This window comes from Caretta caretta, chromosome 22 (genome assembly GCF_965140235.1).
Source record: "Caretta caretta isolate rCarCar2 chromosome 22, rCarCar1.hap1, whole genome shotgun sequence".
NCBI lineage: Eukaryota > Metazoa > Chordata > Testudines > Cheloniidae > Caretta > Caretta caretta.
Window position 1 is genome coordinate 15,387,450 of NC_134227.1, and position 144,179 is coordinate 15,531,628.

Sequence of the window (144,179 nt, forward strand, 5' to 3'; positions counted from 1 at the left end):
CCACCCCTGCCCTAGATAATGAGCACTGTGGAACAGTGGTAACATAATGTTAATACATGGCCCCCAAAGTGCTGCTTGGAGGTCTGATGTACCTGTTAAGTCTCAGATGTAGCAGGGTGGCCCAAGGAAAACTTTGAGGAGCCAGAGCCTAATCCTGCGTGTTGCTCCACATCTCTTGGGTGCTTTGGAAGCTGAGGTGCATTCAGGCCCCAGGTCAGCTACTCCTGTGGAAGGGGCTGTGTGTGAATACCCCATGAGGTTTGTTTTTATTGTTGGTGAACTCAACCAACAAGCTATGTCTGTTATCCTGGGAGATACAAGCCCAAGTAAATATGTCTCTGGGTGGATTTTTCAGTTGAGAAGGGCATTGTTAACGAGGCAGCCAGTTGGATTAGAACAGACTGCACACATTCGTAGGGAACACATTTGGATGCCCAGGATGAACCAATTAATCATAAATACATTATGCATTTTTCTGCTTAAACGTCTCGACCAGTTAATTAACATTACGGCCTAGCATTCCATTTTCTGGTAAAGCAGCTTCTTTAATGAATGGAATTGATCAACAAAGGGCGTAACTGGATGTGGGTGATAAAATTAACATTGGGGGGAAAAAAGTCACAGAAGGAAGGAGATGCAGCCTGTGAAGAAAGGGATCTCTTCAGTTTAGAACTGGTGCTTCCAATCCTGCACAACCAAATCTTCTCCTGAAGTCACTGTGGGCACAAAGGGGATCCAAATCCCACTGAAACTGATGGAAGCTGGACTGGGCCCCAAATCATGAAGCCCTCCGCACTGATGCAAAACTCTCACAAAGGTGAGATTGACCTCTGTGCAGTGGGCCATCAAAACTGAATTTAAATAAGCCTTGTGCCCTTTCTCTGTACAGGGGTGAATTTCACCCCGACAGAACCAAGTGAGAATTTTCAACAAGCAATTAATTCCCCTTCCTCCCTGAAGTAAGCACATAACGGTCATACAAACTGTTTTATCAGTGAGTGGCAAGGCAAACAAAGGAAGTAAGGTCAAGACGAGATCACAAAAGGCATTCAGATGAGGCATGAGGGATTGAAAATTTTATTACAATCTAAAGCAAAGCAAGCCCTTATCATTCAAGGTTCTCTCAGTCCTTTGAAAACAAACTGGGTGTGTGTGCTTATTTATCAAGGCTGATCACTGTTATCACTGATATGTTTTTTTACTCTTCCTTTTATTATAAATGTAAGAGGCTCATGAACATTTTTACCTTAGAAAAAGGGGTTGCCAACCTGAAAAGACAGAGAAACCTTGATCTAAATTATTCATGCAGGGTGAAGTTGACCTATGGCAGAGGAATAGCAAATCCCACCAAAGCCCTCTGCTCTCTCCACAGGGGTATACTTCACCCATATGCTTTACCTGAATACTCGCTTTCAGATTCACTCCTTGCCGGTTGGCATACGTCTGTATTTGAGAGGAAAACTGTAAATAGGCAGGAATTACTCTGGGTGCATTTCATCTTTATTAAATCATCTGTGAGCCATTTGGTTTAACTTTTGAGAAATCCGTTTAATGTAACAAGCAAATTAAAATGGCACGGTTGTTTCAACAGTTGTTAGCACTTGAAATAGAAGATTAAAAAAATAAAATAAAACAAATACGGATGTCACAAGTAATTACAGCAATTCTTTTTTTTGGCAAGACCATTTTTTTAAAATGTCAAACGTTTTTCTCAAATAAATACAATCTGATCACACTGAAAACATAGTAAACATAACAATACAACAGCTTTAAAATGAAAAAAAAAATGCATCCATTGATGACATCAAGTTTTTAGAACTGTCCACAGAGAGAAACTTCAGAAAGTACTTTTAGTGGCAACAAAACAAGTTAATAAAAAGGATCTGGTCATATATTTTCCATTCTCTTACATTTATATTTCATAAATATTCAATCAGTAAATGTGTTTAGGTATTTGAGGCAGCAGTGACAACTAAGTGGCATATTAGAGTGTATGCAGTCAATTGCATTTACAGTTTGATTATTCACTTTAAATGTGCCTGCTCTTCGCATCATTTCATATGTATTTAAGAATCAAATGATTTCCTCTACATTTAGGCTCAATTTTGTTACCACTAGACTTTCCATTATAATCAGTAATTTTCCTCCTGACTTTCAATATGTTTTAAATATTGAAGTACTGCAAATCAATTTTCAGTCCTGTATTTAAACGTGAAAATTATTTGGCAACTGCCTGACTCAAATATCCTACATCTCTCTTGTTAAAATGAATGTTAACTGAAGCAGATGTTAAGTTTTCCCCATACCCCACACATGAGTTATTGAGATTTTCTTCCCATCCTCTTCGTCTACAAGACTGCAATTTAAATGCAAATTCTGGGTGCTACCAAAGTTCACAGTAGTGTGTATAGAGTTTGCCACTGCTCTACAGGATGCTGAAATGAACTGCAGTTCATCTATGTTTACGTTCATTATTTAGTGTAAATTCAAAAGAGCAATTCATCACTGTTTTTAAATGATATACTCATGTAGTAATGCAGGTAGGTCTCATAGCAAACACCTCAATTCACTGCACAAAGGATTTTCTTTCACAATAAAACAGACCTGAACTAATCTGACTTCATCTTCATTTGGTCCCCAATTCAGGGGCGCTTCCCTGTTCAGGAATGTTCTTAAGTACCTGCTTAATGTCCATTGAAGTCAACAGGATTTAAACACACGCTTAAATGTTTTCCTGAATCAGGGCCAAAGAGCCAATCCCGATATGTGTAAAGTGTCCTCAACTTCCACTGAACTCAATGGCAATTGAGAGGACACAGCACTTAGCAGGTTCAGGTCTTGTGTCACCTGATCCCAAGCCCTGAAGACATTAGAAGTCCAGTGGCTTCAGTAAGCTTGGATCAGGCCCTTAGCTCCTAACATTTCTATGCAATTGAAATGAAAAATATCACTATAATATGCTAACAGCTAGTTTAGTGGAAAGGCTGTTAATAATAATGCGATGCACAACTATATCCCCAAACCTTCTTTAAAAATAGATGCACGCAGTACACAGAGTGACGCAGATTTCCATATCTGAGTCCTTCTGGTATTAAAACCTGTAGAAGCCAGGTCTGTTGATAAAAAGGATTTACTAGGATAATACCACTCTGGAATCATTTCTCGACTCACCCCCCCCCTTTTTTTTGGTTTGGTTTTTGTTGTTGTTGTTTTTGTTTTGCAAAGTGGTAATTATTTTTTTCTTCACAAAGAGCCATTTTTAAACAACTCACTCTTTGCTTATAATAGATTTATCACTTTAATAATAATAATAATCATTAATAATGATCATGAAGAAACTAACTCCACAGGGAAAAGGAAAAAAAATGCTTTCTAGCCACCAGTTGGCCATTTATTCTAGATTTGCTCAGATTCCATGTAATGGAAAACATCACATTCTAGAAATAATGGGCCACACCTTCCACTGATGTAAATGGACATAGTTCCATTGATTTTAATGGACTTAAATCCATTTACACTGGATGAGGACCTGGCCCAGTACGTACTTGTAGAACTTAAGCAAGAAGTGAGCTGTGGCTCACGAAAGCTCATGCTCAAATAAATTGGTTAGTCTCTAAGGTGCCACAAGTACTCCTTTTCTTAGTGCATTGATAGTGAGGGAAACTCATGAAAATGTGGCACCTGATGTCTGCATCAACACATCCAATTATTCCCATGCACAATGGACAAAGTGGTACATTGCTGAAATCACTGGGAACTGTGCACATCCTGTCTGCCAGAGACTAAAGTGTTCTAGGCAAGGTTTAATATACTTCAGTGGGCTCTGTATAGGGCAAGGGGCATTCTTGCATGTGTGAGCTTGCAGTAGGGTGATCAGATAGCAAGTGTGACAAATCGGGACACTTTTTTTTCTGGGGGTGGGGAGGCAGTATAGTTGCATATATAAGACAAAGCTAATATCGGGACATCTGGTCACCTTAGTTTGCAGGATAAGGGTCTATGATTGTTGCAACCCAACCTGTTCCACTTAAGGGAGGGAGTATAGGCAAAACATTCAGGTCAAGGCAAAGATATACTGGACTCAAGGCCCAAGAAATCAGGGAGGCATCCATTGAGCCCTACTGAAACACTTGATTGAATTAAATAGAAAATGGAAAAATGATATAAAAATAGTCTACCTTTTTTTCTCCTCTTGTGGCTGCTGGGTATCACCCCTAATCTACTGCTGTGATACACCCAAGCCATATGTCTCTAATTCTCATGTTATTTCTGACCAGGCCCAACCTAGGAATTTCTCCGGAACAATTTGTTCTCGCAAGATTTCCAGCCTTGTTCCTTAGCTGAGGGGCTGCACGAGAATCTAAGAACCACTGTTATTCCATATGGATCCAGACTGAACTGATGAGGCCTGATACCACTGCAATGAAGTCAAGGGAAGGAATTTTATTCATTGCAGCTGTATCAGGCCGATGTTCCCCTGGGACAAGACACTGAAGATACGTTAAATACACATTAGTGAGCAGCAAAGTAGCAAAATATAAGCAGTGATGCTTTTTTTTAATGTTCTAATTAAAAACATTTAAAAAATACCTAGGGTTTTCCCAGTATGATGCATTTAAATAATGTGAGATACATTTTTAACAAAGAACCTTATCAGCACCAGTTTCCTTAATGCAAAACCCTCATTAGACAGCGAAATACTGGAAGAAAACAAGATTTTTTTTCTGAGATTCCTGACACCTGAAACTCAAATGTGAGATCAGATAACAATTGCCAAAATACTTTCCCAAACATCTAAAAATATACTTTTATAAGAAGAGAATGTTTTAACCATTTTTCCCTTCTCAAACAGAACATTTTTTTTTTTAAATACTAACTCTATGCAAAGATCAATTACTACAATATTCAACAGTCTATGCATACAGGTTTTGTTCCATACCTATTACGTGCTACTGTCAAAACAAATTCCTGAAACGCTGCTTAACAATGGTCAAATCTGGATAGCTTTTCACCATATTGCATATGTTACCCAACCTCTTGCAAGCCTGCAGCACAAAACAGTAAGTTATCAGTGGAATTTAAATATACAGTGAAACCCAAATTATTTTTGGTTTGATTGTCTGTTTATTCATTTAATTAAATAAACTACTTTGCGAGTTTGTGGTAAGTAAGCATGGAGGAAAACAAGCAATAAACACTCTTCAGAATGTCTGTACACAGATAAAAATAGTTTAAATTATAATTAAAATAAAAAAAGTGACAGCAATATAACTGCACAGATACTGAGGCAGTTTCTTTCTGTCATCACATAAGTTATCTCCCTGACTTTTCAGTATACATCCCTGGTATAATAATGCATTTATTGATGTTCTACTATGTATTACATATACTGTAAATGTACAAATAATAGACTATAGTTATGGTCATATTGCACAAGTTGAGTTGTTTATTGACTTAAATTCTGTACAGAATCTGCTGTATATTCCTTGGCAAGGTCCACATCATATACTAGTTAAAATTGTTCTAGACCAAGCTGAGCTTAAAACCCTTAAGATTTTCTCTTGCTGTTGCCACATGGGCAAAATTCCCATTGAAGCTGGTGGGCCTTTTACCTGCATCACATATGAAAGATTAGGCTCTCTTATTTTAGGTCACTGTGATATACTGAATGAGTCGCCAAATCCCAAACCCACTGAAGTCAATGGGAATTCTGCTATTGACAGGCCTAGCATTTAACAGGATTATTCCTCCCTCCCCCCAAAACAAAACAAAACAAAACCCTGGACATTTATATGGATAACAAGAATATTCTGAATTATGGCCAGGAAAACAACTCTATTCAGGACAGTGCTTAACTCCCATTTACTTCAATATAAGTATGTGCTTTAGTGTTTTCCTGAACTGGGGCCTAAAATAGTAAATATTTTAACAAAATAGCTTTGGAACCCTCATGCTTCAGGGCATAAGTCAACCTCATACTATTGTGGGTCAGGAAGGAAGTTTCCTGGAGGCAGGTTATCCTATAACTGCCCATTGCAGGCTTTCTTGCATCTTTTCCTCAAGCAGCTGACACTGGCCACTGTCAAAGAGAGGATGCTGGACTAAAAGGACCATTCGGTCGGATCTACTATGGCAGTTCCTCATGACTTTAATGGGATTGAGATTTTAGCTCAATATGAAACAAATCACCTCATAAGTAACAGCTTCTTGGGTTCAGTGTGTTGCTTTTTTCATCACAGTGTATCCTTTCTCAGCTCTGCTTTCTATGTGTTACAAACGGCACTTAAAATGTAAAGAAAACAAAGGTGAAAAACAAAAAGAAACAAAATCCCCCACAAAAACAACAACCCCCCCACCTTAAATCTGAATTATTAGCATATCCTTTTGACTTCATCATTATCCTTGATGAAGGCTGATTACTGTAGAACATCACTAGGGCTGTGAGAAATATTCACAAAGGGGTGAAATTCACCTCTGTATAGAGAAATCAGGAGAAGGCCCATGCCTCATATAAAACCCTGTTGTGAGGTCTTAAACAGGATTTGAGTGATGCATAGGATTTTATCCTGGTCCTCTGCATAGTGGTGAATTTCAGCCAAGAAAATCAGAAAACCTTCACATTTGGAGTACTCTTTTCATTTCCATTTAGCAAAATTGCTCCAGTTCTTCACTGAAAAATGATCCTATTTTTCATGTGAGAACTTTAGCTCTGACAGCTTTGACGTTCAAAATTGTGTTCTGATGCAGATCAGCGTCATGTGCTTCTGTCTATTTTAAGCATCTGCAACCTACCCACCTGTGTAATATGTAGGCATTTAATACGGTAATGAAAAGGAATAGTTTGATGCTGGTCTATAATTGGAATAGAGAACTCCCTTCCTCCTGGAGATGAGACAGGTTATCTTATGGAACACACTGAGTGTAGCTATTTTGGGGGAACACGAAACTGCTATTTAGCAAAATTTGGGAGTAATGGGGAAGGTGCCAACATAGCCCAGAACAAAATTGCAAATGTTTGTTCTGCAAAATTTTGCAAATGAAAAAGACTCAAAATTCACAATTTTCACAGTCCTAGTTGTCACTAACATGGTGCAGAAGGTGGTGTTGTCTGAGTTCAGTTCAAGATGAAAAATATATCCAGGCTATGTAGCCTTAGATAACAGAGACATTTCCTGCAGTGCAGAAGCCTGGACATATAGTTATATTCTTCCATCAATTAAGCCCTTTCTTATATTCGCCTAGTTTTACATATGAGAACTTTTTGCACAAATGCGACTCTATAGGTGATATGCTAGAATGTTTTTGTGAACGAGTCACCTAAAATGTTATGAATATTTTTTCCACTGTCATTAAACACAAGAAATAAGAGACATTCTCCAATGCTTAGAAAGGCCATTTTTTGTTTGTTTGTAAGTTTAGCTTTGCCTATTCTTGTAGTAAGGTCTCTCGCCAGTTAAAGCCTCCAGTTGGTCCGTGTGTGAGAGGGAGGATGGGGGGGTCTGTTAGTTGCCAAATGCCTGTCTCTCCCAATTCTTCACAGGAACAGAACCCCAAGTATGGAATCTGTCAGGAAATATTAAAATACAGAAAAGCAATGAGAAGGAATAGATCTGGAGCAAGGGTGAAGTTTTCAAAAGAGCCAAGTCAATGGGACTTGTGTTCCTAACTATTTGGGCCCCTTTGAACATTCCACCTCAAATTCAGAAGATACTTTTAATCTGAGACACAGCAGGATTCAGGAGTAACACTCAGACTCGAGCTGGGTGAATTTTTTCAGACTTAATAGTTTATTTTCTGTAAAATGCAGTGTTGGATTGACCTAAAAATGCATGGATTTGGGTAAAATGCAACAAATAGTTTTGGTCCACCCCTCCAAAAGAGGAGGAAAAGTTTTTTGAAAAATTCATCAACATGTTGCCTTTTTGTTTCGAAAGAATGTTTCATTTTGAAAGTTAGGTAAATGCATTTTTTTAAAAAACAAAAAAGGGTAAAAAAAATTCTCAAAACAAATACAAAAAGATATTTTGTTTCAGGCTGAACTAAATACTTTGTTCAATGCGAAAAGAAATAAAAATAAAAATTTTTGGTTTTTCATTTTGGCAAGAAAAACTGAAAATTTTTCATTTCAAGTTGATCTGAACCACCAGGTTGAAAAATCAGTTATTTGTATATCTCTAATTCAGACGTGCTTTTTAAAGCACTTCACTGTGAATATAAAATATTTGAGGGCCAGACTCCAACTTTACAGTCTCCACTAAATAACGTACAGCACCTAGCTATGTGTGTGCTTATGTCCAGGTCTTGTGGGCTGGCTTAACAGTATAAAGGGTCAGTACAGCTATGGGAGAGTGACCTGGATTCGATTCTGGCTCATTTATCAACACGGGTCAGCTTGTGTAATAAAACGTTGTGATATGAGAAAAAGAAAGAGCGCAGATGGATTTCCAGCTGCCTGGTTGTGTTTGCAGGCTTGGCACACAGACAACACTATCTCCTAACATGAAGCCAAGGAAAAGGAATAACTCTGGATGCCCACAATGACATTTTTCAAATCACTTTCCTAACTATAACAAGGTGCATAAAAAGGGGGACCATAAGGTGCCATCACCCCAAAAGCATAAAAGTGCAGTCGAGACATGCAGCCCCTTTGTATGCTCACTCCCCTTTTATCTGTTGTGAAAGGGACTGGTAAGATAAGCCTCTTAAACCAATCTTCTCTACTCACATGATTTCTGAAGCCTGCATAGCTCAAACAATGGACTGAATTATCAGACACTAGGAACAAAGTCTCCTCTGGCTTGTAAGGAGATTTAATTTTTTTTATCTGAAGAGCTTTACCCATTGGTAATTACCTTTCTGACCATCTGTACAAAGTCCTTGGAATTCTGAGGTGAGAGGCCCTGGAGTTGACAAGTACAGGCCTCGAGAGATGATGCGTGAGCCACTATCAAAATGTTATTTCCTGCAACAAAATGAATAAACACTGATTGTTTGGGATTCAGGGAAAAAAAGCTCGATGTGACAACTGTCCAAGGCAAAACCTATCAGTTTGAGGTTCTTAAAGAATGGGTTTAATTGTATACAGAACAACACAGTTGATATATGTGGGAAACTATTGTTTATGAATAATACTTCTAGCACTTTTTAATCTTCAAAGTGCTTATGGCTAGAACTGATTGAAAATTCTTTGTCCCCGCTTGTTGTTTTTTGGGCAACCAATAGCTTTGTGAAGAATACAAGAATTTTGGTGAAAAGATTTTGCCTGCTTTGAAATTTTTGATTTTTCAAATGATACAAAATATTTGTTTCGATTTGTTTTGTGGAAAAAAAAAATCTCAGCAAAAGTTTTTTTTTTTTTTTTTTTTCAATTAAAATAAAATGTTTCATTTCATTTGAAAGTTCTCATGGAAAATACCTATAATTTTCAGTCAGCCCTACTTCTGGACAACATTTTCAAATCCAGGTTGCTTAAAGTTTATTTAATCACCTAAATAAAATTGCCCTGATTAACAGCGGTGCTAACACCCTCATTGATTTCAGTGTGAGCATTTCTGAAAATCAAGCCACTTTCATTCACATGGATAGGGATGGTTTTGGGAGCTAATCTTAGGCACCCAAGTTTGAATATAATGGCCTATATTCCTAATTCAAACTGGAAATAAGGCACAGGGTTTTTTGTAAGTGAGGATAATTAACCATTGGAACAGTTTACAAATGGATATGGTTGATTCTCTGTGACTTGAAGCCTTTAAGGCCTGGTCTACACTAAGTCGGCATAACTTAGGGTATGTCTACACTTGCAGAGTTTTTGCACTGTAAATTTCACTGGTGGTAGGGAACTGGTGAAAGTAAAGCGCTGGTTTGTGTACTCACTTAATTCCTCAGGTGTCAGAGAGGGTTTACATTAGCAGCACTTCCATCCCGGATGAGAGCAGCGCTCTAGGTTAGCTATCCCACAGTGCAGCTCTCTCCAGTTTGATGATGGGTCTTGCGGGAAGGTGGGGAAGGGGGTGATCATGGGGCATCCTGGGTCCCTGCACAGCCTCCTCTCCCCAAACACTGATCAGCTCCAGTAGCTCAGCATTGCTCCAAGCGGGGGATCGTTTTGGAGCAGGCATTGTCACCTGACCAGATAAGTGAGCAATTGCCAAGAAAATAGGAAGGGGAGTTTCAGAGTTCCGGGGGCTTTACAGGGGGAGGAGTGGATGTCTGTTTACCTGGCATCAGAGCAGCAGAGCTGCTGGCTAGAGTGGTCACCTGGGCACTGTGGGATAGCCTCCGGAGGCTAAAAGCTGTGTAAACAGGAACAACGTGTCTTCACTTGCACATCACCGCAAAAGCATCACCGGTAAGAGCTGTACGCCTCTCGTGGAGGTGGTTTTCTTTTTGCGATGAAACTTCTGAGTTTCAAGGCAAAAAGTCATTTGGCAAGTGTAGACGCTCTCATGGTTTTTGCGCAAAAAAGGGACTTTTCCTGCTTTAAATGGCAAGTGTAGACATGCCCTAAGTCTTGTGAAAAATCCACCCCCCTGAGCGGTATAGTTAAACCAATCTAAGTCTCCATGTAGCCAGCGCTAGGTGAATGGAAGAATTCTTCCGTTGACCTAGCTACTGCATCTTGGGGAGGTGGATAACCTCTGCTGATGGAGAATCCCTCCCGTTGGAATAGGTAGTGTGTACACTGAAGAGCTAGAGTGGCACAGCTGTGCTGATGGAGCATTTTAAGTGTAGACAAACCCTCAGCTACAATTGGCTGGCTTTCTAAAAGATATGTACCAGTTTAATCACAAGTTATTAGACTTGATGCGGGAATCGGTGAGTGAAATTCTCTGGTTTGTGTTATGCAGGAGGTCAGTCGAGATGATCACAATCATGATCCCTTCCGGCTTTAAAATCTACAAATCTGAATATAATCTGGGGCTCAAATCTGCAAATCCTTATACTGAGCATAGTGCTTGCTACACTGAGTAATACCATTATTTTAACAGTACTGCATTTGACTGAAAGCACTTCTAGGATCAGACCTTTAGCGTTAAAAGTGGGGTTTTATTGTTTTTTCCCCCCCTAAATTCAAATTTGGCCATGTCAATGCTGACCATTGGTTTTTCAGTTCTTAAGTGTTAGCCAGAGTGTATTTTATTTTAGAATGATTTTTTTTAACTCAACATACGACTAGTTGTAAAATTCTCAAAGAAATTCATGAGAACGACTGAAAAATGTTGGAAAGAGCAGAAATTGTTTTGGGTTCACCTATCTTAACAGAAATTCTATTCAGTAGCAGAGCTGGTAGAAACATTTTCATGCTGGTTTTTTTCCTCACAAAATTCCAGATTTTCAAAAATGCTCAACCAGCTCTATTTGATAGAATAACTTCACTGAATCAAACATGTTGAAAGAAAACAATGCTATAGTAATCCAAGAATCATACCCAATTCTTTCCATCTTCTAAAAGTACTTTATAAACATTAGCTCATTATGCCTCAGATATCCATGTGAGACGTGTATTACCCTCATAACGCAAGAACTAGGGGTCACCAAATGAAATTAATAGGCAGCAGGTTTAAAATAAACAAAGGAAGTATTTTTTCACACAGCGCACAGTCAACCTGTGGAACTCCTTGCCAGAGGATGTTGTGAAGGCCAAGACTATAATAGGGTTCAAAAAAGAACTTGATACGTTCATGGAGGATAGGTCCATCAATTGCTATTAGCCGGGATGGGCAGGTGTCCCTAGCCTCTGTTTGCCAGAATCTGGGAATGGGCAACAGGAGATGGATCACTTGATGATTACCTGTTCTATTCATTCCCTCTGAAGCACATGGCATTGGCCACTGTCAGAAGACAGGATAGTGGGCTAGATGGACCTTTGGTCTGACCCAGTATGGCTGTTCTTATTTAACAGATGGAGAAACAGGCAGAGAGGTTAAGGCCAAGATTTTCAAACATGACTAGTGATTCTGAGTGTCTCAGTTTGTGAGTGTCCAACTTGAGGTATCTTAAAGGATCTTGATTTTCAGAAAGCCTTCAATACATACCCTCTGAAAATCAGGTCCCTTTAAGGAGACTCAAGTTGGGCATGCATAAATTGTCAGTCTCTTTAGAGGCCAATGTTTTCACTCTGGGTTCTTCTACCTGCTTTTTGGGGCAAATTATTTCTGAAAAACCTTGGGAAAGGATCAGTCAAAAAACAAACAAACAAAAAAATAAATAAATCAGCTGGGGTTCTAGAAATATCCCATCCCAATGCTATTAATGTTCAGTTTCTATGCACCATAATTGATTTCAACATTTTATTTGAAAAAAAATTCTGGTTTTGTTCAGATGCAAAACAAGCCACTGCAGTAGTGATGACCAGCCTAAGACATCCATACTAGGACATGCAAAGACTCTCCTTCTGGCCGTGGTGGTGGAGATGGGAGGGAGGAAATGGCCTGGAGTGGAGTTGTTTCATGGCCAGAGAAGATAGGGGAAACCTGCACAGCTTGCATAGGTTGTAGGGCCCCTAAAACAATAGGGTCTCAAGTGACCACTGGTTCTGGGTATGGACAAACCTGGTAATAACAGACAATAGAATATTTTACCTAGAAGTGGGCCTGAACTACACAGTTTCACCCAGGTCTTGAATCCCCAATGTCTGTGGGCTGAGAGGATGCAGACATGGGGTTTTGACAGAGACAGTGACTAGCCAGTGTCGTTCGGTTCCAGAGTGCCTATCTGTGGTTTTTGATCACTATTGAGGCATTAGATCCCTTTGTACCAAGGTGCAGAACCGCTTACCTTTGCCTTTGCATTCACTTATGATTTCTTTCGTTACTTGATAGCTTCTACTTATGTATGTGTCGTAAGACTCTGAAACCACTAACTTGCTGACTGGTATATGAGGTCTATGGGCAGAAAAACAAACACAGTAAGTTTTGAGGCGGAGAGATTTTAAATGCAAGTTACTTAGACCCTGTACACACTGACTGAAAACATGCGTGCGAATGCCCATGTGTTAAACAAGAAATCCCTGTTGTTTCTCTAATTCTTCTAAATAACTCAAACCCCTAGACCTCGTCATTTGTGTAAGGAGCATTTCCATAGGTTATCAGTGGGTTTTGAACCCTGGGCTTTAAGCACCCAAGTACAGACCTCCATCTCTTGAGCTAAAGGAGTAATTCCATTAGCTGGCAGCAGTAGTAAACTGTTTCCCTCTATGTACACCAGTCACTAGAGATGGAAAGCAGCATACTTATACAAGCATGTTACACTTGCAGTCATGTGTAATAGTAATAATAACAACACTTTGCACTTCAATAGGTCCTTTGATCAGAGAATCTCAAAGCAATTAATTAAATTCCCCAGCACCCACGTGAAGTTTGTGAGTGATATTGCCCCTGTTTTAGAGGTGGGTAAAATGAAACAGAGACTGTGTCTTTACTGAGTTATTTCTTCAAATTTCCCACCAGTACGGCTCTGCCAGTGGTAGCAACGGAGGGAACTCTAGTATAGATGAGGCGCTGGTGTTATTAATCACGGTGTTGTTTAGACCTGCTCAGAGCAGGACCAGATGAAGTGGTGGTAAAAACACCAGGGGCTGCTGCTGCCTGAGAAAAGTATGGTACTGCACTTGTGGGAAATGTTTAAGACCAGCTCAGTGCAACAAGGCCAGAGTGGTTAAGTCACTTGCCCAGTGTGAGTTTGGCCAATGAATTCAATGGGAGTGGTATTGGAGGCAAGCCATTGGAGGAGCTTGGGGTGGGGGAACAGAAGGCCCTATTCCTCTCCGTGGGACACAAGGAAAAGCTCTGTCTCCTCATTCCATCCCAGGATATGATGAAACTCCCATCAGTGTCAGAGGGAATTACTCATCTCCGACAGCAGAAGACTAGGGCTCCAGGCGTTCACCCAGACCGCTAGTTTAACCATCAGACCACACAAGAACAGGTTTCCTTTTTGGCTAGGAGAACATACTTTATAGTCTTCCCAGAAGCTTTGTGTTTCCTGAACTGGCTATTTTCCTGTGGTCCAGCTGCTTTGCTTAGTGCTAGCAATGTGATGATACCCTTTCTGGAATAAGTGCAGTGTAAGTATCTCTATTTAGGTGCAATATGCACCAGGACTATATATTTCCACAGACCCGAAAAGGTAATTTGTAGGCAGGGAGGACAAAATATAAGCAGCTATATGGTATAATTAGGCATGAAAGGATTGAAAGGGTGTTTTTTTTTTGCTTTGGTTGCTTATTTCTACTCGGTCATCTTAAAATAGAGTAGTGAGGGTATAATAGAAGGATTCAGGGTTTCTGATGATATCACAAGCCACAAAAAGCAGCTGCAAAATAAGTTGTCACCAAACCCCCATGTGTTGGAATTTCCTGTGTTACATTATTTATAAGGAGGGAATGATTTTATCTGAGACCTTTTAGTTTGCATTGAAGATCCTTCCCTTCTCTCCAAAACAGATGGTTTACTGTTGATGAGAATTCACAATAATCCTGAGATTTCACCAATGTGACTGACTGCTGACCAGGACCACATGCCCTTTCCCTAGAATCTATTGCCGTATGGGATTTTTCAGAAGCTGTTTAGCATAAAAGAATCATAGATTTGGAAGCGGGGAAAACCCAGGAGGTCATCTTGTCTATTCCTTAATTCCTTGCACGATATGTGGGACTGTTCCTACCAAGCTGTTTTATTTAGCCTCTCTGTATGCCTTGCAGCTGTTTACAACACAGGCAGGCACTGTGCATGCGTCAGCATCCTTACATTTCAAGCAGCAACTCCCTTGGTGCAAGGTGGAGCTGTGGTTAGCGATTGCTGAGAACTTGAGGCTAAATGCAATGGTATTCGACAGCAGAAGCTGCTGACATCAAAGGGGTTTTATAGAGTTTTAAAAGAGCTGGCTGAGGAGCTCACGGGGCCATCAACTGTTGATTTTTCAACAAGTCTTGGAGCACGGGGGAAGTTCCAGAAGACTGAAGAAAAATGCATGTTGTGCCAATTTTGTCAGTTTCCTCGGATGAGAAATGATCAGAAACTTTCCATCAAAATGTTAATTTGAGGGGAAAATGGTTTTTCAATTAAATGAAAATTTTAATGAAAACATTTCTGGTTTCATCAGTAATTTCTGAGTTTTTGCTGAAAACCCCAATACTAAAATATTTTCAGTCTGGCAACCAAAACATTTTAAACTGAAAATGTTCAGCTTTTGGTTGCTGAAAAGTAGAAACAATGTTTATTTTCAGGCTTTTAGACGAAAATCTCAAAAATTCTGATGAAAACAATTAAAAAAAAAAACCGGTTGAAATTTTTCACTGGGTGGGGAGACAAAACCCTCATTCCACCTCTCATGAAGAATACTTCAGTCAGGGGAGCATTTGTGAGGATTCTGCAGTTAATGTCTGAGATCCTCTGATGGAAGGCACAACGATCAGTGCTTACTATTAAGCAGTATTAACCTCTCAGCTGTATTTTGTATACGTACAGATAAAAAAAGGAAACTGGAATTGGCTTTAAAGACTCGTCTCCTGTTACTTACAGGAGAGGGTCATGAGGGAAAAGAGCCTTCTCTGTTAGGAGTTTCATTTGCAATAATATTGAAAGTTTAAAAAAACATGTGTGTTCTGCATTTGTTCCAGTGACATTTAATGCTCACTTTAGGGAATGTGAGCCTTTTGGAAGGGAAACTGAAGACTTATATGGGCACTTCGTACCTGGAAATGTCAAATGTGGGTCACTGCAGGAGCTTCTCATGTTGATTAACCATTAACTTACTATTCTTGTGGACTTTGGCTGCCTTCCCAGCCATAATGAAATAGTAGCCCAGGAAGGAAGGACAAACACCAGAGGAAAATTGAACATTAAGGGCCAGACCTTCCGCTAGTGTCAGTTGGTATAGCTCCTGGAGCTATGCTGATTTACACCAGCTGAGGGCCTGGCCCTAAAATGGAGGCATCATAGAGGTGGACAAAGGCAGGAGTCTTGGGACCAGAATCCTGTGGAGAGATGGCTAGGACGAAAGAGTGAGTGATTGGTGCTAGCTGGCTGCTGGCTGAATAGGGCTGGGCTACCTGAGTTGGGAAGATGATGATGGCACTAGGAGTGGAAAGAGGACAAGTGTCTGTCCCAAGGATGCCTTGAAATTATTGCTGGATGCTAACATGTGCCTCAGCAAGTTGCCAAGTGTATAATTAAGGGCAATGCAATCCGATACCCAAATCCATATCCAAGATTTGCATCAGTGGGGTAGCTGGGTGTGACTGAAGTCATGAGTTAGCCCAGGCTATAAATGTCCACCACAGAGAACTGACTCAGCTCAACTAGCTCTTTAATTACCTTTTGAAGCAGAGATAAGCTGGACTGTAGAGTTCAGATCCAGAGCCCAAATCCCAAAGTTTTGAAATGTGGTTAAAAAATAAATAAATCCTGGCCCATGAAATGCCCCACTTTGCATGGCTCAGCTGCACTAAGGGGGCATATAGGATTCCACAGGAATGGGGGAACCCTAGCTCAGGGGGCACAGTTTATCAAGGACATATCTAGAGAGCAGCAATTCTCTGGTGAGCCCTGGCTTCTAGGGCACCATTACTAGCTAGTGCAAATTAGAGCAGACCTGGGCCTGCTCTAATTTAGGCTGGGAACTCAATAAGCTCCCAGCAGCCCCAGGGACAATACAAAGGAGTACAAAGGTGGCCGACAGCTCAGCCAGAGCTTAGGTTTGGGTCCCTGGTGTTTCGCTCCTTCTCTCCGATGCATTAAATTCAAGATTATTCATTGCTAAGGAAACTCTGTTGGAGTGACATGCCAAGTTCTGCTACCTGTAGGTTGTATCAACACACAGACTGGCTGCAGCTAAATCCACTGCGGGTATCCAGGCAGGTAATGTGGTACCAGAGACCCATTTTGTCCACTCAAATAAGCCCGGCTCAACTCGAATCTTTAGGTTATTTTCCTGTTGCAAACCTGAAAGAAAAAAAAAGCAGGGGGGTGGAAATCCCTGGAAGCAGCAGGTGGGACTGGGAACAAGAGGATTTAGGATTGGGTTTTTTTGTGTGTGTGGTATTTTGATTAGAAATCAACAAGTTCTTCTACTGGTTGGGAGACAGGGCCAGATGTGCACAACTCCAGTATTTGCTTGTGCATGTAGCCAGTTAACCAGATATATGAATGGCAGGTATGTGTATGTGTCACGTAGATGCACAGAACTAAAGAAGTGCCCCTAATCTAGACATAACTCTGTATTTTGTATGGAGCCCTCTTTGGACTGTACGTTCCAGATCAAGAGCCGATAAGCATGCTGATGATTCTGAAGAGAAGACGATGGCAGCTCCATGCACACCTTACGCTACCCTTGCCCAAGGGAGCTAACATGTTAGCCTTTGCTTCCCAGTCCAGTCTGATGTCTGCATCAGCATGTTGACTGGTAAAAGAAATTAGTATTGGCTAACAGCTGCAGAACCAGCAGGGGGAGCTCACACTTTCCTTACATCACAGAGTGTTTGCATTGGGAAGGTGAAGTTAAAAAGGACATACTGAACACTAAACTTATACATACAGCGTCCCACACAAAAGATTTAAAAATCATGTGTTTTGGCACCTGGAAATGGGTAATAGCCCATCCCACCTCTCTACAGGCTCGCATATCTACTACAAAGGCAGTGTTAATATTATCGTAGCACCGAGAGACCAGCGTGGTAGGCACTTGTTCAAACACATAACAAAGAGACAGACCCTGCCCTGAAGAGTTCACAATCTAAGCAATATGCCCCCAATCTCAGGCTTGCCCACAGCACTCATGCACAATCTATGCCTACTAAGAGTGTAATCAAGGGAAGGCAACTATTTGCTGAGGGCTTTGCTTTGTTGAAAAGCATACACCCATGAATATTCCCCTCGACCCCTGTCCCCCAGGAATATGCCCTGTAATACTCTATATGCTGCCATGTACTCAATAGCTCACACATGATCTAGGGCGCTGGCTCTCAACCTTTCCCGACTACTGTAACCCTTTCAGGCGTCTGATTTGTCTCGAGTATGCCCGAATTTCACCTCACTTAAAAACTACTTGCTCACAAAATCAGACCTAAAAATACAAAAGTGTCACAGCACATTCTTATTGAAAATTTGCTTACTTTCTCATTTTTACCATATAATTATAAAATAAATCAATTTGAATATAAATATTGTACTTAAATTTCAGTTCAGTTAAATTAAACTTAAATTTCAGTTCAGTATATGGAACTGTAAAACCCAGGACTGACTTTGCTAGAGCTTTTTATGTTGCCTGTTGTAAAACTAGGCAAATATCTAGATGAGCTGATGTATCCCGGGGAAGGTCTCTGTGTACCCCCAGGGGTACGTATACGTCTGGTTGAGAACCACTGATCTAGAGCATTGGAATCTGTTAGACTGAGAATGAATGTAATGTTAATCGGCGCTTGGACACAGGAACTGCCATATGAAACAGGCCCTTTATCCATCTAGCTGGTATCCTGATGCAGTAGAAGCCTCATGTTGTGCCTGACTTTTACAGTACAGTGCTATGCAATGGAGGAGAGGAAAGAAAATCCATTTCCTGCCTCAGCTGGCAGTGGCTTCATGCCCAAAGCATGAGGATCAGTGTCCCTTGTAACTTAACCTGTATAGCGCGGGGAAGAGACGTGCTATTTTTGAGGCCGTTCATTAAACAAATGGGTTTTCCATTGCTGGCTTCCCCAGAAAACAGGAAAAATCCAGACTCTCCCCTTGTCTGCTTCTTACCTTTCAGAATATTGTGCGCTGTCTGTACGCAGCGCAGCGACGGGGAACAGTAGACATGTTCAATAACAGTGTTACTTTCCAGCAAGGCTTCACCTGCAAGCAAAAGTTTAGCATCACTGATACAAACGTTACAGTAGACATCACAATAATTGTAGCATGCATGCTTCAATGTAGTTGTAACATAGCAGGGAGCGAATGAAGTTCTCCAGTTGGATTGGTTATTTTTTTGTAGACCTATTTATCCATCAGATTTTATTTCAGTAGTATACTATGCTTTGAGGCATAGACAGCTGTGAAATTGTGATACCTTTTTCTGTGCACTGTCCTTTTCGATTTCTAAGAACTCAGTCAGTGTACAGAGAGATGGCAGCCATTTTGCGTTCAGAATGGCTGTAGCCTGTTTTAGGACAGACACAGCAACACTGTGCTCTCTCCTGGAGACTTGATTCTTATTTGTTCTTGGAGATTTCTCTATTTTAGATTGCCATCTTACACTGAAAACATAGATTTGCTCTTTGTGCATGGGAAAAATATAACAGGCCTGAGTCTCATTTCATTTATACTCATGTAAATCAGGAATAACTCCACTTAACTCAGTAGTCCTGAGCCTCATCTGGTGTAAATTACCATGGCTCCATGGTCTAATTTAGTTAACCAGGTGTAAAACCAGTGCAAGTAAGATGAGAATCAGGCCTAACATTATGATTATTTATACTACAGTAGTGCCTCAGGGACCCAAATGAAATTGGGAATCCATTGTGCAAGATGCTGTACATGTACATTCACATAGTAAGAAATGGTCCCTACCCTATGAAAAGCTTACAATTTAAATAGACGGGGCAGACAAAGGGAGGGAGAATACAAGGGTTATTAATCTTGTTAAATGTTTAATTATAATTGTACGTATGTTTAACTGGCTTTTGAACCTTTGGGGAAAGTGGGGTGTGCAGCTGTAGGAGATGCTGTGCATGAAAATCTTTCGCTGCTGGATTCTGAGCTGCTGTTCTACTAACCAGGTCAGAGGACTGTTTGAAATGATAGTTCTGGGATTCTTCAAGGTCACGCTAGCATTTGTGCAGAACAGAGCTTTCGCCTGTAGATGGCAGGCATGCTGTAACAGTGCTAAAAAGCTCTTTTATGTAGGGCAGTGTGGATCATGTATACATTTCACACACCCAGACCCCAATGAATGGTGCCAGCAAAGTGTTCTCATTGCTTCCAATCTAGCCCTTCTGTTGTGTGTATTATAAGCACAAGTTTTACTGACCTTCCTTGAGAACTGCCCCTGCAGTCTGGCCATACTATTATTATATCCGGATCCAGTTTTATTAAAGGCCTACGGTTTTCAAAATGTGCAGTAATCTTGGGTGCCCAACATAAGAGGCCTGATGTTCAGAAAGTGCTCTGAAAATCAGATCCTTAAAGGAGTCTGAAGTTGTGCAAACCAAAATCTGGAACATTTTCAGGGGTTGTTCCTGAACTCAACAAATAACTTACTCTCTATAAAAGTTGAGTGGTAGAAGGCTACGTATTCCCCTAATGAAACAGGCCAAGAACAGAATGGGGGAGATGCCTGATTTGACTTGAACTATACTTGACAGTGTAAATATGAAACCCCACTGGGGAGACAAAACCATGTTTGTGTTGCAAACTACAGATCAAAAATTAAGCTTGTCAAAATCAAGTCAGGAACATACTTTGCATACAGCAACTGTCATGTTAACTGCAGTACTTTTATGACCGTCATTATCAACAATCTTCCACAGTGTGGCAAATTTACAGGGCACTTTTATGTGCTACGCAGCTGCACGTCTAATGGCTTTGATTTTGTGCATTGTTCTTCCTGCTGCAATGGCAGCTGAGTGGGGCCAGGCTGACTTTAAAGGAAGTTCTTTTCTAGTTACATTGAAGAAACTTTTTGAAGGCTCTCAACGTGTCTAAACTCTTTTAGCTCCTGGCACCTGATTGAATTTTTCTGTATTGCACTTGCTCTTTCTTTTCTGGCACGTGTGGGAGGAGATATAAATGCTTCTTGTGCAAACTACTGTCTCAGCCGACGGGAGCTTACCAACAAGTCTTGCTTGTGTGCAGCCAAACACGGTAATTGGTGCATCTTTTTCATAATCCCTGAAACCACCACTTCTTTGAGGTAAGCTGTGAGGCATATTCAGATTTGTACGCATATACCTTCCTGTTAGGGGAAAGTTTAGAAGCAGGTGCTGGAATTAGTGGATGACTGAGAAAAGCACTCAGTATCATGCCTATTACAACCTTTCATTCACAACGGCTTGCACACGACAGATGTTAACCAGAACTGGGCGGGAAAGGGTTTTCACGTTGTGGGAGCCCTTGTCAGAATTCAAAATGTTTCCTGTTCCGAATCAGGAGGAAATTTCATGAAAATGTTCAGGATTTCCATGGCAATCTGAGAACAATTTCAGTTCGGGCCAATTTAAATGTTTCATTTTGATCATTTCAAAATGTTCGATTTTATTTTGGACCTTTTAAAATTTTAATATTTTTAACTATACTTAGCTTAATTTTCTACATGAAAAGTAATTTGAAACCAAAAATTGGGATGATTTTTTTGTTTCAATGGGAATGGGAGGTTTTGACATTTTCACGTTTTTTCGAAAGGTGAAGCTGACCCTTTCCCGCAAACAGGGTTGGTTTCAATGAATCAACATGTTCTGATGAAAAAAAAAATCATTGAAAAAATTCCAACCAGCTCAAGTACTAACTATGCCTGGAATTACTATGGATAACTTATTATTATCGGAAATACTAAGGCTTTGTCTGTATTGGGGAGTCACCCCAATTTTAGCCATCAGTCACCACCTAATGGCATTGCTGCAAATCCTAGTGTAGACAAGGCAAACCGTTCCAAGCCATGATTTGCTCTCGTGCCATTTACTCTGGTTTCAATTAGGATTAAGAATTACCAGTGCAAAGAGTGGCTTTGCCTGTCTGCACTAAGGTCTGGTCTACACTTGGGGGGGAGGAGAGGGCGAGCTAAGTCGGTCTAAGTTACTCAACTTCAGCTAAGAAAATAGCGTAGCTGAAGTCGACGTACTTAGAACTATTTACCATGGTGTCTTCACTGTGGTAGGTCAACTGCTGATGCTTCCCCATCGACTCCGCCTACGCTTCTCGCTCTGGTGGAGGACCGGAGTCGACGGCAGAGTGCTCGGCGGTCGATTTATCGCGTCTTCTCTAGACACGATAAATCGACCCCCGCTAGATCAATCGCTCCAGAGGTAAGTGTAGACATGCCCAAAGAGTTTGCATTGGGCCCCAATGGCTGGATTGCCAACGGGTAGAATCAGGACAAATCCCTGGTGTAGGAATGGCTTGAATTTACAAATAAGAATGATTGCGGAGAGGTTTTGTTGTTTCAGTGACATCTTTTATTCAGATGATTTCCCACCCCAACTGCAGGGCAGACCAATGTGGTCAAGCATAGTATCCATCCACCACATCCCCACCCCAGCTTGGTAGTTTGCAGTGGCTGCAGCCACAGATTAATATGGATGTGGATGGGCTAGATCCACTGAGTGCCTAACCCCACTATGATACAACCCTACTTAATCAAAGGCCTAATTCAAGATTGCAGAGAAGGAGCAGTTCTGTTGGTATTTCACACTGTCCCTTTCCTAACCACTTCAGAGTGCTGTCAGAATGGTATCTCAATCAGCCTCCCCCGATGAGTTACATTCCAGTGGAGTTTGCCCAGGAGACAATCCATTTAAACTTTTCTTGTGCGGTTATTACCCCTACTCTACCCCAAAAGCTAGGGAGTAACCGATCCTGCAGCAACTGACTCACCTTTGGCATCAAAACACTGGGACAACCAGTACTTTCCAAACACAACATCCATTCTCTCCCCATGCCGGCAGACAAAAAGACATCGTTTTTGAAGCCCTGGCTGGCTGGTTACTCTCAGGGGCTGAAAGCAAAATGACAGGAAGTTTGGCCATGGTGAGAATCCAAGTGCCTTTTTCTTAGTTCCAATTTATTTAAGAGTGAGGACCTGACTCTTGACTTAATCCTAGTACGAACAAGGGGCACTGGTCACTCCACTGAAGTAAATCATTTATACCAGTATAAATGTGGTGTACATGAAAGAAGCATCCTTGCTGCATAGGTATTCTGGGGACAGATGTTATCTTCGGAGCTTGTGATCTGTCATGTCACCTTAAAGCCAGCAGAGGATTGTAACCTGAGCTCCCCAGCACAGCCAGTCGAATCAGCTGTAAAGAATGAGCTGTTGGTGTGAAACTAGCTGCTGGAGATTTGCCATTAAAACCATGCAGAACCTGTTCACCTGGGTTTACTTTAACAGTACTTGATGTACCCCAAGTGGGACTAGATTCCAGTGCCAAGTATAGGGAGCGAGTTTCACTAGCACAGTGAAAGCTTCAGGATTCTTAAGTTTCATTACTCCGGCAAGAAGAGAGCAGACAGGCGGAATGGGAAGATGGTGTAATGGTGTGTGCGGATACTACAAACCAATCACAGAAATGGTCAATCTAACGTTTAGGCCCCTGTGGTCTTGACAGGGCGACCCTTTAGCTACTGGTGGGGTGGGGGGGGGGGTGCTTCTGAATAGTTTAAAATAAACTTATTGCTGCATTGGCATCTTTGGAGAGAGACACATATTTCACCCACACAACAGGCAGAGGTAGTGCAACCATCTCCCACATTACCATGTGTGTCTCCTTCCTCACCACCTCCACAGCTCAGTTTCTGCCCCCTCCCCCGCCGCCTCCCCATCCCATTCAGTTCTTGGCGTTTCTGTCAACACTGGTGGCAGCTTTGTGACATGGAAAGCTGTCCACTGGGAGCAGGACCAAAAGCAGCTCATTCAAGATACGCCACCAAACAGCCATCTGAGTCTAAGGGCTCGTCTTAGAAGCCAGCAAGCTGGAGCATATATTTATAGCGCTGCAGCATGCTGCACACTAAATGTCTGTGTGGACCCTTCTGCTGAGCACTAAGGGTATGTCTACACTGCTGTTAGACACTGGCAGCTGGCCTGGGCCAGCTGTCTCGGGCTCAGGTAAGGGGGTTGTTTACTTGTGCTGTAGACATTCAGGATCGGGCCCCAGCCTGAACTCTGGGACCCTCCCATCTCAGAGGGTCCTAGAGCCCGGGCTCCAGCCCAAGCCTGAATGTCTACACCACAGTTAAACAGCCCCTCAGCCCGAGCCCTGCGTCAGCTAGCACAGGCCAGCCTCAGGTTTTTAAATGCAGTGTAGACATACCCGTGTGCTAATGGCTTTCCAGCACTAGGCTAGATTCCAATTGGCAGCCTAGCAGCAAATTACTCCCTAGTCTGTTACCAGTCCTTAGGCCACCGAGTCCTTGTGGGCAAGCCCACCTACATTTTGAAATAGGCTGTAATTCCTGCCAACTCGCCTCCAGGACCACCCTACTTTAATCTGAGTTCCCAAACTCAGAGTGGCGAAGAAGTCTGAGGGGTATGGCTAGATCAGGGAAGGGCAAACTATGGCCTACGGGCCAGATCCGGCCCATCAGAGCTTTCAGTCCGGCCTGTGGGATTGCCACCCCCATGGTGCAGTGGGGCTAAGGTTCCCTGCCTGCCCTGGCCCCGCGCCACTCCCGGAAACGGTCAGCACCACATCCCTACAGCCCCTGGGGGTTGGGTAGGGAGCAGAGGGCTCCATGCGCTGCCCTCACCTGCAGCCACTGCCCCCACCTGCAGGCACCACCACTCACAGCTCCCATTGGCTGGGAACAGGGAACCGCAGCCAATGGGAGCTTCTGGGGTGGTACTTGCAGGCGGGGGCAGCGTGCGGTGGAGCCAGCTGCCCCACCCCACCCCCAGGAGCCGCTGCTGGACATGCTGGCCACTTCTGGGAGCAGCACAGGGCCAGGGCAGGCAGGGAGCCTGCCTTAGCCCCTCTGCGCACTGCTGCCACCCTGGAGCCGCTTGAGGTAAGCGGCACTGGGATGAACCCCTCCTGGACCCCACATCTCAACCCCCTTCCTTGACCCCTCTGCTGTACCCCTCCTGCACTCTGCACCCCATTTTGCACCCTAACCCCCTGCCCTGCACCCCCTCCTGCACCTCAACCCCTAACCCTGAGCCCCTTCCTGCACACTGCACCCCCACCCACACCCCGCATTCCCTTCTGCACCCCAACCGTCTGCCCCAGCCCTACATTCATGGCCCTGCATACAATTTCCCCACCCAGATGTGGCTCTCGGGCCAAAAAGTTTGCCCACCCCAAGCTAGATGGAAAGTGGAGAGGTCCTGAAACTATTTGCTGCCGTTAAATGAGGTCACAATATGGAAAAGGTTGAGAGAACCACTGCCTTAGTCCTTAACGTTCATTGAGCCAGAAACTCCTCAGTTGCAAGGGATGTAAAGCTGATATGACGGGGATGTTCCCTATTTCTAAATGTTAATTTAAATAATATAAAGAGGTCTACCCAAGGCTCTAGGTGCCGTAATTAAAAATCACTAATTAATATAACCAATTACTAATTAGCATTTATACTGATTGTATTACTAGTTTATATTACAACAATTCAGTTGTATTTAGTTGTGTTGTTCACAGTGTCATGAATCCTTACGTGCATTGTCTGGCAGATGATAGTGAGTGGCCCTGTGTCCCCAGGTCCTTGATCTTCTTGCTGTCTTCTTTCCAGAGCTCCATCATTGAAGGTTAGAGGGGATGGGGAAGAACTGGTACTCAGAATCGAGTAAGATCTGCCACAAATAAAGAGACACTTGCTTAGAAAATGTTCCTTTGACTTATTGTCCTCAGAGTTGTGCTGGGATGTGCCCAGAGCCTGAGAGAGGGCAAGAAGTGGTTTTATTATTATTTGTATTCCAGTATGTGCTCAGTGTTGTACATGCACAGAGTAAAGGACAGCCCCAAAGAACTCTACAGTTCATTAGAGACAGGGTTTCTTAACCCATGAGTCATCACCCCAAACTGGGTCAACAGAACGTGCACAAGGGCTGCGTGGGAGGCCCAGTGAGGGAATTGGTTTCTGTCACAGTGTGGCTGGAGCCCCTGCGGGGGGAGCTGTTGCAGAGCCCGTGCCACACTCCCCCCAAAGCAGCAGATCCTGTGGCTCCCATCCTGCGGGTCTGGCAGGCTTGGCTCCCTGATCTGGGCATTGAGACCTGGTGCATGAGATTTGTGACTCCACTCAGGTTTGACCCAGCCAACCCTCTGGCTGACCAGGCCAAACTTGAGTGAGTGGCACTGCAACCCTAGATACCACAATGTCCAGAGCGGGGAGCTGTACCCAGCTACCCCATGGGACAAGGGCTGTAGCCACCACTACGTGATCGGCATGGCATACTTATTTAATGCTTATTAAGTTAATGTGGGTCTTATATATTGTGGGTAAGAAATATTGAGTAACTCCGATTTTTTTTTTTTTTGCATGAAAGCTATTTACCAGGGTTACAACAGGTCTTTGCAAATGGGTCCTGAGCCCCAAAAGATTGAGAACCACTGCAGTCGAGAACAACCTGAAAAAAAAATAGGGTGGGAGGAAGTCTTCAGCCAACTTTGGGGTATGGACTGTTGTTTATTAGATGATTGTAGAGCGCCTAGCACAATGGGGCCCAACCTGGTCATGCCCCTTAGGTGCTTCTGCCGTGTACCATGTTAAAGAAGTAGCTGAAAGCCCATGTTATCACATGGGTGTGGCAGCTGGCCCAAGTAATATACCACGTGTGCAGTCTTCCTCATACAACCAATGAAATTGTTTCATGCAAATTAGCTGTAGAATAAGAGTGGTAATTGGTTGAGTTACCTCTGATATCACAATGATCTAGGACTTGGCATGGCATAGATTTGTGTCTTACTGTAGCTGTTCACTGCATGGGTATAGTTCGTAAAGTCAAAATGGCTGAGAACTTTAAAATTGGATGGATGATAACAGATCACGACTCCTGGTCATGATTAAACCTGGTGATATTCTAAACAGAAAGAGCTCTCAGCCATGTTTGTAGCTGTTTCCATCGCTTCACACTGACTCAGTGTTCTAGGCTTCAGTGTGGCACGCAGACAGAGTGACAATCCTGGAATCTTTTTGAGAGACTAACTTGCCAGTGCATCAGGATGCTTTTAAGGGGCCATTACAGATGGATACAATAAGTATCACTGGAACATCCAATTTTGATACTTGCAAGAGAAAGGATAAGATGTAAACAATAAAAGCAGCCGAGATCTTAGACATGATTCTCATCTGAATTATACCAGCATAAATTGTGAGTAACTGCATTTAAGTCAATAGAGTTTACACCAGTTTTACAGCTGGTGTGAGAGAAAAGGGATTAATTGTGCCATCTCCTTAAGAGAGTCTCTCTCCCTACTTACCTAGAGAATAGACTACTTTTTCTTTTTCATTAAATATGCTAATCAAATGAGGCATGCTCAGAATAAAGCCATCCCAGCAAGATGGTCAAGGGCTTAGGCCAACATCCTCGGGAGTAAATTAAAACAGGCAATTACAGAATTTCAACCAACCCTCTATTGATTGCAGTGGATCTTGCTGCGATGTGCATTTTCTTAGTTATTAAAAATAACTCGTGGGCTAATGTGTGCCGTCATTTGCTTTGACACAGAGATAGCCACCTTCTCTTTGCACTCGGATTAATTGCTTTAAATGTGTCCGGAGAAGACTCTCGACTTGCACCAAAGGGTCTCTCTCTACCAATGGAAGAAAATAGGTCATCTGTGTTTGCTAGTAGGCGATCTGCCAGGAGATCATATCATATCCTGGCCAGCAAACAATAAAAAGTATCATGCCCTTGATGCTAATGCCCCCTTACCTTATGAGAAAAATAAATATTTGGGCTTACCAGTGGAGCAATGTATAGGGTTATCTCATTCAGGTAGGACACTACACTTGGATGCCCCCCCCCCCCCGAAACTCCTTAACAAGGGGAGTGTGGGCTGCAAAGCAGAACCGGAAGGTGCTCAGATATTAAGATAGTGAGCATGGTAAAAGAATCTATAGACAGTAGAATAGTCCTCTGTCCAGATCACAGCATCCTCATAGCCCACAGAAAGGCCCCTCTGCACACCCTGAGCAACAGAAGCCAGGGAGCTGTTCTGGGGTGGAGTCTTGAGACTGCCTTCTCCATCACACACTCTTCATACTTGAAGTAGAAATCCCATCTCTGAACAACCTGGAACTTGCCAGGAGGAAAGCAGGGATTATTATTATTGCTATAATTTACAGTAGCTCCCATCAAGTGTTGGGTACTTTCCAAATACACAAGGAATTGTCCCTGCTCTCAGGAGCTCACAGTTGAAGGGTGGAGAGATAATTAGACAGAGATTAAGGGAAGATGGAAGAACAATATGCAATTTCTATGCAGGCCACTGTCAGCAGCATGGCAGAAGGTTGTTTTTTTTTTTTTTTAGAGAGACTTACAGGTATGCAGGGCAGCGGCATAAAGATGAGCCCAGGAAGGTCACACCATGCATGAGGTTGAAAGCCAGATCCAATTTTGTAGCTGGCTCCTATCTTAATGATGATGATCTGAACCAAAAGCCTGGATCTGAATTGTGACAGATAAGGCAATAATCCTGCAATATCCTTGGGAGACCTTATGAATTGAGTTTAAGTATCTTCAGGGTCAATTGTATTAAATGCAAAGTTTATGTATTATGGTGGGCTGGGATTGTTGGTAACCTCTCTGGACAGCAGAGGGGGATGTGATATGAGGCTTGGGAGAGTTCAAAGGACTATATTGAAAATGTGCCAGACAAGAATGGACCTTGGAGACAATAGGTATGAATTGGATTTCCTCAGAAATACCTAGGGAAAGGTTAACAAAAATTCCTCCTCTGCAGTTGTGCAAAACTCCAGCCTTTTGAAGCTATGCCCTGAGGAGCTGAGTCATTGTCCGCTAATGAGCTGTTCTTGGAGGTTGAAAGAAGAAAAGGAGTACTTGTGGCACCTTAGAGACTAACCAATTTATTTGAGCATGCTCAAATAAATTGGTTAGTCTCTAAGGTGCCACAAGTACTCCTTTTCTTTTTGCGAATACAGACTAACACGGCTGTTCCTCTGAAATCTTGGAGGTTGGAGATCAAAGGCCCACGTCATATAAAGAAATGGCTGAACTGCCCAGCCGGGATTCTCAGAATCTGAGACAGTTATGAACTAGTAAACAGGTGGGAAATGTAGTTGTGGGTTTTGAAGGACTGACACCTACCAGAGCCCAAGGCTGGAGTTGGGGGTGACCTCTGGAAAGCTTTTTAGCATGTGTGTAGGTTCCTATATTGTTTTTTTAAAAAGTTTTCTTTGTGATGATTTCACTTAAAAATTAATCTGCTTGCCTAGAAAGAGTTGTATTGTGACTTATAATTGCTGGCAATTATGCTGTTCATAACCTTGGAAAAGAAAGCAAAGCACAGACAGTGGCCTGTTTAAGTAATCTGGCTTGCTGGGAATATCACAATGTAGGTAAGGAAATGTGCAGCCTTAAAAACATCCTAGTCAGGAGGGAGAGAGATGCAGGTCTCTGCCCAAGAGAGGTGAAGCCTCGGTGGCACGTGCTGGGTGGACCACAGAGAGGGAATAAAAGTGCAGTTGCCCTGAAACTGACATAAATATCCCCCAAAATGTAGGGTATAGGAAATCTGCATGCTGGAACCTACTTCTGATCCCCTTCAAAGTGACTGTCAAGCCATAGTGTGCTGAACACCACAGTGGCCGTGCAGACAAAAGGCACAGCCGAGAGACCCGATGGGAATGGGCAGCAGTGAGCAGCTGGCATATTCCTGGTCCTTTCTCAACCCTTGAAGATGGCCAGCAGCAGTCCCACTGCCTTAGTCAGGTGATAGTGTGGGAAGATGCTGACCCAGGCGGATGGAAAGTGACTTGTCTAGTCTCCTGTTTTCCATTTATCTCTGAGCAATTGCTCCATCGCTTCTTAGATGCTGTTTCTCCACCTCTCCCTCCTTAAAGTTCATGCAGCAGAGTTGCATCCATTCATGGATGCTAGGAATGGGTAAGAATTAGGATGAGGCAGAAACGAACCTCTCTGCAACCTCCAATATCTTGTGGCTGGAGAAGTGCCATAAATCGGACTTTGCCGATGTCTCCCTTGCTCTGCTGGTGACTGGAAAATAGAAACCACTGGAGCCAATTCAAGTTAGTCATCTTCCACACATAGCTCATTGTTTGGAAGACACCAGATAAAAATATCCATTGTCTTCTGGGTGAGGCAATTATGCTCCTTGCCTTCCAGACAACATGGCTGCCAGCACTGTTGATTCTTCCCTAGGGGCAAAGTGTGCCTTTTCCTATATAGCACAGGAAGGCCGGTGCAGGATCTGAGGAAAGGCTGGCCAAAGGGGTCTCTACCAGTTTTGCTGAAGGTAAATCCTCTACAGGCTTTCAGGGGAGGTGGGTGGGACAGGTGGGAGGTTCCTTCAATGTCCCCACTCACTGGAGTTTAGAGGAGATGGGAGCTACAGCCAGTGGATTCACCAGCCGCTGCAAGCTGTAGAATGGGACTGCAGCAGTGGAAGGGGCTACTGAAGCCCAAGTGGTGACTGAGTGTGGCTTGGGAATTGAGGATTTCTTCTCTTCCCTCCTAGACTTGTTGAAGGAGGCCAGGAGTGGCTTTGGCCCTATAAGTGAGAGCAGAAATAGGCAGCCTTGTAATATCTAATGCAGCAGTTTGCAAGCGCTGCTGGTATGAGGCTGGGGGAGGAGAGTACTTCGGCCTTTGCAAACAAGATAAACCTCTCCAGCCAAGCAGCTCAAGCATGTACTCAAACCTCCAGCTTCAGCAGCCTCCACTTGAGCTGGTTTGAGTCCACACAATGACAATGGGCGGGTTTCTACAGTTCTGTCCCTTTAAGTTCACAAGGGACCCACAGTGCTGAGCGTCTGGTTTTGTGGCTCCTGTGGGGAAGCTGCCTATAACTAGCTCTGCTGGGCTTCCCACTTCCCTTCCAGTCTCCGGACTCTGCTGCGGGCAGGGAGTTTCTGACTCTGAGTTGACAGTGCAGTAATTCACAGAGACGAATGGGTTCTTAGGGAACAGCCTGCAGACAACTCTCTTCCAGGAAGGACTTGGAATGGGCTATTTTTTCAGGGTGTGGCTTAGATTGGTTCTGAGTTGTTACAGCACAATAGCACGGTTAGAAGGAAAGGACCGAAGTTTTAAATAATGCAGGAGAGGAATACTTATGGCCAGACCCTGAGCTGGTGTAAATCAGGGTAGCTCCACAGAGGTCTGTACAGTTAGACCAGTTCACACCACGTGAGGGATGTGGTCCTTATTTCCTATGTTTTCCTCCTCTGTGCGATTCAAACATGCCGTGGTGTCAGTAACAGAACAGCCATTAGGTTACATTTATTGCAAACTCCAAGCTTTCCTCTACATTCCTTACTTGAGGGGGAAACACCAGCAAAACATATTCAAGCAAAACCAAAGGAGCCCGATTGTTATTTCTTAGGTTCTTATATGGCTCCCATTGTGAGCACTGCCACCGCCTACATTTGACTGCATTCACCTCCACAACATGCCTGTGAGGTGGGGAAGTGCTATTATCTTCATTGTACAGATAAGGGAACTGAGACACACAAAGACTAAGTGGTTTGCCCAGGGTCACATGGGATGTCAGCAGAACAAGGCATTGAGCCTGGGTTTTCTGAATCCCGGGTGAGCACCCCCACTACTTGACGGATCTCCTTTATGCAAGTGTGAAATTGGCCGTCACTCCCATTGAAGTTGCTGGCGTGACCTTGGTGTAAAACTGGTGTGGGAGCACTGGCCCTGCCCCGAGCTCCTGGGCACCAGCTGGAGCTGAGCCCCCATTGGCTTCATGGGAAAGGGGGAGTGAGGGCAGGGCTTTGGGGCAGAATGTGGGTGGGGCCACACCCTGGGTTAGGGGAGGCTTGGCCTCCCCTGACCTTCAATACCCACCGCCCATGCACAAACCACAATTTTACAGGGCTGTGGGGGAAGGGTCCCCAACTATTGGGCATAGAGGTCCTCAGGAATTGCTGCCCTGGCAGCTGAGAAGTGATCCTACTGTCATTCTGCAGCCCTTGGGCATGGAGAAGCTCCCATTACACAGCCCAGCTGGCCTGCTCTAAGCACATCCCACTGCACGTTGTTAGGCAGACTAGCCAGGCTTGCTGTCCTTAGGCAGAAGGGGTGGCCTAGTGTTCTACAGAACCCTGCAGTGGACTCTATATTGTAAGCTCTTTGGGGCCGGGGTCCACCTTTTTGTTCTGTGTTTGTACAGCGCCTAGCAGAATGGGGTCCTGGTCTATGACTAGGGCTCCGATGCACTACCACAATATAAATACATTAATTAATTAATTAATTAAATTAATAACATGCAAGTTCTGAAGAGCTGAATCAATCTCTTCCAGCTTTTGTAGTTTACTATATTGGCAGAGCAAGGAGGGGAGGAAAAGAGAGAGGGGTCTTTCAGAGGAGACCTTCAAAAGCCAGGTTATGCCTGGACACTGAAGATCCTATTTTGTAGGCTACTGGGCTTGCGTCGATGCCTAGGTGAACATTTGTCCTCTCCTGACTGCTGTGTGGTCCAGCTGGCTATCTACCAGGATGCTGGCCAACACCCCAGCAATGGCTACTTTTCAATGATGTTGTGTACAAGGAATTTGTTGAAGGCGCTTCGGCATCCATTTGGGATGGTACATGCTATATGATCACGAAGTATGTTTATTGTGATCAGCAGGAAAATATTTACTGTCATTATCACTTTTATCCAACTCCAGGGCTGCCCAGTATTCTCGGTGTGAGCCCCAGTTCTATCGACATGCCACCTGTTTCAAACCCCCTTGGAACCTGAGTGCCTCTGAATGCCGGACTCATGATCATAAGTCAGTGAACGGGGTTGCCATTTTTTCCCAAGGGCGGATCCGTAGTATTGCAGTGAGTATTTCTATCTATGTTCACTTTCATTGGCAATGATGAAACCAGGGCCCGTGTGCCTGGAAAGATAGTCTGAATGCCTAGAGGCTTTCCAATTATTATGAAAATCCAGCCTGCAGTACATTGCATTAGGCTGTAGTTTGGGAGTTGAGCTTAACTTGTCCTAGGTTTGCTTTCTTCTAAATGGCACTTTATTACCTAATATGTACCGTGGGAATCTGTTATGTAAAATTGGTCTGTTTCTGCGTATGTAAGAATGTTTTTGATAAATGATCCATATTGCCTGCTTTGATTCATTATTTATGTTCTTTAATGGTAATCAGGGAAAGGGGCATTTCCTTTCTTCCCTTTCCTGGAGACAAAGAACTGCTGGAATTGCCAAACTTTTGCTTCCCTTTTAGTTACTGTAGTAATAATAATTAATTAATAATATTTTTAATGTATTGGTGCCCTGGCCCAAAACTCCTTCAGAAACCTTGAGGAAAAATGTAGATTTCAGAATAAAATAGGCCAGCTTGATATAGAATAGCTTCAGTGTGCGAACACAGACCGCAAACCCATTGCGGTCGGTGAGGTTTTAGTTGAGAAAAGATGGTCTGGTTAGGGCACTAGACTGTGGGGCACATTCCCACCTCAGCCACAGACTTTCTGATTAACCTTGGTCAAATCACTTCACTGTTCTGTGCCTTGGTTACCAGAAATGTTTCCTCCACTCGTGGGGGTGTTTTGAAGATAACTTCATAACTACTTGGGAGGTATGGCAATATTAGAGGGATGGAGAGGTACCATGTGAATACCTGCACAGAGATCTAGAAAGGTTTGCCTCATCTGACTGAAATGTGGAAACCATGTATCAGCCGCCCTTGTCTCATGGGGAGAACTTGGTAAAGTGTGGATTAGAGCAACATGACAGACACCTACAAAATGTGAGCCCCTCTGTTTTGAAGTTGTATGTTGGTGTCCACCTGAGGGAATGTGGCCTTCGGGTTTGGGGGAATTCAGGTCCTGTTTGCAAGGAGTGGTAGTCATTTGCATTGATATGTGGGTTCAAAGCTGCAAAATGAAACTAGCCATTGGGTGTACGTACATCTGTTACTAACCGCACCGTATGTGACTAAAACTGAAAGGGTGAAAAACAAACAAAAAACCAACCTGAACCTTTCTGTTGTTTTGTTTCTTGCATTTCACTCAACTTGGAGATTTCTTTGGTTGGTTTCTTTTTTTGTTCCTAGTTAGTTTCATGCTTCTGGCTCTCTTGTGCTAACACAGTGGCCAGCACTGGCTTGTTAACTCTCCACCCTACCTGCCTTTCCCCAGAAGATTTGTGTGTCCATTGAAGTTTTAAATAAGTCATGCCTACATTTGGTTTGCAACTCCTTCCCAAAAATGTTGCAACTTCCCCCATCAAAAACTTAAAAGTTAGAGGCCAGATTGTAGCTTGGATTCTGCAGGTGCAATGTCCTGTTAGAGGGATAGTGGGCAGGAAGACGCTTTCCTTCTCTCCCCTCCCTCATCTTGTGGTGCCATGCGAGGGCTAGTCACAAAGGGCTAGATTTTCAGAGGCATTTAGGCACCCAAAGATGCAGGCAGGCATTGGTTTCAATGGGAGTTAAGTTCCTAGGTGCTTCTGAAAGTCCCACTAGACAGCTATCTGCCTAAATACCTTGGGAAATCTAACCCAATCCTTGGTCCTTATGCTCAGGCATCACACACAATGGCACTAACCTCCCCAGAGAGATGGTCTTTCAGGAATGCACACTCTGTAACATTCCATTACAAAGGGAGCTGAAAGGACCACTATGGTTCTTGCTCCTGGTCTTGCCACTGCGAACTTCTTTATGGAACAGCACACTTCGTAATTCCCCACCCCTCTTACTGCAAGGATGTGTCTTTACAGCTGCCATCTACCTCTGACCCTGTAATGGTTGGTGGTGACCCTTTGAATCATGTTGTTGGAACGCCTTGAGTAGTTACGTTGAGTTGCTGGTCCCATGAAGAGGAATAGAGCCTGCTATTCCTTTTGTTCAGGTGAGTGTTTCTGTGACTGTATGTTCCTCCCAACATCAGTGACAAAGAGAGACCTTGTTTACTCTACTATCACTTGCATTAGGTGAATCCCACTAGCTGAATTCCACTGTCGCTTCCTGCAGCCAGAAACCAGCCTGAGCATTGCTTACCCATGAAACACCCACGTGCCGCATTCGTCTGCCTTCGTGATGTAATTCTCAGGCAGCAGCCCAGAACAGCCGGTCGCTAGGGAAGTGCCATAAATCCAGCCCTCACTGGTGCTGGTTTGCTCCACTGGGGACATGAAAATGAAATCCCCTGGAACCAGCTCAAGCTCGTCGTCATTCTGCGGGATGTAGGGATAGATCACTTGCAGTGTCTGGGGAGATGGAAGAGAAAGAGAGAGCATGTGAGAAGGGCATTACAGAATCCTGGGCCATGCGAGAAGGCTGAAGGAATGAACTCGCATATGCCTCTCCCCAGCTATCTACTACCTTCCCCCAACTAGACAATTAACCCTTCTTAGGCCAGTAAAAGAGAGAGCAAAGGGGACTATAGAAATGAATGACAGGCATTAAAGATGGAAAAGCCTTGTGAAATCACCCAGTCCCACACTCCAGCTGCTGCAGTCTCAGCTTTCTGCATTGTATTACCTAGTCCTAGTGCTTCATTCATTCTAGTTTTTAACAGGAAGTCAGACTAGATGATTACAGTGGTCCCTTCTGGCCTTATACATCTACAAAAAACATCTTTAGAATGTGGTGTCTGCCACGTCCCATCGGGAAAGTATTCAGTCCTTATTGTCGGGAAGTTTTCAGTATTCAGTTTCCATTTGCCCCTTTCATCCCCTTGCTCCTAGTCAAGCTGCTCCTTGTGCCATCCTAAATAATTCCTCCCCTTCCTTGTTCTGCAATTCAGTAAAAAATGTAAGCACGTGCTTAACTTGAAGCATCCTGTTGACTTGGGCCTACTCATGTGCTTAAAAGTTAAACATGTGCTCCAGTCCGCAGTTGAATTGGGGACTTTGTATTTACACATGTGAGGTTCCCAAGGATCATCTTCTATGTGTTTACTCGCATTCCAGTTAAAAGAGCATTTTTCTTCCCCACTCTTTATTGGCTTTGAAAGTGGGGTAGTGACCCTTTGTCACTGGGCTAATACGTTTGAACTCATGATATTCTGCTCTCAGAACTGTTTACGAGGACATGAAGAAAACAAAATTAAAGGCGATGAGGAGAGTACTGCCTAGACCATCTCGTTTTACTATTATTTCTTAAGATGAATGGGCTCAGGTTTCAAAGTAGGCAGAGAAGTAGCAAGTAATTAGAATTCTACTTCTGTCTGTTGCACTGTGAAAATATATATCCCGTTTTGTGTGTTAATGCTTGTTTGTGTATTTGATGTGCACACAGGTGCACGTATTGGGGTGTGAGTGTACAAATATAACTTGTAATGTTCAAGAGAGCATGGATGGAATTTAAACAATTTTTGTTTTGTTTTGTTACATGTTTTCAAAAGGGCAAAAAGCCCTGTAAAACTGGACAAAAATGTTCTTATGGGGAAAAAAAATTGCTTTGAATGCGATTGTTCCCTTCTGCCAGCTGGGAGCTAGAATGTATTGTAGGTCATGAGATAGAATGGCAAGTAACCTTCTTTGCTAACTGAAGTGGAGTCAAATGTTGATCAGTAACTTTCCTGGTAAATACCCACAGCCATCCTCCACTTCAACAAAAGGCTTGTTGCCTGACTTCTGCATTAGCAACTTCCATCGCAAAGCAAACATCTAATGAGCAACTCTGTCCTTTTTATATATCTTGTATGCTCCGTAAGGAAATGTGACTTGTCATGCCTGGAGCTGACTGTGGCTCCATTGATTCTAGTATCCTGTTTCTGGCAGTGGCCAGCATCTTCAGAGGAAGATGGAAACTAGTCACTGTCCCTTAATATCCCAAGACCAAAACTTTCACGCTTGGGCATGCCTAAAGCTGTACACCTAATAAAAGTGCCAGAGTTGCTGAGCATTTGCTACTCCCACTGCAATCAATAGGAGTGCTGGGTATATACTTTGGTCCCTCTTATTTTCCCCCTGTGGCACATCATAATCTAGTTTTCTGTGGGCTGTGATACTTTGGTCTAATTTCAGCTGTGGGAATTAGTGTGCAGGTGACGGGTGGTGCTGGTGGCCTGTGATGAACTGTAGGTCAGACTGGACGTTCTGGTGCTCCCTTCTGGCCTTAAATTCCGAGACTATATCTGGATTATGGCTCTGCCACAGACACCTTGGGGAACAGGCTGAATCTCTGTAAACATCTTGGGACAGGGCCTAGGATGACCTCCTAGGTCCCTCCTAGACGACCTCCTGAGGTCCCTTCCAACCCTGATATTCTGTGATATGTGCCTTTGGACCAGAGCGGGACCCAATCTCAGTTTGGAGCTTTGCAGCAATACTGAGATACAAATCAACTGCAATGGTATTTGATTGCTTTTTTATTTTTTAAACTGAGATGAACTCCAAAAATTACCTCATGGTTAGCAAATCTTATATCTCGAGAGAAGATTGTGGCGACCCAGTCGCATCCTAGCTTGACGTCGATGTTCTGTGCTAATTTCTCCAGCGTGGGCAAGTGGCTGGTTTGGAAGTGGTAGGCCAATGTCACGTGCAGCTGTTTCTTATGGGGTTCTACATGCACATCTGAAATGAGAAAGATGCAATCAAAAGCAAGCAACTGTCACTTTGAACAGCAGACTCTTGCTCCATTTTCAAAGCATTCATCCCATTAGTGCAGGAGAATTGAGCAAAACTTTTCAGTTAGCGAAGGAAGACAAATGGCAGTTTGATCTCTGAAATCAAAACTATAGAGCTGCGCACTGGTAATGCACCATTGATCTGAGTCTGACCCTTAGGAATTTGATTAGAGGAGCATTTGGTACCAGGGATGTCTCATGAAATCTTGTATAACTCACTGCCTATTGAGTCTGCATTATGCTTCCCTAGGGTGACCAGATGTCCCGATTTTATAGGGACAGTCCCGATATTTGGGGCTTTTTCTTATTTAGGCTCCTGTTACCCCTCCCCCCCCCAACCCCTGTCCCGATTTTTCACACTTGCTATCTGGTCAGCCTATGCTTCCCCAGCCTGTGTGCCTGATGTACAGAGGAGAGGAATCTGCGACTGCCTGCAGCTCCAGGGTTTAGCAGTCCTTAGGCTCAAGCTACAGAGGCTCATGCTGTTAGCTCTGGAGGTCCCAGGTTGTTTTCGAGCGAACGGGCAGCCTTTCCCCCTATCTAAGGGGTTGACGTTCTCTCCAAAAATAGGCTGCTCAGAGTGGGTTCCTGCATATGGTGCAGGTCTGATGCTCAAAGGTGGTGAGCACTCTCAAACTCCTATTTGCCTCTGACATGGGTGCTCAATACTTTTGAAAAACAGACAGTGGCTTGTTTTTCTTTTTAATTCCCCCACACAAGATCTTTTCTCTCCTGGTCTCTCCACTCTGTGTTTTCTATCTGTTCTGTCTGTCATCCTATGCATCTGTTGCATTTCCGCCCCCTCCCTCCCCCCCACTCTGCGCTGTTTTTCCTCCCACAGGTGGAGAACACAAACTGGGGACTCTTAGAGTTCATGTTGAAGTTGAAATATTCAGGTTAACGCAGCTTGACGTCCTGGCTCCACTGAAGTCAATAGGAATTTTGCCAGACTTCGGTGAGGTCAGGACTTCACCCACGGTGCTGAAGTATTTTAAAATGAGACACACACACAGTTTGAGGTGAGGCGAGGGTACTCCCAGGATAAGAGGTAAAGCTACTGAGAGAACCTACATAATGAAGGGATTAAAAAAGGTGAACACACAGGTGAAGAAATGAGGAAATGCCAGAAGCTGGGAATGGGCGACAGGGGATGGATCACTTGATGATTACCTAGTAGTTCATTCCCTCTGGGGCACTGGCATGGGCCACTTTGGCAGACAGGATACTGGGCTAGATGGACCTTTGGTCTGACCAAGTAAGGCCATTCGTATGTTTTATATAAATCATAATAAACAGAACTGTTCAAACTGGAATAAATTGTAAAAATAACTTATTTTCCCTCATTCAACCACATCTAAAAATTAGGGACAGACAAACTGGCAGACATTTGGAGGCTTGGTTCCCAACCCAAAATGTCAGGTGCTTGCCCAGCCCATTTGAATCTCTCTCATTCAGCAAAAAAGGACACATTATAGGGGTGATCTCTGACAAGGGCCCGGGGCATCGAATGTGGGTACGCGACAGCGCTGTGTGTGAGCAATGCGCCCGTAAGAATCAGCTCAGAGGAACATTTGGTCTAAGAGGAACAAATCTCATGGGGACAGGCTGCCTGGAGATTGTCAGTGCTTGTTCCTTTTTCCGGTAGGACCAGAAGCGGTGAGGGCAGCTGCTCACGCTGTGTTAGGACGCGCCAAAAAAAAAAAACAAAACCAAAGAAAAAGCAGGTGTTTAAAGCTTCCAGCCATTTCCTCCCTCTTCTGAAAGTGAGTGTCTCTAGGTCGCTGTCAGGTGAAACTCCTGGGGGCTCAGAACAACCTGCAGTTCTACAAGGCCAAGTGTATCTACTTAGTTGTCATGGTTTTAGCTACGGCACCTAAAGGGTGGCTGTTCTGAGTTCTGGACGGGGGCGTGCGGCTGCACAACCTGTGCTGGACCAGCAGCAACAGACTCCTGAGAGTCAGAAGTTCTCGTCCCTCCCCCACCCCGTATGTATGGAACCGCTGATTTGATGCATTTTAACCCATGCGGTGTAAGCCTGTGAAAATCTAGGACCATCTTTTGCTGTGCCCAGTTTATGCGGGGTGCTGCAGGGGTGGGATGGCACGGAGTTGGTTACAGCTCTCTGATGCGCTGCTTGTGGCTGTTCCCTCAGGGGCTATGTGGCTGCCGGGGGATCGCCAGAGCACACTGAGCACACTCCCACTCCATCCCCCTGTCGTGCTCCCTGCACCAGGAGGCACTGGAGTCAGTTTTGCTGGTTCTGTGCCTGCTGGCCACTCCCATATGCCATGGGACGCTCCAGCAGAGAATTAGGGCAGGTTTCCTCTCGCTTTGCATTAGCTAAGTGATGGTAAGCAGGCCCGAGAATCTGGTCCCCAAGGCGGTGTGGTGAATTTCCTCTGGACGTACAAAGGCTGAAAGGGGTTTCCCTTTGGTTGTTGAGGTATTTTACGCATCTTCACAGAGAGCCAGGTTTGCTTCCGGGAAGCAGAAATTCTGTAAGGAAACTAAATGCGCTTTCTGTCTGTGGTGGGGGAAAAAGCTTGAGGTAGTGAGCTGAGCAGGAACTTGTAGCCTCAGAGACAAAATGTCTGTTTGAAAGGTTAAAGAACTGTCAAATGTCAACTTCCCTTCCAGGAGATAACACTTCAGAGCAAATGGGTTGTGCTCTTTGAACTGAAAACAATAGGTTCTGTGAAGAGGTACTGAAACCCCAGAACACGTGGTGGGGTATTCCTCTCTCATCTTCCTAGCCCTGAAGACTCGCTTAAAAATCCAACATCACTTCCCTGAGCTTGAAAGCCCTACTTCTGAATGGCATCAAAAATTTTGCATCTGAAAATGCTCTCTGGGGCACCTATGAACAGAGGAATCACTAAAGCGGAGCAGAACAATGGGCCATCTCGGTCCTGTCTCAGACAGTGGCCAAGGCTGAATACTTCAAAGAAGGCGAAATTCCCACCTTCCCAGACCATGCACCAAACTGGGCAATACAATTGCATGGAGGGTGCAAGGAGGGTAGATAACACTGACACTGACTAGGCTCCTGATTCAGCAAGGCACTTGGGCGCCTGACTAACTTTAAGCACGAGTAGTCTTACTGCTGTCAATGGGCTAATTACCTTGCCGTATTGGGGATGGTATTTCTTACATCTTTCCCCTCAGAGTCGAGAATAAAATTCAGGAGTCCGGACTCCCAGCTCATGCACTAGCTATTAGATGTCACTGCTTTTCTACGGACAGCATTAAAAAAGCTTCTTCCTCAGGGTGCCTCCTGTTAGCCTAGTGTTTTGTCATTGGCTCGTCACTGTAAAATGGTCAGGCTTGCCCAAGACGATGGTTAGTGTGTTGCCATGAAAATGATGCCCTTTGAAATAGACATTACGGGTTAAGTGATAGGCTAAATAAAGTGTATATCCTCGTCCCTGGCATCTTGGATTACAGTTATTCACTGGACAAAATTAGCTATTTGTTTTAATAGTCACTTAAAAGGGCTTCCTTTATGATAAAGCTTTTTTTTTTTTTTTTTTTAGCATAAATGAAATATTGACAGAAGGGGAATACAATTGTAAGAAGAGCATGTTTTGGGGAGGGTAAATTTAGTGTGAGGACCAACCTTGGGAACCAAATGAATTTATTCAGTGTCAGATCCTCAGCTGGTGACTTGGGTGGAGTTTTGCCAGTTTACACCAGCTGAGACTCTGGCCCTTACTATTACCACAGAAGGGATACTGTGCAGGGAGTGACACTGCCCCACTAAAAGTGCCTCAACCCTGATTTGGAAAGACCACATCTGCGGGAAAACAGTTCAGTCTCTCTTCCCCACCCAGTCTTCAGTCTAGGCTGCTAACAAGGAGGCCAGTTGTGGTGTGGGCATCTGTCCCTTAAGGATTGGACTCTGATTCCTAAACAGCACCTCCAGAGGTTCTGTCAGGACCTTCTGGCAAGATTTTGGCAGCACAATGGGTGCATTTTACCATGACATACCAGGAGTATTTGGCACTAGTCAAGCTAAAATGCTTGGAGCCCCTATAGCCTGCCTTTGACATTTCTTTCCCGTGTACTCACCCACTTTAGAAGCAGCTTCTGTAGCAAAGTCCGCCGCAAACTTCTTGAGGACCTCAGCGCTGTCCTCCTTGACGAAAAGCCCAATGAAGTTCGAAGATGTGTAGAGTTCTAAAGGCAGGGGAGCAGGGAATTTGCATTTCCATCGCATCACTGTGGCATGCAGGGCTTCATTGAGCGCATCAATTTTGCTGTCTTCGCACTGCCGATGAAAGCAGGACACATGTTCCTTAGGGGGCAGGAATTCATTCACTGGGACCGTATATACCCTTGTAGTGTACTCAGAGAAGAAAGGAAGGGTTCAGGGTGATGGACCTGAATGGTTTTACACCTTGGACTTTCATAGAAGTAGAAGAATGTAAAGAACTAGCATATACATCAAACAAAATGAAACAACCAAGAGCTGAGTGAATACAAAAAACTCTTCCATGGATTTGCATTCAAATGTTTCAGCTAACCAGCTTCAGAGGTATTCACTCTCCTGTTGCATTTGTTGTATGGCCTAGTGGTTGGGGTTCCCCTGAGACCTCTTCCACTTGGTTCCCCAAGAACTGAGCTCATCTCCGCTCGTCACTCAGGCGCCTTTATTTGGCATAGAGCAAAGTTATGTTGAGTTGATTAGATTCAAGCATAGGGGTGGGTGTAGGCGGACCACACCCCCAAAATTACGCAGCAAACCTCTTCCTTTACATATGTTTACCATACATTGCATTTACTATACATTACATTACACGTTTTGGGATTGGCTTGGTAACTTTATAGGAACCAATCCCAGGACAGCATGCACTGTCCATACACAACTTACTCTTTACCTCACCTTAGGTTCCAGGCTTATCTTATCCATTGCTATCTCGTCCATTGTAAATGGTTCCCTGGGTGTTCCCCTTTATTTTAGCTAATACAGACATTCTGTTTACAGATTACTGATCCATTTACCTCCCTAATCTTGTCTCCCAAGAAATAAAGACGCATCCATATCTAATTACTCATGGCAAACCAGGCCTGTACCAGTGATTATCATGTTTCCAACATGCCCATCACCATAGTAGCCTTCCAAAGTTAGTTACATCAGTGACCCTCTCCGAAGAAGAACTTTCTCTTTCTTGTGATTCCCAGAAGAGATGGGTCAGGTGTCTTGCTTTTCGACTTTATTTTTCAGAAGTTTTACCATAGCCATTCTTATATAGTCGAATACAATGACAAAGCAGGAGTACAGCTTTAATCTTAACACAGTATGAAATATTCATAGATAAATACTCCTGAGTATAAGATAAATAATTCCCGAACACCCCCCACACTTTTCCCCAGAAAAGAAGCATCAGAAGCCCAATCTAGCGGGAGACTCTTGGTAAAGCTCTCAAGAGCTCCATTCATAGGTGGAGTTTGTGCCTCTATAGGTTAGTGTTAGTTTTTTTAGCTTAGCTCAGTCAGCCAATCAAAGAATGTGTGCGTGGGGCAGGGGATAGCAGATTTCCCTTTCCGTCAAATGACTCTTTTAGCCACTGAGTGCTGCAGCAATCCATTTCCTGGCATTACTCAAACAAGGTGGATTTCCTAGAATGCCCAAAACAGAGGCTTGATGTGGGGGAAACCTCTACCCCGGAGCACCAAACGCTTTCTTCCAAAACATGGACATATTTTGCCATTCAAAGACTATCCGAGACAGGTTTGCATTGCAGCTGCCACAACTCCAATATTTGCTATGCGGGGCGAGTCCAGCTTTAAGCATTTGCCCAGGAGTCCGATATCATCTCTTTAGAATTTTGTTCTGAATGAAATGCAAAAACAGAACTGGATGTTCTGCACATACAATGCCAGATATTGTCCCACCTGTCAGAGCAAAAGGAAATGTTTAGCATCTTCTCCCATTTTTCTTGCATGGTACAGTCAGTAGGATAAATCAAGGAGTTCACCATTTGTATGTGTTACCCACAAAATGTTTTTGGCTAACATACTTTTTAAGGTGCACTTTAAGTGGATTGTTTGTTGTCTGCCAACAATTCCCCACCTCCTTTATAATTTTGAGTCCACGCTTATTATAGAAAGGACCTTGCTCTATTGGGTAGCTGGTGTTTCTCATGAAGATATGTGAAGCAGGCTAAAGATGTCTGTTCAGTAATCTCTTTTATGGTTAATGTGTCCATGGTTAGGCAGGAAGATTTGAGTTTTGAGCTATTAGTACATTAAAATTGCGGGTTATTCCAGTTTGGTACCGAAGGAGAGCTGGTGAGATTAAAAGTGGTTATGGATTTGATTTTCTTTGGGGAAAGGCCAGCCAAGCAACGAATAAGATTGTGATATGACTGCCCTAAGTACCGAACAGTGGCCTCTTGGAGGAGCATCTGTGTATAGTCTACTTAGTGAGATATGCGGATGATATGGTGATGAGAACTTTAGCGATACACGTGACAATCGTTAAGACCATATTGATGCCGGTCTGTGACTGATACCAATTTAGTATAAGGGACTCATGAATTCTCTTTTGAGCTCTGCCATTCATTTACTCTGTGACCAAGGGCAAGTCATGTCACCCCTCTGTGCTTGTTTCCCCATCTGTAAAGTGTGCAGAGTGACACTTCTCTGCTTCAGCGGGGGGAACTGTGAGACTTAATTAGTGCTTAAAAAGATCCCTGGATATAGCACCGTATAGAAGTGCAATGCATCAGCAGGACTTCCAGCAGGACACCATCTCCTAGAACTCTAATGAAAAATGAGCAAACATATTTTTCAGCAGATTTCAAGGACCTAGTCTCCAGTGATATTATTCTGTTAAGACAGTGGTGGCTTGGAATGGACTTGTTTAACAAACATTTTGCTTCCCAGCCTGGTGTGCATCAAGCAAACCCAGTAATAATATTCCCTGAATTCCCTCGAGCACAAAGCATTTTACAATGAGTGGAGAAATATGTAACTCAACCTGCTTGAACCTGGTAATGGTTGCTGCCAAAAAAGACGCACAGGACAATTGAATGAGAAGTGCTGGCTCACCATAAAGAACTGGCAAAGAGTGATGTGTGGGAAGATGTTGTGAGCCTTGTTCTTCCCACAGATCTGCTTCGACTGCTGCCAGAAATCAGAGAGCTTCTGAGCCAAGGGGCCGGTGGGGCGCAGGTAGAGGACATATTCCCGAGGCAGGGGGTCATCAAGGAATGGGTCCCCCACATGAGAGAACAACCTGAGAGAGAGAAGGGAAGAGGTGGTTATTCAAGAACAGCAGAAATATTGAGTAAGAGATTAAATTAAAAAGACCCATATTTTTGTAGCAGAAAGAACCAAAATTAGAGTTCTTCCCCACTCCCCACATGTTACTAGCCTTGGGGCCACTGATCTCCAAGGGACCAGGCATGGAAATGTACATTCCTGCTGTCTATATGTCCAGTGTGGCCCAGTTATTATTACTAAGTAGGAGGGAAGTCTGCTTTTTCAGTTAAGTCTCTGGACTGGGACTCGTTCAGTCTTTGGTTCTGCCATAGGCTCTCTGGGTGACCTTGTGTCAAAAGTGCTTAATAATTTTGGGTACCCAATTTGAAACATGTTAAAGGGGCCGGATTTCCAGAAGGCAGAAGTTTCAGTACTCTCTGTAAAACATGCCCTTTAACTTGTTCTCAGTGCGGACACTCAAAACCGAGGCACCCAAAAACTCTTGTTCCCTTTGCGAATTTAGATCTCAAACTCGCACAACTGTGAAGTGGGGGTGATAAAACTTCCTTTCTCTCACCTTTCTTGACCTTGCCTATTGAGATGGTCAGCATTTCGGGGCAGGGACTGTCTCTGACCATATGTCTTACGGTGCCTAGCACAATGAGGCATTGATCTTTCTTGTGTCCCTTAGGTACTGCCCTGGTATCAACAAACAATGACGTGGAGCTTCCATAAATAACATTTCACATTACAGTTTGTAAAGTATGGTAAATAAATCTTATCCACTTTTAAAAATTATTTATTACTTCATACCAACCAGTCACATGCTGCTTGGACACTTCTTCCGCCAGTGGATGTCAGTGCTTTTTGTCTGAGGAGGGGGAGGAAAAGAATATTCCACTGTTAGTGTTAATGGGTAGACAGAAAGTGGATAGTAACATCTGCTGCTTGAATTGGACTCTGCAGCCACCAGAAACCCTGGTACCTGTGGTTCTGGATTTGCAGACAGCGGCAATAACTAAGGGCCAGAGTCTGATGTCCTAACTCCCGGTGAATAATGCATTTCTCAATGAATGCTCCAATTTAACTCAATGAAACTATTTGTGGAGTCAAGTGCAGGTAGATTAAGGCAATCCAGGCCCATAGACACGCCCCCTGAACTGATGCCCCACCCACTGCACCATGCCCCTGTTCAAGGTGGTAGTGGCAAGGGCCATCCAAACATGGACAGTCTGCTCAGCTGTTGCAGGTCCAGCCACCGCTGCCAGGCTGAAGTTTTGCTCCTTCCTACCCACTACTTCCTGTCCTCAGGTGAGCTGGATTCCTATGGGAGAAGAGAGAACTCAGCTCCTCTGAGCAGTGGCACCATTGTTCGGCTTAAATGAGGGCTTGAGTCAGACTCTGGCTTTAGCTAACCTGAGCGACAAAGTTAATGTCAACTGTGGCACCAAGAACAGTCAATGGGGCAGAGGGCGGTGGAGTTGCTTTCTCTGAAAGGCAGCAAGGTTAGAGCAGGGGCAGAGACGTGCCGTGCTGAGATCACCTAAACCCAGTCACAGCGTTGAATGCCAGATCTTCCAATTTTATTGTCAGCCTCATGATATTTAATGTCATACGTGATGCCCCGGCTTCTGGAGACATGTGATAATGTGAGACTCTCAGCTTTCATTTTAAGAAAAGTATGTTTCTAGTTTCAGAGTAGCAGCCGTGTTAAATAAATTAGTTAGTCTCTAAGGTGCCACAAGTGCTCCTTTTCTTTTTATGTTTCTAGTGCTCATGGTTGCACAGAAAAGTTTGAAAAAGTGACCTGAGCACACTCCAAAGGCTTAAAAGCTAGGAGTCAAACAAAAAGTACTCCAAACTTCTTTTTTTAGAAAAAAACTTATAATTGTTTTTAGCCAATCTTGTGACTTTCTGGGATCTGACTCATGATTTTGGAAGGTGAGGGGTTGACAACATAGCATTCACACATTGCCTCATTGCAAGAATACCCGGCTTAGGAGGTATATTCTCTCTTCGGGTTTTCATTGTCAAAGGGCTGCAGTGTTTTATTTACAAACACAGAGAATATGGTTTCCCACTGCTTACAAAAATGTCTTCCTGCTCCCTGCTCAACCTCTTAGCTGCCCCTATGGCACTTCACATGTCATATCAGCACCATTTGTAAGCAGGACTTATCTAAATGTGAACATACATGGAATCTGGATCTATTCCAAATGCACCTTATTTCAGACTCAATAAAATTAAATGTTGCCTGATCAATTTACACAAGACAGCGTGCAGTGTCTGTTTTCTTTCTCTTTCACATGGTGTGCTTCATGATAGATAAACCCCTTTGTTTCAGATCCGTTGCTAACAGGATTTTAAAATGACCTACTTATTGGCCTTTTGATCAGCATGAAAATCAAAGGGGATGGATATGAAAATATGGGGCATCTCATTCAGCTTTAAGAAGAGCAGAGAAAAACAACCACCACCAGGGGGCACAAAGCAAATATTTTCAGCCTGGAATAACCTAGGGAAAAACTACTAAATGTGTTTCAGAGTAGCAGCCGCGTTAGTCTGTATTTGCAAAAAGAACAGGAGGACTTGTGGCACCTTAGAGACTAACCAATTTATTTGAGCATAAGCTTTTGTGAGCTACAGCTCACTTCATCGGATGCATAAAAGTGGAAAATGCAGCGAGGATGTTTTTATACACACAGACCATGAAAAAATGACAGGTTTCAGAGGAACAGCCGTGTTAGTCTGTATTCGCAAAAAGAAAAGGAGTACTTGTGGCACCTTAGAGACTAACCAATTTATTTGAGCATGAGCTTTCGTGAGCTACAGCTCACTTCATCAGATGTTTACTGTGGAAACTGCAGCAGACTTTATATACACACAGAGAATATGAAACAATACCTCCTCCCACCCCACTGTCCTGCTGGTAATAGCTTATCTAAAGTGATCAACAGGTGGGCCATTTCCAGCACAAATCCAGGTTTTCTCACCCTCCACCCCCCACACAAATTCACTCTCCTGCTGGTGCTAGCCCATCCAAAGTGACAACTCTTTACATAATCAAGTAGGGCTATTTCCTGCATAGATCAAGGTTTTCTCACATCCCCCCCACCCCCATACACACACAAACTCACTCTCCTGCTGGTAATAGCTCATCTAAACTGACCACTCTCCAAGTTTAAATCCAAGTTAAACCAGAACATCTGGGGGGGGGGGGGGGTAGGAAAAAACAAGAAGAAACAGGCTACCTTGCATAATGACTTAGCCACTCCCAGTCTCTATTTAAGCCTAAATTAATAGTATCCAATTTGCAAATGAATTCCAATTCAGCAGTTTCTCGCTGGAGTCTGGATTTGAAGTTTTTTTGTTTTAAGATAGCGACCTTCATGTCTGTGATTGCGTGACCAGAGAGATTGAAGTGTTCTCCGACTGGTTTATGAATGTTATAATTCTTGACATCTGATTTGTGTCCATTTATTCTTTTACGTAGAGACTGTCCAGTTTGACCAATGTACATGGCAGAGGGGCATTGCTGGCACATGATGGCATATATCACATTGGTGGATGTGCAGGTGAACGAGCCTCTGATAGCGTGGCTGATGTTATTAGGCCCTGTGATGGTGTCCCCTGAATAGATATGTGGGCACAATTGGCAACGGGCTTTGTTGCAAGGATAAGTTCCTGGGTTAGTGGTTCTGTTGTGTGGTATGTGGTTGTTGGTGAGTATTTGCTTCAGGTTGCGGGGCTGTCTGTAGGCAAGGACTGGCCTGTCTCCCAAGACTTGTGAGAGTGTTGGGTCATCCTTTAGGATAGGTTGTAGATCCTTAATAATGCGTTGGAGGGGTTTTAGTTGGGGGCTGAAGGTGACCGCTAGTGGCGTTCTGTTATTTTCTTTGTTAGGCCTGTCCTGTAGTAGGTAACTTCTGGGAACTCTTCTGGCTCTATCAATCTGTTTCTTTACTTCTGCAGGTGGGTATTGTAGTTGTAAGAAAGCTTGACAGAGATCTTGTAGGTGTTTGTCTCTGTCTGAGGGGTTGGAGCAAATGCGGTTGTATCGCAGAGCTTGGCTGTAGACAATGGATCGTGTGGTGTGGTCAGGGTGAAAGCTGGAGGCATGCAGGTAGGAATAGCGGTCAGTAGGTTTCCGGTATAGGGTGGTGTTTATGTGGCCATTGTTTATTAGCACTGTAGTGTCCAGGAAGTGGATCTCTTGTGTGGACTGGACCAGGCTGAGGTTGGTGGTGGGATGGAAATTGTTGAAATCGTGGTGGAATTCCTCAAGGGCTTCTTTTCCATGGGTCCAGATGATGAAGATGTCATCAATATAGCGCAAGTAGAGTAGGGGCTTTAGGGGACGAGAGCTGAGGAAGCGTTGTTCTAAATCAGCCATAAAAATGTTGGCATACTGTGGGGCCATGCGGGTACCCATAGCAGTGCCGCTGATCTGAAGGTATACATTGTCCCCAAATTGTCCCTACCCCCCCCCCCCCCCAGATGTTCTGGTTTAACTTGGATTTAAACTTGGAGAGTGGTCAGTTTAGATGAGCTATTACCAGCAGGAGAGTGAGTTTGTGTGTGTATGGGGGTGGGGGGGATGTGAGAAAACCTTGATCTATGCAGGAAATAGCCCTACTTGATTATGTAAAGAGTTGTCACTTTGGATGGGCTAGCACCAGCAGGAGAGTGAATTTGTGTGGGGGGTGGAGGGTGAGAAAACCTGGATTTGTGCTGGAAATGGCCCACCTGTTGATCACTTTAGATAAGCTATTACCAGCAGGACAGTGGGGTGGGAGGAGGTATTGTTTCATATTCTCTGTGTGTATATAAAGTCTGCTGCAGTTTCCACGGTAAACATCTGATGAAGTGAGCTGTAGCTCACGAAAGCTCATGCTCAAATAAATTGGTTAGTCTCTAAGGTGCCACAAGTACTCCTTTTCTTTTCATGAAAAAATGGGTGTTTATCACTTCAAAAGGTTTTCTCTCCCCCCACCCCACTCTCCTGCTGGTAATAGCTTATCTAAAGTGATCACTCTCCTTACAATGTGTATGATAATCAAGGTGGGCCATTTCCAGCACAAATCTAGGTTTTCTCTCCCCCCACCCCACTCTCCTGTTGGTAATAGCTTATCTAAAGTGATTACTCTCCTTAAATGTGTGCAGCTCCTGCTAAACTGATCCCGTTCCCGTCCTGATTTTTCCCTTTTAAGTGCATAAATATTCCCTGTTGTTCTAACAAAGATTAAATAAAAATGCACCAAAGTGTTCTGTTGTTGAGCAGTCAGGAAAATACAGGAGGAAATCAATACACTGCAATTTAATTTTGGATAGCACCTGTTTATCCAAAAAATGTTTCCCCAAATATCGATATATTGCACTGAAAAGCAGTTATACCTGAGTGGGCAATTAGTCTACGGAACTCATTGCTACAGTATGTCAATGAGGTCAAGAACTCATTAGGATTCAGAACAGGAGTAGATGTTTATACGGATATAATTGTGTATATTAAAACATGAAGAAGAACTTTGGAAAGGATAGAAACCTCATGTTTCAGGGCATAAGCTGACCTCTCATAATTGTGGGTCAGGAGGAACCTTCTCTGGGGAGCAGGTTATCTCATAACTCCTACTGCAGGGGTGTCTTTCTCTGAAGCAACAGGTGCCACCCACTGCTGGAGACAGGATACTAGACCTAGATAGGCCGTTAGTCTGATCCAGTCAGATATGTGTTGCCCAGCACACTGCCTGCTGTACAACGTCATGGGGAAGGAGAAGGTTTGACGCAGGGCACTGGGACAAAACACGCCTTGTGCAGCAGAGACTGCCTCAGTTTCGAAGGATGCCTCCAAAATGTCATATCAAGGGGGACCCTGTGTCACTGTCCCATCAGGAGAAAGGGGACTGAGCGGATCCCACTGAGAGGTGAACCCCAGTGGTTGCACCAGAGAGTCTACAACATTGAAATTCAGGGCTTTGAAGCCTTGAATAATAAATCATATACATACAGTGGCATCTTTCCCAGGATCAAGCAGCAGAAGCATTCAGCTACATGGACAGCTTCTGTAAAGGTAGCAATTCTGCTTGCTGTCCTCACAACAGGTCCAGGAACATGGGGCTGGGACCAGCTTAGGAAGTGGCTGGTTTTATTTGCCAGCTGTTAAACTGGTCTAAGCAGCTGCCTTCATATTCTTCTATGGAGAGTATAATCTGTCTCAGAACTCTATGCAGTAAAAATTTGCCTCATGACAGGAAAAGCTCTATTCAGCTGCTAGCTGATACCCTCAAACTTGTTAAATATTATGGTATGGCTTATTGTAAAGTGAAGACTTCCTGACATCTTTAAACTGACCGCTGACAGTGCATGTAGGCTGAGCTGATAGAATCAATAAGAATATCCTGCATTATTATCTTCTGAGGGAACGTACAGTTGGGGTTGGAGAACATACTGGTTTCAAATGAGTGCAAAGGGCCTGGAGTCAGCACTTCTGGGTTCACGGCTCTGTGAGGGAATTAGTCTAGTGTTTAGAACCGGGGAATGGAGTCTGTGCTCTCCAGCATTATACTCTTAGTTCTGCCAACGGCTCCCTGTGAAGATTTGCTATGCCTTCATTTCCCTATCTACCTTTAGTTAATGTTTTTGAAAGCACTCTGATATCCATGCAGGAATAGCATGGACATGCATGAATGAGAGAGACTCAAACCACTGAGTTGGCTACATTCCCTCTATTCAGTTGTTTCTCCCCACCAATACTTGCTTTCATTTTGAGAAATTAAGAGGAAGGCAAAAAATACTGGTGCAGAAAGGGCAGTGTTGCAAATGTGTGATTATGAAAACACTTCCTACTCAATGTTTGTGCTGCCCTTATCTGCCAGCATTCCATTGCAATCAGTGGAACACTGGGACATGACTCCTATTAGGACATAACGTTGCATAGCGTCATCGTGTCCCTAGTGTGTTCTACCTAGATGCATTTTGTCTAGCATAGCTCTAAATGACTCACACAGTGAAGCTGTGGAAGACTATTCCACAGTTCTCTAAGCCCTGGGGATGCAGAGCCTGGGAGTGCCAATCCTCAGCTGGTGTAAACTGTTATAGTCCTATTAACTTTAGCGAAGCTTTGCCTGTTTATACCAGCTACATTTCTGGCCCTAGAGTTTCCTTAGCTCTGTTTCTTCCACTCGCTTCCAGTCAAACTTCCTCAGACCAACCAAACAACTCCCCTCCCCTCCCTTCTTGCTTGTTTACATTAGTGGCTCTCAACCAGGTGTACAAGTACCTCTTGGGGGACACAGAGGTCTTCAGGGGTACATCAACTCATCTAGATATTGGCCTAGTTTTACAACAGGCTACATCAAAAGCTCTAGCGAAGTCAGTACAAACTAAAATTTCAAATAGACAATGACTTGTTTATGCTGCTCTGTATACTATACACTGAAATGTAAGTACAATATTTATATTCCAATTGATTTATTTTATAATTCTATGGTATAAATGAGAAAGTCAGCCATTGTTCAGTAACAGCGTGCTGTGACACTTCTGTATTTTTATGTTTGATTTTGTAAGCAAGTAGTTTTTAAGTGAGGTGAAACTTAAGGTACGCTAGACAAATCGGACTCCTGAAAGGGGTACAGTTGTGTGAAAAGGTTAAGAACCACTGGTTTACACCCTTTAAAATGCTGTAGAAACGTAACTCTCCACACCATAGACTTGGTGCATCTAATGCATTTAAGTTCTGTTGCATCCACAGCAGCAAATCTCCATTTACATTAAAAATTTACTTCCTGCAAAGCCCCACTTGCTTTGAAACGAGCCATTTCTCCATTGCATAGTGCGGGCTGACAGGCTGGCTGACGCCCCTGATTTACTCTCTCCAGACCCCAGAGCAGATCATTCGAGGCATCATGCATTGTTTAGCGGGACATAGCGTGCTGCCACCCACCCCTCTTCCATTCTCTTCGTGAACCTATGAATGTTTTCTTGGAACGAGTGGTACAATAAAGCTCTGTTAGAATAGACAGCAGCTCTCTCTCCGCTGCCTTTTGTACTCAAGGGATCCAGAAGGACGTTAAAAAATGTTAAGGAGTACTTGTGGCACCTTAGAGACTAACCAATTTATTTGAGCATAAGCTTTCGTGAGCTACAGCTCACTTCATCGGATGCATACTGTGGAAAGTGTAGAAGATCTTTTATACACACAAAGCATGAAAAAATACGGGGAGGTATTTTTTCATGCTTTGTGTGTATAAAAGATCTTCTACACTTTCCACAGTATGCATCCGATGAAGTGAGCTGTAGCTCACGAAAGCTTATGCTCAAATAAATTGGTTAGTCTCTAAGGTGCCACAAGTCCTTAGGGAGGTATTTTTTCATGCTTTGTGTGTGTAAAAGATCTTCTACACTTTCCACAGTATGCATCTGATGAAGTGAGCTGTAGCTCACGAAAGCTTATGCTCAAATAAATTGGTTAGTCTCTAAGGTGCCACAAGTACTCCTTAACATTTTTTTAATTTTTCTTTTTGCGAATACAGACTAACACGGCTGTTACTCTGAAACCAGAAAAATGTTAGTCTGGGCTAAATGCACCCGTGTTCACGAGCAACTTCAGAAGGTAAATGCCTTTTCTTTCCCCCTCCCACCCTTCCGGTTCTGTCAGGGAGCATCCCCCTGCCCCCACTTCCACCCCCACAGCCCAGTTTAATTTTCAGCGCAAGGAAGGAAACACTGTGTAAGGTAAATTTTTGTCATGGCATTTGAGGCAGAGAAACGGTTTCTTTCCATGCTATTTAGTGCAAGGGAAAGGTAACTGTGCTTCAGACTGATGCCTTCCCTGTCACCACAAAACAGGGACAGTAAAGAATTCCCCGCAAATGCCCTGTTCGTTAGCCATCAACTCAGGCCCGGAAGGGATATTCCTCAAGGTGCTTAGTCTCCGCAGCACCGTTAGCACTCAGGCCGACACCTTCAAAGCTGGGTGCTGACAGCTAGGTACGTGCATTTATATGCAGTCACCTAAATAAATGAGCTGATCTTTACATCCGCAGACCACCTGCTGTGGGAGCCGGTGGATCGTATTCATCCCCTCTGAAAATTACTGAAAATCCATAGTCAAGCCACCTCATTAGGTGCTTAACTATAGGCACATGGGGTTGAAATTTGTTGTCTGATATGGAGGCCGGTTTCAGTTGGGTGGTTTTGTGAAATGGCTACTTCAGGTTAGGACCTAGACTGAGCCCACCTCAGTTCTGACAGGTCACCAAGCAGCCATCAGATGATAATTTCAGGTCGTGACTCACTGGAGCTGGACTCAGCATGGAGACCTACAGGTGAAATGGCTTCACAGAGCATTACTAATCCTTTGAGCCTTGTGGCTTTTAACAGACTTAACACAAGGAGTCACTTCATCCACCACCACATGCAGCCACCTCTGAGGTGAGATCGAGGCACGTGTTTAATAAGGACACAGTACAACGGTTCGGAGCAGGAGGTGGTGAGGATACTGCATTCAAATGAAATTACAGAGGGGACTGAGAGTGGGCAAGCTGGAATTTGTTAACCTCTATCATCTCTCCTGAAAGTGCCGTAAGATCTTCAGCCATCACAAATCTTTGGACTCTCCAGTCATCTGCGTGCCCATTAAAACCTTGCTAAGGCAGCAATTTGGTATCAAGTCAGAAGGAAGAGCACCCACTTCTAAATCACCAGTAAGCTTCTGTTTAAATGGGGGGTTCTAAATCACCAGTAAAACAGCACCTAAATGTTCCTAGGAAGTCTCGCAGCCAAACTCTCCACCCTGAGTTGTAAGATCTTGCAAGGCCACAGCATAAATGGTATATTGCTGCACAGGGACAGCTGAATAACACCTTAGCAGTTAATAAGTAAACAGCACACAATACCCATTTCAGCCCACAGCTGTTCAATGGAAAAGCATATAGCCCTGTGTACTACACAACTTAACTCATTACTGTAAAAGGATTTTGGCTTCCTGTAATTTTCATGGTGGAGAAAAAACAGTAACGGGGGGAATGTCAATTCAGCTTGGAAATACATGTCAATAAACATAAAGCATAATGGCCAAAACCCATTTACTTCAAGGGAAATGACTTTCAGGGAATGATGCATTAACCATAAAGAGAAACTTCAGTCTCAGTAACAGCACATAGAAATCTTTTCTCCTCTCGCTAATTGCTCTGCTTTCTTACTGGAGCCCCATTTAAAAGAGAGCACGCCTTTGCTATCAATGGTGTGGCAGCTTGTGGGGTAATGAATTAGGAGCTAACAGGTACTGGTGGAAATGGCCTTTTCATCTTCAGAATGAAATGTCACAGTGGAAAAGGAAAAAGGAGAAACTACTATTTTTGGAACAGCAATGTGTCTTTCTCTGTGGAGAACAAATTCTGCCTGCTGTGCATTTTACAGAACAATAAAAGCGACTGTATTTCCTGAGCCACAAAAGGACACTATCCAGAACTGGGGGTGGGGACGGGATGTTCAAATCCAGAAGAAGGAGGGTGTTGTGGTTAAGGCACTAAACAGGGGTGCAGATCTGTGCTCAGTTTCTTGCTCTGTCACAGATGCCCTGTTGTGATGTTGGTGTCTCAGTTCCCCATCTGTGACATGGGGACAATAATCATCCCTATCTCCCCCCTTTTGTCTGTCTTGTCTATTTAGGGGTCAGTCCTGCAAGGTGCCGGCCCTGCTCCAGCAAAGGACTTAAACACATGCTCAAACCTATTGACTTCATTATCATTTCTCAGTTCACTTATTTAAATAAACACCCCTGTGTCCTCCACTTCACTCTAGCCCTTCAGGTACTACAGAGCAGTGGAGACTTCCTGTCTTAACATCTCCTCCTAAACACCGCCCCCCCCCCCATTAAAATACACAGAGCTCAGAAAGAGGAAGGGCTGAGTAAACCCCAGTGGGATTTGAACCTACAGTTCCAGAGAGTTTATTGCTTATCCAAAATTGATGTTTAGGATATAATTAAACTGTCCCCACTGGATGCTATATAGAGCTACGTGAATTTCCCCATATCTATCCACTCTTCTTCTAAAATTGTAATATGAGCAGAGGGTCAAATTTTGCCCTTGGTGATACTGCGTGCTGCATGTTTGTCAAAAAGAACTTGGTCCATCGTATGTGCCTGTGGACACAAGCACAAATATGCTACCAATATTCTCTACTTCTGAGCCAGCTAAAATGAAGCCATCAGCCCACGCAAGCATTGTGGGATTTGTGAATGAGCATAAGCATTAGAGACAGTAAGGGGGAAAAACTAAATCTCCTATTTTATGATGGTGCCTCATGCCTGTACAAATGTCTTATCTGTGAACAAAGCTCCTCAGGGGGAAGAATTCATCATTTTAAGTAGCCCCTAAATCTCTGGTCCATAAAATATTTAGCTGCGTAAATAAGGGTTTGTTGGAAACTGCATTAAACATGATGGAAAAATCTGGCTCTTTCCAACATTAGATTTGGTTTGTAGCTGCCCGACATGGCAAGGTAAGAATTATGGAGTCATAATTTATGCCAAATGGGACTGTTTAAAAGAAGAGTGCTATAAAGTGGAGTGTTTTTGTTGTGATTATAAAATATATTTATTTTTGCTTTTAAATATATATCTATATTTAAAGTTTAACTTTCCAGCTTGCTGTGGTTTATGGTCAAAGAATAGAATATACAATGCTGCTGGCTCAGGGGACTTATAACAGGATACAGACCTTTTCAAGATTAAGCTCAGCAGTAGAACAGATTGGAATGTGCTTGTAAACTGTATGCTGTGTCCTCCTGAGTGGTTTCTCCACCTACAGCCATAACCACCTACTACTGCTTACAGATAATAGCAGTATTCCTTTACTTTAAGTGGCAGAGGTCTTAGCTTTGGGGCAGAAGTCCCTGGTTTCAAACCCTGGTGATGACCAGTGAGTAAAGGAGAGTCATTGTGTATCCTTTGCAAACAATTAATTTGCCAGGTTTGGGCCTTTTTTCTATTTTTTTTATGAATATTCATTTTTCAGAATTATTCACCAAATAATTTTTACTAGCAAAGGTGGGAAAATGGACACATTTGTCTAATTACTGCATTCAATAAATAGTTGCAAGTGAAATATCTGACCCTGATTCTTTCAGGCAGTCTAATTCCTTGATTATTTGATGGGGGAAAATGCTAAAATTCCTGAATAGTTTATCAACCACCTCCTCTAGTTTTTCCCCAGACATATTCGGGCATGTTGCAAACAGTTTGAAGAGGTTGATCCTCTGAGTATTCAATATTCAGAATTCGCTCTGTGTGATTGGTCACCTAAATCACATGATATTGTTTCTGATGCCTGTTCCGATGACCTAACCACTGTAAATAAGCTGAGTGCACACAGAAATCCCTAAGGATTCCGTTCCTATTGGGTGCTGGGGGGAGGAGAGGAACAAGTTCCTACTAGATTTTCCTCTTCTGCATACATTTTAAGAACTAAACTTCATAGGTGTTATTGCAGGCAAGTAACTCCCATGCTGTACCATACTGTTTTGGTCAGACACGTAAATTTCACTCCCTTCAGTGGGCTTTGTGTCAGTCCCTTAAATATTATCCTAGCTTATTCTGCTGCTACTTTTAACACAAAATGTGGGACCCACACTCCTCCCTAGCATTTGGCCAAATAACTCTAGTTGCCGCTACAGCAGTCACAAGGCTGGGGTGTATTTTCTGCTGCTAAATCATGAGACCCATTAAAAATACACACACCATTTGGGAAAATCTCCCTAATTTAGGTCAGCAAATACCATAAACAGGTCACAGCTCTGCAAAGATCTCCCCACCCCCTCTGAAATACAAGAACCTTCAAATGAACATTGTTGCAGAGTGGCTGCACAGTCTACAGATAGACTGGAAGATTTTATCCCCTAGGTCAAATAAATATTTCTAGAACGTACATGACAACACAGTAAGATTGAGGGTTTCTTCCTGCCTTTTCCCTGAGCAGTGGCTGCCATATCTCAGTACTCATTAATACCAAAGGCAATTAATAGAAAAGAGAGGGAAGTAGGAAACCCAACCAGAAACAGGATTGGTAAGCACGCTGTTCACATTGTGAATTTACAGTTGCCATAATTAATGATGTTTTCGTGAGGGGGTGATCCAGCTGCCCAAAATGCAATCCTGCCATGTGACTATTTTTGTTTCAAGTGGAGAAGAGTTGGGGACTGTGTGTGTGTGCGTGCTCTATTTTTTTATTATTATTATTTATTAATATTTTAGTTACGTAACCTCTTGAAGGCAGAAGACTCATATGTGCTGCAGGATGTTTTTCTTCTTTAACACATGTGCACCAAGACATCCCCTTAATTCTTTGCTTTGCCAGCTTGTTAAATCAAACCCCAAAGAGGGAAGTACAGCTTAAAAAAAAAAGCAATCTGCAAAATTAGAGGAATCTAGCAGCCATTTTATGTTTATAAAGAGAGACGCATTCATTCAAAAAAAAAATCTCTTGTTTAAAGCAAAATGACAGCGTGGGCCTCTGGATAAGTCGGGGCCTGGACCTTAAAAGATCTGGATTCAGTGCCCAGCTCTACCCCACACTCCTTGTGTGACCTTGGACAAGTTATTTAGAGCCAATTTCTCAACTGTTGTACAATGGCATATCTCCATCAAAACCTCCATGTACCTCTGTTCCTCTTAATGCCTCTAAAATGGAGGAAACAACACTTCCTTTCTCCCAGTCTATCTAGAATGTACAGCACCAAGCACACAAGGCTTCTGAGCTAGGTTGGGGCCTGGAAGTGCACTGTAATGCTAACACCACGTGAATTACAACAAGGAGCCTTTAGACTACAGTATTTCCCACCTCAAGTGTTTTGTTTTTTTATTAAATAAGTTTTGGATTCTTTTTGTTTTCTGGGTTTTTAGTCTTTTGAGTTGACATTTTTTCCCAAGCTTTTCTCTGCAACCATGAGGCCAGCAATAACTACTACTGTTTTTTTTAATGAAAGTTGAAATTCTCTGGAAATAACATGACTCCAGGTGTTGGGCTTTAAGAAACACCCCACATATCAAGACATATGAAAAAAACACGCAAGTTGGCAATACTTACTAGTGGCGGCTGAACGGCCAAAGGTTCAGAATTTGGGATCAGGCAGGCATTGAGAAAAGGAATGCTAGATATACGAATAGTTTAACATTGGTGGGTGACATTAAATGTATACTCGAAGAGAAATTAGGTAACGCCCTATCTCTGTTAACTCATTTACAGGAATCTGAATTTTAGTAAACTCATCGAGCTGTTCTATTTGATGGTGCAAATGCCTTCAGATGTACAGGTTGTAATAAATGGAGTCACTCCAGTGTTATTCCCCTGTGGGCAGGGGGGTAGTCAGTAGAAATAGAACTCATCATACTACACATACTGCATTTGATGTAATAGTGGCTTTAAACCCGGTCTAATATTTTGCACCACAGCTGAGACTCGAGCAAGCTTTCGTTATTCAATTTTTTTTCTCAACAGTGTGAGAGATCGAGTTTTTCCCCCACAAATACTAATACAGTTTTAGCTAACCAGGAAGACAATGTCTTTGCAAGGAGCCAAGTTAGAGGATTAAATGTGCTCAAATGTACCATCTGGAGTGACAGTGATAGCCAGAAAAGGAAGTGGTTGTCATATTGATTGGAAATAAATAAGTTCCTTCACAGGGGTTGAAGACAAATGTGATGCTTTCTCTCTTACTCCTGTGTTCCTCATACAGAAATGACCAGGAACGGAACAGAGATTTGCACCATCTCTGCCCCTTATAGCAAGGGCCTTTTATTGTTAGAGCAGGATCCCATCATAGGTAGCTTTCTGACAGATCATGGATCTATTATGAATCTTCTCAGAGCGAGGAGACGGGTGGGTTCGCTGGCCGTGGCAGCTGCTACTTAATGTGCTAACCATAATTGTGTCTCTGTTATTTTGCTGTCTTGTCTCTCTGTCTCTGTGTTCATCTGCAGCTTCCCATCTTATATGTGGACTGTAGGCTCTTTGGGCCTGAGATCATCTTTTCGTTAGGGGTGCTTTATAGTGTATAGTGTGTACTGTAATGTATAGTGTGTATAGTGTCTAGTACCCCTGATTGGGGTCACGAGACACTACTGCAACACAAATAAGAACTATGATGCAGCATGCCCCAGTTCTATTGCCCGATGTAGTTATCTCCATTTTACAGATGGGAGGGGGGGGTAAGACTCAGAGAGGTAAAAAGAAAAGGAGTACTTGTGGCACCTTAGAGACTAACTCAGAGAGGTAGTGACTTGTCCAGAATTGCACAGTGAGTCCTGGAAGAGTGAAGGAGAGAGGTCTCCTGACACCTGGCCCTAGGCTCAACCTAAAACCTAGAGAGGAGCAGATTTTGCTAAACACACTGAGATTACAATCTCGCCCAGAGAGTTCTGGGAGAAAGAGACACTTCCCTCCCTCCCCCCATGGCCATTTCCTAGTGTAGCCCCAAGTTTTGCTTTCTGAATGGAGTTTTTGTATCTCAGAGGTCTTGAAGAGAAAAAATAAATTCAACAAGTAGCATTTTAAAGTGTTGGTGTTAACATTTTCCAGCATCTCAGGGTTTCAAAACAGGAAACTTGGGGGCGGTACAGTTGCTCAATTTGTCAGACAGATGCTGTTCTATGAAGTCGGTTGCACAGAGTTACACCAGGAACTGCAAGTTTAAAAGCTGCCGCCTTAGTAACTTCCTGGGGTGAATTCTCAATGTGATGCATCAAGGTTTTGGTGCGTTACTTCCACCAGCAGCAGTGGGAGACACTGTGGGCTAATTCCTCCTAACCCAACCCCACCATGTGTCATGCTGAGAATTCACTTTCATTCTACAGAGACTAACAAACCAGTTATGGGGAGGGCTTCCCAGCTCAACTAAGACGAAATAAGCATCAATGTGAATAGTTAGAGGCTGAAAATAAAGTGTCAGTCTACTGTATATTGAATCTGAAGTTAGAGATGAGCCCTGTGACACAAAGTTCTGATCCAGATCCAAACTTCCCCACAGATTGGAGTCACAGATTGGAATCGAGGACTTTGGCTCAAGCCATTTTAAGTGAAAATGTTGAAACATTTGCCTTGTATTTGCAGAAACAAAACAAAGACCAAACTTGCCAGGAAGTTTGCAAAACGTATGAGCAACAAAATATAACATTAAAATTCCCCACTCTCAGGAATGGGCATGTTTGTTTATAATGTAGATTTAACCCAACAAGATACAAAGTAATTGGAGACTATGGATCCAGTTTACAAATAAGCCGTCCTAATTTATTTGTTGATGTTCAGATTAGTACCTTGAAAGGGAGCATAATTGAAGATCTAAATGCAGGACATGGATAAATTATTAAGATGCATACGTTTGAAAAATGGACTGTAGGCCTGATCATAAGAACACAATTGCTGCCTTACTGGGTCAGACCATGGTCCAGCTTGCCCAGTTCTCTGTTGCCAACAATGGCCCATACCAGAGTTTCAGGGGGAATGTACAGAACAGGGTAATTATGGATTGATCAACCCCTGTCTTCTGGCAGTCAGACATTTAGGGTTGCCTGCCTGATTATCTAGTACCTATCGATGGATATAACCTCCATGAACTAATCCAGTTCTTTTTTGAACTTACTTATACTGTACTCCTTGTGCATGGAAGACTCCCCCCCAACAGACTTGTGTACGAGTGCAAAGAACCTAGGTACATGCAGATCAAGTCCTTATTTTGGTCCAAAGTGCTTGCATCCCATTTCTTGTGGAAGCATCTGTTTATTATGAGGGATGTGTAGGAAAGCACTTGCAACACGGCTGAAAAGGCAAACCCACAAGATGGAAATAGGGAAGTAGATGCCCCAAAAGGAGGCTAACCACCATCTGACAGCTAAAATGACACACAAAATGCAACAGTAAGGAAGTCTGAGAAATAAAGGAAGGTGGAAGGAAGAACGATGGGATGCTAATACAGTTGGTTTAGATGCCAAAGCAGAAACTCTGCTCTGGAGAACTCTGTTCAGGAACTTTTTTACTTTGTCTTTTAAATAATACCTCCTGGGGCTGTGATCTTGTTGGGATCCTGCAAGCTAAGTAGGTTCAGACCAGTCCAATGCTTGAAAGGGAGACCTCTGAGAAAACCCCAAGTGCTTAAGTTACTCAAAGTGTGAGGCACACTTCCCTCTGAGTCAGTACTGAATCAATGCCATGGCATAATGCTGGGGGCTGGGAGCATTTTAGTATTAGAATGTGCATCCTTTGGCTGAGACATCAAGCTGCAGTCTTGACCTCTTATTTTTATATATATGCACTTCAATACAAAAGTTAAAGATCACATGGAAATTTCCATAAGAGTAAGGCAGTTAGCTAGCAGGATTTGGGCCAAAGTTCAATTTAGGTAACTACATCCTGTCTCCTTAAATTCCATCCGTAGATTTAAATGGATATGGTATTGATGCTATCCTGTCTTCAGATGTTATTACCTTTGCTTGACCCAAGATGTTAGGATGGCACCAGTAAAACACCAGATGTATCAGAACTTTTTGGCTGGGGCTCCCCATTGGCTTAACTCCACTCCCTTTGAATACCAGCAGAAGTAGATTTATGCAATGCTGAAACCTTTTAAAAAACGAACCCTTTGACTTTGATCATGTAGAAGACCCAGATTTGAGTGATACATTACTATAGCAATGTTAGTCTCTTTTTCCCACCACGCCACCAGCCTTAAAATCATTTGATGGTAGAGTCTATAGAACAGTAAAATTATTTTACTGTTATAAAAATGAATTCCGTTGTATACGTCTGCAAACTGGAAGTTTTAAATTGTGGGCCAGATTCTAATTTCAGTTTCATCAGTGTAAATCTGGAGAGTGTCTGCTGAGTTCAATGACGTTATTTCAGCTTTACATCTTTGAAGGCATATCTTGGTTCTAAGTTTCCTAAATGTCTGAGAGTTAACTGTGGGAGGGGTTAAGACAAGGCCAGTGCGGGAGGGGGGATATATAATATATATGAAGTCTAAAAGGGAACAGGAAATAAGGAATGGTGAGAAGGAGCAATACTGAGAAACACTGAGATAAAGAAGGATCCCAAGACACAGTGAGAAACTCTTCACAAATGGGGGGAACATTTTTCTCCAAATACTTTTCTGGTTTTATCAAAGCCAAAGTTGCAGTAGGATGAGATCTTGATGAGTCTTACTGGTAGCGTGAGTTGTCTTTACTCATGAATGTTATCTCATTGGCCTGAACAGGATGACTCAGAAGAGGAGAGACTACATATGGAAGTAAGGGTTTGTAGGATGGAGCCCTTAAATGGCAAACTAGAAGGCAGAAACAGGCCACATCTTGAAAGCCCTTAATCAGGCCTGGATTCAGAAAGCACCCTTGTTCAAGGAGGGTGCATGCACGTGCCCTTAACTTCAGGCATGAGCTTAAATCCCATTGACTTTGCTGGGATTTAAGCATGATCTTAACATTAAGCACATGCTTAAATGCTTTTTTGAAAAGGGATGGAGCTAAGTACATGCTTCAGTGTTTTCTCAGATCGTGGCTTGAGGCTTTATTCATTCTTCATTCAGGCAAAACTTCTAAGGATTTTAAAATGAACACTTGCCAGGGTAAAAACATGTATAAACTGGATAAAGGCCCCTAGAATTGGTGTGATAAAGTACCAAATCAATGTGTATTTGCTAGATTGGAATTGCTCCCATTTCTTTACAGTTAATTTAAAAATTGTAGTATTAACTTTAAATAACCAGCACAAGCCCTTTACCACCCCCCTCTCCCCATATACAGGGGCATCTTGGATGCAGTTTTCCCCTGTAAGCATCTATTTCCCCATGACCCACTTCCCACCCCTAGACAAGAGCTGTACTGTGAAAGGCTGTGTGGTCCAGTCACTGAGAGGCTGGACTGGTGACATGGGTTCTAATCCTAGTTCTGTCAGTGACCTTGGGTGGGACACTTCACCTTGCCATGTTTCTGTTTCTCCCTCCTTTGTTTAGACTGTAAACGCTTGAGGATAGAGGCTGTTTCTTGTATGTTTGTATAGCACCTCGCACAGGGGGGTTCTGATCTCCATTGGGCACTAACATCATACTCTGAATTACCAGACCATCTCACTCTTTCAGTCTCTTCTCCATCTTTCTATGAATAAACCCAACCAGGGCACGATTTTAAAGGGCTTGTCTTCGCTGTAGTGAAAATTCAAACTGTAAGGCAAGTTTTGCCCCAAACCTGAACCTGTCCACACACAACGGTCTCTAACTCTAGTGAGGCGGTGCTGTACACTCAAGCAAGCTGGCCTGTCTGGGAGTGGGTGGAAGCTGATGTGCTCCTGATGCCCAAGCAAGCCATGCCGTGGGCACGCAGCTACAGCAACTCCTCAGACGCTAATCCAGTCACTGAGCTAATCAAATGCGTCCGAGGAAGGTAGCTGCGGCTCCCGAAAGCTCGTGCTCAAATAAATGGGTTCGTCTCTAAGGGGCCACAAGCCCTCCTGTTCCTTTTGCGGATACAGACTAACCCGGCTGCTGCTCTGAAACGTGAGCTAATCCAGCCACTCTGTGCTGCTCTCAGGCTGCTCTGTGTGTCAGGTGCCATTCAGCAGCATGGTGGCTCTCCCTCCAGCAAGGCTAGCTCAAGGGCAATAACTTGAGGTAACTGTCGCACGTTAGAGAGGCCCTGTAAAGGCTCAGTACCCGGCATCTCTGACTGAGAACGATGGCAGCTACTGAGCACTATTGAAAATCTGGTCACTTCACGGAGGTGCCTAAACAGGAGCAGAGCTCTTGTGAAAATCTGGCTATGAAGGTGCTCGGAAAACGGCAGTCATGTGTTATATTTGGGATTGTCCTTCAAATTTGGAACCCGCTTGAGCTCAGATTGTGAAAGTCCCAGAAGCCAGCTCTGTTCTTTATTCTTCCGCTCCCCCGGCTAATATCACAAGTGTACCCTGAACTTCTGGGAGGCCATAAGGCTGATCAAGCAAAGGAGAAAGAGTCAGGAGATCTGCGTTCGATTTCCAGCTCAGACTCTCTGTGCAAGTCACTCATACTCAAAATGACTTATTCATAAAAGTAATATAATATCTACGGGCCATATCCTGCTGCCCTTATATAAACTGTTCTGTTGACATCTATGGGTCTTCGCCAGCAAGTAAAGATTGTGAGATTAAGGCCGCACCTTTGTAAAGTTCTTTGCCTGTAGAGAGGCTCAGATGAGAGGTGTTATCTAAGTGTAAGTATTATTATCATTTTATTCTGTACAACTGCCAAAGACCGATAGAAAGCACCCCACTTTAGCATCTCTCTGCTAAAGAATATCACCTTCCAGACTGCTTAGCACCTCACCTCACTATCAGGGTTGGCTCTGAAGCCAAGTCTGGGGTAAGAGACTCAAAGGCCTTGCCATTTTAAACTCTTCAGTCACGCTAGCATAATCTGGTTGCCATAGCATAGTTCTCCCCTGCTCTAGAGTAGAAGTAACAGACGTGGGAGAGTATTTCTAAAATTATTCGTCATGCAGAAGTTTTACAACTGATCCAGATCTAGCTATTTTGCATGAGTGTTCAATAGCCCGACAGCTTTCTAAGAAGTGCAAATTATTCCTTGCATGAAAATGAAATGCTAGCAGTGTAACAGCATCACAGTTCAACCTGAGGCCACAGCTCTTTGCATCACGCTGACTAGGCAATCTATGACTTGCAATGCCCGTTCCTTGCAGGCCAGCTTGCCATCTATCACGGTTGCACTTAAATGGCTTGCTCTCCAGATGGTGGCTGATGGCATGTCAGCCAGTTCAAAGTGTGTCCCTAACTGCGGCATTAGCAAGTTCTACACTCAGTCAGCAGTGGTACTCAAGGAAGGCACAGTGCAGCATCACAAAACACCACCTGTGCTGCATCTAGCCCCTACCACTTTCTACACTGACAGCTCTTGCACGTAACTGTGAGCCTAAAAGTGACAGCCATCTAGAAAAGGCGTAGCATGGGGGAAGAACTGGCACGAAGGCTACATCTACACTTGCAGATGTAGCGTGCCGGGAGTTAAACCAGCCCTCGGAGACAGCAGCGGGGAAAACGCTGCTGTGTGTTCACACTGTGCTCGTTGTGACTGTGGAGCATGTCCACATTAGCAGCTCTTGCAACGCCACAGAGAGCAGTGCCTTGTGGTAGCTATCCCAGTATTAGGGTGACCAGATGCCCCGATTTTATAGGACAGTCCAGATATTTTGGGCTTTTTCTTATATAGGCTCCTATTACCCCCAACCCCCATCCCAATTTTTCACACTTGCTGTCTGGTCACCCTACCGAGCATGCAAGTGGCTGCAGTGTGCTTTGGAAAGGGTTTGCAAAGCATGGGGGGGCAGAGTGTGTCAGCATGCTATCTTGTAAGTTCAGACAGCAGCAGGGGGAACCCGACATCAGCCCCCACCCTCCCACCTCTCTCTCTCTGTCTCTCTCTCACACATGCATGCACACACACACGCCTGCCTCTGCAGCAGGAGCATTCCACAGTAATGGTTTACTTTGTGTCCCAGAGCAGATAAGCATGCCGGCTGTCAGAAATGGAGCTTTGAAAGGGGATATCCGCATGCCTACAGCTGAGTTGGAAAACAATGACCAGAGTGGCCACTTGACTTCAGGGGATTATGGGATGTTTCCGGAGGCCAATCACAGCACAGTAATGCAACACATCATCCACACTGACACCCCAGCGCTCCAGTCGGGGCGCAGAAAGCTTTCTGCTTCTCATGGAGGTGGATTACCAGGAGCGCTCCAGCTGCGGGGTCCAGGCACTCTAAGTGCCTTGCCAGTGTGGACACCTCAGGAGTTAAGGCGCCCGGTGCCGATTTAATGCGCTCTAACTTTCAAGTGTAGCCGAGGCCTAAAACTCTCCTGGTTTTGAGAGTCTGCTTTACTATGCGTGCTGCTATGACTACCGTAGAGTGTCTAGACTGATGCTGGCTTCCTTTGCAATAAATATTGAGGAGGTGTTTTAAGAGGGGTAGAGAAGAGGAGAGAACACCAATTAAAAATGAAAGCCATTGCCGTAGTTGACGCTAAGGAGTTGACGCTAAATAATTTTGCAGTAAATCATGAATACCTAATGTGCATATAAAGGAGAGACAGTCCCTATGTGATTTTTTTTTTTAAGCAAAATCTCTGTCAACCCATACTTCCAAGAAGCTCTGTCCAATGCATTTCTTTGGAATTGAAAGATGCATGCCTATTTTTACCCCTGAACAGCCTTATTTATTGAGTTCAGATACTGGCACGGTGTGTGCTGCATGTTGAAGCTGCTCTTTATAGTTTGGAGACCAGCATAGCTGCACTATTGCCAGCCCTAAGCATTCAAAAATCTTGACTCAGTCCCCACCAAAATCATTAGATTGGCTTTTAAAGAGCGTGAGATTTAAAAAATAAAATAAAACGAAGGTTGGTTCTTTTTGTTTGCTGTCTGGTTTTCAGCTGGTAGGGTCACTTCTGTCCCATTTTCAAGCTTTTTCCGCAATGAGGAGAGCTAGAAACCTACTTTTATGTTTTCATGGTCTATACTTAAAAGTTTTACTTGTTACAGGTACGTCAGTTAGGGATGCGATTTTTTTGCAGACATATTTATACCACTAAAAGCCCTCGTTAGTGTAATCGCAGGTATATCAGTATAAAAGTGCATAAGCTACACTGATATAAGCACTACACATCAGCAATGGTAGCAGATTCTCAAGCAGTCTCATGACTCCAGGAGCTAGGGTTTTAAGAAAATCACCAAATATCACAAGATTTGGATAAAATCATGAATGCTGGCAACGCCGCACTTGATGGCCTCCCCAGATCTTCAAACTCCAATGCACCCCAGTGTAGGACAGTGAGATCATGTCATCTTAGCCTCAATCCTCCCTATTCTCTTAGGAATCCAGGTCGCATCCATGGATTTCCTACTGCCTCTGTGCTTCTCTCCCTCAGATCCTCAGATGACAGTGCTATATGATAAGTTAATCATTATAAACTTACAAGAACCTTCAACTCTGCAGCTCCTGCCATCTAAAAGTGTTGCCATGTATCCTTGGTTTCAGAGGAACAGCCGTGTTAGTCTGTATTCGCAAAAAGAAAAGGAGTACTTGTGGCACCTTAGAGACTAACCAATTTATTTGAGCATGAGCTTTCGTGAGCCACAGCTCACTTCATCAGATGTGTACCGTGGAAACTGCAGCAGACTTTATATACACACAGAGAATATGAAACAATACCTCCTCCCACCCCACTGTCCTGCTGGTAATAGCTATTGTTTCATATTCTCTGTGTGTATATAAAGTCTGCTGCAGTTTCCACGGTACACATCTGATGAAGTGAGCTGTGGCTCACGAAAGCTCATGCTCAAATAAATTGGTTAGTCTCTAAGGTGCCACAAGTACTCCTTTTCTTTTTATGTATCCTTGATGCGCTCTCATTTCAAATCACAGCTGAAAACAAACCCCTTTTCCCTCTCTCCTAAGCCACTTTGTTTCTTCTTCTGCCACTGTTTAGAATTTAACTCTCTCATTGCATTGTTTAACTCTGCAAAGCTTGTGGAGGGGTGGGGGGGGAAGACCTGGTTTCTATGCCAGATGCAATTAAAATGGTGTGAAGTGATGCTGACATGCATGGCGTAATCAGGACGCATGCTGTTTGCAAGAGACAAAACAGAATGCTGCAATAGTGATTCCTTCTTATGCCAGGTTTTGGGGTATTTGTAAACAATGGGCCTGATCCTGCACTGACTTCTGTGCAGACAGATTGCGGTGCACGCACATCGCCGCACCCCACAAGAAAAATTAGCAAATATAGCAAGATGGTTTGCTGCACTGAATCGCATAGGTCGGGTGGGATTTTTAGAATGGCTCAGCATGAGCCTGACTTTGATCTGATCTGGGTGGGCAGAGCCCTTCAATGTAAGAGGTAAGGGTTCATCCACAGGTATAAGATTGCAGGATGAAGGCCTTAATTTCCAAACTTGCCCACCCAGGCAAGAGGTTAAAGCCTGAGAGCAAATAGCTTAGAGGTCCAAGGCTATCTACAGCTCTGCCGGGGTAGGGGAGCGCATGTTAGCTGAGTCACTGCTTTCCAGCAGGATCCCAAGCACCAGAAGAAGAAACGTTCCTGGACCAACCTATCAAGTATGTTCAAGGTATTTAGGCCATTGAGCAGGGGCAGAGACCAGCACACAGTGGTATCTTACTTTGTTACCTTTTAGGGTTTTATTTTTTCCCGTCAAAGTGACGTTAAACCAGCACAGTGTGAAGAGCTGCTGGAGAAGAAGGACCAGATTCTGCTTTAGGTTAGACCAGTGTAAATCCCCAGTAACTCCGTCTGTGTCACGGGAAGCAGAATCTGTCCCAGAGGCCAGATATTTTCTGTACTTGCAGTTAGCATGAAGCAGCAGGACAACAGGGAAGGAGAAAAGGAAAACCGATTCTGGGTGGCTCTTTATTGCTTTATGGCAGGCTTTTCTCCTTCCCACCGTCAGATATTTCAATAACATTTCAAGCAGAGTCAGTTCCTTAGTAGCAGTCAATCTGGATGCAGTTAAGAATTGCTCATGTAACGTGCAGGCTAGACTAGTTAATGCCTTATGCTCCAAGGGGAGATGGAGGGAACTTTATTCAGTTCACATCACATAAACAGACACAACTGATGCTAACGGCCCACGTTGTGGGCAGTGTCAGCGATTGGGCCAGAGAGAATGAAGAGCCCTTTCATGAGGGGCTTGACAGGGTCACGTGAGGCAATCTTGCCCAGGCAGTTTCTGTTCTGGAGATGAACTGAGAGCTTCCATCTCTGGAACTGTCAATGCCACACCTTTCACCAGACTAAATTAATGCGGAAAGGTTTATATTAAAAAAAAATGCCTCAAATGATCTGTCCATTTTAGGTACTTACATAGCTCCCATTACCATCAAACCTGAGCACTTCACAGTATTTATTGTATTTATCCTCGCAGAACCCGTGTATGGTAGGGAAGGCTTATTATCCCCATTTTACAGGGGGGCAACTGAGGGCACAGAGAGACAGAGTGCTGCAACAGGGAACTGAACCTAGGTCTTTCAAGTAGTCAGGGCTTAGGAGGAAGGAAGAATGGTGTTATAGCTAAGGAACTAGGTTGGGACTCAGAGATCTATATTTATGGCCTACTTCTGCTCCCATGGGAGTCTTTGCACTGGCTTCAAGGCAGCTGGATCAGGCCCTTAATACGTGGCTCTGCCACAGGCTTCATATGTGACCATGGATAAGTCACTTAATGTCTCTCTGACTTGGTTCTCAATCTCTTGCTGGTACGTTCTGTCCCTTTCTCCCATCCTTTGTCTTGTATGTTTAGAGGATAAAGTCTTCATGGCAGAGCTGCTTTTACTGTGTGTTTGTACAGCGCCTGGCATATGAGGGTCACTTGGCATAGCTGTAATTATGATAATAATAATACTTGTGCATTAATAAATACAGAAAGGAAAAAGCAATCAGAGAGAGGTGAGTTGTATACAATGTGCTCTCCAAACTATCTACTGAGCTAAAGAGGAAGTTCTGCTAGTTCAAGCCATGCAACCATCTTTTACATCTGACTCATAATTTCTTTATACTCTGCTAAAATGTCCCTTGTGGAAAAGCTTTTTTTCTTTTCTGTTTTGAAATATGACATGTATTTTTAGATCATAAACTTGCCAAGTCCCCTTAGATACACAGTCCAGTATCAATGAAAGGCACTCTGTTGGAAAGTCAGCTGACCTGTGAACAATAATCATTCCTTCTATAGTGTGCTGGAGCATTTCTGAAGGATGACACCCTCAAATAGCTCCTTGAAACACACTTACTTTACCATGTGGTTCAGAACTGCATGAGATATGTTATATCCACATTGCTCAAAGCTGGAAGAAGTTGCATGCTATTGTTATGTGACTGTGCCTTATAGTAAAAACTGTAAACTAAGGTCTGGTCTACACTGAGGGGGATCAATCTAAGATACGCAACTTCAGCTATGAGCTGAAGTTGACGTATCTTACATCGACATAGAATCGCTTAGTTCACATCCTCGCGGCGCGGGATCGACGGCCACTGCTCCCGCGTCCACTCCGCTTCCACCTCTCGCGGTGGTAGAGTTCCAGAGTCAATGGCAGAGCAATCGGGGATTGATTTATCGTGTCTACACTAGACACGATAAATCAATCCCTGATAGATTGATCACTACTTGCCGATCCGGCGGGTAGTGTAGGCATAGCCGTAGTAATGTTTAAAGTGACACTATTAATAGGCACCTCCCTGACTCACAGTGGTTTTATTTCTCTTAACGTGTTTCTGAAATATTCAATGACAATCCACTCTTCATGTTTATATAACTAAGCCAGAGTACAGTGACATTTCCTATTTTATGTGTAACCTATTCATATCAGTGACCTTGGGGACACCACTAGGTGGAATTTAGTAGTGTAAAATTGATCTTAAAATGGTTACAATTTAGTGGAAATATCTGTTGTTCATTCTCTCTCTTTCTCTGTCTTTCTCTCTCACACAAATTCTCCATAGACACATATATACATTCTATTTAGACAGATACACACACACGCTACTCTTGATGATAAACTTAAAAATAAAGATTTATAATTTCTGTTTTTGTAGGATCTACAAAAAGAATGCTGGCCATCAGTTGCCAGGAAACAGGGTGTTGGCCATTCTCTGTGTCCAGACCCCTGCACACACCTGCCCCCTAGGGCTCTGCAATGATCATACACCCTTACCCCACCACCTAGATACTTAAGAACTGCATAGGGGAAAGTGAGGCACCCCCACACTATTCAGAGGAAACATTGAGAACAGTCCCACTTCATCACATCTCTCCCCCCTTCGAGATCGAACTGAACGGGGTCACTTTAGCCAGTGACCTGGGGAAGTTCGAAGCCACCAATGTTCCCATGGATGCCCCAGCATCTCTCCCATTCCTTGGTAGGAGTTACACCAGGCCCTTCCAGTTTCACGCCCTCCCTTAGGTCGGGGGTGGTCGATAGCACTCGCAGGCCGCAGGTGGGAAGGTTTATGCGGCCCGTGCCCTTTCGCCACCCCCAAAACCCCAGGGGGTCAAACTGGGATTGGGTCTTCTCCCCAACAAGCTGGCCAAACACAGCCACTTGGTTATAGGACTGTTTAACTTTCTTAACAGCTTTCACTTTGTACTCTTGTGCTGCCTTTGCTGAATGTGCAATAGCAATTAAAACTATTCTCACTCAGAGGCTGTTATAAAATGTATGAATTTTAAGTTATTTTGAAGTGCATTATAATCCTTAAATTATATTGCTCCTTTTTTATACATTATTTAGATTTTAGGCTCTTTCCTTACAAATAACATGCTTAAATAGGGGCTGATGCTTTATGGAAAACTGTAGAGACTATTCTGATTATAAACAATATTCCTCCTCCTGTTTTATTGTTTATTGCCAGCAATGTTTGCATGACGTCAGGATCTTTGTTGTTCAGGAATTCATTTACACAAGAAATCCCCTGAATTCCCATTGCATATCCTTCCCTCCATCCACGAAATCATAGTCCCCTGTCTGTGAGATATCAAAAAGAGGCAGAGAAAGAGAGGCGGTGGCAGGGGATAGTTGATAGTTATTCAGTGGCTGAGCTCCTCAGCTGCAATCCAAGAAAGCTAAGCACGATTCAGGGAGAGAGAGGTGCAAAGATGACTCTGGGGAGGCAGTGTGGCTTAGTAGATAGTGCACTGGAATGGGACTTGAGACCTGGCTTCTATTCCCAGCTCTTCTGCTGGGGGACTTTGGGCTACTCATTTCTCTTCTTTGTTCCTCACTTTCCCTATCTGTAAAATGGGGATAATGATGTTGACCTCCTTTGTTAAGTGCTTTGTGATCTAGGGATGAAAAGTGCTATATAAGAGAGAGGTGGTATTATTTGTCACTAAAGGCTTCTTCCAAAGATCATTAAGTCAGTAGAAAGACTCTCATTGACTTGAAAGGCCTTTAAATCAGCTGCTTCAACTGAGGTGATCCTCCCAGGGCCAGCTCTGCCGGCTTTTTAGGGCTGCTTTTTCACTGGTGGCACAGTTGAAAGTGGCCACAGTGTGGGGTCTGAGCCTTTGTGTCCATGTGTATCTGGGATGATGATAGTTTTATATCCTACTGTGCCTCACAGCGGCACTGCCAGATTTAATTCATTAGGCTGAAATTTTCAAACTTGGGCCACTAAAGCCAGGCACCCACATTCATTAGCAGGAGTCTAATTAAAAGTGGCAGTTTTTTCCCAAAGGTACTGAGAAGAAACCATGACTCTAATAGGAGCAGCAGGTGCCCTATATCTTTGATAACCATGTTACTTTTATTTAGGCACCTTTGTTTGGATTTAGCTGCTTTACCTTACGTATCCAAGTGTGAAAGTGTTGGGGGCCTTGATGTTTCCAGTCAAAGACTAAATTCATCACTTGATGATGACCTGTTCTGTTCATTCCCTCTGGGGCACCTGGCACTGGCCACTGTCGGATACTGGGCCTAGATGGACCCTTGGTCTGACCCAGTAGGGCCGTTCTTATGTTCTTAAATCCTCTGACATCCAGAGTGTCTTTCACTCTCATGGAGGGTGCTTAGCACTTGGCAAAATCAAGCCACAAATGAATTCAAAGTCACAGAAAATTGTCATCTGAGGAATAAACAGCAGGAATGGAATGAATCTTAGGGCCTGTCTGTGCTACAAAAATCACCATGGCAAGGGAGGTGGCTGTTCCTTGACACAGTTAAAATCATGGTTAGGTTATGTCTACATTACAAGATGGAACAGTGCTGGGTCAACAGCCATGTTGTAATTAAGTTACTCCACACAAGCCCTAAGGAAATAAACAAACAAACAAACCACCCCATTTGCTTACAAATATCCTTTGATCTGAAGATGGGGAAGGGGGGGCAGAAGGGGGAATAATTCAAAATTGCTTCTGAAATGGGATGTTTCAGTTTTGCAGGTGACTTGAATAACTTTTTAAGCATATCATTTATAGGGGGAGTCACTCAGATGAAATTATGGATTCAAAAAATACCCAGCAATGTGTCAAAGATGTGAAATCCTTTCGGGTATTGTAAAAGCTTTTTTATGTGCTATTTGCTATGTTGCCAGCTTTTGTGATTTTCATCACAAATGTGACATTGGCTGTGTTTTCTTAAAGCCCCAGCTCCTGGAGTCAAGTGATTATATAAGAATCTTGGTGTTTATTGTTCAGAAAAAGTAAGTTCCCCGTCTTCATGACTGGGCAGAAAATCTTGAAAACATGACCTGAGTCTACCCTGTAGGCTCAGAACCCAGAAGGGAAATTGGACCCCCCCCTCCCAATTTTTTAATCTCATGATCTTTAAACCAGTCTCATGAGTTTCTGGCTCCTGATTTGTGATATCTGAACACTTAGGCTTGGCAATACTGTATTGGGGAGTAGATGGTCTAACTCTTCAGTCCCCCCAGAATTCTGTAGCAATTCTACATAGGAATGTGGGAAATATGCTAGGATTAGTGGTTGGGATGTGGCTAGTCAGCATGTCCTGCAAATCTGTTACTGGTTAGGCAGAAGGGGAAACATCTGAGAGAGTCTAATATTTTTTTTAAAAGAGGCTCGGTGCCTTACAGATACCATCACTGTTCTACCTCTCTTCCCCCAAATCGAGGCCACTTGAATTCATACGTACATGGCGCATGTAAAGGGGTAAGGTGGGCTTATACTTGCTGAAGAGAAACATTGTTTTATGTGGATGAGATTGTTAGTCCATTGTTGAATTTTATAATATTATAAAATATTCAGCACTCCTTATCTGTAATACAGTGGTGACTAGAGGCCCGCATCTGAGATCAGGGCTCATTGGGCTGGGGCAGCACATATGCCAAGTACAAAGCAGGCCCTGCACCAAAGAATTCACCATCTAAATAGACAAGGCTGGGAGAAAGGAAGTATTTTTCTCTCCATTCCACAGATGGGGAACTGAGGCACAGAGAGATGAAGTGACTTGCCCAGGATCGCACAGGGAGTCTGCTGCAGAGCTAGAAATCATACCCAGGTCTTTTGAGTCTGTGTTCCGGCCCTCTGGGCTGGTCTACGTGACAAAGTTAGGACAACCTAGCTACCGTCACTCAGGGGCACAGAAATTTTGCTCCCCTGAGAGATGTAGTTAAGCGGATCTGAGTCCCGGTGTAGACACTGCTAGGTAGTTGGAGGAATGCTTCCGTTGACCTAGCTACTGTGTCTCGGAGCGGTGGATTTACTACAGGGAAAGAAGAACTCCTTCCATCACAGTAGTAAGTGTGCGCACTACAGCTGTGATGCTGTAACTTGTCTACTATAGACATACCCTTAATCACGAGATCATCCTTCCTCTAAAGCCACTCGTTTAAGGATTTGAAAGTGCAAATATGAAGAGAAGCCCACCCTCAATTCATCACTCCTTATTTAAGCCAAAGTCCTCTAGCTGTTGGGAAGTCATTCTCAGGGCAGGAACCTCCGAGGTGCAGCACACCCATAGCTTGCATTCACCTAGGTCTCCTGACTCGCAGACTCTATTTACAGGACCCTGCTGTCTCCCACAAGCTGACCAATAGACACAAAAACTGAGCAAACACTCACTAAACTCAAACAGCCCTCAGAGCCGGTGAGTTAATGGCTGTAAAACTCTTTGAAGCTGAAAAGTGCTATTTACATGTTAGTTTTATTACCCCTTATAATATGAAGCATTTATAGCCCTATGCATCTTCAAAGTGCTATGCAAACAATTAATTAATTTAATTAATTAATGACAGTCTTGTGATGTTTGGGGTTTGATGTAACTTTGAATGTTAGGAGCTCAGAAAGGGGAAGAATTGCTCTGAGTTCTGTGATCTAGACTGTAGTGATCATTACTTGTATTTCAATAGTGCCCATCACTACCATGATCACAGCTCAACTAGTAGGTGCGTGCGTGTGACAGGTCTCTCATCTGTGCAGATCCACAGAGCAAGCAGGTCTGGTACAGGCACAAGGGAGCCTTGGGAAGCTATACTAGCTCCTGCTTTCAGCTCTAGAGGTCAGTGGTTCAGTCTCTGGTGTGTCAGCTAAGATGGCAGCTGTCGTATTAAACACAGTACCAAGGGCGCTAGCTGACATAATGCCTGCCATGAAAAGCTTACCAACCTACCTTAAAACAAGATGTAACAAATAGATGGGGGAGGAAGGTTCAAGTTTACAGTCGTTGTTAAACTGAGATTTTCAAAGGGGCCTGTAGGTGCCCAACTCCCACTGATCTTTGATAGGAGTTGGGTGCCAAATTCTCTAGGCTCCTTTGATAATGCCTACCTCAAGTCCTCATCCAGAGCCTACTGAAATAAAGGAGACTCTTTCAATTGACTTCACTGGCCTTTTGATCAGGCCCATATATAGTCTAGCAATGTGTATTGCTTGAATGTCCAAAACATATGGCAATTTCTCTCTTTAAAACCTCCTCCTATTCCCCCCACCCACACATACACATCAACGTCTGTGCATTTTATTAAGCCTCTAAAGAAAGTTACACATGCCCCGCAAGGAGACCCAAACCCTCTACACATACAGATGGGCAGCCAGACCCTGAAATGCCTCCTTACACCTTCTCTTTCCCAACTCAACTGCCACTCTCAGCCCAGTGAGGTCAATAAAGTCTCTGAGCCAAATTCAGCCGTGGGATCAGTGGGTATAGCCCCAACAGACATCAGTGGGATTGGTATCTGCTCGTTTGGATCTCTATCCACAAGTGGTAGGGCGGCAGAGTATCTCACCTGCCACTTCCAGAAAGACTTTGCCCACTGAGGAGAGGCTAGAGTGTGCAGTTATCAGTCTTCGTAACAAGGCTGGGCATAAATTCCTGTCAGCAGCATGACTCCACCCATGAGGGATGGAATTATATCGGCCAATGGAGCTGTACAGATGCAGCATCATGCTATGATCATCATGAGGTGATGTTTGTGGTTCCTGGAGACTCCATCAGATAGCTAAATGGCTCTCCCAGCCATTAAAGGTTGTGTACAGCACTGCTGTAGAGCAGGACTGGTTGAACATTTTCTTTTGAATTTTTTTTGTGTAATGGAAAATTGGGTTTTCGGCAAAACAAAAATAGTCATGGAAAGCATCCTCGAGCACATTCCTGCTGGACAAAAGTTAGTGACATGGAATAATATCTGCACTTCCTCTTACGCAGAGATTGCAACCAATGTTCCCTCTAATTTTTGATAGGCCGTGTGTGCAAAAAATTTCTTCTGTGCCAATTTCTGACAGGCCATGTGCGCAAAAAAAATTCTTCTGTGCAAATTATTGTGCTTCTGTGCAAATTTTTGTGCATGCAGTATTTCGCCGTGTTTCGTTTTTGTGCACGGGGTTTAGGATCTGTGTACACGCGCACAGCTTAGAGGCAACAGTGATTGCAACCCCCACCATCTACAAAGGAGACAGAGTTTGCTTCTAAAGTTGAACAATAACTTTTCAGTGGATTTCATCACTTCCGTAATAAACAAAACATGATTCCCTTTCAAGCTTATCTATGTGCCAAGTTCTGTGGTTACAATACAATAGCTGCATTGTTCTTTTGCTCAGCTGTCTAACATGTATTTTGGTCTGATGACAATTATTTTAGCAAACTGTTAACTCTTTCAGTGCAGAGAATGCATCCCCTAAGCAGAGATCACATGCCAGTGGTGCAATAAACTAATTCCTATCAGATGCTTACTTGTCCATAATAGAAAGTAACATGAACTTGGAACTTCTCAGTATTAGATTACATGTAAATTACTGTGACTCATAGTGGAAAATTGTAGGTAATTACGCAAACTTTATTTAACCACCATCTTGTGATTTTTTTCCCCTTTATGTGTGTGAGATAGATATTCATATGTACTACAAAAGGATAAACACCCACAGGTGTCTTGGCAGAAATGTATGAGCTTAAAAGTTACATGTGTATTCTTATCCACAATACTTACTCCTCTTAGGGTGGGGTGAATATGAAAGGATTTGAAGTACTGGTTCTGTTTGGATAATAATATGCTAATTTCCATGTGCACGGTGCTGCCAAGAAACTCAAGACACTTTATAAAGGTGGAGAAGTATTTTTAATTAGTTATCCCCATTTTACAGATGGAGAAACTGAAGCATAGGGAAGGGATGGATCCGCACAAGGACTTAAGCACCTAACTGCCACTTCAGATGCCTAAATCCAGCATCTAGGTGTCACAAAATTCCTGCTCAGCTGCCACCTAATCCTGGGGGTGCCTGAAATCCCTCGGCACTTGACTTTCCACCATGAAAGTTCCTGATGTGTCTCACTTTCTGTCAGCGCAGAAAGACAGCTATGCCTAAGCCCAGTGGGATCCTCAAAGTAAACCTCCCCATCCAGGGCGTGATCCAGTAGGCATAAAGCAGTCAGGGTGGGAGGGGCCTTCCCTTATAAACTTTAGCCGTATTGTTAGGGCACTCAGCTAGAAGACTCCAATTCTCAGAGGAGTGTTATAACCACTGGGCTACAGAGTCATTCTCCCTCTATCTGGCCAAATGCATATTTAATTATTTAGTTATTTATACACAGAGGAACAGTTCCAACAGTGGAGGTTGAGAGCCCCACACCAGAATATCCCATAGCCCAGTGGCTGGAGCATTCTCCTGCGCGTGGGAAACCCAAGTCCAAATCCTTTCTCCACATCAGCCAGAGACATCCCAAGTGAGAGCTCTAACCACTGGGTGAATCATTTTAAAGGCGGCCTCCTTCTCTCTTTCTCCCTCCTGCCTCCTCTCACCTCTGGTTTCTTGCAAGAAATGGTTTAGGCCCCTAACTCCAAGTAAGGGATCACAGCTGTGAATCCCAAGTGGTGATAGGCACCTTCCTCTGGCTTGGATTTAGGCACTTAACTCTCTTTGAGAGGCCAGGTTTATGCCATACTCGTCTTCCCAGCATTTCCTATTAGCTAGCTTAGGCGTCTCCTCACTTAGCTTGCTGGCTTTTGTGCCTCCCAGTCTTAGGTGCCTAACTCTCCCTATGCATTTTATGGGCAGCCTCAGCGCCTAACTCGAGGCTGTGGATTTTACTGGGTGGCAAGGTGCCTAAAAGTTAGGTATTGCAATGTCTAAATCCCTTTGTGAATATAGCCTGAAGTGACTTGTTCACAGTGAATGAGCGAGTGAAAAAACTCCAAAGAGAACCAAGGGGACTTCCTCCCAGTCCTGTCATTTAATCCCTACCTCCCTTAACTAAACTATGAGAAACTCTTAAATCTGCAAGAAGCATGCTGGAAATCAAGCAAGAACAGGCAAGATTTCTAGCTCTTCTTGGCTGGAAATATTGAGAACAGCTTTTTTTTTTTTTTTTTTATGTAGTACTTTGGCAATTCCAGCTCTAATACCCGCCAAAATCTGAAAATGGACAAAAAATAAGAGCCAAAAATGTTAAGTTTTGTTTGAAATTGGTTCCAGAAATGGCTGAAAGTTTGGGGATGGGGGAGAGACGTTTATTTTTTTCCTGAATCAGTTCAACCCACCCTAGCCTAATCTATACTGTGAAAACATTCTGAGGAAGAAAGGGAAAAACAACTTTGCAACAGAGATTTCATTTCTTATAGACACAAGATTACAAAACAAATAGAGCCAGATAATGTGGCTGGATTTTTGGAAAATGATTGAAAAAAAGTGTATTATCTTTAGGAAAGTGTTTTCCCTATTACTCATCCTATCCAGCTCCCATACAGCACAGGATTCTTCCCAACAGGATAGTTTCAGTTGCTTTGTCCAGTCTAGTTTTAAAAGGTTCAAGGAATGGGGCCTCCAGCAGTTCCCACGGGAAAGTATGCCTTTGTCCAACAAACCTTCAAACATAATTTGGCTTTGTTCATTTTCATCCCATTGCTCCCAAATAAACCTTAAACAACGGCATTTTCCTCCTTGGTGTCATAAAGACCACCCTGCATGGACTATCAGTAGGGCCTGAACATGGATCTTTGGAACCATAGTACAGACCTCTTCAGCTAAAGGAGTATCTCCATTCACTGGTAGCAGTAATAGGTTGTTACTGGCTGTGTGGACCAGCCACTTTGCTAGTGTGTGTCACTGGCATCCTACAGCTAGTTGAGGATGGTTTTTATATCCCCTTTAATCATATCCCATTTCGCCAAGCTAGACCCATGCAGTTCTTTTCATCCAATCGTTTTAGTTGCTCTTCTCTGAATTCCCTTGAATTTGTCAACATCTTTCCGCTGCTTATCTTTCTGTTTTCAAAATCTTTGAGTCTTTCTCATGAGTGCTGTATGAAGGGGGATTTTCACTCTCCATGAGATGCCCATGCATCCCCAACTGCCATGAGTTGGGATTTACAAAGGAGCCCCTGGGAGTTTTTGATGCCAAAATCCCATTGAAATTTTAAGAATCCCATTGAAATCTGACTGTCTTACTTCTTCAGGCTCCTTTGAAAATCCCAGCTGCCGGTGACGTTTTGCAACCACATTGCACTGATCGCTCATTAAAAATGGCGGTGCAAATGAAAAGATACATACCCTTGGTGCTTCAGTGCAGTAACCTGCAGGGTTCTGGAAGGAAATGAACATTACTGCCCAACTGGCTAGGTAGTACGTTACTGGAGAGCTGGGATTTTATCTTTCTTTATGGATAGACAGAGGCAGTCCAACAGTCTGATCTGTCATGACATATCGTATGTTTGTGTATCATCATGAAGTGGGTTCTAGCTCTTTCTTTATAATGATCTCATTCTTCCTTTTGCTTCCCCCATCTGTTAGTTTGTATTCACCTGTTATCACTCATCGTTTACTTAGATTGTAATCTCCTTGGGGCCAGGACCATCTTTTCCTTACATGGATGTACAGTGCATGCTTAGGACTTGAGCTGTGATTGGAGACTCTAGGTTCTATCACAATACACATTAATACAATAATAATTAGTGATGTGGGATGGGACCAGCATTTGTATTTGTTTGTCCAGTGTTAACATCTCTGGAGAAAGATAGATACAAAAGGACAAATGGTTACATTTATTTTATATTTGTCGGGCCTAATGCAGAGCTGGGTAAAAACGTTCGTATTTTCAAAATGTTGTGACTTTTTTTGTGAAAACACTTGGAAACATTTTCTCAATTTTTTCCTGCACTATTGGGCCTCTTCTAGTCTAAAGTATAAAGATATTTTGTCTATGATCATGCTATATTGGGGCACAGTAACATATTTCTAAATGGACCTCAACAAGAAGAGCAACATATGATGGGTAAATACAAGCATGGGTGGGTGGGGCTCCATAAGCAAATACAGATGAAAGCAAATTAATAATCATTTAGAGAAACTATGTTCAGATTTCAGGAGTGTGTGTGTATGCTTGCTCTGCAGTATGTAAACCAGTTGCAAGTGTTTAAGGTTGCCTTGTGGTCCTCTCTGATCACAACATGTCAGAAAACCATTTCACTGGTCATCCAAGAGGTTAAATCTGGAATGCACTGAACTCAGTGGCAAAACTCCTAGTGACTACAGTGGGACCAGAATTTGGCCTTTATTCTCTTGAAAAATAATGGCCTGAATTCTGTGTTGAGAATTTGCCCTAGCAGACAATCTGGCTCCTTGTATTTAAAAGGGAGACACAAACCTGATACAAGGGAAAAGTCCATAATTACATTTTGGGAATTCATTGTGGCTCCTGGAACTGGAATTTTGTTTAGCTGCGTGATTAGGAGTGTGATAGATAGAGAGGCAGCTCAATCATGAATCTTGGATTCATTAAGGAACTTTCACGTGACTCTGGTTAAGGCATGGAAAACCATTTTTGTGCTGTGGTTACAGGTAGGGCAAGGGTTATGAAACAGCTCCAGAATCCCATGATAACTGATATTTTAATCCTTGCACTGAAACCTGCACAAAGCAATTAACCCAGAGAAATTAGCCTTTCCCTGCCTTTTCTGCATATCTCTGACAGAAAAGAATGAAACTGCTTTTGTGTTGTCGCAAACTGACATTTTCAAGGTGTGCGAACCAGTCCGACAATTTTCTAAATATAGAGCAAGCTCTGATAAGCTGACAAAGGCGCAATCAAAGCTGGCTGATTAGTCTGTATCAGGCAGAAGAGTTAAAAGCTAGAAAAACACTTGTGTGAAAAACAGAGAAACGTAAAGGCTAAGGCTGCTCTAACCACTAAGTAACAACTTCATCTCCCACTTACCTCCCACGCACAACTGGAAATAACTTTAAATAATTAATTTAAATGTGTCTATATTGCACTTATGTGTTTAATGACTTAAAGGGGCAGTGCTCCAAATGGGAACACATTTTAATTTTCCTTCGTTTTAAATTACTCATTATAGTTTGCTTTTACGTTGCAGCTCTCACCTGAAAAGTTCAGAATGCTTCAAAGGCATTATTCAATGATGCCTCATAGTGCCCTTCTGAGATATTTATTGTCCCTGGGGAAATGGAGGCGATGACAGGTTTAGTGACTCACCTAAGGTCACACAGTAAGTCGGTGTCAGAGCCAAAAAATGACACACATTCTCAGCCCTCCACTATAACCATCAGAAAATGTTCCCTCTGCTATTACTGTTACACCTTCCACCCTCTTCTTCTTCTGCCCATGTGTTTCACTCACCTGCCACACCCTGTCTTAAACTAAGATTGTAAACTGTTGGGTGGACAAAGTTGTCTTTTAATACATGTCTGCAGAATGTATAACAAGACCATGATCTAGTTAGGGCCTCCAGGATTTCCCACAATATAATAAATAATGTATTCCGATGTGATCGACATAGTTAAACAGCAGGGTTCGTGGCTGGAGAGCGGTTTAGAGGAAGAAGAGGAAGGTAACCATAGGAGCTAGTGTGTCATCTTTGGAATTATATTACAGATGGAAAAACCCTCCTGGGTCATGTTATCCATTCTACTGGCAATGGAGCATTGTTCTCTTCTCTCCAGTGTACTGTTTTTATGACACCTATCATCTTGTTAATAAGCAGGGCTTTGTCCAGCCCAGTTCCTGAAAACTTGGATTTGAATCTGTTTTAGGTCATAACTGAATTGAATCCAGTGGCATTATCTTAATCCCCGCTTTAAATTCTTCCCAACACAAAACTACCGTGCAGTTGAGAAACTGACAGTCTCTGCTCTGGATAGGGTAAACAGAAGTCTCTAGCCATTGTGTCTAGTTACCCAGACCACATTAATCACTGGGGAAATGATTCACAACCGTTTCCATCCAGGGACCCCTATGTTACAACAGAACCCCCCCTCCCATCTACCCTTAAAGAAAGGGCACTGACCCTCTGAAACCTGTTCACACCTCCCAGGATGAAAACCCATATGCTGTAGACCCCATGTACAAAGCATCTGAGTAACCACATTAATATAAATCAAGACTGGGGTGCACTAAGACAGCAAAGGATATTTGCATAGCACCTGGCTGACCTTGTATGCTTTGCTCTAGTCTTTCGCTTACATGAGTTTCACTCCATTTGAGAGATGCCGTGAGACCACTGTCTCAGTCTTCTGGATGCTCAACCGGAAACAGCTTAAAGGAGGATGGATTTTCAGAACTGCTGTTCATCTAGGCAAATTTGTGCTCACTTGGTTTGGTGCAGGAAAGGGCACAAAAGCCTGGATGCTTTTCTGAATGATCTGATCCTTTTCACTCATGGGCTGGAACGCTCGTAAAACCAAGCGCTGGCTTATTCTCTGTTTCTTCTGTTTCCTATCCTCTCACCCACTTTCCAGCTGTAAAATGGAAGTGAAAGCACTTGTCTGATCAGTGCAGAACCTGAGAGCTTTTTGGTGAGAGTTCATCTCCAGGAATGAAAAAAGGTTCAGGATGTAGTTGTTATATTTTTGGAACTATTTTCCCTATCCCTGTCATAGATCTCCTCTCAAAGTAGCCTGGGCTGGTGCAAGGCCACCATGATACCATCTTGCATTCCAACGCCATGAGGCATCACCAACATGCTGTGGTGAGGATGCGCAGTGCAATACCATGGTGATGCCTTTTAATCTCCTCCTGTTGCTGCTCCTCAGTTGGACAGTCCTCCAGGGAATGATGGGCAAACCGCACAGTGCTCTTTAGATCCATCCAAGAGTCCCGTGTATTATGTTCTTGCCCTTATCTGCCTGTTTGCCAGCTTCTCATACAATCACCTCTCTGTCTTCTTGATCATTCCTTCTTGATTGTCCACTTAGCATGTTGCAAGTACAACCACAAGCAAATAATAACTTCTCCGAGCCCATTTCATTTGGAAATTCAGGCTTGACGTCTTGTGAGAATCACCTCCGTCAAAAGATGATAGATACTTCCTTGTTCTGGTTGTCTAGGAAATACTAAGAGAACAACTTTCTGTGTGGTATCTGGATTCATATGAACCATGCAGCCTGTTTCATGTTAGTCAGAACCAATTCTACAGGTCGCCAAAGAGAGCCAACCAAAAGCAGACAGCATCTGTTCTCATCATTTTGTTAACAAGGACAAAAGCATGACCTTTTAAACACTGTTTTCCCCCTTTATAAATACATGGTAGAGAGAGAGTAATTATATACCCCATAGCTGACAGTTACCAATGACACAAATAAATGCCCAAACAAACCTAACTGCTGCTCAGTCTCAAGAAGTTTTGTATCTTGCATTGCCAAAATACCCAAGGCATGCTCTGAACTCCGCTTCTTTTTCCTAGTGTTGCACCAGAACAAATCTCTGCTTAGAGGGCAGGCATAACCTGAGAAACAGTCATACCCATGGAGCTTTCTGAACCTCAAGCATGTTGATTTAACTTCCAGGTGTAAGTGGCAGATGGTAGCTTAGTATGGGTTATAAATCTGATCACATCTAATAGGATGTGATTTTTTTTTTGCTTAGAATACTTGTCTATTTCTATATGAACAAACCGTAAATTCTCACTAGCACTCTGTGCAGAACAACCCAATAGTCGAGAAACCATGGTTTGATTAATTATTATATAGAAATAAGGATCATGGCATCTGCAGCCCATAAAACCTATGACCAACAGCATAATTATTTATCGGTATTACGGTAGTACCCAACTGATATCAGGCCTCCAAAGTGTTGGATGCTTCACATTTGTATAGCACGAGAGAGCCCTGCCCCAAAAAGCTTACAGTGAAGACGGAGTATGGGAGTATTATTATCTCCAATTTACTGATGGGGAACTGAAGCGGAGAGACAAAGTGACTTGTCCAACATCATACAAGGTGCATGTGGTGGAACCAGGAACTAAACCCAGATCTCCAGAGTCCCAGTCCAGTGCGTTAACCACAAGACTGACCAACCTTCCTCTCTAGACCTGCTGATAGGGCTCAAGATGTACAATTTCGGGGTGACGTCTGAATGTTTGGGGGTCATTTGGGCCTGAGATTTTTGCTTCAGTCCATTATAATGGTAGTGAGCTGTATCAAAATTAAGATGCAGATGCAACTCTAGGTTTCTGAGCCCCCCAAAATGCAGATCTGCAGTTTCAGGTTGGGCCTATTTCAGCCTGAAAACAAACATGGTCTGGTAGATTGCCCCATGTGGCTGGAATGGGCTGGTCAGATTTGCAAAGTGAAAAGCCAGTTATCAAGGGGGAAAGAGGGGCGTGGGGAGACACAGGTCTGAGTGCATGGAAGAAAGGAAGAGAAAGGGGACTTGCTCCTCTCACTATGTCCCTGCTCTGCATGTGTGTATATGAGTATGCAGGTGTGGAGTTGGCAAGAGGACTTGTGCAGGCTCCTTGGAAGGAGCATGGGTGGGTTGTCAACATGTGATGGGTCTCCTAGGAGTTGGTCCCTGACGTGTACAAGTGCTCGGCTAGCTGGCTGTCATTTTCCCCAGCTGACTTATAGCTCCTTCCAAGAGCCAATCAGCATAGTTCCCAAAATCGAGACAAAACACTTTAAAACTGACGCGGAGATCAGGACAAGCCCTTAAAACTGGGGACATGCTTGGTCTTCAGGAACACGTGGTCACGCAGGAACTCCTGGCTCAGGGGCCAGAAGGATTGCCCAGGTGACTTAGGTCAGGATGGAGGGCCAAATATTTCTGGAAGAGATTTTCTTTCATGAATCAGTGTTGTTCCTGCAGTGAGATTAAGGTTCAACTTCTTCCCCTGTCTCCCCTCCCACATGCACTGCTTGCACAGACCTTGGCTACCTACTGGAGTTTTCAGCTGCCTGCCAAGTCCGCCAGTATATAAATAATGATTTGGCATCATTTACGCAGGAGACGCACAATCTGTAACCGATTGCTGCAAATATTCTGACAAGCAAGCTGAAAAGGGAGCTCAAGGCAGTAACTGATTGGGTTCTGAGTATTAGGGTGGCCAACTTTTTGGGCTAGAAGGTAACTCTTGTCCAGCCTCTTTCAACCAAGGATTTCAAAGCATTTTGCAAATATTAAGCCAGGGCATTAAGTCCCATGGAAAGAATGCAATGAGAGAGCTGCTCTGCTGTCTTGCGGTAGCGTTGCTTGTTCAGTTGGACAGTATGTTACCGGGGGTTCAGCTGCAATTGCAGGCACTCACCCCCCCTCTGGAGCAGAGGGAAGGTTTGGTAAAGATCCCATCTTGCTAAGAATGAAGGAAGTCCTGGCTAAATTAAATCATACAGAGCTGACTGTGTGCCTTTACCCCACGCAACCTGCTAAGGGCTAAATTACGTCTCCCTGGTGCACATGCAGCAGAAGTAAGGAACCATTTCCCCCCTCTACACAGTGTGTCTACATTCGGAGAAATTTGTCCTGGAGGTAGCCTGTGTGGAGGGGGAAGGCCAGATGGAGCTCCGACTGCAGCACTCCTGATCTCAAGAGGGAGCATGTCAGGGCAGATGCAGGTGTGGCCTCGGCCCCTCTCCCTTATGCAATGGCGGCAGAGAAGGGGCAAGCAGGTTCCACCTGCAGATCAGGTGTCACTGCTGATTTTAAGTGCACTTTCCCTTGAACTGCACAGGCTCATCAGAGGCAATTCCGGCCTGACTCTGGCAGTGTACCAGTGCTGTGAAGGAGAATTCCTTCAGCACAGGGCAGATGTAAGCAGCTTCTTGTCCCCTACTCTTTGAGGTTTTTAAGGCCTAGCTTGACAAAGCCCTGGCTGGGATGATTTCACTGGGGATTGGTCCTGCTTTGAGCAGGGGGTTGGACTAGATGACCTCCAGAGGTCCCTTCCAACCCTGATGTTCTATGATTCTACGATACTCGCAGGCCCCAGTGTAGGGTGTGTGCTAGACAGCAGGACTGGGGCAAGATGAGGCTGGTCAGGGGCCGGAGGGGACTTGCTATAACTTACACTGGGAATTATTTTGGTCCCAGCATCTGCTCAGAATCCGGGTGGCATAAAGGTGGCTTAAAACCACTTTTGCCCTGTTCTCCATCAGCTGAGCCTGAGAGACGCAAAACAGAACCTTTCTTGTTGCCTTCTGAAGAGCTATACTCCTGTCCCACTCACAGCATGCCTCTGGCTCTCAGACGTCTGATAACCCTAAAGTTTCCCATGCTGCTTTGCATTTTTACAGTCATGTGTTCTGAACTGTGAGTTCTGAGCAACGTTCATAGCCGTGTCCTCCATGGAAGCAGTGCTGATGGGGTGAGAAGCATCCTATGGGAAAGGGCACGCACTAGAAATGAGTTTTTCTCTGGGTTAGAAGCTGTGGGTTCCATGTTCGGAGCAGGACTTAGAATTCTGGAGGCCCACCTTCCATCTGGGCCTGGGAGAGGGTGAGTTCTGGGAAGCTGCATTTCTTTCCGCACCTGTCTGCTCAAGCTGCTCCATTGGTAAATGAGGAAAATAGTAGTTACTTTCCTCACAAATGTGCTGTAGTTTTTCTGAATGCCTCTTCATATAAAATGCTCAATAAAGGATGCTATGTACATGCAAAACATTCCTATTAACAATTCATAGATGTCTTTCTTAAGGAGCGTATCGAGATTTCTCTCTCAACGTGAACATTCAACACGGTGGAATGTTTAAGTCTTTGATCTATCATTCTAGCGATTCAGTGCAACAGAAGCCAACAGACTACTTAATATCTTCCTTCAGTCTTTACCCCAGTTGTATTTGTAGTCTTTAAAAAAACAAACAAAAAAACAAACGAACCCGTTGTAAGATGTATGCACAGGAGATGTGATTGCAGGAGGTGGAGAGGGGAGGTTGTAAACTGCCCTTATTACACTTGGTAGTTCACAGGACTTCCAGTTTAGCCCCGGAACTGAAAAGTGACCCATTTGTGCGAGGCTGTTCATATACTGTCAGGGCTTGTCTCCTGTAGAATGTAACAGCTGCACCTGCTACGAGAAGATTGACCCTAGATCACTTAAAAGTAGCCTTCAGGCACTGAACAGCTTTGAAGTGGCCCATGTTTAGATTCCATTCAGCCTTCCAAGGACACTGGGAGAAGGTTTTAATTTTAATCCCAGCATCTGGTGCACATTTGGTGGTAGAATAAAGATTCATTCATACTACGCACACAGATTTGCCTCTTCACTGTTACGGGGCTTGTGCCAAACCTATAAATGGTGGTGTTTTCTCCACACTTACCCTGAAAGTCCCCCCGTCCCCCGCAAACCTTTAAAGAAGTTTAAACCAATAACTCCCTTTGTCCAGGGGTGGGGTCAAAGAAATGGGGTCTGGATCCAGATTAGAGGGGAGAATCAGGTTCCAGGCTGAATCATGTGCAGACCCATGCAATATACTAATGCAAAAGGTGGGACTGGGACTCAGACACGGAGTACATTTTCAAAAGTGCCTAAGTGATTTAGAAGCTGAAATCCAATTTTAAAAAGTGTCTTAGGTACTCTGCAGTATCATGTTGACTTTTTAGTGGCCTGTAGGTTCCTAGGTCACTTAGTAGTGAGACGTCACTTTGGTACTTAGCAGTCAGTTGCACAGTACATAAAAACAGCATTTTCACATCCCTGCTATGATTAAAAATAGCTCTGAACATAAAGGGCCAGATCCTCAGCTGGTATAAATAGATGTCGCTCAGTTGAAGTCATGGGCGTGGTTCCATTGACTTCAATGGAGTGACGCCTGTCTACGCCAGCTGAGGATATGTTCAGAAGACAAGTTGCAGCGTTTCGAACAGAAACTATTATAAAATGTCAGAGGCGCGCCAAGTGCCATCTCGTGAGCTGTACAAACAGGCAAGAGAACCATCAAGTGGAAGTGAGTAGTTTTGCCACCCAGGCTGCTGATACGACGCCCTCTTGTGCTTTCAAAGGCCTGCCTATTCGTTTATTAGCATCCATCCACTTTATCTTTGTAGAGATCATGGTCTTTCCATTTGGGATAGAATCAAGGTCCAAAGGAAAGTAAATGGCCAAACTCTTACTGATTGCAAGATCTGGCTCTCAAAGTGTAGATTAGATCAGATTAATTCCAGGACAAACCCTGAGGTCCTTCCAAATTTTTACTCATGCCCATTCCTGTTCACTGCACTGGCATTTTTTCCTGACTAAGCAGTGTACAAAACTGAGGGCCAGATTCTGCACTCGTTTACATATGTGTGAATCCAAGGTAACGCCAATGACCTCATTCTGCATTTACATGGTTGTAGCTGGGAGTAGTATAAAAAAGACCTCTGGATTTTGCCCCCTGATTTTAAAAAGCTTGACTCAGGGACCTTGTTTCATAGGCCTGTAAAGAACCACGTATTATGCTACCTATTAGAGTCTAACGAGCCGAGGCTGGTATTTTGAAAGGAACCCAAGGGAATTAGGTGCCTGGGATTTAATACTGTCCACTGTCCAAACTACTAAATGATTTTGTAAACTGATTTATAACCCAGCCCTTCCCTGTTGATACTGGTCACAGGAAACTGCATTAACACCTTGCTGATAAGGGACCATATTTAGACAGTTCTTGCTAACCCTGACTGGCTGTAATGTACACAGGGCCTAAGTGACATAAAAATGCTTCAGAACATTAGGGTATTCTGGATGCAGATCATAGGTGCTGTAACTAGGGGTGCTGCTGCCCCCCCCCCCCCGACTTGAAGTGGTTTCCATTATACACAGGGTTTACAGTTCGGTTCTCAGCATGCCCAGTGTACTAGCTGTTCCAGCACCCCGATGCACATTGTCTAGTGAGAAAAGATCCCCAACCAGCAGCTATTTGGCAATATAGTCTCTACATGTTGAAATCTCATGCTGAGCATTTCAGTTGTTTATCATACACATACACGTAGCATTCTAAAATAATAAGGATAATTTTCTTCTACTGGTGGTTTTGTTGTTCACACAAATCTATATTTCTCCGGACTCCTACAGTAACTTCCATCCTTAAATTCCCTCCATTTCCTTTTCAGATCAATAAGATCAGACTCCTCTAAATTATGTTGGTTATGATGTGATTACAGTCCATAACTGCACGCTCATTGATTTTGATGTGGCTTTCTGTATTGTCTTTGTCACGTCTCTATGAACTGCCATGGGCCAGATCCATCCCTGGTGTAGCACTTTTAATGGAGTTATAGGAGGAAAGCATGTGGCCCCATCTGTACTACTGAATTGTTAATATCTGTTGAAGGCTAGGATTATAATGGATTAGACACATTGGTCAATGTATTTTGTGCTGGCAAAATATAGTCTTAGAATAATATACAACGTTTACTAAACGCATCTAAAAGAATCAAGCCTATGCCATGTACAGCAGCTTTTCCTAATATCCGTTGATTTGTAATATACATCAGGAGCACACACGGTAATGGATCAGAAGGAGACTATGGTAGATTTGGTGGGGCGGGAGGGGGGGATGTTAATCTTTTTATTTCAGGGCTACTCAGTGTACTTTACCCCCCAGAGGACTGTTGAAGGAAATAACTATAATACCCTAATAAGAGCACTTGGAGTTCAGTTGCAGTGTGTGTTGGAGGGTGGCTTAGTAACACAGAGTTTGAAACATATAAGGACTAACTGCTCTCTCTCACATTGCTGTCAATCAGGAGAGACATCATGGAATTCAACGGAATTACAACCTGGAACCGCACTGAGTTCAGCGAAGTCACTCTTGACTTACGCTGGTGTAAAAGTGTGATCAGAATCAAGCCCTTTCACCTCCTGAAACCACTGGTTCGTACCCAGCCAGGGTCAGCTGAGCCCTTTGCCCTTCCAATTGTGTGCAACCATGCAGTGGTGCGACTCTTTCAGAGAAAACCACAATATCAAAGGTCCTGTGGGCAATACACAGACACTAAATTTAAAGCCCTTTGAGTAAGATTAAGGGCATGCGAGTGCTCTGGTGTCCAAACCATTTCCCTTCCCCCTCTGTGCAGTGTCCTTTGCACTGATTGCTTGATACCCTTCTTCCCAGAAGTGGGTGTTGCATGCACAGTCTATAATTTGCTCAGCCATGTAAGCTACAAGGCACTATATAAATGTAAGATATTATTGGGCACGCACCTCGTACCTCATAACCTGTGGTCAGGAAGACACCTTAAAGCCTAACCAGACCTATGATGTTGAAAAGCAGGTTGTGTTTGTACAGTTGTAATGCCCCCACATATTCACCCTGTGGTCTGAACCAGTTTGTCTCACTGGGCCTGCCTATAGTCCCTTTGTGCCAGCTAGACTGATGCGAATGGAGCCGGAGGCTAGACATAATAGCCCTGGCAGAAGGGCCTATTGGAGTGTCCCAGCATAGCTGGCAGCCCAGAGGAGAGGGTGGGCCAGGATGTGGAAGATATGGATGAGGTGTCCCTTATGTCCTGTGCCCATTGTGCCCCCTGTAACAGCCCACAGAGGTCACTGAAGAAGGGGTACAAGTTAGGGCTTATTCCAGGGCTGGCCTCGGTTTGTCTGGGGGCTGACCCAAATAACCAGAAAATCACTTTAAAAAAACCAAACAACTTGCAGGTGGTGTTTAATACATGATGAAGGAGGAGGAAAGAGTAAGAAAGCCCACCTTTTAACACTTCCTGTGCAGGTCACATTTTGCTATGGTGGGTACGTAAATACACCCTCAATGCATCTGGGTCCAGTGTCCATCCCTAATTCCGCAGTTAGAAGGCTAAAAATACAGCTGATCAGTTATGTAGATTTACAACTATTCATCTGCGGGTTTGTGACCTTTGTTCGCTCCTTAGCCACTGCTCTATTACACATTTCCTGCACTGGGCAGACATGTTCTGAGCTCAAGGTCAGTAGTGTTGCTGTCTATCAGCCTCTTGTGATCAGATATACATGTCTGGGAGAGGGACCGGAGGAAAAGGAAGGAAGGGACTGCGTTTCTGGACAGGATTCAACTGTTTCATTGTCTTAAGCTACCTTAGGAATACAGGGTTCAGCGAGAGGATTAAAAATACACACAGCAACACAGGCAAATCTACAGCATGTTTGTGCAATGTGCTTGGAAAGTGTTAGCAGTGCTGAGATAAGAAGTCTCCCTGGTACTATTATATTTATACTTAATGGTCTCTAATGGTGGGGCAGTGAGGAGAGAATTATTCCATCGGAGAGCAAGGGCACTGATGGAACTATGCTGCAGCTTTGGGGAGTCAGGTGACATTTTCAAAAGTGCTTCAGTGACTTAGGCATCACTGGAAAGTCAATGGGATTTAGGCACCTAAGTCACTTAGGTGCTTTCTGAACATTTTACATAGCATCTTTATAGATTTTAAGGCACGCAGCCTTGTAAAACACTGGGCTCTGCTTCCCCTTGCTTAATCTCTTACACCTGTGCAGAGTGGGTGGCAAACATTGCTATTCTGACTTAGGGTGACCAGATGTCCCGATTGTATAGGGACAGTCCCGATTTTGGGGGCTTTTTCTTATATAGGCGCCTATTACCCACCACCCCCTGTCCCGATTTTTTACACTTGCTATCTGGCACCCTATTCTGACTTGGTAAGGCAAAGCAAAGGGCTTAAGTCCTATCCCCCTATTCTCTGCAATCAGTGGGACCTAAGTACATGCCTGCAGTTAGACATGTGCTTAAGGACTTTGCTGAATGGGAAGCTGTGGGTATGTCTACATTGCAATCAGGAAGTGCAGTTGTAGCACACGTAGGCATATCCCAGCTAGTTTGCTAAAAATTATGTAGGGGGAGCAGCATGCACTAGGTGGCTGCGACCCGGGGTATCTACTCATGCATCTAGTCCAGGCCACGGCTATGCTGCTACTTTTAGTGAGCAAGTTCAATCAAGGCTGGGTTTGTCTACACATGCTGCAATCATCTCCTGAGGGCCGTGCAGACATACCCCAAATGCTCTTGTCTACACTCAGGAATAACCCTAAATAGTCCAGCTGCTTCAGTGCCGAACTCTAACCAATTGGTGTAAACTCCTGCATGTCCTTGTTGGGGCTCAGCACAAATGCCAGTAACGGCAGTGGGGCTATTCAGCTTTACTGCACTGGCTGAAGCTAGGTTACAGATGACCTGGATATTACTAGGATGCAGGTGCAGGAGAAAGATCTTTCCTTAGATTCCCATTCACTTCAGTCAGCTCTGAATCAGGCCCTTAAATGAGAACCACACGACCTTTTCTAACATAGGCTGAGAGTTACAATGATGGATTTTAAAAGAGCCATTTGCAAGAGATGAGAGTTAGAGCTGATAACGAGAACAAACAGCTTCCTCTGGCTGTCGCCTCTCATTTCCTATAATACAATCTACTTCTTTAAAAAAAGCTTTTCTTATTAGGTTTTACACCCCCCATGAAATATGGTTAGAAGATTGTAGGCACTCATAATACAAAAGCAAGTCGTCTTGTCCAACATACAATAGAGGGCGAGGCTAAATTCTGCTCTTGGTTAAAGCAGTGTGACTCCAGAGTGACTCCATGGCTTTCAATGGAGTGACTCCAAGTTTACAGCAGAATCTGTCCCACGATAATCTACAATTCCGTGTGAGGGAAACTGACAAGATTTTAGGAGAATTACCAAGACCAGATTAAACACAGTGATCCTGAAGAAGCGAGGAGCTTCAGAGATCCCAGCTCTAGTGAGGACTCAAGTTTAGAGTCTTTCCTTTGGCACCTCAGCCAGCTGACTTCAGGGGGCAGGTTCCTGTTTGTGGATTGCTGAGCAGAGCTAGGCGGCTCCCTGCAGTCTGGACTTAGGCACCTATCTCCAAAACAGGGGTGTGCGCTGCTGTCTTGTCACCCCTCCGGTCAATGCACTGTTTTTTGTGGATCACATTCTTAGGGGCCCTTTCTCTCCCCATTCATTGTGTCTGGAGCCGAGGTGCCTAATTCGGCTTTGTGGATCATAGTGCTGTTCTTGTGATTTTTCTCTAGGTGTCTAAAAGTTAGGTGCCATGACGCGCAGCATTGTAACGCGTAAATCCCTTCATGGTGTTTTTGAAAACTTTACTCCTGGGCTTTATACCTAACTCTGCCACTTACTTGCTGCCTGGCTCTGGACAGGTTACTTAGGGTCAGCTTTTCAAAAGTAGCCTTTAATTTTAGGTGCCTTAATTTTAGACACCTAAGGGACCCGATTTTCATAGGTGCTGAGCACCCACCCTTCCCAATGCCCAGAACAGAGATTCTAGATGCTCAGCACCTCTAAAAATCAGTGTTTAAAATGCGATGCCCCTCCCCCACCCCCACAAAAAAGTCACTTTAGAAAATGTAGGGTTTGTCTTTCTGTCCTGCAGTTTTCTCATCTGTGAAATGGGGATAATAATAATTCCCTGCCTCACAGCGGTATGAGGATTTACATTTGCGATACTCAAATTCCAGTTATTATAGGGATGCATACAATTATAGCATAATATGTAGGTTTGAAATTAAAACCCAGAGAAGAGTGAATCCTTGCATGTGTACGTCCACTGGGTCAGAGGCTCCAGCAACAGAATGGTCCGTGGGTAGAGTGATAGTTACACATGCAACCAGATAACTGAATTGCGCAACATATCACAACAAACAGGACACATAGTACACATTAAAAAAACCAGCTAGCTGATGAAAACCACGAGGAAATGGAATTAGAGATGCTAATCCAGATAACCGAATGTAGCTATTCTAATGCTGGATCAGAGCTGGCTAACTGGAACACCGACAATGATGTAGAATCAGCAGAAATTCTGACTGCGCTACGGAATTTAAAAATAAAGGTTTTTGAAAGACCCCCATCCAGAAAGCACCTAAGCATGTGAGTAGTCCCAGCTGAAGCAGTGGGACTACTCATGTGTTTAAAGTTAAGCAATGTACTTAAGTGCTTTTGCCAGTCTGGCTCCTCAATTCATAGCAATTTCCTCCTCTGGGTTGGATCACAATGGTGGATCCTGTGGAATCCTGAGCAGTTTTTAAGAGCACTTTGCTTGTAGGATGAAACTCATTCTCTATTTGAAATCCACACCAGGCTCTAAATGTTCCACCCTAGTCCCTCTTAAATCTTCAGAGCTCAAGTGAAATTTATGTGGTGCATTTGCCATGCACCAGCTCTCTGAACACGGATGACCTTCATGCAGACCTTTATGAATTTTGGAATGGGCATGGCCAGTGTTTTCTGGATGTTTTCAGAGGACAGCCTGATCTTAATGTTTGTCTCATTTAATAAAAGAAAAATAGGGTACAGTAGCAAGAATTTCCAGTGAATTTTATATTGTGATTGAAAAATTGTCTCCTGCTTTGATGTTTACTTTGTAGCAAAGGGATCATTATCTAGTCACAACATTCAATCCCGCTTTCATGATCTCAGATTAATTGTTCAATTGTTTCAAATATTCATATGATTGGAAGGATGTTCAATAGAAGAGCCAGCTGCACACAACACAAATTCAAAACTAACTTGTTACCTCTAAGGGCAAGAGAACTGGCTCAGAAAATATGAGATTCCTTCCTCGCCACAGTTACACCCAACCTGTGCAACCATAAAAACCCTTTGTCCGTTTCTAAAATGACACTCAAACTAAATATATTTTAAAGTTCTGAAATATTCAGTTAACAAAACTTCTTTCGATTTATGCTACTGCCTCTGCACATCTGAGTTAAAAGGTTGGATTAGAATCTCAAGGGTTCACGTGAGAGGCCATTTTTGTGTTATTTGCAGCCTAACAGTGATTTCAGGCTGCTGAGATCTAGACCTAGCTCTGCAGCTGACTTGTTGCGTGGCCTTGGGCAAGTCACTTAGGCCAAAATCTTTTTTACTTCAGATGCCTGAAGTAAGTGGCCTGATTTCCAGAGGAGCTGAGCATCCATGGGCCAAGATTTTCACAAGTGATTAGTTGGTTTGGGTGCCCAGCTTGGGACAACTGAAAGGGGCCTGGTTTTCAGAAAGTGCTGAGTAGCTGCTCTCTGGATATCAGGCCCCTGTCAGGAACCTCACATGGTCATACCAAATCACTAGTAACTTCTGAAAATCTTGTCCTGGATTTAATTAATTCTGACTCAAAAAGAAAAGAAAAGAAAAGAAAAGAAAAGAAAAGAAAAGAAAAGAAAAGAAAAAGGGTGAAAATCCCTGTGCTGGGACCCACTAAAATAATGCATGGGCCTTTGCTGGTCCTCTGTGAATTTCACCTTGGGCAGGTCAACATTATGGGTGCTTCTGCAGCACAGCTGCACCACCCTAGGGTAGACACTTCCTGTATTGACAGCAGGGATTTTTCCATTGATGTAGGTAATCCACCTCCCCGAGTGACAATTGCTAAATCAACTAAACAATTCTTTCATCAACCTTGCTGTGTCTATGCCAGGGATTAGATTTGGCTTAATTACAGTGCTCAGGGTGTGTGAATTTGTCATATCCCTGAGTGACGTAGCTAGGTCAATCCGATGAAGTGAACTGTAGCTCACGAAAGTTTATGCTCAAATAAATTTGTTAGTCTCTAAGGTGCCACAAGTACTCCTTTTCTTTCTACATTTTAAGTGTAGGCGAGTGCCTTATCTATGGTACTTTTATGACTGCCTATCACCACAGTATCTGAACACCTCACCATCTTTAGCATATTTATCCTCATCACATCCCTATGAGGTTGGGCAGTGCTATTACTCCCATTTTACAGATGGTTAGCTGAGGCACAGAGAGACTAAGTGACTTGCCCAGGGTCATAAAAGAAGTCTGTGGTGGAGCAGGTAATTGCCCCCCCAGCTCCTGTGAGTCCCAAGCTAGCACTCTAGCCATGGGACTATTCTTTCCCTAAGTCTGCTCAGAAGACTCAGTCCACAGGGAGGATAATTTCGTTTCGTCAGTGGAGTAAAAGTTAGTCATGGTATTGAAAAACAGCAAAAGATCATTTGTGGGAGATATTTCAAATGGTGATTTGGTGCTTCACATGCTATTTGGTCTTCATGTGTGAAAGCTTGGTGCTCAGAGACAAGGGCTTGTGGCTGCCTTGGCTGATTTTCATCCCGTGCTCAAATGCTTACATGTCAGACTAACTTCCTGTTTTATTTGACAAGCTTTTCCACTGACCTTCTAAATGTCAGAAAGAATTAAAAACAAAACCCCCTGCTATGACTGCATCTTCTCCCATCTCTCTGGGTCTCATGCAATTAATTAAGGGGACCGTGTGGCAAATAGCCATTCCAGCTGCGTCAGGCCTTGTACACAGGGGGCTATATTGTAGCTTTTAAGCTACAGTCTGTATTGGGCTAGCCTGTGAAGGGAATGCACGACAATCCCGGAAGGAATTCCATTTGACTCAGCCTGGATCCCTCTGCAGGGTGCAGGGAAGAGCCCTTCAGGGCAGCAACCATGTGCTTCTGCTGTAGAGTATATTCCCCTCATGTTCGCCACCATGGGCGGGGTGACGCTCAGGTCTTACCTTCATCCTGGGCCCTTTGGACAGCCTAGAGCTTCCAGTTGTGTTAGAATCACAAGCTGGGCCTCCATGAACTGGGCCTTTTTCTCATTAAAAACCCTAGCAACTCATCTGCACTTTTGCTCCTGCTGTTGTGATCACCGGTGGAGCAGCACTAGGGTAGTAATGGTGGGAATGTTCAACTACCATGTCTTCTAGGCCTGCTCTTAATACAGGGGTAGACCACAAGACCGTTAACACAGCAATGATGGGTCTGCAGTCGCGCTCCTGTTGGGGCTGGGAAATATTTAAAGATGAATCATCTATAGGGCCCTACTGAATTCACGGTCCATTCTGGTCAATTTCACGGTCATGGGGTTTTTAAAATAGCAAATTTCATTGTTTCAGCTATTTAAATCTGAAGTTTCAGGGTGTTGTAATTGTAGGGGTCCTGACCCAAAAAGGAGTTGTGGTGGGAAGGTCGCAATACCGCTACCCTCACTTCTGCACTGCAGCTGGCGGGCGCTGCCTTCAGAGCTGGGTGCCCAGCCAACAGCTGCCGCTCTCTGTCCACCCAGCTCTGAAGGCAGTGCAGAAGTAAGGGTGGCAATACTGCAACCCCCCTAAAATAATCTTGTGAACCCCCTCCCCACCCCGCAAGCGCTTTTTGGGTCAGGACCCCCGATTTGAGAAACACTGGGTCTCCCCCGAGAAATCTGTATAGTATCAGGTAAAAGCACACAAAAAACCAGATTTCATACCGGGAGAGCAGATTTCACAGCCCATGATGCATTTTCATGGCCATGAATGTGGCAGGGCCCTAATCATCTCGTATAGACCCAGCCACACAATCCTTGTGCTAAGAGAGCTCCAGCACTCTCTTCCACGGTGTGAGCGCAGACAGGGAAAGCTACAACATGGCTGCACAGTTCCATGCAGCAAATTCCAGCCACCAGTTCTTACACATGCCTCTTATAGAACTGTGTGTTTGTCCAGTCTAATTTCCCACTTAGTTTGGCACTCTTGACTCACTTCTTTTAAAACCCAGTTAGCACCAGCATGGCCCATCCAAAAACCAAACACAAGGCAGAGAAATCAACAGCCGGTCACAGGAGTTTCCTGAGAGAACAACAAAAGAATCCCAGCAGGAGTCCAGTGTTGACTGAAAAAGGAACTCCGAAGACCCTGTTTTAAGGTTGACTGACAAAGGAAGCCCCAGCAAGATGCATTGGTCAGGTACCCTGTATATTGTATATCTATGACTAAATCACGGAAGTACTATCCCTGCTAAAGCTCCCCCACTGCCCTGCATTTCAAATGGGAGTTAAAAGCCATGTCCCTATACGACAGCTTTCACATCAAAACAACTTGCAATGCTCTGAGACATCACTGCCCTTTTCAGATTGTCGGCAATTATTTCAAATACATTGATCCTGGTTACCATGCATCTGCTTTTGAGCAGGAGTCTTCATATCTACTAAACCTCATTGCGAAGGATCAGTGCAACCAAGTTTGATTTTGAAACTGAAAATTCCAATAAGGGTTGTGTTTTCTTGAGAGCAGGACATTAGGGAGAAAACAGCAAATACTGCAGTTTTTTTATGGTGGTTTTTTTGTTGTTCCAAAATTGAACCAATTCTGTAAAATCAAAATGAAGTCCAAAAAACACTGGAAGGGCAAGTCCCACTGTGGTGTGACAGGCCCTGATCCTGCAGCTGGCTCCAGATAAGAAGAATCCTGTGCCTGTATGGCAGGGGTGCTGGAACAATGTGTGTAGAGGGCGTGCTGCAAGCCATTGAACCGAACTGTGAACCCTGTATATGACGGAAACCACTTCAAGCCAGGGGGTGCTCCTGCACCCCTAGTTCCAGCACCTATGATGTATGGAGCCCTGCTGACTTCCATGGGTAGTTCACACTGGCATGGGAGTCTGCCATTGCAGATGATACAGTTGCAGCATCGTGGCTACAGGTTGCATAGGTCTATAGGTGCCACTGATGAGAAGAAAGTGTAGGTAGGGTGACCAGATAGCAACTGTGAAAAAACAGGACCGGGGTGGGGAGTAATAGGCACCTATATAAGAAAAAGTCCCAAAAAACAGGACTGTCCCTTTAAAAATGGGACCTCTGGTCACCCTAAGTGTAGGTGAACAGGATGGAAGGTGAGCGGACATGGATCCGTGGGACATTAGGATGCCAGTTGCCACCCAACTTCCCTGTTGCAATGGAACAGCATACCATTTCACCATGACACCATAACAGGGGCTCTGTGCATCCGGCCTCCTTCAGTGCACAGGGCTCAGAGTCGTGGAGCCATCTTGAGTCATGCTCTGCTCACAGCCCTCTGCACTTGGCTAAATTTACACTGACACATTTTAGACCAGAATGATCACACCATGCAGGAGGCCAGCGGCATAGCCAGCGCCTGGGAAACAGCCCTGCATTCTCTGTTACGTGCTGTGACTCTTTAAAGTGTGCTCAAGCCCCCCAGGTGCTCTTATTGAAGGCAGTAATGGGCATCTTGTAGGTGTGTAGATAATGGCCTGTGAGGCACAGAAGCAGTGAGTCACCATTTACAAAGATATTGCATTGTTGGTGTAAAAATGTATTGCGGGGGAGGGGAGGAATACTGCCGACATAGCTTTTCTCCCAAAGACTTGGGGACAGATTCTTACGTACTCTGAAACTTGTTTGCGTTGCCTGAGTGGTGCAAAAGAACCCACTGGCAGAGTGGCATGAAGGGGCCTTAGTGCAAATGAGAACCAGGCTATTTTGGAGCAAACTCCTCAGCTGATATATATTAGTATTTCTCTATTGAAGTCAACGGCACTATGCCAATTTACACCGGCCGAGGACTTGGCCCTTTGGACAGATACTCATAGACTCTAAGGCACTTTACACCACTCCAGCAGCGTGAAGGTAACATACTGGGTGTATATGTAATTGACATTTAGGCTCATTGTAAGCCTATACGCTGCCAGCCTAAACGAGAATCAGACCCCCCTCCCCCAGCATGTTTCAGAACGGTCTGAATTCTGACTCAGAGAAATGATTGCAGTTTATCCACTGGTAATATACTGTTATCTGACATTTACTATTAATTACCAATCACACTCATTTCAAGCATGCGATGAAGGGAAATATTTTTTGTGGAGAATAAACTAAAAAAATCAGATGTGGAGAGGAATGTGGTTCTTGCGTGAGAAATCAGAATAATACTATGTAATTCTATTGTACCCTTTATTCAAAAAACTTAACATTAAATAATTAAGTCTATCACTGTGGCTTCAAACAAGTCAATGCACCTCTCTGATTTAATTTCTCCATTTGTAAAATGGAGAGAATACTCACCTTACATGGGGTCTGGGAAGCTCATTTCATTTATTTTTAACCTTGTGTGAAGATGAAAAGTGCTAACTATTAGCTAGAATTACACTTACATAGGATAGGAGTACTTGTGACACCTTAGAGACTAACAAATTTAGGTGCCACAAGTACTCCTGTTCTTTTTGTGGATACAGACTAACACGGCTGCTACTCTGAAACTTACATAGGATGGAATTCACCTCTGTACAGAGGGCCGTATGCACTACTTAAGTTCCACTTTATCCTCAAAAGAGTGGTGCCTAGACCTTTGCACCAGTCCTCTACACAGGGGTGAATTTTACCAAAATATTATTAATGAGAAGAATCAGGACTAAAAGCTCTTATTGGAGACAATGCTGAGATCAGTACCTATCGTGCTAACCAACACTGTCTCCTGTACTCTCCCTGTGTCTGACTGTCTGCATCCACCTGTTGTCTCTTGTCATCTGTTTAGATTGCAAGCTCTTCGAGGCAGACACCCTCTTTTTGTTTGGTGTTTGTATAGCGCCTAGCACTATATATATATATGGATCCTGGTCCATGATCAGAGCTCTTAAGTTGTATTACAATATAAATAAAACAGTAATGTTTTATATTAGTGCAAAACAGGAGAAATAGAATTTTGCAGCAAAAATCTTATCCTTCCCCCCAAAATAAGGTATAGTTTAGGAAAAGAAATGTACTGCTTTATGCGTCACAAGTGTCCCCAATGTTACTGAAAACATCCCTTCCATAATCAGGAGGAAAATACAGAGCACTTTGCTCTCAACTACTCATGTTCAAAGTTAAGGATGGGCTTAAGTTCTTTGCTGAATCAGAGCATTAATGGGAACTGGATCAGATCCTAGTGGGGTAAGATTTGTTTATATTTTGTTGGGATGGGGGTGGAGAAGATAGTAAGTTTTGTGCTTTTAAGAATCGAGAGGGGAAAAATATGTCTAATGCACTCCCACCTCTCCAGCAGAAATTATTTAGCAGTCGCTATCCGCAAATGATTAATTCTGAACTATCATGAACTGCAGTGCCTCCTTAATAATATGTAAAAGGAAGAAATGACACTTGCTTTAAATTGCTTGTAATAACGGTGACGGGAAGAGTGTAAGTGAAATATGGTTAAAACCTCTGTCAGTGTCAAGCTATTAAAAGTCTTGCTGTTTATCAGAGTTACATATCTTCAACTTTGCCTCTAAGCTTCTAGGTTTGCTCAGCGGCAGCGTTAACCTTTTGTCAGTATTTTTCCATAATAATCCCCCCATTAACAAGCGTTGACTTGCATGACATTGGCCTGGCGTGAAACAGTGCACTAGACCCCCCCAAGTCCCAGAGACATTTGACAAAGTTGGGGAGTGCAGGGGACACAAACAAACAAACAAAATCTATTTGACCAAACAAAATTGCTCTCTTTTTAAAGTTTTGCCCTATTGGCTGGTGTGTCAGAGGTAGAGCCATGGCACTTCTCCCTGACCCCCATCTACTTATCTTTTGAAGCTGGTGAAGTCATTGGCAACAAGATCAGCCCTTTGCCCCCAAGACAAATCACCAGCGAGAAGGACAAGAACAAGCAAATGTTATGTTGCTTGCATTTATTTTGATATCGAAATGGGCAAAGGTCCCCTGGGCTCTGGCAAGTTGCTAATGCCTCCCAGGATATTGTAAAGGTTTGACAGCCCTGCAATATAGAGTTCTGAGATGCAGGATCATGGGGATCTCACTGACTTGTCTCTAGACCAGGAACTCATGACTTAATGCTATTTGTATGTTTAAATGCAGAATCCCAGTAAGGGGAGCTAACCGCACAAAGGTGCAATGCAGCTCTTTCCCTGCCCCCCAAACAAGGTGGGTGTACAAGAAAAACTTCCACTGGGAAGCTTTCGTTCTGCACTACTCTCACTTACACAGCAAATATCCCAGTGACTCATTGACCTTGGCATAGTTGTTATGAGCAATCTTTGCACCATTCTTAAACAGGTTTCAGAGCAGCAGCCATGTTAGTCTGTATTCGCAAAAAGAAAAGGAGTACTTGTGGCACCTTAGAGACTAACCAATTTATTTGAGCATAAGCTTTCGTGAGCTACAGCTCACTTCATCAGATGCATTCAGTGGAAAATACAGTGGGGAGATTTATATACAGAGAGAACATGAAACAATGGGTGTTACCATACACACTGTAACCAGAGTGATCACTTCAGATGAGCTATTACCAGCAGCAGAGCGGGGTGAGGGGTGGGGAGGAAAAAACCTTTTGTAGTGATAATCAAGGTGGGCCATTTCCAGCAGTTGACAAGAACGTCTGAGTTTCCCCAGTGTCCTGGTTGTCAGTGTGGCAGAAGTGTCTTTTTGTTTCACCTCTCTCGGCTCCCCTCCCACCTCCTGTAGAAACTGGATTACTGTGAAGACAGGTCAAGCTGTGGTTTATGTATAAAATACCTCCAAGCAAGGATGCAGTGTTGCTACACCCACAGCACTTTAGATTGTGATCTTATCACAGGGACAGAGTTGGTCAGCACTTGAGTCAGATGGTCTCTTTTGCAAGCACTGCAAGAACTTGTGAAGGCAATTCAATGGGCATCACTCTTCTCTCTAAGGCCTGGATACAGCAATGAGCTCTGTGCCAGAGATGCCTGTGCCTGCCCATCCAGAGCCCCAGAGTACGCGAGTGTGCATTCAAGGAGCTCAATGAAGGACTGGGGCCTAACCCAGTATAGAAATAATGTCCCAGTATGGTGTCTGGTAACATTGGGGAGTCACTGCCTTTTGAATGAGACATACAAAGAGTGACCACTTGTAATTAATAGAAGTCCTCTTCAAAAATGATTAGGGATGCCACATCTAATGTCGTGGCCAGAATGCAACTCAGATGATTGCAGTCATCTGTCTTCCCAAATTGCCTTGCAGATTCATCTTCCTACAGTATCCTGAATTTCTTTTCCTAAAATCTGGTGTAACATTAGGGTGCACTGTTAAACAGCTGCCATGTTTGAACCCAGAGGTGGCTCCCTTTCACAGGTCGTCAGAGTGGGATGAAAAGCGCTATAGAGAGTGTAAAATCATATTTTTCTCAACCTCCTCTGTAATATTTAGTGACTTTCTGCACTAATAACTGTATCATTTAAGTTTTCTTTGACATGTTAAAATCTGAACTGTGTAGCTTCCTTGCTTCAATGTCCAGGAATAAGCAGTGGACCCACTAACAGCTATGTGGGGCTTCAGAAGTGTTGGTGTTAGGGCTGTACGCAGACTATGTTGAGGTAGTTCTGGAAAACAAGTTTTTCTTTGCTTGTCCATCCTTATAGGATACACTCTCTTAGCCTCCCACAATATTCCTTGACTATCAAAATAAGACTACCTCATCAGCCCCCATCCTCAAACAACTCCCTTGGCTCCCTATTCATTTCAGGACAAGCTGTCCTCCCTGGTTTCTAAAAACGTCTCTGAATTTGACCTTGCAGACCAGGGGAAAAATTTTCAAAAGGATTAAGATCCTAAGTCCCATTTTCAAAAATCACTTAAGGCCAGATTTTCAAGGACTAAAGTCCATGGGAGTTAGACACTTAACTTGCTTTGGCGCTTTTGAAAATTCCACAAGGTGCCCATCTGCATCTTTATACACCTACATTCCTTTGAAAATCTGGCCCTTATGATCTTAAGTTCCTAAGGCATGTTTGAAAACGGGAATTAGTCACGTAGGCACTTTTGAAAATTTTTACTCTTTGTCTTTTAATATTTCTTCTGTCCACAGACATCTAATTTGTCCCATTTTTCACTCTTGTCATTCTTGGTGCAAACGCCTTCTCTGAGACGCATGGAACAATCTCCCTATAACTCTCTGCCCAGTCAACCATCCAGATTTCCAGCTCTCCTGTGAACATTTTTCTTTCCTCCCTTCTCTGATTGTTTAGTTCCTTCTGTTTATTATTTCATGTTGTAACTACATTATTTAAATCTGTAATGCATTTCATAATACAGATTGCATTAAAAGCACTATACAAAATAAAGATGGTGTATTGCAGCCAATCTATCTGAATGATTACTCCATTTCCCTTTTTATTCACCTTTCTCATTTCCTCCAATCGGTTTCACTCTGCTATTTTTACAGAAAAAAAAGCGGTAAGATATGTGAGAGACAAGGTGGGTGAGGTTATATCCGACCTGAAGAAAAGCTCTTTGTGGCTCAAAAGCTTCTCTCTCTCATCAACAGAAGTTGGTCCACTAAAAGATATTGTGCCCTCATACCCTGAGACCAACACAGCTGCAAAAATGCTGCAAACAGTAGGAAATGCATTCAAAGACAGGGTTCATTTCCTAAAGGGACATGTTCTCTTTTTCTTAGAGAAGAAGGATGGTCTTGTGATTAAGACACTGGACTGAGCCTCGGGTATGTGAGTTCAATTCCTAGTTCTGCCACGGCAAGTAACTTAATTTCTCTGTGCTTCAGTTCCCCATCTCTAAAATGGGGATATCGATACTTCCCATTTTTGTAGTATATATGGACTGTAAAGATCTTTGAGATAGGGACTGTCTTTGACTATGTGTATATTCTGCGCCTAACACAATGGGGCTTTTAGGCACTACTGTAATACAAATAAAATAACAATAATCCCTCAGTCCTGGAGCAGAATTTGCAGTGAAGTCAATGAAAATTCCATATGTGGAATGATAGTGGGATATGGCCCCAACTGTATGTTTGCTGAAACCTTTCTCCAGTGTTCCTTCCCTACAGCTGCTAACTCAATTGCAGTATCTATGTTCAATTGCCCAGCACAACCCCATGCTTCCCTCTTGGATGCATTCCAGCACAGATGTACACAATTGTTCAGAGGCCCCAATGCTGAACCTAGGAACTGCAGCACATGTACTAGACCATTTAATTAGTCAAGCTATTGCTCAAGCCAGGATGCAGAATTTCATCCATTAAAAGCCAGAGTATGCAAAAAGCCTTCTGTCTCATTACTTCCAAAAACAGTTAAAGAAGTACTCAAAAGGGGAAAAATAAGCACTCCAGAGAGAAAAGCAGATCTGGAAGAGTAATTTGTAAGGGATTGCTTATTCAATTAATTATGCCTCTTTTATTACTGTTCACCGAGTGAACAGATTGGGATCTTCAACAAATTTGCTATTTAAAACTGTTGACCAAATAATCCCTTGGTCTGCAGCTTGCTTCTGAGTGTTCAGTATTTGAAATGGAAGTGGTTTTGATTAGACATGTGGTACTACGCATATTTGTATTACAGTAGCACACAGAGGCTCGAGCCAGGATCAAGACACCATTGTCTTGAGTGCTGTACAAATGAAGTCCCTGCCCCAAATAGCTTGTGGGCATGGTACTGGTATATTCTATTCCATGGCTGGATGCGATTGGCTCCAGCATGATTACATACTTGAAATTCACTCTCTTCCAGTATGCCCTTAAAAATTGCTCTGTCAAGGAACATTCCCATCAATAAACACGTTCATTAGAGGTGGAATTCATCCCTGCACAGAAGGTCAACACAAGGCTCAAAGCACCACTTGAATCCCCCTTAAGTCCCACTAAAGCCCAAAGAGCTTAAGTGATGCACAGACCTTGTGCTGTTCCTGTGGACAAGGATGAATTTCAGCCTAGAATAATTGCAAAAAGCTAGCGGGATGGGGGCACACACATGGGGGAAGTGAATTTATTTCAGGCTCCAGTTATTTTTTTTCTCAGTATTCTCCCAGCATTAGCGCAAACCCTGGAGGGATAGGAGCCTCTTTACTGAAATGCTGCTATGTTGCTCTGTCTGTTACTAGGCAAACATGTTTTAACAGCACAGAAAACACATTTGGAACACCGGAGAGAAAAGATTTCACTATGTAGAAAGGTTTCAGAGGAACAGCCGTGTTAGTCTGTATTCGCAAAAAGAGAAGGAGTACTTGTGGCACCTTAGAGACTAACCAATTTATTTGAGCATGAGCTTTCGTGAGCTACAGCTCACTTGAGCTGTAGCTCACGAAAGCTCATGCTCAAATAAATTGGTTAGTCTCTAAGGTGCCACAAGTACTCCTTCTCTTTTTACTATGTAGAAATTGGACTGAGTCCCTCTAATTTGAGGACCATCGTGAAGCAATAAATACCCATATTCTAACTCCTGCTGGTACTCCATAGCTACCAAGGGCCAAAACATGACAACGTCTTGGTTCTGCTGAGGTCGGAGACAGGAAGTGGTGTAGCTTTGTGTGTTGACTCCTCTTTGGCCCCCTGGATGATGCAGTGCTGAGCTCAACCCGGTGTTCTCCATGGGAACGTGGGGTCGTGTACGGTAGGGGAAGTGGCAGAGTTGATCTAGTGGGATGGAAGCCTCGTGGATCCATTGTGAACTTCCTGAATACACCAGTTGCACATGGAACTCATTCCCACTTGGTGTCCCACTCTGTTCTCCTACAGTGATGGCTGAACCACATATAGGGTATGTCTACACTTTCGAGCTGGGTGCCCCCAGCATGTGCCTATTGTCTCAGATGGGCACATACTCAAGGTGGCTAGTCCCACCTGCCACTTGCACCACCACAGCTGCACTCAGTAGGGTGTTAGCTCAACCAGAGCTGGCTAGTGTTGATGTGTCTCCTCGAGCTGGGAATTGCAGCCCCAGCTGGAAGTACGGACCTACCTATAGAGGTTGATAAGCCTGCTACAGCTTTGGCTAACAGAGCTGGGCTTTGGCAGCAGCGGGTCATGCTTTTAGAACCAGCAGTCCCAGGTTCAATCGGTTGACTGACCTACCCAGAGCCACGGCAATTATATTAAGCCTTATATATTTTTATTGTGGTTGTCATTTATAATGTGGTAGAACCTAGAAACTTGAATATGAAAATCTCAGCCTCAGTCTCCTCCCTTTGCACAGAAATGAGCATTTGGATAAAAGGCCTCTTCTGGGAAGCAGCAATCTTGTGGGAATCATCCCGACAACGTGCTCTGTGCTGCTTATAAACCCTGCACTTTTGGGAGCCTGACCACTGACCTGTGGATTATTCCATAATAGCACACCACTGGCAGCAGCAATTACCAATCCACTTTTATTTTTGTTTTGCTTCTTACTCACATTTTAATAACCATTTAATTGCAACATTATCAGCAGACTGGAATATGGTGCCAAGAGCTATGTTATACACTGAGTCATCCAATTCCAGCACAGTTTATCAGTTAAATATACTATTATAGTATCCTGTTGTATGTAAAGAACTAGCTGGTTTCGCCTCTGAGTCCAAATACTTTATGATAATAAGCCTTTAAGTTTGGGGGTATTTTTGATACCTGTTCTTTGGATTTAACCTCTCCCAGCTGGTCTATCTAGGCTTTGGTTTCATTTTTATGTACTGCAACTATGAAGCAAGCTTTTATTAAGCAAGGATGTGAACGGCATGGTAACTCAGGTAAAATAGCTGGCTGTCAAACTAGACATCACCATCATAGAGGTAATCATTGTTTTTATCTTTCATATCAAGCATTTCTTTCCCCCATCTAGACTGAGTAATATGCTAGTGCATTTCCATCCAATCTGGGTGCATTAAGTCATTGCTTCCTCAGTGTGCCAATCTGCAAGCATCCTGATAAATGCTACATCCCACTCTCTCTATATGGCTACAGATCATTGACACACATATAGAGCATAAGTAGGACAATGGAAAACGCACATTGGATTTTGAGTGTGTGTGTATGTTCTAGTGAAAGCCACGGTGGTCATATGAATCTATAGATGATGTCTGTCCTTCAAATCATGTGTATCTGTGAACCTATAAAAATCTGTACAGAAAATAGTCGGAAACCAGCTGAGTTCTGATATCTCAACTATAAAAGGCAAATCTAGGCAGATCAAGCAATCATCCAAATTCCCCTAGTTTGTTTTACAGCCTAAAGTACCCCACTCAGTAGTCATCATTTTAACAAGGGGGTTGGGGAGGGTCGGTATTACATGATATTTAGGCTGTTGCCCAATGACTTTTAAGCACAGCAAAGAAATATTACAACAGATTATTGCTAAATTGCGCATGAAAAACACGGGACGTTGGATTACAAAGGTCTGGGGTTTTTGAACACTGCTTCCATTGACTTCACCGGCACGTAGGTTACAGACATGATCTCAGGTGACTGCAGGAGCTAAAATAACTGCTGAGGAATAACCACTGTCAAATAACGGCGAAGGGACATGGGTTCTAATTGCACCTTGCTGAAGTCCAGTTTCCTGTCTAGCTGGAGCAAGCTGGACATCCAAAACTTCTGAAGCAATTTCTCACCAGGATCGGGAGACAGGCCAGAGGTGCTCAGCGCATCCATTCCGCGGCCAGGCCTGGCCCTGGTTTCACAGTCCTGTGAACAAGCTTGATTTTTCGGTTGCTCCAGAGCCGCGGGATTTGTGCGCCGCTGCTGTTGCTACCTTGCCAAGGCTGTACATCCTGACATCAAAACCTTGAGCCTGGACGCATAACAGCAGTACGGAGCCGCCGTAAAGTAGCAACGCCCCAGCCGGGGCTGCTGCAATGCATGCTCATTTCTTCACCTGCCTTTAAAGCCCTGGCACAGACCAGCCCTTCCAGGGACCCGGTTCTCTTCCCTGGCCATGAGTATGCGATACACGCGCGCCGCTCCCACCTCCCTGCAAATTGCACACCCCCAGCCTGCAAACCACTGCAGTGGATGGGCTCTGCCTCTGCAGTTCAACAGCTCGGAGCGGAGCCTCTCCTCGAAAGCCATCCCACCCCCCCCCCCCTTCCCGCTTCCTAAACAAACCCCTCCTCCGAAAAACGAAATCGGCAAAGGCCATTTGGGCCGAGGCGCACCTGCATCACCGAGCGATCGGGTACCCACCGCCGGCAGCTGCCCATCGCACCACGTTCTCCTGCATCCCCGAGAGAACGCCCCAGATACACACACGCCTTCTACCCTGGATCAACATGCAAACCAGAAATTGCACCCCCCCCCCCCCCCACGGCCTTTAACCAGCTCGCCTTTATACCAGAAAAGGGGGGGGGGGTTCAGAGGGTGGAGGGGGAAGTAAAGATGTCCCAACTTACGCCCTGGCTTTGGGGAATCCCATTGATAAAAGGATCTCCAGAGACGACCCGTGTTTGATTGTCCCCGTTCGTTGTTGTCTGTTTCGTCTGGGGGTGACTTTGCTGTAGAGATCTTCTTTGGCAGCCATGGTGTGTGGTGTGGAGTTGTACTGGGCCGTCATTCAGCCATCGCAACACACAAACAACAACACACCGGAAAGAAAAAAAAAAAAAAGAGAGAGAGAGAGAGACAGCTGATCCACACACCGAGAAAGGCAAGCGGCTGCTGTTGTGTTGGTGTGTGTGTCTCTCTCTCTCTGTCTCAGCAGCTGAGCGTGGAAACATACAGCACAGCTTCCTGGTGCAAAGCAACCCCCCACCCCAGCTCTCACAAAGTCATCGCTGTTGCTGGACTAGCTCCCCAGTTAAGAAGTCTCTTTCCCACTCTGTGCCACACATGTGCAGCAAATGAAATCCATGCAATCGCACTTCCTCCTCTTGAAAAGTCAGGAATTTGCAATGAGTAATTTCTGAATGGATCAGAAAGGCAAAAAGAAGCCCTTGTGGGCAGGCTTTGCCTTTTCCTCTCCTGGAAACCCTCCCCTCTCTTAAAGCTGCAGTGGATTTTATACCAAGCCGCAGACATTTAACCAGTGTGCTTTGCTGAACGGTTTGAACAAGCACTGCTGTTCTTGACACAAACCCAGTATCCCAATTTGTGGGGCTGCTTTTGTGAACCTAAAAAGCTAGTTCCTCAAAATATCCCTACATGGTTGGTTGGTTGCATTGGACAGCTACACTCAAATGTGTCAACTCCCAGTACTTGTTCCTGCTTTTTTGATCAAAGCATGAAATTGCAAAAATAAAGTTTTGTCATGGGATACTTGTTTGGAGAAACTGAACATCTAAATTACAACACTGACTTCTTGTTATTGTAGCAAATCCGTGGCCATTTTAGGGCTTGCTGTTGTCATTTTAAGGCTGCATATTAGGAGATTCCTAGCATCAGGGGACAGCTTTCAACTCCTCCTGCTCCTGAAGCACAATCCCTACAGCCTGAACATCTCAGTCTGCTCCTAACACTATAGGGTATATGACCCATAGTTGTGCAATTCTGATTCCAGCCAAGAGAGAGCAGTGATCCACATGCAAACTCACCAATTCCTGTTTGTAGCCCTTGGATCATTCTGCACAGCCCACCATTCCTCGCTTGTCAAATATTGCCCAATGGCACCTATGTTCTGCGTGGGTTTGCCTCCTTCCTTTAATGCCTGCTCCTGTATAGGACTCTTTCCTTCTCTTCCAACCCCCCTCCACCCTCTCTTTGTCTTAAACAAGGTGGGTGTTTTGCTCTTTAGTGCGGTATTTTTGAAGTTTGTGTGCTATTGTATTTGAGTTCAGGGTATCACATTTTAGGGTGCATGGGAGGCGGACCAGGGAGATTATTCTCAAGATATCCTATCTATGCAAATCCTCCTTCCCCTCATCTCTCCTTTGTCTCCTTTCCCTCTAGTTTTTTCTTATCCCCCCGTCCCTCCCCACATTCTCAAACTTCTCTGTCCCTCTCTCTTCAAATATTGGCCACCCCTTCTTTCCCACCCATAAACAACAAAGGGGCCAGTATTGCCAACTCTTGTGATATATGGTGTTTCTCTTAAAGTCTTAGCTCCTGGAGGGAATCATGTTGTTATGTAAGAATCTCAACTTTCATTTAAAAATAAGAGTAAGATTTTAGCTCTCGTGGTTGCAGAGAAAAGCCTGAAAGTTTGGTGCCTTAAAGGAGAAGGCAAATAGAAAGAACCCCATACTTACTATTTTTATAAATTTTGTGATTTTTTTTTAAGCCAGTGTCATGGGGGATTTTGAGAGGGGTGATGACTCATGATTTTTAAATGTTTGGGGTTGGCAGGATTGTTCCCAGCATCATTAATAACATTTTCAAAAACGAATTGAAAACAAATGTTCTTGTTAATTTCATGTCACATGTGCAGCTCTTTCAAGTCACAGAATCAGTTAAGTAATAGATGGAAAATGGCCCTTTAGATCCCCACTCCATCTTCTTGCCAAAGCAGGAGAGTTCCCAGCAATGTGTTTTCCTTAGTCTTTAGCCAAAGTCAGGGTGAGAGAGAGCAACATTTTGTGATCAGCCCATCAGCATTAAACTGGCATCTGTGTTCTCACAGTGACAGCCGGGCTAAAGTCCCATCAAAATTAAAGCACAAGTAGACAATATACAAAACACCACTTGCTCAACTCTGTATTTGTTCTGAAGTCACTTTGAACCTCTGTGATGTTCAAAGAGACGTGAGAACAAGGAGGCTGGGCTGGTGTAAATCAGGAGGAACTCCATTCATGACAGTGAATGAAATCCTGGTCCTGTTGAAATTAATGGGACCTTGGCCATTGATTTCAATGGGACCAGGATTTCACCCAGTGGTGTTACTCTGCTCTAAGTGAGACAAGAATCAGGCCAGTAGTTTCAGTAGCAGTTTTAACTGTGGAATCACCATTCAAATTAAGGTTTCAGAGTAGCAGCTGTGTTAGTCTGTATCCGCAAAAAGAACAGGAGGACTTGTGGCACCTTAGAGACTAACCAATTCATTTGAGCATAAGCTTTCGTGAGCTACAGCTCACTTCATCGGATGCAGTCATAGGAAAGCTTATGCCCAATAAATTTGTTAGTCTCTAAGGTGCCACAAGTCCTCCTTTTCTTCATTCAAATTAAGGATTATTGTCTGTTTTACCATAGCACCTAGGAGCCCTCGTCTTGGACCTGGGCCCCATTGTGCAAGGTGTTGCACAAAGATTCCATTTGTATTGGATCCGTGGTTGTAATGGATGAGATGTAAAAGCCCAAGTTAGCATCAATCCTTTCTTATTACCCAAACTCCCCGACTCTCACAGTGAAATAAATACTGCAAACAGCTGTCTAGAAAAGTCTGATAAGCAAATATAACAAGCGCGAGAGTTGGTGCTGGCCAGCAGAGATCTGCACAGATTATTGTGTTTCTTAACTGGCTCTGGATATGCTCCAGGTACTGCTTGATTTTCTTTGCTCTAGATGCATTACTTGACCTTGAAATAATAATAATTTGTTATTGCAGTAGCTCTCAGAGGCTTTAACTGGGCCAGGGCTAAACACAGCACAAATGTATAGTCAGTGACAGACCCTGCACTATAGCATGTATAGTCTAAGGCCTGATCCTGCAATTCACTGCCTGTAGCTGGATTGCTGCACCCTCACGCATCCCCACTGAAGTCAAAAAGGGTGGCACCCATTCAGATATTTCTTGGGGTTGGGGGGGGGGAAGCGCGGCAGGAGAAAAGAATTCTGGTACCCATCTCCCCTTGGTACTCCCCCTGAACTGCAATCATACCCCCATGACTGTAGGATGGACATACTCTGTCCCCACCCCCACCCCAAAACCAAAATATTTCCTGATTTCTAAATTTTTCAGATCCTTGTTTTAATGAAACTTGAAAACAGAAATATTTCCAGTGGTCTGATTTTTCATGTTTTTGTTTTTTCCCTCCCTCTCCCTTCCCCTGTCTTCAGTGACAGAACAAAAGGAGGGAAAAGGTAGAATCAATAAGGGACAAACCTGAACATTTTTTGATCCTGACATCTCTCTCTCTCTCTCTCTCTCTCTCTCTCTCTCTCTCTCTCTATATATATATATATATATTGGTGAAAAATTCCTGACTTTTGAGAAATCGCCCCATGCCAAAACCTGTGAAATTAAAACAATTTCAAAATGTTTGAAAATTTTCACACACACACCCCATTTCATTTCTCCACCTACTCTTCTCTCAAAAAGACTTATGCAAGTGCTTAACCTTATGCACTGAGAGTAATTCTATTGATTTGCCACTCACAATGCACATACGTATGCCTGTGCAGAATACGGGCCGCTGCATGTCCCGTGCTCAATGCGATTCTACTACCATGGAATAGCAGTGGTCCTCAGTGAATCACAAATATGATTTCAGGTTTCAGAGCAGCAGCCGTGTTAGTCTGTATTTGTAAAAAGAAAAGGAGGACTTGTGGCACCTTAGAGACTAACAAATTTATTTGAGCATAAGCTTTCGTGAGCTACAGCTCACTTCCGCTGTAGCTCACGAAAGCTTATGCTCAAATAAATTTGTTAGTCTCCAAGGTGCCACAAGTCCTCCTTTTCTTTTTACAAATATTACTTGTTCTCCTCCAACAGGAAAAGTGCATTAGAGGGGTCTCTTTATATCACTTCCTTTAATAGTGGAAGAAATGCTACAGAACCATTTATATTTTATTTATTTTGGGTGGAAGTCCTCTGAAATAGCCACATGAAGTCAGTGAGAGTTTTGCTGTAAACTTCAATAGGAACAAGATCATGCTCATAAAGAATTTAGGTCAAGGCTACCCACCTTTCTGCTCTAGTGGAGTGGTTTACTGACTAACAATAGAAATATGGTGAAATAAACACCACAAGAGCAGGAGACATAAAGCGGGGGAAGGGGTGGGGCTGTCTTCCTCCTCCACAACTTCCTCCTCCTAAAAAGGTCCCAATACTTTCAGAAAAAGCTCACACAAGAGTTTGCTTTTGAATAATCATAAAAATTATTATTAGACAGACCAGGTGGGGAAGGTAATATCTTTTATTGGATCAACTTCTGTTGGTGAAAGAGACAAGCTTTTCATGAAAGTTTGTCTCTCTCACCCACAGAAGTTGGTTCAATAAAAGATATTACCTCCCCCACCTGGTCTCTCTAATATCCTGGGACCAACATGGCTAAAACTATTGCAGCCAACAATAATTATTATTTATTTGCATTGCTGCAGCACCTCAGAGCTTCAGTCATGGACCAAGATCCTGTTGTGCTAAGCGCTGCACAAAAACAGAACAAAAAGATGGTCCCCACCCCAAAGCTCCTGCAGTCTAAACCTGATCCAAAAAATAGTAAATTAAACAGTAAGGTAAAATAAGACATGTGTTTTTAGGCCTTTCGGGTCTTGATCCTGCAACCACTTGCACACTGGAGTAATTTTACTGACACAAATATTCTAAGGGATATGTGTGTGTGTGTGTGTGTGTGTGTTATGTTAACAATTTATTAAAGTGTTTGCAGGATCAAGCTTTTGAACACACAAAAACTGGAGCTGGTTGAAAAAATGCAAACAAAAAATAATCGTCGAAAGCTTCTTTTGCATTTTTTCCATCAAAATGACATTTCAATAGAAAATTTAGTCAACGTTAAAAAAATTGATTAACTGGTTGAAAAGCACCAAAAAAAATTGTGAACAATTAGTCAAAATTTCCTTTTTTTGTCATGGATTTTTTGGGGGGCCAAAAAATAGAAATTCAGCAAATTTCAACCAGCTCGCTCTGTAATTCTGACTTTTTCTTTGTGGCTGCCATTGTGTGGCTCACACTGCTAGAAACTTACATGCTCACCTAGACAAGTTCAGAGCGAGTACTGCTGTTTGGGGAATGCGGTTGAACGACATTCCTGATGTCCATTAGCCTTAAAGCCTAAGACAACTTTGTCCAGATCTTATACCTCTCTGGGGTCCCATAACTGGGCTGAAATGATAATTGAACAGGGTTCTGCTTAGTGGGGAGATTTTTCTTCCTTTTTCTGGCATCCAGCTGTCTGTCTGTTAATATGCCCATCTCCCCAGTCACCATAATATTTGAGTCTCTCCAGAGTATTTAAAAATAAAAATAACTTCTAGTTTGCTATCGGAGAACAGGAATCCATATTTTGTCCAGAAGGTATTAGAAGGATTGTACCTGCTTAACTTCAGATTTTTGTCCTGAGTCTCAGGCTTCATTAGGTCCTCAGCACTTGCCTTTAATGATCAAACCGTTTGGTGTGACAGAGCCAATGGCTCCAGAAACTGCAACAGGAATACATGGGAAAGGGCCAGTTCTCTGCTAGTGTAATTTGTCATAGTTCCATTGGCTTCAAAAGACACCAGCTGAGAATCTGGCCCAGATTGTCCACACAGGCCACAAAGAAGGAAGAGCTTGATTGTACTTGCCTGGGTTTACTTCAAGTTCAGGAGATATTTTCTGGATTAAAAATAAAATCCCCCAATCCCTCCATTTGCCCCCAAAGAGAAACAGACAGACAGATCCTGGTTAGGGTTGGGGTTCTGAGCAGGCCAGTCCAGATGCAAATCATAGCTTTAACTACTGGAGTCAGTTATGAGTGAACTGCTAATATTCTCTTCAGACACGCTGACATGAGAGGAGAAAGATCAGTGAAGAGGTGTGTATGCAGAATATTCAGGGTAGGAGATGACTAGGATCATTTTGAACTTTCTTGCTCTCTAGTCCAGCTCTGAGCTTGCATAACTTTCAACTCCACCCCCTTCCCGGTTAATAAATAATCATAATCATTAATAAAATATTTTAAAAGGCAGGTTGAACTATTTTTGGCTTGAAGGCAATGGCAAGTTCTGTGTGAGTCAGGGCAGCTGGAGTCTTTCGTTTCTGGTGCGTCTGTGTGTGAAATGAGTTGCTGATTTGAATCTTGTTCCTCTTGAGCCAAATTCTCCTCAAAGTTACATGACTGCAGTTCCATTGGAGTGAGTGGAGTTGTACCAGCGTAAGTGAGAGCAGAATTACTGCGTTTGGTAACAGCTGGCAACCGTGTTTAGCAGGTTTAGCAGACAGGCCCAGGATTGAATGGATCATAAAGAATGAACAAACTTCTGGGTCAGGGTGAGAGGTCGGGTAGTGTGGACGGGAAGCCCATAATGTGTGTGTCGAGTAAATAAACACAGCTCTGATTTTCAAAGGGGAATAAAGGAGATCAATACCCAGATATAATGGGAGTTTTGCGTGCCCAACTCCCATAGGCTCCTACGGAAGTCCCAACCCAAATGATTTTGGTCTTCAGTAATGTAACTTACTCCAAGGAAGCCCTAAAGACAAGCTATAGACATAGCATGCCAAAAAAATACTGAGTTTGCTCTATTTCTGGCCCATTTGTATCTGTAGCATTCTTATGGAACTGAATGTTCTCCATCCATCCTCTGCAGAGTGTAATATTTTTGCTTGGAGGTATACTCTTTCGCGTTCTGTGGGCCTAATATTGTTCCTATTGAAATTTTATGGCAAAACTCCTACTGAAAGAGGGATCAGGCCCTCTAAATCTTTTCCTTGAAGCCACCAGTTAGAATGTCAGGATCAAATCCACTTATGCTGGGTTGTAGGGTGACCAGACAGCAAGTCTGAAAAATCAGGACAGGGGTGGGGGGTAATAGGAGTCTATATAAGAAAAAGACCCAAAAATTGGGTCAGTCCCTATAAAATAGGGACATCTGGTCACCCTTCTGGTTGAGATGCATGCTTAACTAGTTCCTGTCCTGCTCTGTTCTGAAATCTTCATCCCTTTTAGCAGAATGACAATTAGAGTCTGGCAATCGATTAAATAATTTGCACCAGAATTCTAAAAAGAACATCTGAACTAAAAAGCAACTTGTACATGAGCTACCTCATCAGCTGTATTTTTATGTCTGTCTCTCTTATAGGTGTATGTATCTGGTTCATTATTATTACTGTCTTATTATTTGCTTGGGTGTGAGCCAAGAAATAACTTGATACAATGCAAAGCTGTTGGGATTTCCCTCCTCCCACACACACAGCAAAATATGCTCATCGGCAGGAGGTAATACAAAGTTTGCAGAATTTCTGAAAAGGCTTTTATTTTTATGGTAGCTTTCTATTTTATTATTTTTGTTTTGATGTGTTTGGCCACATTCATATATGCTTGAAGGGAGACCTTGTCAAATTGTTTAGGAGAATAATAGATTCTGCAGCTTTAAAACAACAAAGGTAGGGAAGATAAAAACTAAAGCAAATTAACAACAACAACAACTAATTCTTACAGGAACAGAATTATTAGACATTTTATGTCCCAGGTGTTGACTCCATTGAAATCAGTAGGGTTGTACTGGCATCAGTGAGATTAGTAATAAACTGAAGTCAGTGGAGTGACACCAGGGATAACTTTGGCCCATTTTAATGAGTTTCTCAAAATTTTCCTCTGCAGTTTTGGATACGATAACATTGTGTAAATGCAGGAGAAATAGACCGTGAAAGTCTGACTATAAATAATAGCAAAAATGACTAATCTAGTTTCACTGGGTAACCGAAGTGAAATGGGAAAAAAGTAAAATAAAACAGCAATAATGGAGAAAGGTCCATGCAAATTCTATTTTTTTTCAGATGTTTCAGTTTTAGTAATTGGAACACAGGTCAACCATTTTTAAAGATACAGTACGATTTTTAGCTTGAAGCTGCCCTATAATAGCACATATCTTATAACACAGAAGAGGGGTTATTTAAAAATGTGTATGTCTGTTGTGCACGGGTGTGTATATTTACGTGTACCCAGAGGACCTTCCCTTAGTACACAAAAATAAAATTATAATTAGGGTTATTGGGGAAGAAAATATAGATATAGCTTTAAATCCATTTAAATATGATCTGACTTATGTGATATAAAGAATAGTTTCACTTAAGCCACCAAATATTGAGGATCAGATCATATTTAAATGGATCGTCTAAATCTACACTGTATTATAAACTAAACATGATCTGCTGGCTCTGTTATCCTGTTAGGGAATGACATTCTCCCACGTGAAGACAGCCAGCAGCAGGCCCACACAGCATTTTAGTCCCAGTTCGAATGAAATTTTGGGTTCATAGCGCATAGAATCTAAATCCACAAGATGGGCTGATTTCAATTGCTATTGCTTTAATCTGACTCAGTAATGCACTGGATAAAACACGTTCTGTCTTTCTGGCCAGGGCATTAATCTTTAAAAATAGCAGTCAGCACAAACATAGCACTTTTCAGTTGCAAAAAAGCTTTATTCAGATTCACAAACGAAGGCCCAGATTCTAGAAAACCTTATGCATGTAGGAAAAAGCAGGAAGAACTCGAAATGCTAGTAAATAAACACAACTATGACATAGTTGGCATCACAGAGATCTGGTGGGATAATAATACACATGACTGGAATATTGGTATAGAAGGGTACAGCTTGCTCAGGAAGGACTGGCAGGGAAAAAAGGAAGGATGTGTTGCCTTATATATTAAACATGTATATATACACTTGAGATGGAAATAGGAGACAGACTTGTTGAAAGTCTCTGGGTAAGGATAAAAGGGATAAAAAACAAGGGTGATGTCGTGGTCGGGGTCTACGACAGACCACCTAACCAGGCAGAAGAGGTGAATGAGGCTTTTTTTAAACAGCTAACGAAATCATCCAAAGCACAAGACTTGGTGGTGATGGGAGACTTCAACAGACATCTGTTGGGAAAATAACACAGCAGGGCACAGATTATCCAATAAATTCTTTTGGAGACAATTTTTTATTTCAGAAGGTGGAGACAGCTACCGGGGAGAGGCTGTTCTAGATTTGATTTTTACAAATAGGGAGGAACTGGTTGAGAATTTGAAAGTGGAAGGCAGCTTGGGTGAAAGTGATCATGAAACAATCGAGTTCATGATTCTAATCAAGCTGGGAGGGGTTGCAAGTGCTTTGGAGAATAGGATTAAAATTCAAAATGATCTGGACAAACTGGAGAAATGGTCTGAAGTAAATAGGATGAAATTCAATAAGGACAAATGCAAAGTACTCCACTTCAGAAGGATCAATCACATACATACAAACACGGAATTGACTACCTAGGTAGGAGTACTGTGGAAAGGGGATCTGGGGGTCAGAGTGGACCACAAGCTAAATATGAGTCAACAGTGTAATGCTATTGCAAAACAAGTGAACATCATTCTGGGATGTATTAGCAGGAGTGATGTAAGCAAGACACGAGAAGTAATTTTTCCACTCTGCTCCATGCTGATTAGGCCTCAACTGGAATATTGTGTCCAGTTGTGGGCGCCACATTTCAGGAAAGATGTGTACAAATTGGAGAGAGTCCAGAGAAGAGCAACAAAAATGACTAAAGGTTTAGAAAACATGACCTATGAGGGAAGATTGAAAAAATTGGGTTTGTTTAGTCTGGAAAAGAGAAGACTGAGAGGGGACATAACAGTGTTCAAGTATCCTCAAGTTTTCAAGTATGTAAAAGGTTGTTACAAGGAGGAGGAAGAAAAATTGTTCTCCTTAACCTCTGAGGATAGGACAAGAAGCAGTGGGCTTAAATTGCAGCAAGGGCAGTTTAGGTTGGACATCAGGAAAAACTTCCTAACTGTCAGGGTGGTTAAGCCCTGGAATAAATTGCCTAGGGAGGTTATGGAATCTCCACCATTGGAGATTTTTAAGAGCAGGTTAGACAAACATCTGTCAGGGATGATAATTAGTCCTGCCACAAGTGGCAGATTGACTAGGCTAGATTGACCTCTCAAGGTCCCTTCCTGTTCTATGATTCTGTGTGCTTAACTTCACTACTTGGAGGAATACTGTTGCCAGCCATAAAGTTAAGCACACGCATACGTGTTTTTCAGATCTAGGCTTAAAGTAAGACTTGATGCCATGTTCAACACATAACATAGAAATAAATGTCTTGCTTTGTTATTGCTTTGTATCTTCATTTACACCGTGCACGTCAGTATAAAGTGACTTGCAGTTGTATTTTTCTCCATTTTTTCTGATTAGGATTTTGAATGATAATCAGAACAAAACAAAACAAAAACCTGTTTGCAAACCATTTTCCATCTGTTTCTCATTCTGTTTGACTCCAGATAACTTTTCTGCACTGTACAGTCCTCATTTTAGAGAATACAGAGTTTGGCTTTGAGATTAATGCTTTTATTTAGTTGTCCTTGAACTGGGATCTGATCTCACTTACTCCACTGTAAATTAACATTAATCCCACTAAAGTCAACAGGGTGATGCTGATTTCATAGCAGTGGCAGGGAAATCAAAATGAGACCCAAACATCTGTTTAATAATGAAGATGATCTTTGGAGCATGGACTGTCAATTACTATACATTTGTACAGTGCCAGCCACAATGGGGCCTAGCCCCAGCTGAAGCCTCTGGCCACTACTTGCAGTGTAAATCTAGTAATAATGAAGCATAGACTTGAACCTCAGAGAAAAGCAACAAGGAAGTTCTCATGAGAGTTGCTTAAGTGCCCGTCAGTCCATGTCCTTATGGAAAAGTTCTTTGTAGTTCTTAGAACAGAGAGGCAACCAAGAGGGTTCTACAGAAATGTAATAGGGTTTTATAGAAATTACAGTAATCCCTAAAGAATTTAACAGAGAAGGATAAACTTGCAATAACGTTTTTGAATCATCCCATAGCAGTTCACAGAAGGAATAAAATTTCTTATTAAATTTAAAGGGCAGTCCAACCCCCCCTCCCCCGTTTTTTGCCATAAAATCAAATAGAGATTTCCCATATAACCCACAAAAATAAACACAGGACCGATCCAGAGAGTGCTATAGACATCAAAATAAGAGGTCAGATTCTGATTCCAGTTATACTGGTGTGTTAACACTGTCTTTTAAAAGCCGGTTTGTCAATAAATAGGATAAATAATATCTTCATTTAAACAAAAAAAAATTGGATCACTTTTTTTTTTAAATGTTTCATATAGATTCCTGATTCAGGTCCCATGGAACTTAAATACATGCTTAAAGTTAAGCATGTGCTGAAATACTTTCCTGAATCAGGTCCATGCCTAGCAGGACTTCGCACGCATAGGCTGATTCGGATATGTAATCTATTAGGATGGACCCCTGCATCCATGTGGAGTTGCATTGATGTTAATGGAACTTCTTATGGATGCAGGGGGTCTGTGCTAAGGAACTGAGGCAAAAGGACTATAATGGAAGGAACAGTTTATTTTATACCATTCTATCTAGGTAAGGATTCCAAATTATTTGAAAAGGCTGGTTATTGATCAGATGGTTTTCAAAAAGGCTTTAAATGTCTTGTATGCCTTCTCACCGGCACCATATTCTGGTGCTCTAGTTCCCTCTTGTGTTTGATGTTAATATTGTATTTCATCTTTGCTTTTGGAATTACGTATTCACTGCGTATCGATGAGCCTCAAGCAGCAAGAGTCCATCAGTCAATTTCCTGATTGATTGAAGTATGACACGTATGAAGATGATTTCCTTGATCTTTTTCCTTGGCTGAGAGAAGTTTTCTCAGTGCAGCTTGTACGGTTCCAGGTTGGGCTCTGTGCTCATTGCGCTGTGCAAACGGCTCAGAGTATCCCAACAGCTAAAGCTGAATGCATCCATTTGTGGAACTACAGGAGAGAATCAAAAGAAAGGTGTTGGTGCAGGGAGGAGTGTGTATGTGAGTTAGGGCAGCTGAACAAATTGGATATCTGAGGCACCATTGAACATGCCTGAATAGCTATGGGACGCTGAGATGATGAATCAGAACAGCTTGAAGGAGGAATCATTGCTTTGTACTAGAGGTGCGATGTGGGGGAGGGAGGGGAATACAGCAATTCCTTTTCTGGAATCATGGAATTTCCACTGAATGGCCCCATCAGGAGAAGGGGTGTCTTCCTGGGGAAATGAGAGGGATTTGTCTCTGCTGCCAACCCATGGTCCGTCGGTATTCCTCATTCCTTTTCTGCATGTTGCCTATTTAGACTGAAGCCAGGGACCTTATCTTCAAAAGTGTGTATGAAGCACCTAGCACATCTTGGAGGTTAAATAATAATACAAATATTATCCTTTCCCTTACTCCAGGTAAGCTCTGCCTGCTGTAGCCTTCCCTCTGGTCTCTGAGGGAGGGTGCTTCACTGTGCTATAGGCCACACTGCCGGAGATCATGCTGACCGGCTCAGCATTAGGCATGGAATTTCCCTAAGGCTGAGGGGAGGGTGTGTGGTGCTATGGGACTATGGCATTACCCATCTCCTGTGTGGAAGAGCCCATGTTGGGGAAAAGCAGTGCCCAAAGGAATGTTTAAAAAGACTGAGGGCCTAGTTCTCTCCTCTCTGAGGTAAATCTGGGCATAGAGATTACACCTGGCTGAAACCAACATCGGAGAGACCAGAATCAGATCCCAGTTATAGTGTTTTTGAAACAATCCTGAACTGTTTGAGGGGGGCAAAAATAGGACTGGGTTTTTTCCTGTATGAGTTGGAGTTCAGGTGATATTTTCCTAAAGTCTTATGATTGTGAGCCCCGTTGAGAAGGCAATGGAGTTATTTGAGTGAATAATTTCTCGCCAGAGTAAGGAAAGGAGGGGTACCATCCCTAATTAATAGTTGTTCCTGTTGCTTATCTTGTGAGCTCACTCTGCAACTTAAAATAAATCCATCCTGAGGTCCTGTAGGGATTGTATCTTACTTGGGTCAAGTTGGTGTTCCCTTGTTCTCCTGTTTGACAGTACTTTAAATAGACTCCTTCAGTTTACCTGTTCTCTTCAGGATTTTGCATGCCTCTAAAACTGTCCTCTCTCAGGCCAGGCCTACACTTATATTAGAATGATCTAGCTATGTCACTCAGGACTGTGAAAAATGTCATGGCTGGAGTGCTGTAGTTAGTGTGACCTAAGCCCCAGTGTAGACACAGCAGGGTCAGTGGAAGAATGGTTCTCTTGTTTAGAGAACACAGAGCTATTTTTTCCAGCCTCATTCAGTGACTATGATGCTTGAGTCACTCTATCCTTCTAATTGCTCCCAGGTCTACCATCTTTTAAATATGTCATATCTTTATTATGACAGTGACAAAACTGGATGCCGTATTTCAAACAGGGCTTTATCAGTTATCCAGGGCTAGAATGTAATTGACACCGACTGCACCTCTGTAAGTCCCAGTCTCTCTATTTCACTATTTTACTTCTTCTAAATTCTCTGGCAAAGGCTGAAGAATTGTATCCACTGGTTTCTGCACAGTGGGATTTTGAGGGTGAGGTCTAGGCGTGGGAGAACATGCCTGATTTGGGGATTCAAAGATTTCAGTACATTTTCACAAAGGATTTGGAAGCTTTTTAGAAAACCATTTTTTAGTAACACAAAATTGCTCGGAATGCAGGTGTCCCCCAACCAGGCATCCCTAAAATAATTAGAATGATTCGCTCTTATTGACTACGACGAGAATTAGAAACTTCTTATTAGCTCTATTAATGACCATTGGAATTGAAACTAAAACTAAACAAAAAGGTGCTAAAGATAGTGTTGTGAATTTGCCTTTTCAGTGAAAATATTTTATAGCAAAAGTAAACCAGCTGTGCATGTAATATTGGCAATTAGGGGTGGGGGAGAGCGTCTCGTCAAAAAGCCTGGGTCTGAATTTCAACAACCCTAAAGTTGTGGTGGGTCTTTGGATCCGGGGTTTAGATGCTACCCCTGTTTATATTGCTTTCCTTTCTTCAGGGCTTTAGGGGATAGCATTACCAACTCGTTTTCTGCTGTACCATTGGACAGGAAAGATTGAGATACCCTTTGCCTGCCAGCTTGCCTCTCACTTCACCACCATGACTGAAAAACAGCTTCCTGTGGGGTGAAATGTAGTAGTTGTTTAACGGGGGTTAACCTTATGCCTTATAAAATGGGCTTTCTTTAAATTCTTCCTTACTTGACGTTCTGCCTATAGAATACCAGGGATATTTGGTGCCATTTATCCATTGATTTTGAACAGCACTGAAGGAAATGTTTACAACAGGTCAGGTGAAGAGGGAAGAGGTGATCTGAATGCCAGACTGAAATGGCTTGTTTTCACTGACTTTCTGGAAACCTGCCAATTATTTATTACAAAACAGGGAGAAGAAAAGATGAAGCAAGATACAGGACTCTCAGGCCAAGCATGAGATTGAAGATGAGGTTTTCAGCCATGCCGTTGGACCTATAATGAGATTGCATTCGTCCATTTAGCTGGAATAGGAGTGTGAGCCAAAAGCCTGCTCTTTGAATATTGTAAGGTGCTTTGTTAGTGGTGGATAATGGATCGCTGCTTATTAACAGTGAATTTCAGTCAGCACAGAAAAAATAACCCCCAAGCCAGTCTGATCCATAAACAAAAGAAGCCAAATGAATTAGTTTTATTTAATAATCTAAATTCCCATCCAATTCAGCATGGGATTTAACTTTCAGCCTGTGAGTTAGTCCCATTGAAGTCAAGCACAAGAGTTCTTTAATTTCTGCCCTAAACCTAACCACTGTCAAACAGCTACCACATTTCTGCCTAGGGCTGGCCTCATTTTAGGGGTGACAAAGTGAGATGTGCAAGTGTGATTTCAGTGGGTGTACCCCTAAGCTTAAAGTTCTGTACCTAGAATCAGGATCTTATCTGTGAAATGGCCATTTTCAAATAGTCTCTGGGAAGCAATGCATAATTGCAATAGGGTGCATGACCTGAATTCCAGTAAGCAAAGAGTTAACTTCCTGATCAGATCTCACACAGGTGTTTAGGTGGTGTAACAAGAAAGGTGCACAGAGGCAATCAAGGAAATTCTGTAATAGTAGCTAAAAGGGCTTGACTGAGCAGAGCTTCACATTTGGAGCCTAGAAGATTGGGGGTAGATTCTAACTTAAGGTGGGGTTTTGTTGTTTGCTTTTATTTTTAAGTACAAATTATTTGTTTTTTTTGGTAATTGGATCTTAAGGCTCAAAAAAAAAAAGAAGCTTTGGGGTTTAGGGGGAATTTCTCTCAGTGAAATGGCATTGCTGAGCATTGACTGGTGGTATTTCTTTAGGTGATAACTAAAGTTGGTCAAAACAGAATTTCTGTTCCACAGGAAACTCCAATTTCCAGATTTTTGTTTCTTTTGAATTGGAACAAAACTAAAATTTCCTTTCAAACAAAATTTTCAAAAATATCTTGTTTTGTGTCTGTTGGCACATTTTGTTTTGATTTTTAACTGTGCTAAAATTGTATGATCATTTATAATATACTAAAATTTTGAGATGAAAAATTGTGTAGAAACAAAACATCAAAATGTTCTGACAAGGTCATAACAGAATGTTTCTAACTTACTGAAATGCTTCTTTTTAAGTTTTTTTTTTTTTTTTTTTTTTTGGTCAAAATGAAATTTTGTTAAGATCCATACACTCCTGCAAAAAAGTTGTGATTTTGACAAAATTGCACTTTCTGGTGGAATGTTTTTCCATCACAAATTTTTTGACCAACTCCAGTGAGGAGAATATAGCAGTAGTAGGGGACTGATAAAACAGTGGGAGCTGTAGCAAGCAACAAGATTATTGAATATTATCTGAGTCAATTTCCCTCACGTGCAACTGAGGAAAAAGGAATTTCCTGTTGTAGCAGGAATTTCTGGGAAGAAAGGGATGGGGTGAGTGTATCTGAAGAAAGCAGGGGCATTGATTCTTGACTCCAAACTGAACTAATAATCTGTGCCTGTAGAATTTTGAATTTTCATAATGGATAGTTGCATTTTATTAGGCAAAACTTTTGCCTAGCTTCCATTTAAAATTTCTTTTCCTTGCATTTTTGCAGTTTAGCTCAAAGTAGCCTTTCCGGTAAGTGGCTGTCGCACTATGTCCACAGCTAGTAGCCACATGGGGCCTGATCCATAGCCCAGTGTAGTTAGGGGAAAGATTCCCATTCACTTCAAATGGGCTTTGGATCAGGTCCATAGTGAAGCCACAAGTACTCATGGCTATGGTTTGAAAATGCCTTGTTTGTCACCACCACCATTTGCTTCTCTATCCCAGTACAATCCAAGCATAAAAGGCCAAGAAATCCTGCCTACTCAGGCAGAGTATTAACACAATAATGTTGCATACAAGTAATTCTCAGAGCTGGTTCTTTTGCTTCTCAGCCGGGCATCATTAAAACACCGTCTAGTTGTAATCATGTGGATGCCGCCAATATTGTGCTTGCCTTGGATCAATCTTTCAAAGCCATGAGCCTGATCTTGACTAAATGTAGAGTATTAGTGTCAGGCAGTGCATCTGTGATGCCTGCAGTGGGTCAGTGTCTCCTCGTGAAAGGTCTGGATAGTAAACTATTGTGACATGGAGCTGTGCTTGCAAATGTGTCTTCCCATGATTCCATAGCCTTGAGGTACAGGTTTAGGTGCGTGAGCCTGCTGTTTAGGCTGTCTGAGAGAGAGCAGAAGACAGCCAGGGCCTGACACTTTATTGCTTTGTGCCCCTTTGCACGATAGCTCAGGTGTAAGACCCTGCCATGGAATACCTTCAGTACAGGGGACTTCTATGCCCAGGGGTGGGGTCAGCTCTGCACCAGTTCTGCAGTAGCCTTGTGTGCAAGGGCGGCCTTCTAGGGCAAAGTGGAAGGAGAGGCATGATTTGATAGGTGTGTGGCCAGCCTGGAGCTGCAGCCCCGCAGACCCCATAGGGGACACTGTAGTAGGGGAAATAATGAGGGTAGCTACCAGACATGTCCTAGCCCAGGAGTCTCAAACTCAAATGACCTCGAGGGCCACATGAGGACTAGTACATTGGCCCGAGGGCCACACCACTGACCATGCCCCCTGCTGCCCCCACTCCACCCCTTCCATGAGGCCCCACCCCGCCCCACCTCTTCCCACCCCTTCCCTGCACCCATTCCAACCCCTTCCCCGAAATGTTTTTGGATCCATGTTCAATTTGAACTGCCCCCAGGGGCACTGTATTACACTGGGATGAGTCTGTTGTCCCCAACAACCCCCAGAAAGGGCTTTTGTAATTTGCCTGACATGAGTCCTGTTGTATTTAGGCTACAGGTGTATCTCCCTCCCCACTCTGTTTATACAACAAAGGGCCTGATTCCCCACTCCATTACATCAGTTTCGGGCTGGTGCAATTCTGTGGAGGTGTATGGACTTACATCAGTATAACAGAGAGGAGAACACAGCCTAATATCAACATTTGTCTGGACAAAGGGCTCTCATATGACCAAAGAAACAGGGGCTTAAAATCAGGGGCAACTGTTCAACCCTAGCATATGGTTGGGAAGAGCTATTCTGCCAAATGTGCATGCCGAAGGGAGAGCGTGGGCAGACAAAGGGGTAAAATTCCCACCTCTCCTTATGCTCAGCATTTGCGTAGCTAACTGTTCATGACATCTGCTTCGGGTTCACGTGGTGCTTAATGCCACACTGAGCTGTCAATCAGGTGAGCTCTGCATCATTAATAGATCTTTGTTCAAATGAGCATTCCCTTCCTTCGTCTTTAACGCTGGGGGTTGCAGAAAAGGAGATGTCCACTCATCCTCCTAGGCAGATGCTTTGAGTAACAGTCTAGCTTTGCTTTAGTTGTTTTTTAACTCTTGATTGCAGATGTTAATTTAATTGTGACAACTAATTGCAATGCCGCTTCGTGCTTCTTGGGGCCTTTTCAACTTTTGAGTTCTGTGCAAATATCTTTCCTTAGAGAAACAACATCCAGGGGCCAATTCTCCCACTGAGAGATCTGAATTAACTTCCATACAAGCATCTCCCATGGGCTTCAAGGGAGGTTAGTCATAACTTGCAGTGGGCATTGGTATTCCAAGGTGCTAGCTGGACACTCAGGCCCTCCACTTATCCATGGAGTAGATAGAGTGGGGAAAGTGGCAATGCAAGTCATCCTCCCAACAATTTACCTCCACTCTGGTGACTTCTAAGGGTGAGAAAGCAATTCTGTCTTCATAACCCATTCCATCCTGGGCCTCTTTGCTGAGACAGCCAACAATGAGGGGATGCATTTCATAACATGGAGCTCAGAACACAGAAAACTGCAGAGACCACCAACCAGCCATCAGCCTTGTAACATTTGGCCGTGCAGTAAATGGGTTGGATTTCAAGTAGAAACCTTTTGAGACAGATCCTCATCTCCGTTTGAAGTCTATGGATTTATTTATTTACACCTCCTGAGGACCTGGCCTGTAGAGGTGACAAGCTGTATATAACTAAACTCCCCTCTTGCCCCTAATGAGGTTGTCTCATCCAAGTCAGGTCTGGGGCAAATAAAGAGAGGGAGCTGAAGCTTGCACTGCCTGCATTGCACCTGTTTACTGTATTAACATGAGCTTCCGTCTCCAGGGCTGTCATGTTGGCACTTTTCCCCTGGCACTAAATTGATTGCATAGAATCAAACCATTGTGCCCTGTGCGACTGTGTGTGGCCTAAGGTTTAGGCTGTTCAGTGATTCTTTCTCTAGTCTCTGCTTGCTGGGAAAGATCAAAAGACTAGAGAGAAACACATTGGCAAATGACTCCCTCTCCAGACCTTGTTTCATGATTAAAGGCGCATGCAGACTGATTTTTCACTTGCTGCAGTAATTGACTAGGCCATTACTTGGGTCTCTCACAGGACTGCCTGTGCCAAATGAATGCTGAGACTCTACAGCCAAAACCAGTCTGCTCTTTGGAGAAGCCCCGTGTCAATAGGATAGGGAAGCAGAAGTCTAAGTATTTTCTTTATGGTAGGTTGGGATTAATGATGCTCATTCTTTTCCTGTTGCTGCCTCAAGTTATTCTCTGTCAGCACAGGCTTATTCAATGTGAGGGGGAAAGCAGATTGCTTTGAGCAGAAGGCTTCTGACAGAAAACCACTTGATTAGCCTTGATCCTTAGCTCTGGCAAAGGAGAACTCTGTGCTCTCAGGAAGGAGGTTGCAAAGGTGTTTTTAAGCCACTTTTACACTTCCCCGATCCTGGGGTTGCTCAGCCTGCAGGCTACACTAACTTGTGCCAGCAGCCACTGACCTCAACGGGGCATTGTGATAATTGGGTAACACCAGGGCACAGCAAAGCCCTGGCCGCACCCCCTCCCTCCAGCCATGCCCCTCGTCTGGTTACGGGGAGAGAAATGGCATGGGAGCAGTTTTGTCAGCTCTATTTCATGCTCCTATGCTTTGGTAATCCCCTGGTAGCCAGCATCAGAGCAGCTTTGCACCCGATTGCTGGGCACCTGTAACTGGAGCTTGGATCTCGGTGAACTTCATCAGCAGCTAATTTTGCTCTTTAAGAAAGCGCATACACGGCCATTTCTATTACAGTGATTCCAATGCAACTATGAGTAATTTGCAGTGGTGTCGCAGCTGTGTTGGTCCTAGGATATGAGACATGCAAGGTGGGTGAGCTAATATCTTGTATTGGACCAACATCTGTTGGTGAAAGAGGCAAGCTTTCGAGCTCCACAGAGCTCTTCTTCAGGTCTTGTCTCTTTCTCCAATCAGAGTTGTTCCAATAAAAGATATGAGCTCACCCACCTTGTCTCCATGAGTAATTTAGCATTCAGCACATTTAAATGCAGTTCCAAGCCATTCATGAAGGCAATTCATTTTTCACATAGGCTTTTTATGATTAATACTTGTGCATACTAAAAAAATACGGAGAGAATTACTTCTCAGGGAGAAATAAATATTTCAAGCATTAGTTATTATGAAGGAAGTAATAACTGTTGGTGTGTATTTGTTTTGAGAAAAGTTAATTGTTGTTGTTTAAAATGTTTTGATTTACATTTTGTTGATAAGATTTTTCAGATTTTAAACTTGCCAGGACAGAGACCACATTTTATTTTGTACCGTGCCTAGCACATTTTATATGTATTCTGTATGTTGTCTGACACCAGGAGTGGCACTGGAAGTCATCATGCCTCACAGGCACCTCTGTTTTGCCCCTGATCCCCAAGGGAAGGATGATATTGCAGCCCTTAATAGGGGACAGCTGAGGCAGTGATCCCTATTGGGTAGAGCACTGGACTGGGATTCAGGAGACCTAGATTCTATTCTCATATCTGCTCCTGGCTTGCCGGGTGACCTTGGGCAAGTCACTTCACCGCCCTGTGCCTCAGTTTCCCTATCTGTAAAGTGGAGATTATACTGAATTCCTTTGTAAAGTGCTTTGAGATCTATGGGCAAAAAGCATCATGTAAGATCTCGGTATTATTATTGACTATTGTGTTCAAGAGGCAGAGACAAAGCCCCATTCCTTCCCTGCCCCTTCGCTTGCAGAGGAGGAATATCCAGAGAAGAAAGACTGTTCCAGATTGGACTCAGATCCATGTAGGTTTTACTTTGCTGAGCAGGGAGTTGGAGGGCCTTTCTCCACCCTGCTTGATTAAGACAAGGTTACAGTCTAACCCTCTTCTAACAGAGTAATGCTCCAATGTATATACGTCCTCCTACTGTTTGTCAAGGTCTTGCCTGATATGATCATATTGTTTTACTTATTGCCATCAGAAAGGGATGCCAGCCCTTGGAGGAGCTCTAGTTAAATTCCAGGAGGCAATGTGACCTGACAGAAAGGGGAGAGAGAGCAGCCTCTCTGCTGGCAATAGATGAGTTCTGTCAGGGGAAAAATCGGAAGAGTTAGGGCTTCCCTGTCTGCTAATTAGTGGGAAGCAAATCTATTGTGGTCCAAAAGAAGCTTTTCCAGCGGACCTGTCTCAGAAGCTGATGGGTCACTAGAGATGTCTGTCAATCAATAAGGGAAAAACAGCCGTTAACTTTCTTGCCAAGCTGTTATGGAGGAGACCCCAGGATCATGTTTACAGTGCCTCTCTGGTTAGAATATTGTACTCTAACGGGTCATTTGGTCAAATCCCAACTAGTCAATACCTGTTAAATTCATCTCCCTAAACCACACAGCCTAAAATGGAATCCTAGTGGTGAGGAATCAGGGCAATCGCTCCTCTGAGTAACAGTTCACTAATGAGATTAAGGCCACAATTTTAAATCTGATATTGCAATACTGAAATCAATGGGTTTGGTCAAGAAATCAGTTGAAAATGGATTTTTTTTTCTCAGCACATTGAAGCCTTCCTTGGTATTTCTTCACCTCCAATATTTTATTTTTAATCATTTACTTTTTAGAAAACACATCTACGACTTGAGCTTTTCAGTCCCCTGGTCTGCTGTGAGTGGGTGTCACAGGGCGCTTCTTCAGCAACTCCGTAAATTGTGCTGCCTCGCCTGTTTTTTGTGGTCTCTCAGTCACAAAAACACCCAGGCTGGTTCCCTTTCACCATGTGTGTATTTAACCTTCAGTTTCAACACCTAGCAGAACATACCACAAGTGTACAGACAGAGGAGACTTCCACACAGCTTCTCTCTACTCTCCCCTACCCCCACTCACTTCCTGTTCCCACCAATTATATATCTTTCCTTATTGAACTAATTACCTTCTTAGCCCAATCATTGCCCCAAGTGTCAACAATCTCCATCATAATAGGTTAATTGCCTCCAATTAAGCCTGGAGTCTTCTCTGTTACACAATTATCTAAGTGACCAGGGTGCTGCAGCTAACACTGTGTGACAGTGGGCTACACTGAATTTCTGTTCGTTATTATTATTTATTATTTGTATTACTGGAATGCCTAGGAATCCTGGACCAGGATGCCACCGTGCTAGGTGCTGTACAAACACAGAACCAAATGACAAGTTCCCTGCCCCACAGAATTTACAATCTAATGTCGAGAGATTATTTAGGATGTGTCTTTAAAATAATGTCAAGAGTGACTCAAGCATTTGATTAGGATCCCTCTTCTTGGCATTTGTATAAATTCAGATACCCCCACCCCCAAATTCTTGCAGTGTGTAAAAGAACAAGAAACCAGACAACCGTGGACCAACATCAAAATACTAAAACATCAGCACAAAATGAACCTGGCTTTCTTGGAGAAATTTGACACATACTTAAGGTGTTTGCTGGAGCTATTACTGAATGTCTGTCCTGTCCTAGCTAATGTATCTAGGTACTTATATGGACCCCATCTCCGAACTATCTGCTGCCAGAACAATTTATTGTACCATCACTTTCATAGACTGATAGACTTTTAAGGCCACAAGGAACCATTATGATAATCTAGTCTGACCTCCTGCATAACACAGGCCAAAGAACCTCACCCAATAATTTCTGCATTGAGATGATAATTTCTGTTTGGGTTAAAGTGTATCTTGATTTAAAGACTGCAAGTGATGAACACAGCTTGCATGTTTCAGGATGTCAATTATAGAGCAGCTTTGCCATCTGGTGGAGAGGGAGAGAAAGAGAAAGCAGCTTTAAATACTGTTAAATTCAGTAACTGTGAATTTGTTCTGATGCTGGTAATTTTTCCTTGCTAATTAAGTGATTGCCTCTCTGCTGTTAGAAAGAGTAATTCAGTATCAATTAAGGACACTGAGGATCTATATTTTTTAAAAATTTTGTTAAGGGGAATGAAATGACAATGATGGATCTTGGGGAAAATGCAAAGACTCGTGAGTAATTCAGGACACTGTATTTAGAAACTTCCAGGATTACTCTTCCCACAGAAGTTCTTAGGTTTGATTCTCAGGTACACTAAGGCCACTTTAAACAGCTGTTGCTGTGTAAAGATGGTGGGAAGGGCCACCTGGCTAGGGACCTCTCCAGCCCATGTAAAAGTGACATAAGGCTTTACAGCCCCCGTATTGAAAGGCAAGATAGGGATGAAACTGGGAGATCAGTGGCACAGTGGGGTATGGCTGGAGTGCACTGCACAGTGGCTATTCTGCTTTCCAGGACCCTGAGAAGCAGAGCATAGGTTAGAAAAGCCCTGAGGCTGCTCTAATTTAAACCAGGGGCTGAACAGCTCCAGATTACAAGAAGTGCAAAATTCCCTCATTCCTACCCCGAGCACTGGAATGGAGTGACTAAGAATCAGGCACCTTCATTTGATAGACAGGGGTTTCAGTTTTTAGAGCAAGGAACTTTAAGCCAGGATTCTTGCGTGCTTATTTGTGGCTGTACCAGTAACCTTCTGTGTGACTTTGGCATGTCACTTACTTTGCACCTCAGGTAACTACCTCACACGGGGCTGAGAGCAATAATTAAAGTGCTTAGAGATCCTTGGGTGAAAGGAGCTAGAAAAAGCAATCAATTATTATTTTCTAGGTCAGGGGAAGAAAGCAATTACTTGTAGATAGACCAGTAATTTTCTCTTTCTTTTTGTTTCATCCTTGCAAATAAATATAAATAGAGGACATGAGCAACTCCACTGAAGGGATTAGCAAAGGCCTTTAAACTTTTCCTCGTCTTCTTCTATTTTTTTTTATTTTTATTTTTTTTTAATTTCCACTTTGAATTTCCTTTGAGCGAGCATGAATGTTTAGCCTTTTGATCCTGGCAGGCAAATCACCCCAGTAATAACATAAGCCTGATCAAAAGGCAGGGGATGGACTAGAGGGCCTAATATATATATATTTTTTTAACATCCTAACTTCCCGTGAATGCGAAAGTTCATCATTACAGATCCTCCTGGCAAATGCTTAGAATCCTGTTCCAAAAGAAAAGAACCCCCTGCTTCTTCACCAAAGGGAGCCGAATATGGCTCGGTTGTGATGCTGCTGAGGGGAGCTGTTGTTATCTAGCGCAAAGGTTCTCAACCAGGGGTCTGGGGCTGCCTGGGGGGGTTGCAGGCAGGTTTCAGGGGGTCCTCCAAAATAAACCAGAGAGCATTAGACTCACTGGGGCCCAAGGCAGAAAGCCAAAGGTCAAGCCCTGCTGTGTGGGGCTAAAGCCAAAGCCTGAGCAATTTAGCTCCATGGGGCCCCCCTGTGGCACAGGGCCCCAGGCAATCGCCCTGCTTGCTACCCCCTAACACCGGTCCTGGCTTTTAATCTACTGGATTAACAGAAAACAGGTGCTGTGGCGCAGGTGGGCCATGGAGTTTTTATAGCATGTTGGCGGTGGGGTGGGGTGGAGGAGGACGCTCAGAAAGGAAAAGGTTGAGAACCCCTGATCGAGTAGAATGTTTGCACTGCAAAGGCCCTGTAAATCCCACCCTCTCCGTGCTATTGCTGCTACAATGCTACCCAGAAGAGACCAAGGCTGAAGGCTGCAGAATTTGTAAGCTCAGCAAGTCAAAGACCTGCAGCTTCTTGCAGTGTTAAAGAGCTGAGCTGGGAATTCCCTCAGTGCAGGAGCAGGGTAGGGCTGCAGTGTGCCTGGGTTGGGCTGAAGGCGGATTGGTGCTAGGGAGGGGAATGGCTTGAGAACTTTGTGCTCTGGTTATTCTTGGCCGCACAGCAAAGCTGTACAATTGGGGCTATTCTAGCTTGTGTTGAGGGCACGTCAGCTCCTGGAGAATCCCAGACTCTGGTCGGCACGAAGGTGGCTTCAAGTTACCTTCACCTTCTGTGTTGCATCTTGCAAGAGTCAGCATGGAATCCGGCCCCTGGTGCCTGCAATGAGATGTCCTCAACTCTGGAATTTGCTTCCTTCAGTATGAGAGCCCAAATGCATGTATGTAAGCTCCATCTATTTCCCCTGGCTTTCCCTCTTCTGGAAATGAGGAGAGGCAGGAAGGAGAATTTTCTACCGGTGAATCAAGATAGTTTAAAACTGGATAATGGGCCTTGTTCATTGTTTCATATTTAGAAAGTTAAATAACCATAGCTAACTACAGGCCTGTTGCAATGGTGATTCTGGTAATGGGAATATTGCTATTAGCAGCAGATATCCTATACCTGCAGAATGCGTCTCATATGCTCTCCATCCTTAAGAAATAATCAGACTCTTATGGAAAAACCTTATAGGCTTTCATGGAAAATTCCATGTTTCCTAGAGGGAGGCTCTTAAAAAAAAAAACTATAGAAAGAATACCATTCTCTCTCAGATTCTTCACTAGTTTATGTGGAATCCGATTACATTTTCATAGATTAAGGCCAGAGGGGACCATTATGATCATCCGGTCTGACCTCTTGCACAGCACAGATCAAAGATCCTGACCCACTGATTCCTACATTTCTGTAGAAGCGCCCATTGGTTTCATCCCTATTAAATCTTATCGAGCTTGTTCCATAAAGGTAGCTTCCTTGCTTTCTCATATATAAATGCCCGAGAGTCCTGCAATCTGATCTGTGCCTACTGGGCACCACACAAGTCTGCCTGCATTGATTCAACATTGGTGTCTTAGCGTATACAGAGGCTTGGCAGAATTTGATTTTTATTTCTTTTATCATTTCGATGGATAATGTCGATGTTCGTTTGTAAGCATTTTTTTCAATTTGTATCGATTTAAATGTCCACAATTGCAAAAAAAAAAAAAATCTAGCTGTTAAGCAATTTTTAAAAAATTTATGATTTTCAATTTTCACTGTGGTAAGAAATTATAGGGGAGGTCAGAGAGTGATGGGGGGGTCAGACAATAATTATTTAATGACAGTAGGCACTGAGATTCAAAAAGTTAAAGCTTAATAACCCTTCGGACACAAACGGTCAATATCATATGTCAACATTTTCGTCTGAAATCAAACTCTAATAAGTCCTCAAGCACCACCCCTCTGACTTTGCCTTCTGTACATTTTGAATATTATCAGTGGAAATATTTTTTCATCAGCTGATGTGTGTGTACGATTAAATCAATATGTACATTGACGTTACCCAATAAAAATCTAATCCTTCCAAGCCTATGTGTATATTCTCCAGAGTCAGAGAATAATATGAGGGTAAACTCTTGGAAGCCAGCTTTACTGCAGAACGGCCATCTTATCTGAATAAACAGAAACATGAGGATGCTAGGAAGGCAAACGGATTCTAGCTAATAAACTGTCTTCAGAGGTGGCAATGGAGCAAGCAGTGATCTCCCCACCCCAGTTGCCTGTGCCTGCATTAATTACATGTATCCATGGTGTTCTGAATCCTGGGAGCCTATGCCTGACACAGAAAACATAAGGCCAGTCTGATAAAGGGTCCATTGTGAGTGCTGAGCCCTTCTGCCCCAATGAAAAGAAACAAGATGTTTCTGACACCCCCTGAGGAGTGTGACAGCGTGATGGAATGATGGTCATACAGTCACCTCCCAGAGGGGTGGTGGAAAGGTGTCGACTGTATATGTTAGGCCAGAAAATCTTGCCGTCTGCTCAGTTCATTTCCATGTGCTTGTTCTGAACTGATATGGTATGGTTTTATAAAGACTTGTTTGTTTGTTTTTAATTTGTCCGGATAAATTTACGGTGCCTGAAAGTGGAGAACTAACAGTGCTGGCTGGAGTCATGTACCTGGCACAGTAGGTGGGAGCTGTGCAAAGATGGTCTCCTGGGTTAAGATGTAGGACATCTGGCGTCTATTCCCTTCTCTGCCACTGACTCACTCTGTGGTCTTTGGTAAATCCCGTCCCCTGTTTGTGCCTCAGTTTCCTTATCTGAAAAACTGGGAAATGATACTTCATAGAGGCGCTAAATTCATTCACATTGGTAAAGGACTTTGCAAGCCTTGTATGAAAGAGGCTAGATGCAAATGCAAAGTGCTGTGGTTATAATGTGTGTGGACCCAGATTAACACACAGAACCTTAACCCTTCCAAGGCTGAGGATCAAGGCTCTCTCCCATGGATGGAGAGCAGTTACAGAGCTGGGCACACCAGTTAGCTGGTCTCTCGGCTGGCAACAATGCCAGTGTTCAGCAGGGGAAACAAACAGCTTCCTTGCATATGGGCCTAGATCCTTATTTGCAGAGGGTCCTTGATTAATCAGCCATTGGACATGACCAGAAGTGCCTTAGTCTTTGTGGAAATAGAGCAATTTTACTGAGAGTTTATCTCAATTTGGACAGAGTTCGGATCACGTACCAAGGAGCTTACAATTTTAAAGAATAGCTTTTTATTTGTTTCATATGCTGATAAATAGTGTAGGATGTGATTTTAAAATGGTCCTTAATTTGTTTTTTCCACATACAAAGAGCTATCTTAGGGTTTTTTCAGTCCAAATGCCTTGTATATTAAGGGAAATGACAAAAACAAGAAAGAACAGAAGTGAAGTCTCCACATGAGCGCTGTCTGTCTGTCTCCCCTGTAACAGATTTCACAGAATGCATGCTGCCAGGCAGACTTTTTAAAAATTTAAAGGCGCAGTGCTTGTAGAACAGTCACAACAGTTCATCATTTCATATATTACCAAAATAATTATTTATTGCACCCCGGCTCAGATAGGAGCCCCATTGTGCTAGGTGTTACACAAATGCATAGGAAGAGACAAATCCAGCCCCAAAGAGCTTGCAACCCAAATACACAAGACAAAGACTGGGAGCAGGGAAGTATGGTCTTCACTTCATAAATGGGCAACAGAGGAATAGAGACATTAAGTGACTTGCCCAGAGTCATACAAGAAGGAGTCTGTAGCAGAGGCAGGAACTGAACCCAGAGCTGCGGAGTCCCCCTTTGATGCCTTAACAACAAGACTATTCTTCAACCAAATTAAAACTGTGGGAATGTGGTGTCTTTATAGAATCCTTGATGCCTCTGTTTGTCTGCTTAATCTATTTATATAGCACCCATCGGGCATCTAGATGCCATTCTTCCCATCCCTTAACCTTGCCAGAGTTGATACTGAATATTGCAAAAATCTATATGGTTTCCATAGGTGACAAATGCACTTCCCCACACCTTTAGACCTTCACTTTACATTCCACATGCCTCATGTATGCTAAACTCAGCTATAGCTTAAAAAAATACAAAGAGGGTATCCAATTAGCATATATCACACTTAACCATATTTTAAAGCTTCCCTTCCCACCCCAGTTCCATCAGATCTTATGCACTGTAACAACACAGGCCTGTGAGTCTGTCACCATCACATTGCTCAGGCTGCATAAAATCAAGGCATCAAGTTTTTTAATTGAATGCATAATAAGGCCAGTGGCAGGTTTAATTAACAAACCTTGTCCTGTGTGTGCACCTGGAAGTGAAAGTAAGTTTAATCAAGAGGAGTTGACATGTGCCAACAGCTCTGCACTGATTTTGTTTTGTTTTTGGTTTGTTTAAACCAGGCTTCGTACTGACTCAGTGGCTTTGGGTCCTGATTAATTGTCTTTTGCTTGAGCTTGATGAAATAGTTCCAACCTGCCTTGCAATAAGAACTACAAAAGACGTGAAAGATGCATTGAAAGTTAGGATGAGTAAATTGCTTATGTTTCAAGGTATTTATGTAGCCCCATCGCTCTAATCTCTGATATGTCTACACTATAAAATAAAAGTGTACTCTCATCTTGAGTTAGCTAACTTGGGTTAGCTAGCTCTGCTTAAAATATCAGTGAAGACATGGCAACTCTACTTTTTAACTCAGGGTAGTAGCTCAAGTTAAGCTTTAACTTGAGCTGCCAACTTGAGTTAAAAGCTGAGTTGCCGTGCCCTCATTGCTATTGTAAGCTGAATAAGCTTGCCTCAGTTAAGAACACACCTTTTTTGCAGTGTAGACGTTCCATGAGAGAATACACTAGAAACAAGATGTGGTCTTAACTCATGTTAGCCTAACGTGCTGTAACTAACATCAGGTAAAATCCTCATGAAGACAAGGCAGTTTGTAGCTTTCATATGTTAGCAGGTTGAGATAGGGTGACCAAACAGCAAGTGTGAAAAATCTGGACAGGGGTGGGCAGTAATAGGTTCCTATATAAGATAAAGCCCCCAAAATCGGGACTGTCCCTATCAAATTGGGACATCTGGTCACCCTAGGTTAAGGTAAAGACTCAAAGGGGGCCTAGAGTTTAATTTGACATGCTAACACATGTTGACATTATTGTCTTCACTAGGAATTTCCTCATGTTGTTTACCATGTGTTAGCTAAGATGACTTAAGAACACATGTTTTTTTCCTAGGGAAGACAAGGCCTGAGAGTGTCCCAACATGCATGAGGTTGGGGTCGATTGTTATCATCCCCATATTGCACATGGAGAACTGAAGCATAGAAAGGGGGGCTGTGACTTGCCCAAGGCCATGCAGAGAATCTGTGGCAGAGCTTGCCATTGACCCAGATCTCCTGAGTTCTAGTGCAATGCATTTAGGGGGTTGGACTAGATGACCTTCTGGGGTCCCTTCCAACCCTGATATTCTATGATTAACAAGCCTGTCCTTTGTCGCTCTGTCTAACCGCTATTCACCTCCCTCAAAATTCCAACTTAACCCAGACTCAACCCTCCTGTGGATTTGTTCATGTTGATCCAACTTAATTCATTCCTGGGTTTTTAAGAGATGAGCCTTTTACCCTTTTTGGTCAACATTTTGAAAAAAAAAAAAAAAAGACCTAACCTCCTCTCTAGTTGGTAGACAAGCCTGCTGGAAAATAAAATTAGTGAAAGTTCTGCTGACATTCCCCCCCATATTTTACATCCAAAAGCAAATTTGTGATGAAACTTTTTGTTGGCACTGGAAAAGTTTCGACGAACTCTAGCTTAAAGTAAAGAGGGGTCTGAACCCAAGCACTCGACCCAGTTACCACTGAACCATGGAGATGTTCGGACCTGGATGAGAACTTTGCCTCTGCTCCCTCTCTCTGTAATGGTCTGAACCAAAACCTCAGAGCTGAAGGCTTCAGTGGGGTTTGTGGGTGCTCAGCGCATCTCAGGATCTGGTTCTTAATTACCTAGTGGCTGTAACAGAAGGACATTCCTGTCTCTGTGCACACAGATTCCAAGGCCAGAAGGGACCATTGTGGTCATCTAGTCTGACCTCCTATGTAACAAATATAGCCTTGAAGCTGAGAGAGGAAGGGTGGATTGTTTTGCAATGGAGACACTGGAGTAGGAGACAGGAGATCTATATTTAGTTCCTAGTTCTGCCCCAGATTTCTTGTGTGACCTTGAGCAAATCACGTCATCTCTCTCTATCTCATTTTCCAAAGTGGATAATGGGAAATGTGTGTGAATTTAGAGTTAACCCTAATCCCAACATTTTAAATGCCTTCCACGAGCCAACTATTCTCTCCTCCTTCAAATCCATCCTCCAGACCCACTTTCTCCTGACTGCATGTATGATTTCAGCCAAACAACCATGGGTAGGTTGAGAAGCAGCTGAATTGTAGATGTGGGGAGAGGATGGATGTGCTTGTGGCTATGGCACTGCAGTGAGACTCAGTACAAGGTTCAATAGCTGCCTCTGCCCTATATTTCCCCTGTGACCTTGTGCAGTTTATTTAGACTGGCATTTTCAAAGGGACCTAAAAGGGTTAGGTGCCCAAATCCCATAGAACATCAATAAGAGTTGGGTGTTCAATTGCCTTGGGGTCTTTGGGAAAATTCCAGCCTCAATCAATCTTTCCCCTCTGTAAAATGGGTACAATAATAATTCCTTTCTCTGTCTTTCCTACTTAGATTCTAAGCGTCTCAGACATGGACTCTGTCTTAAAGTATGCCTGCACTACAAGCTGTGCTGCTGTAGCACCATAGTGTAGACACTTCCTACCCTGACAGAGGGGGTTTTCCTGTCAATGTAGTTAATCCACCTGTGAGAGGCAGTGCCTAGAATTCTTCTGTCGATCTATCTGTGTCCATAGTGGGGGTCAGATCGACCTAATTACTTCACACAGGGCATTACATTATTTCACAGCCCTAACTGATGTAGCTTTGTCAACCTAAGTTTTAGGTGTAGACCAGGCCTTACTGTTGGTGTGTGTGCATGTACAGTGCCAAGCACAATGGGGCTCTGATCTCAGTTAGAACCTCTAGGCACTACCCTAATAGTAGTAATTATTACGTAGCCCCATATATCAGAATCGTGCAGCTCTGAAGATCTTTATCAAGTTGACTTATAGTGAAGGATGTGGGTGTTGTATGGGGAGGTTGAATTCATTCAAGCCGTCAAAATACTCTTCCTTCTGTTCACCTCGTTAACATGCCCTCCTTTCCTTTTTGTCTGAGAAGGTGTTTGACATGGTGTTTTAGAACATGGCCTGTCTTCAAGACATTAGTGACAGCTGTTGTGGGAATATAGGAAGGAAATTATGATTCCTTAATGATAGCGTGTCACGGCATGTCTCTTCACTTTTATGTGTCTTTAGACATACGTTCCCGTTGACAGTGTCTCTGTCACAGCACACATGCAATTAATCATATATTGATGATGACATATATACACAGTGCATTTTTCTTTGAAAAAGGCATAGTCTACCTTTGTTTTTTTTAAAAGTCTGGAATTAGCAGAGAGGGTGCCATGGGTGTTAACCCTATCTCCTATACTGTGGGAGAACTTGAATCCAAATCTGGCTGTTGACACTGGGATCTTCCACTATCAGCGATGACAGAACCGCAAAATGTTCAGTAACGAATCAAGCATTTCGGAGATGGTGGCTTCTTGCCTAAAATCAGGTGCAGTGCCAGTTTAATATCTGATCTGACCTCTGCTGCTTTCTTCCCACAAATCCAGGAATGGTGTACAGCAATGAGAGCAAGGCTGTTAACCAGACAAACTAACAAAACTACATCACCACGGTGAGTCATAGTTGTTCTCAGACCTCCAGCCATCGCAGAATAGCTTGTCAAAAGACTGTTCTGAAAAGTGACCAAAAAGTCTGGCATCTGCTTTAAGGGACATAGTGGAATGATAAGGATGTTTACATGAATATATTTCTTAATTCCCCCTACTGCATATGGGTGAAATTCACCTCATGCTGATGGCCAACACAAGGGTCATGCACCGTTTACATCTCACTTAATCCCTGTTTAGAGGGCTTAAATGATACACAGCCCACTCCCCAGGGGTGAATTTTACCCTATGTGAATCGCTATATACGCACAGAAGATTTGTATCCCTCCAGTAGGGTTACACTTACTGTTCTCATGCAGTCTCCACAAATCCCCAACTATTTGAAACAAAGCAAGAATAACAATAACAAAAAAGCGCCCCCCGTGCATCGGATTATGCGTGGTGTGACGCACTGCAGCTCCGCCAACCACAAACAAGACTCACCGGAATAAAACCTCCACATGAAAACGGACAATATTATATAGAATGTGTCCCGAAGGTTTCTAAGTGTGGCTGGCATTTTGGAAACCACCGCTGTGGTGACCGACTAAAAGTTCTTGCCTTTGCCTTGGGATTCCTTGCTGCAAGGAATGAGTTGCAGTGCTGGTTGGCTTGATGGGAAATCATGGGGAATTTGCAAATGTCTCCCCGAAGGAAATTTCTCCTCTTGGTGCTCACCTCTGGTGGAAGGGAGTTGCTTGTTGGAAGAGAAGAAACAAGGCTGAAGATGTTTAATTGTTTTAGTACCTGGTACCTATTACCATAGAAATACCCAGCAAGCAGACTTTCCACTCTCCTGCTCAGAGCACCGTACCTGGAAGGACTGTCTCCAGAGGGCAGCATCCATTGGAATGACTCTGTAGCCCCACCTTCTTCCAGTGTCCCTTCTTCTGAAGAGGGCATCTCTGGGAAACGATGCCATTTCTGTATGTAGATTTAACCTTGGGCGGCTGGGAAGACACTTCAGTGATCTCAATCCTTTAGAGTGGTACATCGACAGTACTCCATCAGGTGAAAGTCACTCCTTTGCAGGTGATCTGCATAAGACCCACTTACCATTTAAACCCTATTTTGTAGATATGAGTGATGCTTAGGGGTTAATTTAATCTCGTAAGAGTAGGTTTTCTTTTATGAATGATATAGGGTGGGGAGACGGGAGAAGGAAAGGCTTGACTTTGGTTGCACTGGGATGAAATATACATGGGAGACAAGGTGGAGAGGATCTATCTATAGGTATTTCTGCAGCACCTTTTGCCATATCACTTAAACAGTACTCTACTTTGGAAATAAGAAACAAGACTCATGTTCTTTCCTTTAGGTCACGTCTATGGAACAGCAGCCACAGGAGGTCACTATTGCACCATGTGAATGGCTGCAAAAAACATGTTGGCCTTGTAATACAACTCGTCTCTGAAAAGAAGGTGAATCCCTCCAGGACAGTTCTGGCCAGTTTGCCACATCATTTTACCTGAAGGATAATGGTTTGCTAAACATGCTACAAATGATACATATTTGCCCAATGGAACCCAGAGCTCATGAGGCAGAGCAAATTCCTGGAGGCAACTCAGATTCTAGCGGGAGTGCTGCAAATACTGGAAAATCAGTGCCGTCTGGCTTTCATTAATATGCTGTTTTTTTTCTGGGGACACTGGCTGGCTCAGATATGAATTGGTAATGGGATATGAAGCCTTTTATCTCTAGATCCCTGGGTTTGTAATTGGCCCAAGTTCACACTTAGAGCATTTGACAGCTGTTTGGTTTCATAGATGAAATGGTCTGGCAGACTCAATCCAGTTCTAGTGGACACAGGTGTCCACATCCTCAAATCCACTGTCACAGCACAGGTGGCCCGCTTACTGACAGCCTCACTAGAGAGGCCACGGACTGACCTGGCCACTGTGGCTGAACCCTCCTCTGAGCCCCAAAAGGGGATTCCTCCTGGGCAATGTTGAGACCCTTTGAATACATGTGACTACAGCACATGTCAACCTAGCCACTCAAGTACAGACCCAGGGCCCTGGTTGGGCTTGTCCAACCCATGCTGTCATCTGTGCTTCACTGCTAGTGTTACCCAAGCTAGCGAGATCAAAGCTAGCTCAGGTATGTCACACCTCTGACTGCGCCGGAGACTTACCCAGTGGTAGGGAGGTGTGGGTGAAACTGTGGCTGCTGTTAGGGCCGTACCTGGATAGAGAGACAATGTGATTCTCCAGGATAGCCAGGCCAATGCCTTTCCCAAGCACTGAGTGCACTGAAATATATTCGAGGTCCTACCCTATCACAGTGGGGCTAAGGAAGTTTATTTTATGCAGTCAGAGAATTTCGGTATTGGGTGGGACCCTGGCAGAAGTGAATCCGATTCATCACCAGTAAGGCTCTAGGGCTGTTGGGTGAAAGAAAGTTCACCTGGTTAGGGGCAGAGTAATCTTG

At 43.4% G+C, this 144,179-nt stretch overlaps 1 protein-coding gene across 1 annotated transcript; it reads right to left on the bottom strand.

Moving 5' to 3' along the window:
* Nucleotides 1-1,061: 1,061 nt before the first annotated feature.
* UBASH3B (ubiquitin associated and SH3 domain containing B) lies at nucleotides 1,062-110,276 on the bottom strand. Its single transcript, XM_048827438.2, has 14 exons — nucleotides 109,696-110,276; nucleotides 45,440-45,493; nucleotides 44,470-44,656; nucleotides 41,485-41,683; nucleotides 37,194-37,363; nucleotides 34,842-35,050; nucleotides 25,341-25,476; nucleotides 22,566-22,686; nucleotides 20,809-20,931; nucleotides 18,741-18,833; nucleotides 16,799-16,943; nucleotides 12,778-12,884; nucleotides 8,853-8,962; nucleotides 1,062-7,563 (listed from the first exon to the last, which is right to left on the bottom strand). Exons 1-14 carry the CDS (start codon nucleotides 109,854-109,856, stop codon nucleotides 7,426-7,428), a joined length of 1,953 nt encoding a protein of 650 aa, XP_048683395.1. The 5' UTR covers nucleotides 109,857-110,276; the 3' UTR covers nucleotides 1,062-7,425.
* Nucleotides 110,277-144,179: the final 33,903 nt, after the last annotated feature.

Coding starts and splice junctions, on each gene's coding strand:
- UBASH3B (XM_048827438.2), bottom strand. CDS start 109,856: ATGACGGCCCAGTACAACTCCACACCACACACCATGGCTGCCAAAGAA. Junction 35,051..37,193: donor TAAGATTTGCTAACCATGAG/GTAATTTTTGGA, acceptor CCATCTCCCCAG/ACACTGCAAGTGATCTATCC. Junction 16,944..18,740: donor AGCGCACAATATTCTGAAAG/GTAAGAAGCAGA, acceptor TTTTTCTTTCAG/GTTTGCAACAGGAAAATAAC.